At 45.3% G+C, this 144,179-nt stretch overlaps 2 protein-coding genes across 2 annotated transcripts; both read left to right on the top strand.

Annotated features, from left to right (window-relative positions):
• The first annotated feature begins 2,862 nt into the window (after positions 1–2,862).
• On the top strand, positions 2,863–10,313 carry fjx1 (four-jointed box kinase 1). Its single transcript, XM_055649751.1, has one exon. The coding sequence runs from the start codon at positions 3,250–3,252 to the stop codon at positions 4,471–4,473; it is 1,224 nt and encodes a 407-aa protein (XP_055505726.1). The 5' UTR covers positions 2,863–3,249; the 3' UTR covers positions 4,474–10,313.
• Positions 10,314–44,239: 33,926 nt separating this feature from the next.
• Positions 44,240–106,593, top strand: trim44 (tripartite motif containing 44). Its single transcript, XM_055649750.1, has 6 exons — positions 44,240–45,109; positions 49,742–49,819; positions 55,524–55,763; positions 57,992–58,011; positions 102,139–102,239; positions 106,126–106,593. Exons 1-5 carry the CDS (start codon positions 44,636–44,638, stop codon positions 102,221–102,223), a joined length of 897 nt encoding a protein of 298 aa, XP_055505725.1. The 5' UTR covers positions 44,240–44,635; the 3' UTR covers positions 102,224–102,239; positions 106,126–106,593.
• The last annotated feature ends 37,586 nt before the right edge of the window (positions 106,594–144,179 follow it).

Below are 144,179 nucleotides of genomic sequence, written 5' to 3'. Positions count from 1 at the left end.
AGCCGCGCAGGTCTGAGCTCAAATACACGGCCACGCACTGCGTATATGTCAAGAGAGCTTCTGTCTCTACCGGGCGCAAGAACATCTTCTCATCTTCCCGTTAACCCAGTGCCCAATCTCTGCCCGTGGTCTGGACCCAGTGCTGAACGACACCCGCCTTTTCCATTTTATCCCCACCTCTCATTATTTCACAACCTTCAAATCTCACCTCAGCCTCTTTTGTAACAAAGAAAACCGCCTCGTTTATCCGATACAAAATGCTGGAGTAACTCGACGAGACAGGCGGTACCTCTGGATAGAAGGAATGGGTGACGTTTTGGGTCGAGACCCTTCTTCCGACCGATCTTTCCTCTGAGCTACCCCCCCCCCCCCCCCCCCCCCCCCCCCCCCCCCCCCCTCTCCAGTACATTCACACCTCTCTTGCAAGGTGTGGTGGCCAGGACCACACACGGTACTCCTGCCGTTGACCTTCCTAGCGCTGTATACAGTTCCAGGAAAGCCTCACTAATCAGGTCAATGTCCCAGCTGATGCAGAATGGCACCCATGACTTTTCAGACACTTGGAAATTGCAAGATAGCGCCAGAACCTGGCGAGTCTCTCTCTGTTGTTCCAGAATATGGATTTATTACACTCAAGCCAAACACAGAATGCTGGAGTAACTCAGCAGGTCGGCAGCATCTCTGGAGAGAAGGAATAAGTAACATTTCGGGTGAGACCCTTCTTCAGACTGAAGAATTGGTCTGAAGAAGGGTCTCGACCTGAAACGTCGCCTATTCCTTTTCTCCAGAGACGCTGCCTGACCAGCATCTGCAGTTCCTCCCTACACATATCGTACACATATCAGGTAAAATGTGACTGAATAGCTTGAAGAACAAGCATTTAGCCGTACCTATGTATACGTGACAATAAATAAATGAATCCAAACCAACCCATGTGCCTTTTTAACCACTCCACCTTACCTTTACCCATTACCTTTGATGTATATGCGGATGTATATTGCAAGGTTCTGCTGCTCGCCCAAATTGTCACCGTGTTCCCATTTATTATATAATTGATCTTATTGAAGCGCCAACCCCATCCTCTCACGCTTCTCTGGATTATATTATTTTTTTGCCATTTTTCTACCCGGCGGACCAGACCATCTCTACCTTCATAAAATGCTGGAGCCACTCAGCGGGTCGGGCAGCACTACTGGGCTTTCCCTCTCGCATGGCCGAGTTTTGTTGGCATCCACAAACGTTCTCATCATCTCTCCTACATTTGGTTGCAAATCGTTATTCTATACTACACGATGCAAGGGACAGTATTGAGCCTTATCGCATCCACCCATTACAATGCTCCCTCCACACCCGTCAATGACTCTCTGCCAGTTTAACATTCAGTTGGCCTTTCTCCCATAGATTTCAGTGTCTTAACCAACCAGTCGTGTGGGGACGTGTCAAGCACGTTGATGAAATCCATAACATCCAACACACTGTCCTCTTCATCTCTCCTCGCCAGCACAGGGCAGGGTTAAGATCGCACAGTGGTACATCTAGTAGAGGTGTCTCCTTTCGCAGTACACCTTTTATTTTCAATAACCTATTCAATAAGTGACGTTGTTCCTGTGTAGTTTGAATATATGATGGTAGTTCATATCGTACGAGTACTAAACTTCAAGGTCATGTGTATTTGTGCCTCGGCTTGGAGTCTCGCCACCTGCTTTGAGCAACTGGAGAGACGGAGTTTATTTCGGGAACGGAGGAGATTAAGGCGAGGGAATAACGGAGGCATATAAATTGTTAAGAGGCACAGATAGAGAAGATCGCAGGCAGGAAAAGTATTCTGCATATCAGATGTAGGTAAAACTCGAGGGCATGGGTTTAGGAAGAAGTGAAAAGTTTATGCGGGATCTCAGGAGGGGCATTTTCATCTGGAAGAGCGTTGAGTACATGGATGCACTGCCCGGCGAATACGTGCTGGGATATGGGGCTAGTTACGGACGGATGCGCACTGGAATGGCCTCTTGCCATGCTGTTTGACACAAGAACTCTTCTTCTCTGTCCCAGATTGTATGTAGCAAGAGGCCAATGGCAACCTCGGTGCCTCACTATTGATTGTAGCTTGATTTCCCAGACCCCTGTGGGATCTGAGCGAAACTGACATCTAATCCCCACCTGTCCTTTGAGTGCACGCATTTGGTTTTTATGCAAGAGAGTTAGATTTAGCTCTTAGGGCTAAAGGAATCAATGGATATGGAGGGAAAAGCAGGAACGGGGTCATATGATGATGATCATATTGAATGGTGGTGTTGGCTCGAAGGGCCGAATGGCCTACTCCTGCACCTAATTTTCTATGTTTTTCTATGTTAATAGTTGTGTTGGTCCTTTGTAACAATTGACACAGACAGACAGACAGACAGACAGACAGACAGACAGACAGACAGACAGACAGACGAACGATGGTGGGAGGGGAGGGGAGAGGATGCACTTGTGTGGTATCTGTGTCTGTGTGGAGTTTGCACGTTCTTCCTGACAGCTCGTGGGTTTTTCTTCCCACGCCTAGAACGTGTGCGGCTGGGTAGGTTAGTTAGCCGCTGTCTATCGCCGCTGGGAAGGAGGCGAGTGTAGAATGTGACGCGAGTTGATGGAGGTTTGGGGAGAATAAAATGGGTTAGGATGGGATTAGAGTAAAAAATGGGTCGGGGCGGTGGGCCGAAGGGCCGTATGAAGTGGAGCAAAATTAAATGGAATGGAAGTTAAAAAGTCGTTAGGGAAGATAGGAGAGGGTTAATCTCAGCAGCGCGCTGTATCAAGGGAGTCAATCACTTGTACGATTAAAAGGGGAGGGGGAGGGGGAGCCTGTTACCAGTCATCCTCTCCTCGACCTAGAACATAGGCTCCTTTCGCCGGCCGTCTCTGCTCTTTTAAAGGAGCGCGGGGGTAGTCCCACCTCCTTGGTCACATGCTGGCTGCTTAAAGCGGCGAGAGCCCGAGTGCAGGGGCGAGAGAGGAGGGGGATTGAACGCCGAGAGGGCAGCTGTGAGCGGCGAGCAAACGGCCGACAGACAGACAGACAGACGGACGGATGAGCTGGGGAATGGGGAGCGGCAGCAGAGACTGCCCCGTCCCGGGGAGCGTGTTGCTGCAGGTCGGCGGTCTCTGAGCGGGAGTGGAGGAGTAAGGATCCCCGGCGGCAGAACAGAGGCAGGAATGTGGGAGCCGTGAGCTGAGGCAGCCGGCGAGGGACGGAGCAGCCACCCAGCCGGGATGAAGCAGCTGCTGCCCGGCCTGGCTCTGCTCTCTTTGCTGGGCTGGCTGAGCTTTAACTCGGAGTCCGCGGCTCCCTCCGGCTCCCCGCCGGCAGCCGCCAAAACTTTCCGAACTCTTCTGGCCGTGTCCCTGCGCCCGGAGCAGGAGCAGGAGGAGGGGGAGACGGCGAGGAGGCGATCGTTGCCGCCGCTGCCGCTGCCGACGCCGCTGTCCCCGGGACGGGCCGGGGCCGGGGTGGAGCGGGGAGCCGGTCCCGGATCACTGCCGCTGTACCCGGGCGAGTTGGTGGAGCAAGGCGTGTTCTGGAGCCGGCGAGCCGACCGCTCGCCACCCGCCGGCTTCTCCGAGCTACACGTTAAACGCTGGCAGCACCGAGCCCGCTCGTCGCGGCTGCTGAGGCTGGAGAGGGGCTGCGGGAGGCCGTCTAACCGACTGGCCACCTTCATGGACGGCAGCAGAGCCTGTGTGCGCTACGGCATCAACCCCGACCAGGTGCTGGGCGAGAGCTTGTCCTTCTACCTGTCCCGCCTGCTGGGCATCCGCAACGTGCCCGCCCTGGCGCTCTCCAGGGTCAACGCTAACGGCGACCAGTGGCTGCGGGTTCGGCATGAAGTGCAGGCGGCGCCGTGGGCGGACAGGCCGGTGGTCAGCCTGTCCGAGTGGCTGGGCAACCTGAGTGAGGTGGTGAGTCCGGCATCGCTGAGGCCGGGAAGCCGAAGCCTGCACCCTCTGGCCCGGGACCTGGCCAACGTGACGGAGCGGGAGGCGAGGGAGCTGGCGCAGTGGTCCGACCTCATCCTCTTCGACTACCTGACGGCCAACTTCGACCGGTTGGCCAGCAACCTGCTGAGCCTGCAGTGGGACTCGCGGGTGATGGAGAGGTCGACCAACAACCTGCACCGCACGCCCCGCGGCGCCCTGGTCTTCATAGACAACGAGGCGGGGCTGGTGCACGGCTACCGGGTGCTGCCCATGTGGGAGCGCTACCACGAGTCGCTGCTCAAGACTCTGTGCATCTTCCGCAGGGACACGGCCCGGCGGCTGGCCGAGCTGCACCGCTCCCGGGACACCGCCGGGCAGCTCCTCGCCCTCTACATGGCCAGCGAGCCGCTCGCCCCGCAGCTAGGCTTCCTCTCCCAGGAACACGCTCAGATGCTGCAGGCCAGGACTGACCGCCTGCACAAACACATACTGCAGTGCAAGGCCAAGTATGGGAAGTAAGGCTCCAACCGGGTGGTCTGCATTTGTTTGTTTGTTACCTCTTTCCTCCCCGAGTTAACCCCTTGGCTCCCAGGGGTTAGTTCTACCCTTCCCCGCGGGGAGGGCGGGGGTTATTGACTCGCAGTTCGGTGGAGCTCTTGATCCAGGTGCGAAAGGAGTTCTCTACCACCACTGAGGATCGACCCACTTCCTCGGCTTCGGGGGTTGGGTGGGAGCGGCCCACATGAACTTAAACACTGCTGGAAGGAAGCGGAGTGAGTTGAGACTGCTCTGGACTACTGGCTTGGGCTACATCTCATGGGCTTGGAATGATCAAGAGGCGTGAGTAAGAGGATTCCTACTCCAATGGACTGTAACACCCCTGACACTATCTCCAGCTTGAGAGTGACGTTGGTTTTGGGCAACAGCACATCATTGATAATAGCAATCCAGGAGTAAATCTGAAACCTGCCCAGTAGTGTTTGCCAGCTGTATTTCCAGTAATATTTACATCCAAGGGAAACGTCAAACTTCTGTTATTGCTCCTCGATTGTGTTGTCCTGCATCTTTTTCCCGGTGCCTGAGCAACAATGGAATCAATCCTGTCAGTTTGTTTATTTTAACCCGCAGCCTGAAACAAACCGGTATCCTAAACAGATATGAGAAGTGAAATAGTTCAAATTTCAGCAGAAGCACAAGATTTACCACTCCCAAGAGGTGACCTGCGAGAATTTGTATGAAATTGTGAGAAGTATCGATGGGGTTGGCAGTTGGAGTCCTTTTCCCAAGATAGCAACGTTAAATATAAGAGAGCACAGGGTTAAAGTGAGAAGAGGGAAAGTTGAATGAGATTTCTTGGGCAAGTTTTGTTTTGAGTGGTAGGTGTGTGGAATGTGTTGTATGGGGAGGTTGTAGAAGCAATAACAACATTTAAAGGGTATTTAGATAGACATGTGAACAGGGTAGAGAATAGAGGGATATGGACCATGTGCAGGCAGATGGATTATTGCGATGGTTTGGAGCTGATCTGGCTGAGACCCAAGTGGCCATTCTTGTGGTGCTTTACTACTTACAGTTTGCTGGCCTGAAAATGTACTTTTGCTCCTGATTAATTTGCCAACCACTGTACTCCCTATGCTATTTGGTCAGGCACAAGCCTCCATTTGGCCAATTTGGGTCAATGTCAATGAACCAGAAACAGATCAAAGCAGGCAGTTCCCAGATTGTGGAATGCAAGGTTAGTAATAATATCCTCCTATTCCAAATTTTAACCAGGGCTATCTGTGGCGGACTAGGTTTTACTTCGAAATGTGTCTAATGTAAATTTAAAATTGCCTTTGTTACCATCATCTGTCATTTAGCGAATATGCTTGATGTTGGAATTGGGTAAAATAGATGTGTGGAAGTGTTCACCACAGATTTAAAATAATTAACATGGATTAAAAAGTTGCCAAGAGTTGGACAATGCTGCCTGAATGAGTGGTGTTAGCATTGCCCTTATATAAATTAATTGTATGAAGAGAGACTCTATGGTTTGGTTAGTTGTGAGACTAAATGAGACTGCTCCTTCAAGCAGGCGGCATTGAGTCCTCGGCTGTATGATTCCACAACTGTGACCTGTTTGTAAATGTGTTTGGTGTCTATCCAATATTCAAATAAAACCAAAATGCAAAACCAAGCAACGTCTGTGGAGAAAGAATTGGAGATTATGTTTATTGTCAGATACCCTTTTGTGGCAAAGATTTTTTTGGCCATAGTTCTGTTTGTTTCCCCATAGATGTTGCCTGATCTGCTGAGTGTTTCCAACATTTACTATAATCATGGTTTTCAACACCTGCAATGTATTCACACACTAACCACTGCACCATGCAGCCCTGAGTTTGTGATAGTTCTTGTGTCTGATTGAATACCAGCCTTTAATAACACCTGGGAGGTAGGTGGTCTACTAGACTGAACTGAAGTTGAAGAGAAATCTTTAATACCACACATGTAGCGTTTGTTTAACTGTTGGAAACAATTAAATTGTTTTCATTGAATCAAGCCTGGCAGGGAGAAGCTTGTAAATGTTTAGCAAAATCCATCATGGTCAGAGCAATCTCTTTAATCATAGCAAATGGCAGTATTAGTTGTGACTTAAGTGGTTTATACATATGACGGCTTTGAACAGTTTTTGAAGTTGATGGGAGTTTTCACGTCAAAGTTGATGGTGCTATTTCAGCCAGTCATCTACTGGGCAGATTCTGTAGTTGTTGATTTGAAACCTTCTCCAAAGGGCCTATCTAAAGATTGAGTTAACAGAGCCTAGATGATGCTCTGGGTGCACTCAAAACCAAGCAAGTTTTGATAGTAGCTTGGCTCATTAACTTGTGTTTGTACAGGGTTGGGGTGATCTGTGGTGAACCATCGTTATACCTGGCAACAGCATCACCTTGCTAACTAGGATTGTGACATTCGTCTTGATATATTGCCCCCAGGGTATAAGAAGGATTCAATCCATGAGTTTGCACCTAGCTGACGTGGACATGCCTTCTGCAGTGATGTTTGAGGCAGAGGAACCTTCAGGAGAAGGTCTTTTTCAGTCCCTGTGACACAGTTTTGTGTGTCTGGTAATAACATTCCTTTAAGCAGACTATAATGAATATAGTCTAGAGGCAAAATAGCATTTTAATAAGATGGTTGTTAAGCTTAAAATAATTCCACTGCTATTTCTACAGGTTTGAACTAGCAGTCAAAGAATAATGAAGCAGTAAAGTGAAATGAAAAATGAGCATTTGAGGAGTGTTGGGGATCATTAATCTGCTATTTACTGGAATATAAATTAACTTTATATTGATTGTCAAACTTAAAGGGCTGTTCTTTTTGTCTTTCCATGTGCCATTCAATCCCAAATTAAAATGTTTTAAAAAATCGGCTTTATTTAACATTTACCAATATGTTTACACCAAAGCTTCTGCTTAGTGGGTATTTCCTAAAATGTGATATAACATCTAACATGGACTTTGACTGGGGAGGTAACACGTAATTCCACACAAATTTGAAGTGGGGTAACATTGCTTTAAAGAGGGGCAGATGTGTGTGTGGATGAGGGCAAGTGAAATGATCAGGGCCCACGACACAACTTTATGCACAGAATAATTCTCCATCAAGAGTTTGCACGTGCCGAGCGCTAGGATGGAAACTGACACCAGAGCGCATAAACCTTTATAAATGAAATAGCTGCCTAATTGTCCATAAGATTACAATCTAACTCATGGGAACAGGGTAACCATTCCATTCACATTAAGAGCAATTTATCACTTTTTTTTAAATTGTGTGAAGCTCTGCAGAATCACAATGGATTTGTATAGCATGGTAATGACCATATAGATCGGGAATCTGGAAGGTCAGTGAGGTACAACTTTTGTTTTTATAAATCCTTCAACTATCTCGGGATATCCAATGTGAAGTTTTTAATCAAATATGTAGTTCTGTTCATAATGTAGACCCAGAACTGAGTTGATGCTGAGTGAACCGGAATGTCCAGCATTGGAATAATACAATCAGAAACAGAAATATCTGCTTGGAATCCCAATACATCTATTCTGCTTGGACCACATGGGATTATCAGCCTCCACTGACCAAGGTAGCTGACGATGCAAGGGCATGGTAGTAAATGCGTTATGGGTGCCCACTGCTATGGTGTTATGACTGAGTTATCGTGTGATAGCTGCTAATCATTCAAACAATATTATTTACATTGCAATCCCACTTTCCACAGCTTCCTATATTTAGAAGAACCTGGCAGGTACCATTTCTTATTGTTGAACCTCGACCAACAGGCCCCCCCCCCCCCCCCCCCCCCCCCCCCCCCCCCCCCCCCCCCCCAAACCAGGCAACCACAGTTATAGCAGTGGAGCTCTCCAAAAGGGCAAGGCATCTGGGAAAGGGGGATAAGCAAAAAAAAAAGCTGCAGGATTGATTCCATCTGTGGATATGGATAGGACCCAGAGGTTCATGAATTAAGCTGTGTGCTGTCTCTTATTTGGAGCACAGATGATTCAGTCGACCCCTAATTTGTATTTGAAACATTCTTTCTACTTGTGCTCACACATCTGAAAGTGGTTGCCATCGGTCTAAAGTAGAGGACGAAGCCCAAATGTATTTTGTGGAATTCCATAGATTTTTGCAGTGCATTTGGCCCAATGTTATTGCTATGGTTATGGTTCTCAGACGCATTGTACATAAATGTAATATATAACATGTCTCCTTTTGGTTTACAAAGCACAGCTATTGTTTATTTACGGTGTGTGTATATTTAAGAAAGTGCAACGATGGAAGAGTGTAATTAATTTTATTTGTATGTTTTTGTGTAATTGATATCACTTGTGTTTGACTGTTAAACTTTTCGCATTGAAAATGTTGCTTGTGAAGATGTTTCTGGTTGACTTAAAGTGGGATGAGCAATTAAAAAAATAAAAAATAAAAAAGTCATCTGCGTGTGGAAGAGGCCAGTGAGTAGAATGGACGTCTGTGGGTGAACGCTCTGGATTCCTTGCTTCTGCTCACCTTATGAGGCACTTTAAAGTTAAGTCTGATCCCACTGATCTGAAAGAAGTGAGCCAACAGCCTCTGAATTTGCCTACAGTAATCATCTCCGGTAAAAGTAGAGACCCATTATATATTGGCCATACTCCAAAATATATAACACTTCAATTAATTTTGTGGAGATCTCTCCTTGACTCTGGCATTTTACCACCTCCAGATGCCTGGTGTTGGTTCAGTGTTGGTAAATGGACAGTTCTTGTTCACTCACTCACAAACGGGGATTGTTGGCGAAGGCGGAATACTTTGTTAATGGCTAAATTTCATCCGAGTGAGTGACATGCTCATTAAATACAGGGGCCAGTTAACAGCTGATATATTCCTGTGAGTCTAACAAAATGTGGGTCAGAGCAAAGAGATTTTCTTCTCTGAACCACATTTGGTATGAAGGACCCTGCCCATTCCAGTATCCATTGACACCTGAACTATTTGTGGCTTTCTACCACATTGCTATATTCGCAATCCAATTCCAAGTGGTCTTCATGCTTCAAATGAGGAAGAGCTTGCTGCCATCACCAGTTTGGATCTTTGCCCGCTTGTCATGGGTTACTAAAGAGTTACTGTCCTTGAATTGCCTCTTCTGTTTCACATGTTATCATACAAGTCTCTGTAATTGGCCTTCAGCATCAAAGAATATATATTTCTCCAGTTGTTTGCAACCCAGTTATCTAGATTGAAAAACCTTCTGGTTTTCCTGTAGTCTGGGATAAACAGACCTGACCATCTCTGCCTCCTGAAAACCTAGACTACAACTTGAATTTTCCCCTTAACCACAAATATGATGCATCGTCTTCTGACTGGTAGCATTGTGGGGATTTTCATGTGTCTGGTGACATTGCTAGAAATAGCAATGTTGCCTGCCTATAATGTTACCAGAAATGGTGGTCAGTTATTGTTAATGTATAATGACTATTGTAGATTCTCCTTCGATTGGACATTAGCCATTTTCATTTTGTAATCTCTGGATCCTTTAGATTGTTTCTGTTACTGCATTCTCTTGGCCTTGAAGCTGGGCCACTGCTGTATAAGAGTCCGTTGCTTCAATGTAAAATATGTTTTAAAAAGTTACCACTATTGTTAAATTTGGGAATAAGCAGGGGACGTTTGATTTCTAGCCCAAAAGTAACATTTCTTGTATTCTTTGCAATTGTCCAGTAACCTTCTCATGCACCTTGCTATTTGTTAATGTTTTAAAGGCAACCTGAATTGTTGTACTGAGGTATCAAGGTTTTTAAAGACTAAATCGTCATGTATGAAAATAAAATTTCCCTGCGTCTTGATTTGGTAGAGTGGAAATGTGATGGGGGAATCCAAATATATTGTCGCCAACCTTGTTCTTGGGTAAATTTAGTGGGAAGGGACACCCCTTCCCCTCCAACCAAAAAAAACAAAGAATATGATTTGTGATCCATGTTGAAACAAAGGCCAACGAAGATGGAAAGAAGGTCCAGTGCAGTTACAGAGCAAGAGATAAGGGCTAGAAAGAACTACAGCTTTTTGAGCAAAACACAGTACTGGTGTACATTCAATGGGTCAGGCAGCATCTAGAGATGGAATGGACAGTCAATGTTTGAGGTCCATCAGACTGATCAAAGAACTTCCTCCTTCTGAGAGCTTGGGCTTAAATTAATCTGAGGGTAGTTATGGCCCTTGTGATTATGTATATTGTTGTGGAGGCAAAGAAATCAAGAATTAAACATGTGGCTGAAGATAGACTAAATGCTGGAGTAACTCAATGGGTCAGGCAGTGGGATTGGTATGGGAAATGATGGCTCTATTTTGACCTGGAAGGATTTAAGATTTGCTTCACTCCAGTCAGTCTAGGGCCAATGTGAAAATAGATTTTGTTAAACATTATTCTAATAGTTGGGTTGGGGCAGATATTAAAGAATAAAGGAAGAACAACTCTGAATCGTCAAAACTAATGCAACAATGGGGAAATCAAAGCAACAGTAAGTGATTATTCTCCGTGTATGATGAGAAAATGTAATACAACAGCAAGCAGTAAAATGGCATGGTATGTTGGCCAAAGTATTTCAAGCTGATATTCGATGATATTTCTGCATGCAGCAGAAAGAATAAAGACCAGCAAAAAATCCTGTTTAAACAACAGGCTGGAGAAATGGTCAATGTGACGTAGGCATGACTGGATGAGAGGTGATACAGCTAGTATTGCTGCTGCCACATAGCTCCAGTAACCCTTATTCAATCCTGACCTCTGATATTGTCTGTATGGACTTTGCATCTTCTCCTTGTGATATGTGGGTTTCCCTGAGATGCTCTAGTTACCTCTCATATCCCAAAGGTATGGTTGGCTATTGCAAATGTCCCCCTACTGTGGAGCCCTTGGGTGGGAATCTGTGTTAGTTTGTGAGGAGGGGGCTATGGACTCCCCAGCAGGACCAAAAACAAGACTTGTCAAAGGGCGGGTGAGCTTCTAAAGAGCCAATGGCCACCCACACTTCAGTAGAAGTTGCATTCACTGTAAGGAATGATGAAAGTTTAAAAATTAGCATTGGATGGTTGGCGCGGACCTGTTGGGCTGTGACTGTGCTCTGTGACTATAAACCCTGCGACAGATTACAGCATCAGAAAGATGGAGCACAACAGTAGGTGTGGCTGGGGGAAGAAACTCTGAGGCATACAGAATGGAATATGGGCCTTTGCAGGAGTTGCTGATAAACCCTCCAGAGAGCAGTGACAAGGTCGTAATGTGTAAGAAGGAACTACAGACGCTGGTTTAAACCAAAGATAGACACATAGCTGGAGTAACTCAGCGGGACAGGCAGCGTCTCTGGAGAGAAGGAACAGGTGTCATTTCGGGTTGAGTTTGGAGTAACTTGCGATTACAATGGGAGAGTTTAATATTTTTATTCTCTTGAGAGGAACAAGACAATATGAATCCCCAAGGCAGCATATACAAGGTACAAGCACAATACAAAATAAATCAAGGGAATTACTATAGATAAAATAATGCCAACAAATGGATACAAAGAAAAACAAATATCCAAAGGTTTATGGTGCACAGGATATTGAAAACAGACGAGGAAATTGCAGATTCTTTATCATAATCAAAATGTTCTCTTTTCAGAACTTTTCCCCTTGGATTGGAAAACTGCCAGTATCACTATTATTTAAGGACAGATGGAGAGAGAAACCAGAATATTATAGACCTATTAATTCAACATCTGCTGTGGGAAAGTTTCACTAGAGTTTGTCATTAGAGAGAATTAAATGCTTCCATTTGATAGGTAAGATGTTACAAAATTGGCTGAATTTGTTAAGGAGATAATTAAAGTGGGAGAGAAATGGATAACGTTTCTGAACATACAGAAGGCATTTAAAAGATTCCATATACCATACCTTCCATAATGTTTGGGACAAAGACCGTCATTTATTTATTTGCCTCTGTACTCCACAATTTGAGATTTGTAATAGAAATAATATCTCATGTGGTTAAAGTGCACCGTGTCAGATTTTAATAAAGGCAATTTTTATACATTTTGGTTTCACCATGTAGAAATTACAGCAGTGTTTGTACATTGTCCCCTGTTTTCAGGGCACCATAATGTTTGGGACACGGCAACGTCATGTAAATGAAAATAGTCATGTTTAGTATTTTGTTGCATATCCTTTGCATGCAATGACTGCTTGAAGTCTGCGATTCATGGACATCACCAGTTGCTGGGTGTCTTCTCTGGTGATGCTCTGCCAGGCCTGTATTGCAGCCATATTTAGTTTATTATTGTTTTGGGTGCTAGCCCCCTTCAGTTTTCTCTTCAGCTATAAAATACATGCTCAATTGGGTTCAGATCGGGTGATTGACTTAGCCACTCGTGAATTGACCATTTTTTAGCTTAGAAATACTCCTTTGTTGCTTTAGTAGTATGTTTGGGATCATTATCTTTCTGTAGAATGAACTGCCGGCCAATGAGTTTTGAGGCATTTGTTTGAACTTGAGCAGATAGAATGTGTCTACACTTCAGAATTCATTATGCTACTACCATCGGCAGTTGTATCATCAATGAAGATAAATGAGCCAGTACCATACATGCCCAGATCATAACACCCCCACCACCATGTTTCACAGATGAGGTGGTATGCAGTTCCTTCTCTCCTCCATACTTTGCTCTTGTCATCACTCTGATGTAAGTTATTCTTCGTCTCATCTGTCCACAAGACCTTTTTCCAGAACTGTGGTTGATCTGTTATGTACTTTTTGGCAAACTAGCTGGCCATCCTATTTTTGCAGCTAACCAGTAGTTTGCATCTAGCAGTGTAGCCTCTGTATGCCTATTTATGAAGTCTTTGACAGATCATTGACAGATCCACACCTGATTTCTGAAGAGTGTTTCTGGTTTGTCGGACTGGTGTTTGTGGATTTTTCTTTATTATAGAAAGAATTCTTCTATCGAGAGCTTTGGAGGTCTTCCTTGGCCTGCCAGTCCCTTTGCAATTAGTAAGCTCACCAGTGCTCTCTTTCTTCTTGGTGATGTTCCAAACAGTTGATTTTGGTAAGCTTAAAGTTTGGCTGCCATGTCTCTATAACAGTTTTATGCTTATTTCTCGGTCTCGCAATGGCTTCTTTGACTTTCATTGGCACAATTTTGGTCCTCATGTTGGTAAACATCAATAAAAGTTTACAAAGGTGATGGAAAGACTAGGTGCTGAGAACTCTCTTATACCTGCATTAAGGAGGCAATTAAACACATCTGAGCAATTACAAACGCCTGTGAAGCCACGTGTCCCAAACATATGGTTCCCTGAAACCGGGGGACCATGTATAAACACGGCTGTAATTTCTACACAATGAAACCAAAATGTATAAAAATGGCCTTTAATAAAATCTGACAATGTGCACTTTAACCAGATGGGATTTTACTTCGGAGTCACGTGAGTGACAACGTGAAGAACCCATCCAGCACGCATGCGCGACATGAGCGTTCACACAGTGCAAGAGTGACGCAGCGGGAGTCAGGCGCTCCCACTACAGCTTAAAGACGGACCGTCAGGTAAGTTTATTCTGAAGTCGTTTTTTCCGAAAAATAAGTGTTTTGTTTTGTCTCACCAGGAATATGAGCAAAACAAGACAAGCCAAGAAGTCCGTCCCCCGTTCGACTCCAACGGAGGAGCGTTCCATCGGTGGGGGACAAGAGGCGGTAGGACCGCTAACCCAGCGGTCCGCCATCCCCAACACCATGCCGAGCCCAGTCCCGCTAGCGCAGCCTAAGCAGCGGGCTGGATGTAAAGCAGCATGGAAGACCAACCGGCCGGTGGTATCCGATTCTTCGGACGGGGACGTCTCACCGCCCGCGTGGGGCAGAGACAGCCGCCTGAGCCGCATGGAGCGGCTCGTGGAGCAAATGCTCCAGCGAGACTTGCTTCGGGAGGAGCAGTCTCGCAAAGGGAGTTCAGGCACTCCCACCACAGTGCCTCACAATGCACTGGCCATTGCTTCTCCCTCATCCGAGGGCAGCTTTGGCGACCAGGGCTGGGCTGGTCAAGAAGAGGGGTCACTGGCCGAAGATGTCGGGAGTACGCTTGGGGTACAGGACCAGGAAGAGCTGCTGGGTGTGGTAGACCGCTACGTGGCAGCTCCACGAGCAGGACGGCCATAAGAGCCAAAACTGGCGGTCAGCATTATCTACCTGTCCTTCAAGCCCCTACAAGAGCAGGTAGTTAATGAGGCCCTAGAGCTGTATTCAGCCCCAGAGAATTGCGCCTCGCTCAACGTGCCGGCTGTCAATAGCCAAATCTGGGGGCATGTTGGGCCAAACATCCGCAATCAAGAGCTCAAACTACAGCGGATCCTCAGGCTCCTGACGTCAGCCATCACTTCACATGCTCGTTCCGTGGATGGGGTGGAATTGACCACGAATCAGCAGGATACACTCGCACTGCTGTGCAATACCCAGTTCAAAATTAACAACCTCCGTAAACAGATTATAAGACCTGCCCTCAATCCGAAATTCGCGGGTTTGTGCAAAACGCCGACCACAGAGCCAGAAATCCTGCTCTTCGGCAAGGACCTCTCCAAAAAAGTAAAGGATATGGAGGAGGAGTTCAGGCAACAGGACAACAGGCCATGGGATGCCACCCGCTGGTGATCAAGCTCATGAGGGGGATATTTAACTCCAATCCCGCTAGACCAAGATACACCCATATCTGGGATGTCAGTGTGGTCCTGACATACCTCAGGGGATGGTTACCAGCCACGTCCCTCATCCTGGAACAATTAACTCTGAAGACGGTCATGCTGATGACACTTGTGTCAGCACAAAGAGTCCAGTCAATTCACCTATTACGACTGGACAACATGATCATAACTCCAGACCATGTCTCATTTATTATCCAGGGGCTGGTCAAACAGCAGGCCAGGAACATCAAATTCAGTCATGGAATTCCGGGCCTACCCACCAGAACCACGGTTATGTGCCATGACCCACTTACTGAACAATATTCAAATCTCACTCCACCAGGGCAGCATCCACGTCGGCGGCTAAAAGAATGGACATACCAATAGACCACATCCTGGCTACAGCGGGGTAGTCTGGGGAAAGAACGTTTCAAACTTTTTACAATAAGCCGTTGGCAGAACCTGCTTCATTTGCAGAGAAAATATTACAATCTGCAAATATATAATTTAGCCTGGGGGAGCAATTTGTTTTTTGTTATTGTTAATGAACACCATTATTGTTTTTTACAAACCGATTCATGGTTGATTACGATAACATACTTCCTCCCTCAAATGACTTCAGCAGTGAGTGAAGTATGAACTGTTACACGGTTTGAAATCACAGAGCTTTAAAATCTTCACGTAGTCACTCACGTGACTCCGAAGTAAAATAGTAAGATTAAACAAGAACTTACCAGTTTGAAGTTTGATCTGTATTTTATGAGGAGTTACGATGAGGGATTGCGTGCCCTCCGCTCCCACCCTCAATAATAGAGATCAAACTGGTATCCAAGCTCTCCTTTTCTTTACTATATTCATTTCAATTATTGTGTCTTTCTGTGATTCCACACCGCTGCTTTGAAGTATGTCGCGCATGCGTGCTGGATGGGTTCTTCACGTAATCCCTCATCGTAACTCCTCATAAAATACAAATCAAACTTCAAACTGGTAAGTTCTCGTTTAATCTTACTATTTTTTTCTATTACACATCTCAAATTGTGGAGTGCAGAGGGGAATAAATAAATGATGGGTCTTTGTCCCAAACATTATGGAGGGTACTGCAAGACCTTGTTAACATGCAGATATAAAGAATCACAATAGTGAAAAAAAAACAACGTTGAATATCCAGTTCAGGTGGCAGAGATAATTGTAAATATATACAGGCTTCTACAGGAAGCAGACACAAACTGACTGTAAAGGCTGCCACAGGTGGTGATAGGGAAAAGACTGAGCAGTAGGCTTCCACAACTGGCAACTCCTACATTCTTTGAAGAGCAGTGTGAGTATTTTCTTCCTGGTAAGTCAGACAGAACCTACTGTTAATGTGATCCTTGAAAGATGAGAGCCCCAGCAATGGGACATTTATCAATATAGCGCTGGGATATTAGCATGGGTTATGTGCTGCTAACTCAGCAATGAGGCTCGAATCCTCAACCTTCCTTCTGACTACAACACACTCGGGTTGTTTTCCTTCATTTAATGGTCCGAAATGAACTTGCTTTATTTAATTTTATCCAATTAAATGCAGAACATGATAAAAAATACTTCTTGATACATGGGCTGAAGAAAAACGTTTGGATTTATGCAAGAATGAAAGGAACGGCTTTTGGAAACTGCACACAAGGAAATTAGTGTTGGTAGAGGGCATGTTGAGGGCACTGCTCTCTTAACTAACATGATTCTTGCCTGAGGTATTTCTGTAATTCATCACCCTCTTGCTTCCAGCTGGGCATTTGTTTCTTGCAGCTTCACCTTTTCATGTTGGCAGCATTCTGCCGAACCACTTCACATCCTACCACGTGAAGAGGTAGAAAATATGACTTCACACAATGCCTCCTTGCAGACATCTGAGCTATGAATTGTTGTGTGGAGTTGGCATCATCATATCTGACAAGCGTTGAAACTGTGATTGCATCTGCACCTTCAAATAATGTTGGAATACTCAAGTTATGATAGCACACACTGTTGATGTGTGAAGCAAACCTTATCTGTCAGTGAAATTGTGTTGTTGCAAGTCTAATACCACTGGACTGTGTGTGTGTGTGTGTGTGTGTGTGTGCATGTGTTGGGAAGATTGATCAAGCAACGGGTCCTTCTAGTACCATATTAAGATGCACTACAAAATCCAAAATATTATGACCAGCCTACTCGCCTCCCTGCCCCTGCCCCTACAAACATATTTTAATAATGAATCTGAACATTGGTAGCATCAATTAACCCTAATTAACTATTGTGAGGCAAAATAGTGCGAGAGAACTCAGGGATTCAATGGGTCAGGCAGATAGATGGAATAATGTGGTGAAAGCTGAAAAAGAGAGATGGGGGTGGGATAAAGCCTGGCATGTGTTAGCTTGATATTGGTGATGAATGGGGCATGGGATTGGCAGATAGTGGGAGTAAGTGACAAAGACTAGAGGTGAAAAGGAGACAACACAGTGTCGGGGGAAGAAGGGGAGTGAAATGTAAAGCCGGGGGGGAAGCTCGTTCGGGACAGGGGTGTGGTGGAAAGAGAGGGGTTAAAAGGGAAATATAGGACTCAGAGATGGTAGGTGCATGCACAGATGAAGAGAAAGGAGTATGAAGGAACTGCAGATGCTGGTATAAACCGAAGATAGACACCAATTACTGGAGTAACTCAGCGAGAAGGGTCTCAAACTGAACAACACCCATTCCTTCTCTCCAGAGATGCTGCCTGCCCTGCTGAGTTTGGTTTTTGATCTGAAGAGAAAGAATCAGGATGAGTAGGGTGCTGGAAAACATGAGGCAGCAAGATGGGTGAGCAGCCAAAAGAGGGGAAATAGGTGGCTTTTATTTGAAATTGGATTATTCAATATTCATACCTTTGGGTGCAAGTTCAATCAATCAATCAAAGACTTTATTCTCATCAAAAATACACCAACAAATGCAAGTCTGAACGAAATTTTGTTGCATCTGGCTTACCGTGCAACATAAAACAACAAAAGGATAAAATGGATAAAAAGATTAAATAGATAAAAAGATAAAATTGATTAAACTGATCATTGTTGCGGCGCATTATATGGAATTCAAGAGTCTGATGGCTCGGGGGGGAAAAAGCTGTTGCAAAACCTGGCCGTTCTGCTCCTTATACTGCGATACCTTTTGCCCAAGGGCAGCAGAGTGAACAGTCCATGATGGAGATGTGTGGGGTCCTTTATAATGCTGTTGGCCTTGGACAAGCAACTTTTGCACGCAATGTCCCGGATTGAAGGAAGAGAAGTCCCGATGATTTTTTCAGCCGTCCTCACCACTCCCTGCACGGATTTCTAGTCAGAGGCTTTGGAGTCCCCAAACCAGACAGAGATGCAGCTGGTCAAAATGCTCTCTATGGTGCCCCAGTAGAAAGTGGTGAGGACAGGATGGGGGAGGTGAGCTCTTCTCATCTGGCGCAGAAAGTGCGCTCTCTTAACTAGTGATGCGATGTTTTGTGGCCAGGTCAGACTGTTCGTGATCTGCACCCCCAGGAACTTAGTGCTACTGACCAACTCCACATCGATGTCATTAATGTGTAGCGGTGTATGACTGTGCCTGTTTCTCCAGAAGGCAACGATGACCTCCTTAGTTTTGTCAACATTCAGGACCAGATTGTTCGTGTTGCACCAGTCCACCAATTGTTTCACCTCCTCCCTGTAAGCCAGTTTGTTGTCGTCCCAGATAAGGCCCACCACTGTTGCGTCATCTGCGTACTCCATGATGTGGTTTGTACTAAACCTGGCACAACAGTCGTGGATCATCAGGTCATTTAGATATCTATATCTATATCTATATATATATATATCTTAGACCCCCTTCGCTCATGGCTGACCATGGGTGACTCCGGGATGCTATTCCCTATATGGAGGATGCCTGTGTGTGACTTTATTTAACGTGGGGAAACTGTTGCACAGACAGCCACCCAACAGTCCTTGACATATCTGGGTCAGGATCCAGTGGCATGGAGTCCAAGATGACCGGAGACCCATTTCTGCTGCAGCCTTTCTCCGCCTTCCCAGCCGTTGTGATGCTCCACTAAGGCCAGACATCGTCCTCCACCTGTTCCACTGTTGAGGTCTTGGTTGGATTACTCTTTGTCAGAGAACGCCCCCTCGACCTTACCGCCATGGGTGGTACTACCAGGAACATAGCTCCAAACGACATCGCTCTCATGAACTCAGGTCCACACAAGCTTCTCCACCACCACAAGGTGACTGTACCTTCTTCCCATTGGCAGGGGGAAAATGAGTGTGTGGCCAGGGTGGTGATAGCATCGTTGATATCCATCAAGTACCTTGAGAAGCCCACACACTAGTGCTGAGCAGTTATATTATTGCACTCCAAGCTGATGCTAAGGGGAAAAGGAACATATGTCAACTACCCAGAGTACTGGTGTGTTGCACATCGTGATATCCTGATTGAGTTCTTGATTGTATGGCATAGGAACCTTTAACATATTGTCATCATCAAGGCATTCTCAGTTCCAGAATCATGCATGAACTACAAAGCTCCCTCTGCATTGCAATATATCTTAATCACAGCCTCAAATGTCGTGTTAAATTTATGTGAACTTTTCCCTTCGCAAACCAGCTGTCCTTTTCAGTAAGGACGTTGCTTTGTTCTGTGACTGAACTACACTGGAAATGGAGTGTCGCTCATTTTGTTACAGCATGGACAGAGAGAAGATTTACATGATATCTTCAGTTCAGTTTAGTTTATTGTCACGTGTCGGCCAAGGTACAGTGAAAAGCTTTTGTTGTGTGCTATCCAGTCAATAGAAAGACAATACATGATTATAATCGAGCCATTAACAGCGCATAGATAGTGCAAAGTAAAGCCAGCAAAGTCCGATCAAGGATAGACAAAAATTCTGGAGAAACACAGCAGGTGAGGCAGCATCTATGGAGCAAAGGAAATAGACGACATTTAGGGTGGAGACCCTTCTTCAGACTGATGTGAGGGTGGGGGGGCAGGAAGAAGAAAGGAAGAGGCGGAGACAGTGGGCTGAGGGAGAGCTGGGAAGGGGAGGAGAAAGTGGGGACTACCTGAAATTGGAGGTCAATGTTCATACTGCTGGGGTGTAAACTGCCCAAGCGAAATATGAGTTGCTGCTCCGCCAATTTACGGTGGGCCTCACTCTGGCCATGGAGGAGGCCCAGGACAAAAAGGTCGGATTCGGAATGGGAAGGGGAGTTGAAGTGCTGAGCCACCGGGAGATCAGGTTGGTTATTGCAAACCGAACCGAAAGGGTGTTGGGCGAAGCGATCGCCAAGCCTACGCTTGGTCTCACCGATGTGGAGCAGCTGACAGCTAGAGCAGCGGATGCAATAGATGAGGTTGGAGGAGGTGCAGGTGAACCTCTGCCGAACCTGGATAGTCTGAGGGTCACCAAGAAGTAGATAGTAGTTCTGCACTGCTCTCTGGCTGTGCTTAGTGCATTTGATACCAGATGTGTTTAAGAAGGAACTGCAGATGCTGGAAAATCGAAGGTGCACAAAAATGCTGGAGAAACTCAGCGGGTGCAGCAGCATCTATGGAGCGAAGGAAATAGGCAACGTTTCGGGCCGAAACTCGGCCCGAAACGTTGCCTATTTCCTTCGCTCCATAGATGCTGCTGCACCCGCTGAGTTTCTCCAGCATTTTTGTGTACCTTTGATACCAGATTCCTGATTTTCAGGAACAAAGTACTGATCCACTGGTTCAAAATATCCTGACGCACTTCCAATAGCAGTAATTATTCCTTCCCTGCTGTAATTTGGATAAACACTACTGCCTTCTTACATACAGCAAGATCGCACAAAATGAGCAAATGCACGGGAGATGGTGTTTGAGGAAGGAAGGACGATAAAGAGATTAACAGAAAGCTTTCAATTTATGGTCCCTGTTCTCATCCTCAAGATGCTCAGAATGATTGGTCTCATAAATTATTTAACAAAGTGTCGTGTTATCTCAGCAAATAAGATAATCAATCTGCACACAAAACACGATAAAGACGTTAACTGGAAACATTCATGAGGCTGGAAGCATCTGTGGAGACGGGGGACAGATTAACATTTCAGTCCGAAGGCACCAACAGATGTCAGATTGCAAGAACTTGCGAGGGTGGTCTTTGATTTTCAAATACAAGAAGGTTCTGGAGTACCACAGCAAGTCATCTGCGGAGGGAATGGATAGGTGGCGTTTCGGGTCGAGACCCTACTTCACACTGATTTTACTCCAACACTGTTTTTCTGCTCAAAATTCCAGCATGAATGTTGTCGACTGGCCCGCTGCAGACTGCAGGCGTACGTGCTGAGGGACGCACTGAAGCTCGGTGTAGCCAACGCCAAGGCTCGGTGGGGGAGGGCCACAGTCTAGGGTCCTTCCGCTGCTGGACATGGGGGGGGGCACGGTATGGTGGAGACGCCCCTCAAAATAAGGGAAGGTATCCCACGCCAGGGGGCCACATGAGTGGCACGGGTGGGGGACAGTTTTGTGGAATTTGAAGAATGTATAAACTGTATTGAAAAATTTGTACAGCCTCCGAAAATGTCGGATGAATTTTTTACACAGTTCACGTATAGTATATATTTATTACTTGAATAAAGTCTATTTTGAAATTAAAAAAAAAAAAAGATTCCAGCATCTGCAGTTACTTGTTTAGTTTAGTTTAGAGATATTGCATGGAAACAGGCCCTTCGGCCCACCGAATCCACACTGACCATCAATAATCCGCTCACACTTTTTCTATGTTATCCCACTTTCTCATCCACTCCTCGCACATTTGGAGCAATTTTGGAGCAACCTACACATTTTTTGGGGATCTGGGGAGAAAACTGGAGCACCCAAAGGAATCCAAGTGGCCGCAGGGAGAACGTGCAAACTCCACACAGCCAGCAGCCGAGGTCAGGATCGAACCCTGGTCTCTGGAATTGTGAGGCAACAGCCCTACCAGTTGTGCCACTTTGCCACCTACAATGAAAAAAATAAGAACGTTGAACGAGTAAATAAATGAGCAGTTATTGCACCTTATTTAGGGTTGTATTAGTCAATGAGGGAGCAAAGCTCCAATAGCACAAATATTGAACCTCCATCTGAACCCTGGTTATCAGTTTTATACCGGTTTTATATATGGACTGGACTTTTTACAATGCAGCACTTACTGATCCCTGGACTAGTTCATGGCAGATTGCACAATCAAATTGTAGAGATTAACTTGAACATACAACCTTCACACTCTGAGCTGAGAGTGTTACCAAAAAAACACTTGGTTGAATGATGTAGAAGGGGATAGGTTGATATTTGCCTAGCCTGTGCTGTCTCATCTGAGATGCAAATTCCTTGCAGTGCTTTCTACTGCATGGACACAAGGACTTTACCACCAAGGCCCTGCCCCAGTCTTTTCGGATGCAGTCCTGGGTTAAAATGCATCGACTTTTCTCAGATAGCTGCCTGCTTAGCAGACGTCCCTGTGGTGATTTGCCAAAACCAGGCACAGAGTGATGTTTGAACTTCAGATTGATCACAGATTGGACAGACTTAAGTTGGAATTGTGGCAGCAAAATGAAGCATTTGTTGTTAAACTTCCCATAGAAAAGGAGTTCAAGACAAACAAATATCTGCCAGCATGACAACTCCATGTAAACATTTATAAATCAGCAGACGAGGTGACACATAAGTGAAAGACAGAGAGGCTTCCATAAATCAATGCTGTCATCTGCTATTTAACACAAACTGTTTCCGCTAAAATCATAGGCTAGTCCAGGCTGAAATATATCTGGGACTGTGCCTGGCACCCAGTTGCTATCCATTGAAAGCCCCCTATTCCCGTAGTGCCTCTCCACGGATTGGGCTTGATTCATTGCCAGCAGATCCCAGGAACTGGGAATGTGAAAGGAATAGAGCTGGGGACCAATGTGTGACCGGAAATGTGAGCACAGCGATCAGGCGGGCCCCAATAAAAATATACCCAGGTCAATTTGGGTGTGTGGAGTCTGGCTGGGCTGTGATGTTGAGATCTGTACCCACAGCATTAAGGCAGAAGTTCACCCATAGTCAATCCCATAATGGGTGACCTCATGTTGGCTGGCTACTGAACCCACCTCGTCATATTGTTGTGGGCAATGGAATGGAGGAACATCTTTATAAAAACACACCAATTATCCGGAATTAAAGCCTCTCCCAAAACGCAGCACCACGCCCACCTTGTGTTGGAAGGAACGGCAGATGCTGGTTTAAATCGAAGATAGACACAAAATGGTGGAGTAACTCAGCGGGTCAGGCAGCATCTCTGGAGAGAAGGGATGGCTGGCGTTTTCCAGTCGAGACCCTTCTTCAGACTGATGTCAGGGGAATGGGCGATACAGAGATAAGATGTAGTTGGAGACAGTAGGACTGGTAGAACTAGGGAGGGGAAGGGGATGGAGAGAGCGGCAAGCAAGGGCTGCTTGAAGTTAGACAAGTCAATGTTCATACAGCTGGGGTGTAAGCTACCCAAGCAAAATATGAGGTGCTGTTCCTCCAATTTGCACTGAGCTTCACTCTGACAAAGGAGGAGGCCCAGGACAGAACGGTCTCCTGCGGTTGCAGGGGGAAGTACCTGGGGAGGGGGTGGTTTGGGTGGGAAGGGACGAGTTGACCAGGTAGTTGCAGAGGGAACGTTCTCTGCAGAAAGCAGAAAGGGGTGGAGATGGGAAGATGTGGCCAGTAGTGGGATCCCGTTGGAGGTGGCGAAAATGTCGGAGGATTTTGTGCTGTAGGCGACGGCTGATGGGGTCGAAGGTGAGGACAAGGGGGACTGTCCTTGTTACGAATGGGGGGAGGGGGAGCAAGGGCGGAGCTGCGGGATATCAAGGAGATCCTAGTGGGAGCCTCATTTATAGTGGAGGGGGGGAACCCCGTTCCCTAAAGAATGAGGACATCGCAAATGATCTAGTATGGAAAACCTTGATGCGGCATATACGGAGGAATTGTGAGTAGGGGATGGAGTCTTTACAGGAAGCAGGGTGGGGAGAAGTGTAGTCTAGATAGCTATGGGAGTCAGGGACCACTCCCACTATGATCACCTGCACTAACTCGATCTGAAAACGGAGGCCAGCACAGCGGCACCTCCATGCCTGGGAGTCATCCCACCAAACAGAGCTGGCTACGACAGTGCCCAGACTTTTAGATTTTGTTTAGATTTAGAGATACAGCACAGAAACAGGGCCTTTGGCCACCGTGTCTGCACCGACCAGCAGTCCCTGTACACTTGCACTAGGACAGTTTCCATTTATTTTTACCGAAGCAAATTAACCTACAAACCTGTACATCTTTGGAGTGTGGGAGGAAACCGGAGCTCCCGGAGAAAACCCACGTGGTCACAGGGAGAACCTACCAACTCCGTATTCAGGATCGAACCTGCATCTGTGGTACTGTAAGGCAGCAACTCTACCGCTGCGCCACCGTGCCGCCCCTTTAGATGGAACTAAGAAGCAGATCACCCAGACACTGCTATCACTGCTGGGGTCCTTTGTATTATTTTAAAATGTTTTTAATAATCAGAGGCATGTTAAATGTGTTTAAATAGCTTTGAATAGTTTTAAAGCAGAAATAACAAAAATAAGTAAAATTTATTCAAAAACAGATAGGTAACAGAAATTAATTCGAAAGGTTGAGATAATGTATAGAAAATAACCAAAGCACAAACATGCTCACCTTTCGGTGGGTCATCCCAGTTAAATGATTGTGTTGCTATATACTGTATGTCGGTGGGGTGGTGAGGGGGAGGCACATATCAATATCATCTAGTAGCTCTACATCTACGTTTTTATATTTTTTTCCTGTGTTTTTTGTAGTTTTTGCATTTTATGTTGGGGTGTGTGTGTCTGCGCTCTTTTTTCCCGAACTGGAGACCCGACCTTTTGTCTCAGGTGTCGTTGGCCGCAACGAGGAGCGGCCTCAAACAGTGGCACGCGGAGCTGGCCGAGTCCGGAGCGGGTGGAGCGGTGGTGGAGCGCTGCCGCTGACACTACAAGATGCGGAGACGGGTGGAGCGGCTCTAGTTTAGTGATACAGCGTGGAAACAGGCCCTTCGCCCCACCGAGTGTGCGTTGACCAACAATCATCTGTGCAATCAGCCGTGCACTGCAATTCGACTTGTTATCCCATCCTGAACACTCCTAGGGGACATCATTTACCAGAGCCAATGGAATGGCTGCAAACTCTGCAGCGCATCCGGGGGCTCCAACATGACCCCGGGGAGGAAACCCGGAGTGCCCATGGCCCGGGACAATCGCCACACACTTTGACTCTGTGAGTGACAGACAGTTTATTTGGCCTTCCATCCCTAGTCATGATGTTTTGAACCCATGTTGTGTCTGGGGTCTATTTGTGTGCACTGTAAGGCAGCAGCATTTCTGGACCAGGCTCCAAATGACAATTAAATTGTGCCCTATAGTTCCTCGCCAGTCCCGAACTTGGTAGTGTGGCACAGACACTTGCATTTACTTACACACTTCAGTGCCCCCCGAGTGGCTGGACAGCAAAGAGCAAAGCCGTGACTCTGTGCGGTTCCCCATGTGGAACCATTGGCTGCAGCACATCTTTGGAAGCAGGAATCCAGCCCAAGAGAAATGCCACAGTGTGAGACAGACAGTAGCCCTAGTCATGATTGAACCCAGGTCTCTGGCACTGTAAGGCAGCAGCTCTACCGCTGTGCTATTGTGCCCATTCGCCAGTCTGTCATTAACTTACACACTTCAGTGCCCAGAGTGGCTGGACAGCAAAGAGGAAGGACTGGCGGTTCCCCATGTGGAACCATTGGCTGCAGACGAGCAGAATCCAGCCCAAGTAACAGTGGAGACACGAGGAACTGCAAATGCTGGAATCTTAAACAAAACATAAATTGCTAGAGGAACTCAGTGTGGAGGGAATGGACAGGTGATGTATGAGGTCGGGACCCTTTTTCAAACGATGGGTTCCTTTACCTCCACATGGGAAGGCAGACAGGGGCTCGATTTAACTTCTGGCCAATACTTACCCCTTCCACACCTCACTCTCTCGACCCATCACCAACCCCCCACCTCCCCAATCTGGTTCCACCTATCATCTGCCAATCTCTGTCTCACCTCTTTCTCTCGCTCTTAACGCTGGCTGTCTTTCCTCTACACTTTTACTCCGAATGCAGTTCTGTGAATGAAACATCTACAGCGCAGGCTTCCCTCAATAGTGTGTTGAAACGGCAGCCTGGAATATGTTTACAAGCCATTGGAGCAATCCTCGACCCCATGCCTGCTTGACTCAGATTTGTCAGTGTTTCTACTAGTTCAGACATTTGGTGATTGTAGGAACAGTCCACGTTGCTGTCTTCTCAATGTGACTGGCGTACAGTGCGGGAAAACTGAGGGAACAAGGGATGAAAGGAGATGGAATTTAGTCTGGAAGTCATTAATACAAATCCATGTTGAAAGTATCACCGGCTTTCCAGCGCATGTAAGCACCATGGCAACCGTACGGTTGTAACTAGAGATCAGCACAAGGCAGATCACTCTCTCACACTGGATCCAAAATCTGCTGATTGACTGAAACACAAAGCAACTCATTCAATTAAAATGTTTATTAAAAACAGAACTGAGAACATTCAAAGCAACTATTTGTATCCAGGTTTGCAGAAGATCATGACAGCTCACGACATATTTCATCCTTGGATCACTATTGAGATTCCAAGAGCAACTAATAATCGGATGCAAAAAATGTGCTTTTATTTGAATTATAAAGGAAGGTGAGGAACCACCAACTAAAAGAGACCTTGATTATTTATTGACATATTCCGAGGCACAAAACCAGTACAGGTATTTTATTTTCGAAGCAAAAAAAACCACAGCTCTTGGAATATGCACAAAAAAATCAACAGGTCGGGCAGCATCTGTGGGGAGATAAACAGAGTTATTGAATCCGTTCATTGGGCTTTGGCCAGAACTGAGAACACTTGGAAATCTAACATGTTTTATGCTGCAGGGAATAAGAGAACAAAGGGAATATCTGTGATAGGAGACCAGGAGTGGTCCACGTTCTCTTAGCCAGCCCCATGTAAGAGGTGGCGGTGTTGGCTGAGAGAGGCTGGTGAAGACATTATTTGCAGCGGATTTGTCTGAAGGAGGTTTCAATCAAAGTGGATAAATGAAAGCAGAGATGGAGAGAGGAGAAAAGGACAAAGAGAAATGTCTCTGGATGTAGGTTGCTGCAAAATGCTGCATATGCTAGAAATCGCAAATAAATCAATACTGGGAAATAGTCAGCAAGGCAGGCAGCCTCTACAGAGAAAAAATAGTTGTGTTTCAGATTAGTAAGGTTCCATCAGAATTGGTCAGTTGGAACAAGTCTGGGATCTGAAATTGGTTAGTTCAGTGTTAAGACCTGAAGTCCACAATGTACAAAGTCAGATGATATGTGCCATAAACAATCTCTCAGAGCACTTCATCACCATGGAAGGTAGACAAAAAATGCTGGAGAAACTCAGCGGGTGAGGCAGCATCTATGGAGCGAAGGAATGGGTGACGTTTCGGGTCAGATCGAAAGGAAGAGGCTGAGACAGTGGGCTGTGGGAGAGCTGGGAATGGGAGGGAAAAGAGGGAGAAAGCAAGGAATATCTGAAATTGGAGAAGTCAATGTTCATACCGCTGATGTGTAAACTACCTGTACTTGGATGTTAGTGCCACCGGTTGGTTGCCATTGAGGCATGTCACCTTACTCTTCTTGGGCACTGGTATTATTAATACACTTTTAAAGCAGGTGGGAACCTCAAATCTTAGTAACAAGAGGTTGAATATGTCCACAAAAACTCCAGCTAGTTGGTCTATGCAGGTTTTAAGAAAGCAGCCATGTACAAGATCAGGTCTGGACACTTTCCAACAGTTCTCCGTCATGAAGGATCTTCTGACATAGGCCTCATGGTCCATATTCCCCACATTTCCTGTATATGCGGATGCCTATCTAAAGGTCTCTTAAACGTCACTATTGTATCTGCCTCCAGACACTCAGTCCCCTTCTGCCCCATACATCTCCTTTAAACTTTGTCACTTGTGTCATAAAGCTATGCCCTCTAGTCTTTGAACATAGATTATCAATTTGTATCATTGACTTTACCCTGTTGAATATTTCGAGCATTTTCTACTTTTATTTAAAATTCCAGCTTCTGCAGTTTTGCCTACATTTCCAGAATGTTTTTGTTTTAACTTTGTCTTTTTATCTCTCTTCTCTTCTGCTTTCAACTTTTATTTACATCTTCTCCAATTTAATAAGCCTTTTATCGCCACCTTTTTTCAGCCAGCATCACCAGCTCTTATCTCATTTGATTCCCCTTGCTCCCCATCCTATTACAGACATTCCCTTTGTTCTTAGTTTAGAGATACAGTGCGGAAACAGGCCCTTCGGCCCACCACGTCCGCGCCGCCCAGCGATACTCGCACAGTATCACGATCTTACACCCACTGGGGACAATTTTTACATTCACCAAGCCAATTAATCCACAAACCTGTACGTCTTTGGAGTGTGGGAGGAAACTGAAGATCTCGGAGAAAACCCACGGAGGTCGCTTACTAACTCCGGACAGACAGCACCCGTAGTCAAGATCGAACCCGGGTCTCCGGCACTGCATTCGCTGTAAGGCAACAACTCTACCGCTGCGCCCCCGTGACCCCCCCCCCCCCCTTTCTCTGCAACTACGAACATGTTTGAATTATAAGGTTTTGTTTAGTTTGAGAAAGCAGCCTGACCTGAAACCAATAACCCTGCTTCTTCCTCCATAGATGTTGCATGACTTGCTGAATATTCCCAGCAACCATTGGAGTTTATAAAAACATATAAATTGTCTAATCAGTCTGCGAGAAAAATGATAATTAGGTCTAACTGCCAGACAACCACACTAGGGTCTAAAGCACACCTTCACTATAAGAACCAGTATATTCAATTCAAACGAAGTTTTGGATCAATGACTATTCATTGGAGAATCGGTGTAACTACATTTCCTCTGTACTGAAAAGAACACAGTAACATTTTTATATTCGATTTTTTATATATCCTCCATTCTCCCCCATCAAGTTCTGCCACCTTCTGAGACTTAATATGCTCTAGTTTTGGCCTCTTGCTAAGCCTACATTTTAATTACTCTTGTCATTCATAAGAATATAGGAGCAGGAGTAACCTATTCAGCCCCTCAAGCCTGCCCTAAATCCAGTATAAGGAGGCTGCTCTATTCCAAACCTCATCTCCATCTCTGCGCCCTCAATTCCCTAATCTTTAAAAAAGCAGAGCATTGTGTCGTACAACAAAGAACCAGCCTCCACGACTCTCTAGGGTGGAGAATTGCAGAGGATCCCCAACTTCTACACAAACTTACTGTAATCTCCATTTTAAATGGCTGTCCCCTAATCTTGTAACTGAATCCCCTTGTTTGAATTCTCCTGCAAGAGGAAATATCTTGACATCTACCATGTCTTGCCTCCTAGGATCTTACATGTTTCATTGAGATTCTCGCTCATTCTTCTAACCCCAAAGAATATATTTCTAATTGTTTTAGATGTTTCTGATAGGGCAATATTGACATTACCAGGCGGGTCTCCTGTGAACTGCCTCCAATGTTAGTATATCTTTTCTTAGATAAGGGGACCAAAGCTGTGCACAGTACCTCAAATGCGCATAATTGTAACAATACTTCCTTATTTCTAAACTGTAAAGAAACGGTCAATAAAGGCCCATTCTCCATCCAAAATATTTGCTCCACCTCCCTGCTAACTTTTTTTGTGCTCCGTGGATGAGAATACCTAGATCCCATTGCATAACTATTTCCAACTGCACGTAACTCTGCAATCTTTCCCTACTTAGATAATAATCTGTCTTTAGATTCCTCTTACTAAAGTACATGACATCACACTTGCCACATCAAACTCCTTTCAGACTGAAGAAGGGTCCCGGCCCGAAATGTCACCTATCCTTTTTCTCCAGAGATGCTGCCTGACCCGCTGAGTTACCCCAGCATTTTGTGCCCACTTGACATTTGTTGCTTCGTCAGCAACTAAGCCCTGCAATTCCCTTGTTCATGCTCCCACTCCCACTCTCTTCCTTTACGTCAGGACTATATTTAAAACTTGCCTCTTTGACCAATCCTCCAGTTGCCTTCACTCATTGTGAAGTTTTGCTTGATATTGCACGTGTTAAAAGTTTAAAGGGATAAAGTATAAATGCAAGATATTGTTGTTGGTATTCGACACAGTGGCAAAGGGTGAACTCATTGAGAGTGAGAAATAATTGCCATCACCTCCATCTGCCTCAAACACAATAATGAGTCAGCCCCACGCCTCATATTAATTCAGACATGCCACTGTCATTCACTCTCTTCCGCTATTCACAATTACCATCCATCATTCACTTGGTGTGTCAGCAGTTCCTGGTAATGACTGTAATTAGCTTCCAGTGTAACTTTATATTCATGTCTATACACTCCTGACATGAGGTCAAATGCAGTGGAAATTGCTCACTTTACATTTAAATGGACTGAACCAATTCAATGTATGCTATACCTTTCAAGTCCCATGAGAGTTCTCCTGCCACAACTCTGCACTTCACCTATTATGGTTTCCCTGCAATCAGAATATAATTAAATACCAGCATACTTAAAAGCAGAGTTATAGAATGGTTATCTGTCCAAATGCATGAAATTGGTTCATTTTCCAACCACCTTGTACGACCCGTTCCGTTTCAAGTTTGCTTCTCCAAATAACATCGCAATATTTGAACTCATGACTCTGTATCAATGTTCCAGGCCCCAAACACGGGGCTCTGTAATTAAACCATTGTGCTACCAGACTCCTGGATCTCGCTTTGTCATTTTCGTGATTTGTAAGCATTGACACCCCTAAATCTCTTTGGATCTTATCGTTTTGCTCTTTATCACCATTTAGAAAGTGTTCTGAAGGTGACCTCACATCCATCACCATTGAAAACTATTTGCCACAGTTTTGGGCCTATGGACCCATTCATAACTCTTTTTGATATAAAACATACTTCAGCATTGATTACAAATTTGAAATCAGCAGACTCAGATATATGACTTCCAACCGTCAACAAAGCTAACTATAGAATAGCAAAGTCACACCACTGGTAACAAATCATTCCTCTTTGTCTCCTGCCACTCAGACAGTTTCCAAATCAGGTTGATGAATTATATTCAGTTTCATGCAACTTTAGCAGCCTGTCTCTCAATGCCTGTCCTTAGTCAAGTAATTTCATATTGCTATCGTGCATAGACATTCCATTGTCCATCACTTTAATAAACCCTTCATGAAATCAATTGAATTCATGAGGCATGACCAACCTGTTACAAATCCAGAATTGCTTTCTTCCAACAACTGAAAATTATCAAGATGTTCAATCCTCTATGTTTCATAATTCTAGCAATTTCCTGTTAACAGATGCCAGCCAAACTGATCAGTAACATTTTCAGGTCAGTTTATTGTCACGTGTACTGAGGTACAGTAAAAAGCTTTTTGTTGTGTGCTAACCAGCCTGCGGAAAGACAATACATGATGACAATCGAGCCATTCACAGTGTGATGTCCTTTACCTTACATGATAAGGGAATAACTTTTAGTGCAAGGTAAAGCCAATAAAGTCCGATCAAAGATGGTCCGAGGGTCTGTGATGAGGTACATAGTAATTCAGGACTGCTCCCTAGTTGCAGTAGGATGGTTCAGTTGCCTGATAACAGCTGGGAAGAACCATAAAACTGAGCAAACGAGCATGCTTTAAGTTGGAGAGGGGTAGTGGGTGGAGAGGACGATAAGGCGGAAACCCTTGCAGAGGTGAGACAATGTTTCGGTTCCAGCTCATTAAGCACAACTGATTTGCCTGCAGGAATACAATTGGAGGGAACTGAACAAGGTCAAATGGAGGAAAAAACAAACAGAAAACATTGGAACCGTGAGCTGCAGAAGATGGAGTTGCTGATACTCCAAAACATAGGAGAAGTCTGGAAATGCCTCACAGATTACATAGAGAGAAATAAATAAGTAATGTGTAAGATGGAACTGCAGATGCTGGTTTCAACTGAAGATAGACACAAAATGCTTGAGTAACTCAGAGGGACAGGCAGCATCTCTGGAGAGAAGGAATGGGTGACGTTTCGGGTCGAGACCCTTCTTCAGACTGAAAGTCACGAAAGGGGAACAAGAGTTATGGACGATGATGCAGAGAGATAATGAACAAATGAATGAAAGATGTGTAAAAAAGTAACAATGATAAAGGAATTAGATCATCTGTGGCTAGGTGAGAAAGAAGACTTGGGTGAGGGAGGGATGGAGCGAGAGAGAATGCAGAGGTTACTTGAAGTTGGAGAAATCAATATTGATGCGAGATGCTGTTCCTCCAATTTGCATTGAGTCTGCTCTGACAATGGAGGAGACCTAGGACAGAAATGTCAGTGTGGGAATGGGAAGGAGCAAGGGCAGAGCTGCAGGATACCGAGGAGACGCGTGTGAGGGCCTCATCAATGATGGAAGAGGGACTCCTGTTCCCTAAAGAATTATGGCATCTCGGATGTCCTGGTATGGAACACCTCATCTTGGGCTTAGATGTGGCATAGACGGAGGAATTGGGAGTAGGGGGTAGAGTCTTTGCAGGAAGCAGGATGGGAAGAAGTGGGAAGAAGTGATGTTGCAGGTGAATTACTTTTCAACAAACTGGAAAGGTAGGTTATCTGAATTTTTTTTAATTAATAGAGACCTACTTCATACCGGCCCACATTTGAAAATGAAAAATCTTACTCTGTGTGCGCGGGTTGACGGAGTGCGAGTCCATCGCAGCCGGGGTCCAGGGCCCGCTTAAGGGTCCTGGGAGCTCTGGGGTTTTAGATCCTCTGGTGCATTCTGAGCTTTATTTTGGAGTATTTTTGCACCAAATTTATGACCAATATTTCATAAATAATTTTGTCAAGAGTAATGAGGGGCCCGCCTTAGCTCCTAGATTTTAAGGTTTTTTTTAGTAGTTTGCCGATATCGCAATATATTCCGAGCTGCCAAGGTCTGTCAGAGCATTTCACTATTCTAGTACCTGAAAATCAGTATTTTGCTGAGGAAATCAGTATTTTTACGCAGTGCCATTTTGCAGAATTTTTTTTTTTTTAATGTGCAGTCATACCCATGTAAGAGTACAAGAATACATAACTTGTTTATTGTGTATTTGTAACGCAGTTTATTGTGTGTTATATGTCATAGCTGCTTTCTTGCATTTATCCAGAAGTTTATAATTGAAAGTCATTTGGTAGCAACATTTCCCCATTCCCCGTCTCTATCTCTCTCTCTCTCTCTCCCCCTGATTTTGGCTGCAGCCATCTTCTGCTTCAGTAAGGAAAGCTGGTCGGTGATTGGACACAACCCCCTTTGAGACAGTGGTTGATGGGCCATTTTTTCACCCTCATTTTAAAATCGTACTGTACCGATTTTTCACACTTTTTTAACTTAAAAATCGGAACAAATACGATAAATTCGGACTAGTTGGCAGGTATGCTACTTTAGTGCCATCAATGCACACCAGGGTATATGTACCGCTTCGCTTCATGAAGTCGATCACTATCTTCTTCTTTGCCTTCCTGACATTGACAGAAACCTTGTTGTCTAAACACTAGGTCACCAGATTCTCAATCTCCTTCTTGGTCTCCTTTTTGTCATTAATTGATATCCAGCCCAGAATGGTGGAGTCGTCTGCAAATTTGTAAATTGAAGTGGATTTGGATTTGGCTACACAGTCGTGGGTGTGCAAGGAATAAAATAACGGGCTGAGAGTGCATCTTTGTGGAGCACCAGTGTTGAGGATTATCGTAGAGAATAATTTGTCCCCTATCCTCACTGATTGGGGTCTGTTCGCCAGTAAGTCGAGGGTGCCAGTTGCACAGATGAATGCTGACTCCAAGTTCCACAAGTTGGCTAATCGCACAAATCATTGACCCACAGCAGGACTGGATGATACTGATAGAACCAGAGAAAGCAAGTTATCTGAAGTTGTAATTCAACGTTAAATATGGAAGGCCACAATGTGCATGGACAGAGGATGAGATGCTCTTCCCTGGTGCTTATATCGACAGAGGATGAGATGCTTATATCGGGAGTTGTTATAACAATACAGGAAGCTGCAGCTGGGTAGTTCAGAGTTGGAATGGGATGGTAAATTATAGGAAGCTCTGTTGGCCCTGTGGCTTGAAAGAGGTGTTCCACAAACACATAACCCAACTTGTGTTTTGTTACTGCAGTCTAGAAGAGAGACCCATTGTGACTCCTAAATGCATGAGATTACTGCTTCACCCATGAGGATAGTTTGGGTCTCTTGATAGTAGGATAGAAGGAAGTAGATGGATGGGAAAAGTATAACTTGATGGAAGAGGTGGGGATGGAAGAGCAGACCAGGGAATCGTTTATGGAACAGTCCCTTCAAAATGCTGAAAGGGTGGGAAGGGAAAGGGAAGGTATCCCTGGTGTGGAATCGAGAAGGATGATCCTTTGAATGTGGAGGCCAGTGGGGTGGAAGATAAGTGCCTTCCTTATTGGGTGGAAGAGAAACTCTTTACTGCTCTGTCCAGAGGAAGAAGGGGTGATTGCTGAGTTGAAGAAATATAGTAAATGTGATATAAGTCTCCGTTAAGCATGAAGGGAAACCATAGTTCAGGGAGAAGGGCAACATCTCAGAGGCACCTGTGGGGAAAGTCTTATCATCAGAGTAAATATGACAGAAAAGAAGTAACTGAGAAAATGGAATAGCATCCTTACAGGAGACATGGAGGAAAGGAAGTCAAGATAGTTATGGGAGTCTGTGGGTTTATAATGGATGTTTGTTGGTCGGCCATCCCCTGACACAGGGACTGTGAGATTCTGAAAGGGAAGAGTCAAAGATGAACCATGCGAAGGTGAGAGTTGGGGGGATCTTGGCAGCAATGGTGATGACATTGTTGAGTTCTGTATGAGTGCAGGAAGCAGCACCAATATGTGAGTACGCCATGGGGTCTTCCATGTTCCTGCTGCTTCTCTTTCATCTATTAATTCATGATATGTGGATGTTGCCACCAATGACAGTATATTGCCTGTTCATAACTGCCCCGGAAATTAGGAAGTAGTCAGGAAATAACATTCATGCCTGGAGTCACATATGGGCTAGAGAGGGTAAAGGACTTCAGGAATTGGAGTGGTGTGCATGCGCCAGTCAACACCAATGGTGCCAAAGGAGAGGGAGATGATCGGAAGCTTCAAATTCTTAGCTGTAAATATCACCAATAATTCATCCCGGAACGACCATATTGAAGGCAAGGCAAGAAAGCACATCAACGCCACTTCCTCAAACGTTTGTCATGTCCAACTTCCATAGAAGTGTCACAGCTAGTTTGACAACTACCCCTCTGAAGACCACAAGAGGGTTGTGGATGTAGCCCAGCCCATCTACTACCAGCCTCCCCCACCTGCCCCCACCATTGACTTCAGTCGCACAACATTGCCTCAAGAAAGCAGCCAGCATAATCAAGGTGGACACAGAATGCTGGAGTAACTCAGCGGGACAGGCAGCGTACACAGAGGGAAAGAATCAAGGATCATTTTCACCCTGGTCATTCCCTCTTCTCCCCGCTCCAGTTTAGGCTTAGGTTTAGTATTGTCACATGTACCAAAGCACAATAAAAAGCTCTGCTTTGTCTGCTATCCAAAGAGATCAGTTACACCATCAATACAGGCAGTCGGGCAGAGGATACAAATGCTTGAATGCATGTACTACTAGGTTCAGGAACAGCTTCCTCCCTGCTGTATTCTGACTACTGAATGATCTTCCCATAAGGTAAGATATAATCCTGAATTTCCAACCTACCTCATTTTATCTGTAATGCTATTATGCCGTAACACTGTATTCCACACACTGGGATTATTCTCTTTGTACTATCTGCTGTACGTATGTATGGTTCGATTCTACTCATGCATAGCAAGATTTGACTGGAAAGCATGTATGTTGGTATTTCTGGCTGTAATTAACCAATACTAAGAGAACAGGAAAGAGCGTTCACGTTGCGGCCCTGTTTCCACCACTATGCACAAGAAGCACAAGACGCCATTGTATGTAGATGCCGAGAAGTGTGTTTAGTTCAGGCTGAACAATTTCTAATCTTGTGATGTGGGCTCCATAAGAAGACTACAGATTAATGGAGTTTTACAACAGACCAGATATGAAAGGGCCATCGGCTATTGCTTTTCTCCTCCTGTAATTTCAGATCTTATTTAATGATTTAAACTTTGGGATGTGCACTTATACACTAGATTAATGATCTGTGTTCTTGGCCAGGAAATTAATCGCTATGTTATCCAACCCTTGGGCCCCCAATTACATGCCCACTGCTCTTGTACATTGCTAATTCAGCATTTCAAACCTGCACTGAAACCCAATGAGATCAATGCTGATCTGCATCACACCTCCATTTACATGACTGACATTCCCATCTCCTGCTGTTCTTAGCATTTGAAGACAGGCACAGGTAACATCTGGGTGCTGGAAGGTGGATGGGGTTCTTTTTCAACTGGCACAGACATGATGGGCTGAATGGCCTTCTTCTGGTAGGCAACATTGTCTATGATCCTGGTGTCTTTATATACACACCAATCTTAGACTTGACATTTCTAATTGGCCCAGATTCAATAGTTCCTTGGAAAGTCTCCAGGTATTTGTTGGCTTTCTTAAAAACATTTCTGGGACGTAACCACTGTTGACAAATTCAATGTTTAATGCATTTCCCTGTCACTCCTCTCACCCGACCTCTGATGACAAAGGGAGTAATTTCTCTACTTAATTGAAGTGTTCTATGCTCCTTTGTCAGATCTCCACATAACGTATTAATTACCAAGGAATAGAAGCCAAGCTTTGGCTACCTTCCTTTCTTCATGTCATCCTCATCATCCTAGCATACCAAAAAAAGATCCCGTCTGGGCCATTAGATTTTTATAGAGTATTCATCTCTAATATGAATACCATACCCCAGATGGAGTCTGAACAAATCCCACCCAAATGCTGCCCAATGATTTTGAGATAAAATAGTAAGATTAAATGAGAACTTGCCAGTTTGAAGTTTGATCTGTATTTTACGAGGAGTTACGATGAGGGATTACGTGAAGAACCCGCTCAGCACGCATGCGCGGCATACTTCAAAGCAGCGGTGTGGAATCACAGATAGACACAGTTATTGAAGTAAACATAGTAAAGACAAGGAGACACCAGTTTATCAGTTTGATCCATATTATTGAGGGTGGGAGCGGAGGGCACGTAATCCCTCATCGTAACTCCTCGTAAACTACAGATCAAACTTCAAACTGGTAAGTTCTCATTTAATCTTACTATTTTACTTAGGAGTCACGTGAGTGATTCCGTGAAGACTTCAAAGCTCTGTGATTTCAAACCGTGTAACAGTTATCACTTCACGCACTGCCGAAGTCCTTGAGGGAGGAAGTGTGTTATCGTAATCAACCAATGAATCTGTTTGTAGAAAAACACAATGGTATTTTTTAACAATAACAACAAAGAAATTAAATTGCTCCCCTGGGCTTAAATTAAATATTTGCAGTCTGTAAAATCTTTCCTGCAAATAAAACAGGTTTTGCCAACGGCTTATTATAAAATTTCTGAACGGTCTTTCCCCCAACCATCCTGCTGTAGCCAGGATGTGGTCTATAGGCACATCCATTCTTTTAGCCATCGACGTGGATACTGCCCTGGTGGAATAAAATTTGTACATGTTAGTGTTTATCCCAGCAGCATTTAGCACCTGCTTGAGCCATCTCGCAATGGTTTGGCTCGTCACCCGACCATAAGGTTTTTTATAACTGACCAACAAGGCTTTTCATCTCCCTTGAATATTTTGGTTGTGTCTATGTAGGATAGTAGGTGGGTCATGGCACATAATCGTTGTTCTGGCGGGTAAGCCCGGAATTCTACGACTGGATTAGGAGTTCCTGGTCTGCTTTGTTTGATCAGTCCCTGGATAACGACAGAGATCTGGTCTGGAGCTGTGAGCATGCTGTCCAGTCGCAATAGGTGTAGTGACTGGACCCTCTGTGCAGATACAAGTGCCATCAACATGAGTGTTTTGAGCATAGATTGTTCCTGGTTGAGGGATCTGGCTGGTGGCCATCCCCTGAGGTACGTCAGGACCACACTGACATCCCATGTATGGGTGTACCTTGGTCTAGGGGGTTAGAGTTGTAAATACCCTTCATTAGTTTGACCACCAGCGGGTGGGACCCCATGGCCTGTTGTCCTGGAGCTGGTTTTAAATAGACAGGCAGGGCACTTCTAGCTGTGTTGATGGCTCTGTAGCTGAGTCCTTCATCGTGGTGAAGGTTCGCCAGGAATTCCAGTACATTGGTAACTGTAGCAGTTGAGTAGGTGGTCCCTGTATCCAAGCAGTACTTCTCCCATTTTTTGATGCTGGACAAGTGCTGTTTTTTAATGGATGTTCGGAGGGATGCTGACATGGTGTCGACGGTTTGTTATGATAATCCCAGTCCCAGAAGTGGTTTGTGCAGAATCTGCAACCCAGGAGTTTGATTTTTTCATGGCACGGGTGGCTTGTGCCCGACACTGGGTGTTAATAACTCTGGGTCACTGGGGAATACCATCGGAGCTTCAACAACCATGTCATGGAGTATTGGGAACCATGGCTGTGTAGGCCAGTCGGGTACTATCAAAATACCTGAAGCAGAGTCCATTTGTATTGTGCGTAGTCCCCGACTGATGAGGCAGAAGGGAAGAAATGCATAGAAGAAGAATTTCCCCAATCCAGTGCGAACGCATCTACTGCTGCTGCCTCAGGGTCTGGTTCCCAAGCGACATTCATAGGTACCTGGTGATTTAGCCTTGATGCAAATAAATCGATATCTGGCGTGCCATATTGCTTGATAACTTTTGCGAAAAACGTGACCTGGTGTCTGCCACTGTATTTAGCTTACCTGGCAGGTAAGTTACTGATAGCCAAATATGTCTTTGGACACACCATTGCCAAATTGTGTTGACCAACTTGTCGCATGATACCGATTTTATGCCGCCCATATGGTTAATGTAGGCCACCACCATAGTATTATCTATTTGTAACCGTACATGCAAGTGATGCATATGCTGTTAAACCATAAAAGTCACCCAACATCTCTAGATAATTAATGCCCAGTGTAAGTGGTAACGATGACTCTCGGTTAGTCCATCTACTACTTGTGCTGGATATAGAGTTAGTTGCTCCCCAGCCTTGAGCACTGGCGTCTGTTTGGATAACTGACGTAGGGTTTGTGATGATAATAGGCTGAAACCTTGCCAAACGTTTTTTGCCCACCACTGTAGTTCTGATATTGCTTCAGTGGGTAACTTCATGACACGATCATAATGACCTGTATGTCGTTTTTGGTGCAAAGGTCCGAATTATGTAGCCGGAAATGCTGCTACCATTTTCCCAATTACTCTGTTACTTGTCGAGTAGTTGGTAGTTTGTTGACCATTAAATTGTTGCATGATTGTGCCAATTCAACTACTTTGTCTCTTGGTAATGTTACAGTCACGTAGACTGAATTAATTGTGAAGCCCAAGTAGTCCATGATTGTGGATGGCTTCAACTTAGATTTATCTGGATGTAAGACAATCCCAGGGTTTCGAATAACTGTTTGGTAGCTGATACAGCTACATAGTCAATTTCATGGTCTTGCCTACCATTTAAAATATCATCAAGATATGCCATGACAATATGTTTTTGTCTTCTGAATATTGCCAGAGCTGGTTTTAGTGTCTTGGTGAACAATCTTGGGCTGATGTGAACCCATTGGGTAACGCTTTAAACTGCTATAGCTGCCCCATCCAGGTAAATTTCAGGTATCTGCGATGATCCTTGTGAATGGTACTAAATAGTAAACATCTTTAAGATCAATGCTTGCCATGAAGTATCCTTTGGAATTTAGTTGTTTGGCAGTAACAACCGTTTCCATTTTGAAAAGTATGTACTTAACAAACATATTTAGTGAAGTTAAGTCAATGATGATGCGACATCCACCATCTTTTTTGGGTTTAGTAAATATATTTGATACGAATTGCAAGGGTTCAGGTTTTCCCATGATACCCTTTATAATTAGTCTCACCAGTTCAGCTTGTCCCTCTCGTTTCTTTAACGGAGAGGGGAAAATACCCTCTGGGGTGAATGTTGACCTGGTGGCAATTTTTCTAATATGAATTGTATTTGTATCCCCTAATGCCATTGAGTATATACTGATCACTCGTGATAGACTCCCATGTGTTAGTATTACTCTATATGCTGGTAGGAACCAGACCCACCTACCTCCATGGTTATGGCCATTCTTCTGTTTCCTGCCGTTCCAACGAGTGTTGCACGTCGTCTGACGTGGCGGTGACGTTGGGGGTGGCACATTTTCCATGGGGTCCGCTCTGGGCCCTGGTCTAAAGAAAGACTTTCGGTGATAGAATGCGGACCCCGAGCTTTCATCAGTCCCATATGGTAGACGTCGACTGATGGACGTGATGGGGTGCTGCTGCGTAGGAATTATTGTTTTTAGTTTGCTCGTCCCGGCCCTGCCCTCATGAGACCGAAAGTTTTTTAAAACCTTTTTCATGTCCTTCATATGCTTTGTGAGGTTTTTGCCAAAGAGCAGTGGGTCTGGCCCAGTGGCTGGGGTTTGCACAACCCCGCAAATGTAGGATTTTTATGGCAGGTCTTATGATTTGTTTATGAAGGTTGTGGTCATCTCCGTATTTGTCCATGGAACGATGAAAAACGATGTGATGGCTGACGTCAGGCTTTTAATGGCCTCCTGCACGTGGGGTTTCCACGTAGCTGTCCACCACACCTAGCAGCTCTTCCTGTTCCTGCACCCCTTGCATACTCCCGAGATCTTCAGCCATTGTCCCCTGTTCTTGACCAGCCCAGTACTGGTCACCAAAGCTACCCTTGGGTAAGGAGGAAGCAATGGACAGTGCACAAGGCACTGTGGAGGGAGTGCCTGAACTCCCCCTGCGAGAGCGCCCCTCACGAAGCGCGTCTCGCTGGAGCTCCTGCTCCAAGAGCCGCTCCATGCGGCTCAGGCGGCTGTCTCTCCCCCGGGCGGGTGGAGAGACGCCCCGTCCGACAATTCGGAGCCACCGGCCGGATGCATCTTCCGTGGCTTAATTCCAGCCCGCTGCTCAGGCGCTAGCGGGGCTGGGCTCGGCACGGTGTCGGGATAGCGGAGCGCTGGGTAAGCGGTCCTACCGCCTTGTTGCTGCCCCCCCCCCCCGCAGATGGAACGCTCCTCCATGGAGTCGAGCGGGGAACAGGTTTGTCTAAGAGCCCTTGTTCTCTGCCTGAAAGCAGAAGGCTCCCTGTGAAAGAAAAACCCGACCTCAGCTTACCTGACGGTTGGTTCTTTCACCTCCGTAGCGGGAGTGCCCGACTCCCGCTGTGCCGTTGTTGCTCTGCTGAACGTAATGCCGCGCATGCGTGCTGAGCGGGTTCTTCACGGAATCACTCACGTGACTCCGAAGTAAAATCACCATTCTTTCAGTTGTGAGTGAATGTCTATATTTGTGTGCTGGGTTTTAGTCAGTTGTGTCTATGGAATTCTCTTGTTATTAAGAAAATATTATAACTTTTTCTTCAGAAAACTTTGGAAGAAAGATCCCGACACAAAACATCATTTATCCATATTCTCCAGAGATGCTGCCTGACCTGTTGGTTTACTCCAGCACTTTGGGTCCTTTTGTGTAACACTGCATTTGCATTTACTTGATCCTACATTCGCCCTCTTGACTTTTGTTCTCACTTTTCCACCTTCCATTTGAATTTCCTTGATCCATTCAAATAAAAATCAGCTCAGCATGCCAGTTACAATACATATTCATAACCATGCACAAACTTAACAAATGTCATCCAAAAATTCATAAAGACATTATCTATACAAACTTTTCTTTGTAATCTGCCAGACTCAGTCAAATTCTCCAGTTTCTGATAACTTACTTCTATGACTGTATCAGAATTGACCATTTTTTTCTATGTCACTAATCTGTGAGCAACAAAACTGTGCTCAAGGAACTCAGCGAGTCAGGCAGCATTGTGAAGGGAAATGGGCATATGTCATTTTGGCTCAGGACTATTTTTCAATCTGTGAAAGGGTCCTGACCCAAACATCATCTGTCTATTTCCTTCCACACTCGCTGCCTGATCTGTTGAGTTTCTTCAACACTTTGGTTTTGCTTAAAATTCTAGCACTTGTAGTTCTCCGTGTTGCTATTTATATGTGAAATTGGCTGTTTTGTTGAGGGGTTTTCCACCTCTATTGGCATACCCTGACGTGCCAGAGTAAAATCCCATTAATCTGGCACTCCTGGAACTCAGGTGACATCAGATTTTCCAGACTATCGTATATTATTAATTTAATGTTCAAACATGTTTTTAATTCACATTTGCTAAAGTTGTTACGCAGTAGAACAATAAATGTTTTGGTGAACCGGTTAAGTTTAAAAGGGGCTCAAGAAACAAGGCCTCGATAAGTTTCAAGGAAAAGAAACCCCAGAGAATAGGAAGGCAACAGAGAAAAGGGGAGTGGAAGAGAGCACAGGAATCCTGGTGAGAGGAAGCAGCGTACAGTAATAATGTGATAAAATAGAACTTTATTTATCCCAGGAGGAAAACTGATCTGCCCACAGTCATAAAACACAAAATATATGAAACATGAAATTAAAGTGATGAGTGGAAAGGATTGGGGATGTGCAAAGATTGGGGAGAGGAGTCAGTCGACCCCACGACAGAAGGGGGAGGAGTTGTACAGTTTGATAGCCACAAGGCAGAAGGTTCTCCTGTGGCATTCTGTCCTGCATCTTGGTGGAACCAGTCTGTTGCTGAACGTACTCCTCAGGTTGACCATGGAGGGGGTGAGCTCTATTGTCCAAGATGCTCCACAGATGTAACCAGCTGGAACAGATGTAATGGGCTGGAATGGAGCACAGGACAGGCATGTGATAACAATTGAAGGACTCGGCCACCTTCCCTGCAACTTAAACCTAACTTGTTTTCACTCTCTCCCATTTTTGACTAAGGTTCAGTCTTTGACCTGAAATGTTAACTCTGTTTCTCTTTCCACAGATGCTGCCTGACCCACTGAGGGTCTCTGGCCATTCCTGTTGTTATTTCAGATTTGGAGAATTTGCTTTTTTTTTAATGTTTGCCTCCCCATATACCCCACCGATCCATGTTCCACTAATGACGATGTGACCACCAAACACTGGCCGATGATTCCGTTGCTGCTTCTGATGGTAAATTTGAATGACATTTCCTCAAATGGTTCCCAAAGTAGTGTCACGGGTCATACATGAAGAATGACCTCAAACACAAAGACAAATGGAAACCTCTTTGGAAGAGTTATTGACCTAGTCACTGGTTCATTTTGGATACACACGGAGATTAAAGAGGACCTGCGTTAAACAGTGTCATAGTGTCGTACAGTGTGGAAACAGGCCCTTCGGCCCAATTTGCCCACACCGCCCAACATGTCCGATCTACACAAGTCCCACTTGCCTGCATTTAGCCCATAACCCTCCAAACCTGTCCTATCAATGCGCCTGTCCAATTACTTCTTAAAAATTGCAATAGTCCTTGCCTCAACTACCTCCTCTGGCAGCTGGTTCCATACACCCACCACCCTTTGTGTGAAAAAGTCACCCCAGATTCTTATAAAATCTTTCCCCCTTCACTTTAAACCTATGCCCTCTGGTTCTCGATACCCATACTCTGGGCAAGGCACTCTTTGCGTCTATCCGATCTATTCCTCTCATGATTTTATACAGCGGTTGAAGCAAAATGGAGATACTGTATGTGTTGGATCTTAAAATAATTGGTCGAGATATAATAGGGGCATGGCGTTACCCCTGAATAGTGCCATCCAAAATGCATAACATTTTGAGCAAAACACAAAGTGCATAACATTTTGATGCACTGTATGCATACAATGATAATCTATTGTTTAACCCGGGTGCTTTCCCTTGCACGCACGGTGGGTGGATGATCTGACTCCCCTCTCAATTCAGGAACCAGCTGAACCCGGAAGTTGTGCGAATATTTTGTTTGTAAGCGAGTTACGTTCAACCTTTCCGCTTCCTGGGTTGGCTCCGCTATAGGATCTTTGGGATCTAGGTCAATATTATCTGCGACAAACCGTGAGCGGGGCGAGCAGGCAGGCCGAGCCGTTTTAAGAGCAAGAGGGTTACGGCCAAGTCCTTCCCGTCTCGGCTAAAGTATCAAGTCGACACATTTGTTGTTTAAATACTATCAATCTGACACAATGTTGCAGACATTGTTGCTGCTGTAGATTGAATCTGATACATTGTTGCTGCCTCAGTGTCCACTGATCCGATACCTTGTTGCAGCTCGGCTGGTTCCGCGGGGTGTATGGCGAGCGGCGGCGGCGGCTGCCTGAAGGGCGGCGAAGAGCCCGCTCCTGACGGCCTGTGCGATGTGTGTGAGCCGGACGAGGCGCCATCGGCCCTCAAGGTGTGCGACACCTGCAAGCTCTCCTTCTGTCACACTCACGCCGGGCAGCACGACGAGAAGCCGTGCAATATGCAGCACCGACTCCGGGACTACCTGGCGGCCGGCGAGGGAGAGGGAGAGGGAGAGGGCCGGCAGCAGGAGGAGGAGGTGGAGGATAAAGTCGAGGTGGGGGAGAAGGCCGCAGCCACCGCCAGCCAGGGGCCGGCCGAGGCAGACCAGGAACAAGGGGTGAGGAGGAAATGTGTGGATCACAACCAGGAGATCACCCTCTACTGCAAGGACGACGAGAAGATCATCTGCGTGCTGTGTGCTGTGGGCGACCACAGCAAGCACCAGCTCATCACCCTGGACGAAGCCTACTTGGTCGTGAGAGTAAGTCACCTCTCGGTCCACCGGGGAGGGACGGAAGGAGAAGGACATCTGCACATTTAACACAGTCCAGTTGACATCACCCCTTCACTCCCTATCTCAAACTCTTCTCACTATCACAACAACCTCTCACTATCACAGCCGCCACTCACTATCACAACCTCCTCTCACCCTTCCACACCCACTCCATCAGATTGTTTAACAACAAAATAGTAAAAGCCCAAATGTTCCCATGTGCATCCTCCTTTCCATGAAACCTCTCCACACACACTGACAAACTTCCTTGTTGATTCTATTCAGGACAGAGAAAGTCTGATTTCTGCATATCAGAGCAGTCAAAGGACTCACGGATAATACTGCTTTGTATTGAGGGAAGATCAGCAGTGATCTTGTTGAGAGGTGAGATCCAGCTGGAGGGGCTGAATGGCCCACACCTGCCCTTACTAAGAATGGCACTTACTGTAAAAGCCACAGGGCTGCCAGTGAAGTATAAAACCAGAGGTGAACGTCCCCATTGGCCACCACGATTCACCAAACCCTGAGACTGACACCAAAACGTTGAAAGATGCTTGTTTACAAAAAAAGACTCAAATTGCTGGAGTAACAGCGGGTCAGGCAGCAACTCTGGAGAACGTGGATAGGTGACATTTTGAGTTGGGACCCAGAAGGTTGTTGGAAATCAGTTAGTGTTAAGTGGAATGAGATAGTTCTAATAATATAATAGTAAACTTTATTTCGGACTCCAGGTCCAGACAAGGGATAACATTACATAAAAATACATTGCACATAAAAACATCATTAAGTACATATAAAATCTTAGTATATCACATAAAAACATCATAAATTATCCATTAAAAAAACACAATACATGATTTAAAATCCAGAATAAAAAGGAAAAATCAGTGTCCTACTACGAGACAGCGATGGTTATGATGGATATTAAATGGAATTGTGCAATATAACAAATTGTGTTATGTTGCACCCTAGAAAACTTTCCAACGTGTCCAACAGGAATGTTAAGAAATCCAAATTGGGACATTTTAGAACAGGTAGCCAAAGGCGAGGTACAAATAGGCATTTGAGGAAGTATCACGAAGAACTGGCAAGTTCAACATTCGTAGTGGGTTATATTTGTCATATGTACCAAGATACAGGGAAAAACCTTGTTTAGTACGCTATCCAAGATGATCATAGCATACACAAGTACAACAGGTAGTGCAAAAAAGAGTGTAGAAACTAGCGTTACAGCTCAGCGAAAATAGAGATTAAAAAAATATTAAAGGTGTAATGAGATAGATTGGAAGATCAGAAATGTATACTTAGCACACAAGAGGACTAGTCAAGGGTCTGGTAATAAGCATGGAAGAATGGTTTCTTGAATCTGGTTGTATGTTCTTTCAAGTCTTTGTATCATCTGCCGATAAGAGGTGACGGGGTGATTATGTTAGCTATTTTCATGTGCAAAATGTATAGCGTTTATGGAGGCTGTGGTGGAGGCTGCTTAGCATGATGGACTGGGCAGAATCTTCAACTCTCTGCAGACTATTGCAATCCTGGACAGAGCAGTTGTCATACCAAGCTGTGATGCATCCCGATAAGATGCTTTCTGTGGTGATTCTGTGAACATTTCTAAGATTAATTGTGGATGTGCTTGATTTGTGAGGAAGTGGAGGCATTAGGGTGCCTTGTTGACCATATTGATTTGGGCAGACCAGGACACATTGTTTGTGATTTTACACCTGGGAACTTAACCATCCCCACTTCAGCACCACTGATTCAGACTGAGGCGTGTACTCCACTACACTTCCTGAAGTCGATGGCCAGCTCCTTCATTGTGCTGAAATTAAACGAGAGATTGTTGTCTTGACCCCCATGTTATTATGCTCTTTATCTCCTTCCTGTACTACATCTCGTTGTTGTTTGAGATACTTGCAAGACCGCATCCAGTTTTTAGATCAAAACCCCAATCCTAGACTACTTTAGACTTTAGGTTTGCTGGCTAATTGTCTTGCACAAATTGTAAATGATCCTTCGGGAGTGTAGGATAGTGTTAGTGTGCGGGAATTGCTGGTCGGCACGGACTCGGTAGGCCGAATGGCCTGTTTCCGCATTGAATCTCTAAACTAAACTAAACCTGCAAAGCTGCATGTCTTTTGAATGTTGGAGGAAGCCGGTGCATCCGGAGAAACCCACGTGGTCACAGGGAGAATGTACAAACTCTATACAGCCAGCATCAGTAGTCAGGATCAAATCCAGGTCTCTGGAGCTACAAGGCAGCAACTCTACTTGCGCCACTGTGCCAAAGTAGAAAACTGCAGATGCTGGAAATCCATGTCAAAAACAGATTGCTGGAAGCACTCCGCAGTATCTGTGGGGAGTGAAACAGATTGGGTATATTGGATTATGGAGAAGACAGAGGGATTATCCATGATGGGGGTGCAACTGAGGTTAATGATGTAACGATCACTTTAAATATCTATAATTAAAGATTAAAGAAAAATTATCAAATTGAAGCAGAGAGGTGCAGCCATATTGGTGGATGGAGAAAAAAAGAGGAGTGGTTTATTGTTCAGGACTATAACGTCATGAAATCATAAAATTTGCATCAACGTGAGAATACGGTAGATGTTGGATGTTTTTATTTCTCCCAACATCACTAATCAATGGTAGTTATTTAGAATTATTTTATTGGGTTGCCAACACTATTTTGTTAGCCGAAGGTCACACAAAAAAGCTGGAGAAACTCAGCGGGTACAGCAGCATCTATGGAGCGAAGGAAATAGGCAACGTTTCGGGCCGAAACCCTTCTTCAGACGTTTCGGCCCGAAACGTTGCCTATTTCCTTCGCTCCATAGATGCTGCTGTACCCGCTGAGTTTCTCCAGCTTTTTTGCGTAACCTTCGATTCTCCAGCATCTGCAGTTCCTTCTTAAACACTATTTTGTTAGCCATTTAGCTTAATGTATGTGAATCACAAATGGTGATCACGTGCTAGCAAGACAGACCTCCCTGGTCCTTGTGACTAGTTGAAGAGCTTTGTAATCGCTGTGACAGTCTACCCAGAAAGTGATTTTTTTTACATCGCAAAAACAATCTCTGTTTATGACGAACAGGTTTGTTATCCCTCAAAGACCAAGTGGCTCCTGTTGTGTGGTTGTCAGTGAACACTTGCACTCAGTCTGCCTAGTCCTGCTAGATCTCACCCGGTTGCTATCTATTTTAACTCTTCTTGCCATTCCCATACCGACCTGGGCTGCCCATTGCCAGAGTGAGACAATAGACAATAGATGCAGGAGTAGGCCATTCGAGCCAGCACCGCCATTCAATGTGATCATGGCTGATCATCCCCAATCAGTACTCCGTTCATGCCTTCTCCCTATATCCCCTGACTCCCTATCTTTAAGAGCCCTATCCAGCTCTCTCTTGAAAGTATCCAGAGAACCGACCTCCACCGCCCTCTGAGGCAGAGAATTCCACGGACTCACAACTCACTGTGAGAAAATGTGTTTCCTTGTCTCTGTTCTAAATGGCTTACCCCTTATTCTTAAACTGCGGCCCCGAGTTCTGAACTCCCCCAACATCGGGAACATGTTTCCTGCCTCTAGCGTGTCCAAGCCCTTAACAATCTTATATGTTTCAATAAGATACCCTCTCATCCTTCTAAATTCCAGAGAGTACCAGCCCAGCCGCTCCATTCTCTCAGCATATGACACGTGCAAACCGGAAGTTGAGTAACTAATTTTCTGCTTGGGTAGCTTACAACCTAGTGGTATAAACATTGAACTCTCCAATTTTAGGTAGCTAACCAATTAACCCCCCACCCCCTTCCCTTTCCCCCGCAATTTCATTGTGCCCCAGCTCATATGTGCGCCCAATTCACCCACTACCTCCCCTTTCACCACATCCTTTCCTCTGGCTTCACATTTCATGCATCATCTCTCCTTTTGCTTTTTTGTATCGTCCATGGCCTTTGGTCCATGCCCCCCCCATGCTCACACACACACACACATACACGCGCACACACACACACCTCTCTTTCCCCCCCCCCCCCCCCCCCCCCCCCCCCCCACCTCGCTTCCAGCTTACTTTCCCCTACTACAATCCGTCTGAAGAAGGGTTCCAACAGAAAATGTCACCAAAACGTGTCTTCCAGAGATGCTGCCCGACCCACTGAGTTTCTCCAGCACATGTCTTTGTCTACTGGTATTTTATTGTTCCCTTAATCCCAAAGTGGAATAGCCTGGGGGTGTTCATGCAAATGGTTTTCAATCAAATCATTTTTTTTTCCTGAAATTTCCATAAACATTGGCTTCTCACCATGAACGTCACCAGCAGCCCCAGAGGCAATAGCCGCGTCCAGCCTTTCTCTGTTTCCTTGCTTACTTTAACTCATTCACCTTTACTTCAAGTAGTAGGACTTGCTTATCATTTCAAGGTGGTGCAGCGAACCTCAGCATTTCAAATCCATTACTAAATCCTCATGGATCAATAAAGGTCGTGAACCAGAAAGCATGCGGCAGGAAGAGATTCTCGAGGTCATGTAACTGTAGCGCAGCAAACGTAGATGAAGCTGCACCTAGCGCAACATTGAAGCTGGTCGTGGTCTTCCTGACCCTTTTCCTCTCCTCTTCCTCAGAGTCGCCCTCCTGCTGACCTGAAGGGCGCCATGGCGGGGATGGTGGTGCGGTTGAAGTCAAAATGCGTCGATCCAAATGTAAGTACCTGCACCTCAGCATTGGTTACCCGTTCTCCCTTCACAGACTGGAATACCCGAAGCACCACTGGTTTGGCAAGGGTGGGTGTTCCGATGGGCTCTCCACTCGATTCTCACCAATATCTCCTCTTGTTTTGGGCCACATCATTCTAATACTTTATATCACCAGAAATTAACTGATCATTCTGACATCCCTGAATGAGTGGTGCTCTTGCTCGCAGAGCCCAAGGTATTTGAAACCATTTAGCCTCTGAGACTTTGTTGTTTTACCAATGGATGTTTTTTTCCCCCACTTCTCCGTCTAGCCAAAAGGTATGTGTATTTTATTTCCGTCATAAGATTCTGGCAGGGTCAGCCTTGGCTCCAGTTTGGGAGATCCTGCCCGGCTCTGTTGCATTACACGTTTGGTCTGGGCTGAAACTCACAATGGCAGGAGGGCCACATCATCCAATGCAAGCAAGCCACCTCCCCTGCTAGGCTTGCTCAGCCGCCCCATCTGTGGCAGAGTCTGTGGCGCCCACGTTGTCCTCTTCAGTCACTTCAGAAGCCACGGGACTGGAGTTCAAGCAAGTCATCCACAATCCCGAGAGGGGGAGTGTAGGAAACGTGTCTGACATGGCATAGATTAGGGGCAGTTTAAAGCTGCTTAGCCTTTCAGATATCATGGGTTCAGCAGTACACATGGCATACAGGGCCAGCCTCCCCTTTACACTGCCCTGGTAACATCCCTCATTAGGCAAAGTGCAGCTTTCCAGACGACAAAGCTCCCTCGACAGCCCAGCTGCCGGTGCAGTTGTCGTGGCAGAGTGCCAGAGCTGGAGCCATAGCTTTGGGCTGCAGGCTCGAGTGTTGAGGAAGGGATTCAAACTCACCAAACTCTGATCTCCACTCCACTGCTGGAACCATTATTGCAAGCTTGCCTCAGACTCCATGTACACACAACACACTTTTACAGTCGGCCCCATCCGGTCTTGAGAAAACAATGTAGTGTGTGATTGGGGGAGAGAGGGTGCGATCCCCATGCTGCTTGGCAATACGAGGTGCAGTAATCTCTCTGGAAGTGACGGCCCTCTGCCCCTGTTCATGTCCCGGGGATATCAGCGGGGATTTTCCTCGGACTTGCAGAGTGCACTGGGAATTTCGACCGGTTTTCATTCATGCATTCACACCAGCAGGCTCTTGCGTGCCTCACTGCACTTGTATCAACTTATTCCATTCAAATCCTCCCGTCAGGCCTCGCTGGGACTACCTCTAGCCCTGACACAGTCGTGTTGGACAGCAGTAAGGAATTTGGAGTTGAGCGAGCCCTTTTGTACAATTGGGTCATCCACAGGCCGCTGTCTGATTAACAGAACACGCTACATGGCTTTCAATTAAGCCTTTTCTTGCACAAGCTGTCAGCTCTGACAGCCTTTCACAGCTCACTGCATCCATGCTGCTTTGCCTTTCCCCATTACTTGCACTCAGAAAACCCATTGTCCACCACTATATAATATTTGCAACAGTTTTGATTGAAGCCATTTGTGCTTTGTTTTTCTTTTAAAAGAGTAATTGAATGATATCCAGGCACACTTGCCAAAATTCAGAAAATGCTCAACTCCTTGGAGCATGCAAAATCTCTGAGGATAATGAGCAGGCTTTGTCAGATGATGTAAGAATATTTATTGTACAGGCCTCAGCATTGTCCCTGTCAACCCTCTATGGAGAATGTAGTCGGAGATAGACTGGCTGCTGGGTGTTTTCTGATGGTGAGCCTCCACTTGCTCTGCATTATTTTCAATGATGTGCCCACGGATTGCTGTAATCCCACACGTAGAGCTTCATATTGGTCAGATTCTAGACTCTAGAAGCAACACTGCCTGATATATCCCACTAGATATACTTTTACTAGTAGCGACACAAAAGCTTGCCAATCGGCCCATTATGTCCATGGTGGCTCCCATCGGCCCCAATTCCCTCTTTATTTCCATGTATTTTCCAACTTATTCTTTCTTGCAGTCTCACTCCCCTTTGCCATTTACCCACAATGTGACTGCAATACTGTCTGGTACCCTCACAGGTCTTACTAATGTTCCACAAGTCAATTAGGGTAGAGTTGCTACCTTACAGCACCAGAGACCCATGTTCGATCCTGACTACGGGTGCTGTCCGCATGGAGTTTGTACGTTCTCCCTGTCACCAAAGATAGTCACAAAATGCTGGAGTAACTCAGCGTGTCGGGCAGCATCTCTGGATAAAAAGAATTGGTGACATTTCGGGTCGAGACCCTTCTTCAGACTGAGAGTCAGGGTGAAGGATCTGAAGAAGGGTCTTAACCCAAAACATCACGCATTCCTTCTCTCCAGAGATGCTGCCCATCCCGCTGAGTTATTCCAGTATTTTATGTCTATCTTTGGTTTAAAATCTTATATAAACATATACAATTCTTAAGAGATTGGACAGGCTAGATGCAGAAACTGCGTGCGGAGGTCAGCGGACCAGGGGGCTGGCGGAGGCACAGGTGGAGGGGCCGGCGGGAGGACAGGTGGAGTGACAGGCGGAGGGAGCCGTGAAGGGGGGCGCCCTCGAGGCCAAGGTTGGGCAACCAGCCCAGATGTGCCGGTCAATCAACACGGCCTCCAGCCGGCCCCTCATGTCCAACACCAAGGTTGTCTGTCCATGCTCCAGCACCCGGAACAGGCCTTCATACGGCCTCTGGAGTGGCGTCCGGTGGGAATCACGCGCAGAAAACGTAGGGGCAGTCCCGGAGGGCCGATGGTGTTGGAAATGTTCCATGGCGGGTCGTCGGGTCGGGACGGGCGCCAACTCACTCGCAAAGGCGCTTTGAGGTGGATGAGGGCGTTCCCTGCTGCTCCGGCGCCGACGGCACGAACTCCCCAGGCACCGCGAGTGGCGACCCGTACACGAGCTCTGCTGATGATGAGGCCAAGTCCTCTTTAGGAGCAGTCCGGATGCCCAGCGTGACCCACGGCAACTCGTCCATCCAGTCCAGGCCGGAGAGCCGCGCCTTCAGCGCTGCCTTGAGCTGCCGGTGGAACCTCTCCACCAGACCGTTTGCTTGCGGGTGATAAGCCGTGGTGTGTGCAGCTGCGTACATCATTACAAATGAATGTGTTATATTAGCGTTTTGAAACAAACATTTATCGCATCTGGGAGAGACTTTGGATAACATTGATTCAACCATCGTTTTTGAAAATATAGTCTATGTATATAATTTTGAATTGGATTTAAATTATCTTGCATTTAATAGAACAGTTATGTCAGCAAGTGAGCCATGGCCGACCACAGCTTGGAAGTGAACTGTGGCCCCCGGTCCGAGGAGATGTGCGCCGGCACCCCAAAGCGAGCAATCCAGTGCGCGGACAACGCACGAGCGCACGAAGCCGTTGTCATGTCGGCCAAGGGTATGACCTCCGGCCACGGCATGAAGCGGCCCACCATCGTGAGGTGGTGGGTCATGTCCCGGGACAGCGGGAGAGGCCCCACAATGTCCACGTGGAGATGGTCGAATCGCTGGTGAGAAAGGCCGAACTCCTGGCGGGGCGCCCGGACATGGCACTGGGATGGCCCGACCCTTGGGAGCCGCCACACCTTTCTCTAATAGGACCGTTCTCAGACTTCCTCTAGCCCATTTTCTTTTCCTGTCAACTTTTTAATCTTTATCCACCCCGTCTCTCTCTCTGGCTCCTCATCTTTTCCTTCATTGGTGAATCTTTGGAATTCTTTATCCGAGGGCAGTGGAAGGCAAGTATATTCCAGTCAGATTATCGGAGATGAAGAGAAATAAAGGATTCTGATTGATGCAGGAAAGTGATAAATGATCATTCGAGTTAGTATAGAATGGTACGACATAAAGGAGGAACCGAGTGGTCTACTTCCAATTCTGATTTTTATGTTAAATGATTCCTTCGATTACCACACTCTCCCCATCCTGGCTCACCCCATTCTCCAACCCCAACCCCGCAGCCACTAACTCTCCCCTAAAGTGAGTACTTCTGACTGACGCTCACCTTCTTTGAAGCCACCATTCAATTTCTGACCACTCTCCATCTCCCCACCTGTGACTGAGCCCAAGCTCAAATGAACATTTTTAGAAAACCTTGGGAGAAACTTCAACCACCTATCCATGCTGCCTTATGTGGGAAGATTGTTCATTCTCAATGCTCTGTGCATGGGCCACAAGCAACACAGCACTAATAAAGATATAACAAACTACCGATCAGTCTGAGGAAGGCATCCGACCCAAAAGGTTCTCCTGAGATATTGCTTGACCCGCTGACCTATCCAGCACTGCATCTTCATTTGTAAACCAGCATCTGCAGATCATTGATTCTACTGAAATGTTAACTGTCCATTTCCCTCCACAGTTGCCACCTGACCTGCTGAGTTCCTCCAGCACTTTGTTTTTTGCTAAACAAAATTATAGCGATATTCCAAGTTTCTGGTATAAGTCATTGTTACACTGAGGTGTTTGGGGAGAGTGCAAGTCCTTCACTAAAAGAACAAAAGTTGCAAGCATTGACTCCAGTTCATCCACTTTACCCTGCTACCTCATGAACAATATCCCTGTATCACTAGAATCTTGGTTACATTGAAAATAGAATAATATTATTTAGAAAAAGACAATTTTGCAAGAGCAACTAAACCAGTCTTAGTCTGCAATTACTTAGTTGGTGTTTTCATCCTGTGAAACATACCACCCCTGTGTTCCCCTCCCTGACTCTCAGTCTGAGTCTCGACTTAAAAAGTCACCTCGTCCTTCTCTCCAGAGATGCTGCCTGACCAGCTGAGTTACTACTCCAGCACTTTGTGTCTATCTTCGGTGTAAACCAGCAACTGCAGTTCTTTCTTACATTTCTTAAAGCTACCATCAGTTGTCTTGGTGGGTCTTTCACTCATGGCATTGTCACTTCTTACCATATATCATGAACAGATACATTATTGCTGACATTGGCCAGGTGCTAAGTGGCAAAATTTGCAGTTTACATAAGCATCTGCCGGGTCTCCAGAGTTGATTATAGTGAATGTTATGTTTCTTCTTAGTTTTTAACAATGTTTAGGAGCTTTTATAATTGTTCACTGTAACATTGCCTGCTAGTCCCCATCTCTCACGCTTGCCAATACATGGATTACAGCCTCACTCTCTGTAATACTTGAAGCACCCTGATTTGTTAGAATACAATTTGATGAATCATTACTCATTCCGAGCAAGTATAATGGTTAAACTATATCACAGATGAATCGTGGTGATATTTCACACCAATATTCATTGTTATAACACACCCCTGATTCACAGCAATATCACGCTGCCCATTCATCACAATATTAAATGATACACCATAGCCCACCATGATATATTCACAGCAATATTGTCTGGTATCAGTCATTCACTGCAATATTGCTCTGGTACGCCCACATTCACAGTTACATAGTTATATACCACACCTCTCATTCATAACATTAGTGGCTGAGACTTCATTCCCTTCATTAAAAGCACTAATGGGCATATAGTCCGTATCTCACATGCAGTCCAATATATTGTGTTATACCATATCCGCTGTTCCTGTTCACTGTGTGATATAGCATATCCGCTGTTCCTGTTCACTGTGTGATATAGCATATCTGCTGTTCCTGTTCACTGTGTGATATACCATATCTGTCCGCTCGTCATCTAACCTGTGTGGTTTCTAATTTCCTCCCTCAGGTGACTCAGGGGCAAATGATAGACTGTATTAAGCAGGAGTTTGCTAAGATGAGGCAGCTGTTGATTGAGGAAGAGCGCAGGGCCCTGCACCTGGTGCAACTGCAGGAGGCAGTGGCTACGGCACATGTAGCTGAGGTCATCGCCGAGATTAATGTCACCATGCAGAAGCTGAACGAGGAGATGGCGGAGGTCACAAAGCAACTGGATACCTTCAACAATCTGGCACTCATGAAGCCAAAGGTGAGGGATACTCACTCACTCACTCACTGTGGATATGTCTGTAAGGATTAAATGAGTACAACATGTAAAAACCATCACTAAGTACTTAGAGGAAGTACAGAGCCACATAAAGTTCCTAATTATTCCAGGATTGTGCTGAAGTTAGGAAAATCAAACAATCCATTCATCTAACCTCCCTATCGCCAATACCCTGGATTAGTGGGAGCTAGCCATAAAGAGGGAATGGACAAACTTAGATTGAATCCACTGGAATGTCAGAGGCTAAGAGGAGACATAATAGAAGTTTATAAAATTATGTGAGGCATAATTAGGGTAGACAGTCAGAGCTTTTTCCCCAGGGTGGAAATGTCAGGTAGCAGAGGACATGATTTTTCGGGTGAGTTTAAAGATGAAAGAACATGTCCATGGCAATTTTTTTGCAGAGTAAGGTGGGTGCCTGGAACGTGCTACCATGTGTGGTGGTGGTGGAAGCAGATGCGATAGTGGCATTTAAGAGGAATTTGCAGGAAATGGAGGTACATGGAGCACATGCAGGCAGAAGGGATTGGTTTAAGTTGGCATCACGTACAGCATAGACATATCGGCCCGAAGAGCATGTTCTTGTGCTGTGCTGTTCTAATTTCTAAACCAAGTATAAAGCTTGGACCAGCAACCCACAGGGATAAGTAACACAAGAAAGAAAATAACATAAAATAATATGATAATTTATTCATATATATACACACACACATATATATATATATATATACACACACACACACACACACACACACACACACACACACACACACACACACACACACACACACACACACACACACACACACACACACACACACACACACACACACATATATATATATAGTTTTTCTCTTCTCGATGTCTGATTTATCTTGGCATGAGCAGCACCACATTAAATGGTTTGGTCACTATTTCCATTGTCTTCTTCTTCCTGTCGATGAACGGAAGCAAGTATTGATTTATTTCCAGGTCTATTATTTATCTCTGTATCTATTGATATACCTCCTTGTATATTGATTTAGCTGCACATAACACCATTCTATTGACATAACACCATGTCTTGAGACTTATCTCAAAGTTTATTAACACATCTGTGAATCTATCGACAATTCCTCCTCCACGACACCAACCTGTAGTCTATTGTCAGACATAGACACAAAAAGCTGGATCAGGCAGCATCTCTGGAGAAAAGGAATAGGCGACATTTCGGGTTGAAACCCTTCTACATACTTCAGTCTCGACATGAAACGTAACCTATTTCCTTTTCCACAGAGATGCTGCCTGACCTTAATGTTTAACCCTGACTGCAGGCTCTGCCAACCTGAACATTGCATGTTTTCCCTGTGATCTCTTGAGTTTCTTCCGGGCACTCCGGTTTGCTCCCACATTCGCATCCACATTCCCTCCCACATTGTGTATAGAAGTTATATAAGACGTTGGTGAGGCCACATTTAGGGTGTTGTGTTCAGTTTTGGACACCGGGTTATAGGAAAGATGTTGTCAACCTGAAAAGGGTGCAGAGAAGATTTATAAGGATGTTGCCAGGACTCGAGGACCTGAGCTATGGAGAGTGGTTTAGCAGGCTAGGACATTCCTTGGAGCGCAGGAGGATGAGGATTGATAATACAGAAGCGTACAAAATCCTGCCTTCAAGATTGGGAAAATGCACAGATCGGGGAATCGAGAACCAGAGGACAAGGGTTTAAGGTGAGGGCGGGGAAAGATTTAATAGGAATCTGAAGGGTAACTGTTTTACACAAAGGGTGGTGGGGTGTATGGAACAAGCTGCCAGAGGAGGTAGTTGAGGCAGGTACTATTGCAACATTTAAGAAACATTTAAACAGGATAGATTAGAGGGATTTAGGCCAAACAGGCAGGTGGGACCAGTGTAGATGGTACATGATGGTTGGTGTGAGCAAGTTGGGCCAAATGGCCTATTTCCACATTGTAAGACTTTATGACTATCCCAGAGGTAAGCAAATCAGTAAGTTAATTGGACACTTTAATATGTCCCATTGTGTGGGTGAGTGGACGGAAGTATGCAGAAAATAAAATGTGATTGGTGTAAGATTATTGTAAATGGACGATTGTTGGTCAGCACAGACTTTTGGGCTGAAGGGCTGCGTCTGTGCTGTATGAGTATATGAATCTAAATGTGTACTATTGGTCAGATGCCTCAACTAACTTTGTGAATTGTCTCTTTGCAGGAAATCGAAGATAAACTCAGGTATGGCGATGCGCCTGATTATTATTTGAATGCAGTAGCATTTTATTGTATACACCAGCCACCTTGACATCCAACTTCACATGGCTGTGCTGTTTTTACACAAGGTCATTTGCCAGACAGAAAATGATACAATTGTGTGTGCTAGACAGGGATTGTCAAGGTGACTTTATGTCATTCAGGGACTGATGTGTTACAGGAACCAGTACATCTACTGTGTGTTAGATGTTGACTGACATGGAACTGACAACTGCACTGTACAAGAACTGACATGGACAATCTCTGTTCTTTAGAGATTTACAGGTCCATTGCTTGTTATATTGGGATTTGTGTTGTTAGTCACTGTGTGTTATCCAGGAATTGTATCCCTCAGTGACGGGTGGACATTGAGTGAACTCAGAGCTTCAGGCCACAGTTTTATACGGAGAACATGGGGATAAATTTAAGTACCAAATAGGTGGGTTCAAGTCTGGGAATCAATGGAGTCCAACACCGTTGTAGTTTTGATGGATTCAGCTTGGGGATGGATGAAAGATCAATCTTTGCTCAAGTTAAATCAGTGCGGTGATCTGCAAGGCTTCTTATACCAAGGTTTCTATCGCTGTTCCATATCGCCTGGTTTCATAAGCATCAGTAAATCAGGCAGGTGAAAGGGAACAAAGGGGCATTCAGGATCCATAGGTAAATGCCTTTAGGGGCCATTCTCTGGCAACTGAAGACCTACCCCTTCCACCCACCTCTGAATCCCACCGATGGACTCTTATTTCCCAGTGATATTTGATTGATTTTGTTTACGAGACCATCCAGCCTATACTAGCGCAGAGCTATTGTATACGTCTTGCTCTCCCACGTAGTTCCCTGTAACCTATGCTCGCTCTCAAATGCCCATTTACTCCCCACTGATTGTCCTGCATTCCACCCACTCTGGAGGTAGTTTATAGGGTAGATCATCTTTGGAAAGTGGGAAGACACTGGAGCACCTGGGGGGGGGGGGAACTACCCACAGAGAGCTGAGGAGTTCTGGATTGCAGCATGGTTGCTGGAGCTGTTTGTTGTGTGTGATTGCTGTGCCATTGTGGCTCCCATAAACAAACATCAGATCCCCCGAATCAGACTCGAGGCACCAGCCATAGTGAGTACATTTTACAAATATCACTATTCTTATGTGTGCAATTAACCCTCTTATTTACTGGTATTTTTGAAAGGGTTCAAACCTGTTTATTTCCATTTCATTTTTGACCATTTCTCAAAAGGAATCTGGGTACATTTTGTTTAAAAATACTCGATTTTCATGTCTTTGCCAGACAATCACTTAGCTCTTTCCTTATGAAACTCAAGAGTATGTGGATACTAGAGGACATTCCAGGGAGGCCCGCTGCATATGTGTTTGGCATTTGAAAGCATGTGGTTACCTCTGTCTATGCTTTCATCTACTTTAAAGATCTGCCCCAAAGTTCAGAGATGACCACAAAAATGATATTAGAGTAGTTGGGAAACTGGGAGATCAAGATGATGTCAACGGTAAGGGCAACATGTTCGTAAAACAAGACTTCAGCTTTATTTATGGTCTTCATTCAGAGGAATGCCTTCTGAATCAATTACAAATTGCAAATTTAAGCATGGATGGGGATGGAGGGATAAGTTAGTAAATTGTGTTTAGTATTACTGAGCCCTGATGGAGAATTCTCTGGGTGCAGCCTTGCTCTATCTTCAATTGTAATAGATCCATACCAACTATAAACTTGCTCCTACACCCACTTTGTTTTAATGATGCCTCTACAGCAACCGAGGAGTGTTTTCTGGAACAGTGCCTTGTTGAACCAACAAAACAATTGGCAGTGTTGAATAATGAAAATGAATAACATTCACTATAACTAGAATTATTTAATTACCTGACTACAAGGAAACATTTAATCAACGATGACCAGAAGGTGATTGAATCAGTTATTAGGTTTGAGAGGGGAAAGACTGAATTAAAACAACCCATACTGAGTATAGGTGAGACAGAAAGTAACCGTTGAACTGAATGGAACTGATATTGACTAAAACTACCATCTAAGAGTGTTGGTACTCAAAAGAGTATTTAGGACAATGATTGGTCTGTATACAGCCTTAAAGGGGAAGGTTCATTTATCTTCAAGAATCTTTACTAACAAAAGTGATGAGCAGCATAAATCTAAAACATGTGGCTGGTATGAATGAAGCCTGGGAAAGCTCATGTGGGCTGCTAGAATTTATTTTTAAAAAGCAAAGAGATACCAAGACATTGTAGTTACATTAGGTAATGTTAACAGTAAAGCACCTCAGGTATTTGAAACAGTTAAGGAAAATATTTATTTTCCAATTCCATGCTTGTTTTCAAATCACCTTTAATTACTTTGCTGCACTGTAATTTGCTGCTTTGGCTTACTTTGGCATCTTCCAATTTTGACTTCCTGGACAATCTTGATTTTTGATCATCAACTAATTGGCATCCATGTCTTCAGATGCGAAAGCCTTTGTCTCTGTAACTTCCTCCGGAAAGAGATTTGCCACACTGCTTCATTGTCCACTTTACAAAGTCTCTGTAGAACTCTCCACCTTTTTCTGCCCTTTGTTCATCCACTCTCATATCCCCTGATGTAATTTTGTGTCAAATTTTAATTGTCGACCGTCATCTAAAGTGCCCTGGCCTGTTTTACTGTATTAAATCATGGCATAAATACAAATTAATGTTGAAAATTAAAAACTAACTCGCATGCCAAATGATCACTTTGTGTAGAACTTCATAATTAACTCTAAGGTGTCAGAGATGGCAGGAAAATTAAAGCTAATTGTAAGGGCAGGAGTTTGCTAGATATAAGATGTGAAATAATGATAATAAGGAAATTAATGAGCATAAAGACAATCGGATCTCCAAGATTTGGCTTGGTTCGAACCCCGGACTTTTAAAAATGTCTAGACTAAGTGGGACCCGTTAGGTCCCTGTCACACGGGAGGCCTGGTCCCCCAACGCAACCCATTCCCCCAACATAATATTCCACCACTCACGCCTACCCCAACGCAACTCCATTCATCAAATCCACCTATTCCACCATCAATGCCTATCCCCCTCTCATCAAATCCACCTCTCCCTTGCCCCCCTCTCCCTTCTACCCCCCCCCTCCCTACTCCCCTGCACTCCACCACCGCTCTACCCCACTCCTTCCCTCTCTTTCCCCCTCTCCCTCCCTCTACCCCCTCCCTCCCAACTCCCCTCCCACTCCCCCACCCCACCCCCGCTCCTCCCCCACCCCCTCCTCCCCCCTCCTCCCCCCCTCCCTCCCCCCTCTCCCTCATCTCTCTCCCTCATCTCTCCCTCATCTCTCCCTCATCTCTCCCTCATCCCTCCCTCATCCCTCCCCTCATCCCTCCCTCATCCCTCCCTCATCCCCCCCCCATCCCTCCCTCCCTCCCCCTCCCTCCCTCTTTCCCCCTCACTCCCTCCCTCCCCCCCCCTCCCCCTCCCCGTTTTCCCCTCCCTCATCCCTCCCTCATCCCTCCCTCCCCCCCCCCCCCCCCCCCCCCCCCCCCCCATGCTGTTGGCCGGGCCGCGACGCTCCCCTCTCTCAGTGTAACGCTGCAGTACGTTAGGGCTGCTCCCATTGTCCGGGCACGACTCCAACCCTCAGCTCGGCCGTCGCCTGGGATCCAGCCCAGGCGCTGACAGCGGACGTGACCAATGAGTGCGGCGATGGCGCTAGGAAAGGGGTTTTTTATTTTTTTTATTAAAAGCAAATGTACCAATGGTAATAAACAACAAACTGGTTACAGAGTTCTTACATAGCTTCAATTTTTAAAGTTTTGTTTTTAAAGAAAAGAAATAGAGAAAGAAAGAAATAAAAGAGACTATAAACTAATGAAAAAAAATGCAAGAAGAAAAAGAGATTACAAATATAAAGATTGTGGAGATAGATCCGGGAGATGTTGAGTATAGTTGTTCATCCAACCCTAAACTCAAGTTATGACTTTAATTTTGTGTTAAACTAGTTTACTTTCTTAAAAATTCAATAAATGGAGACCATATTTTAGAAAATAATTCTGGTTTGTCAGTACAATACAAATCTTATTTTTTTCCAAATGCAAGGTCTCGGTCATTTCCGTAATCCACATTTTTATTGTGGGGGTTGCTGATTATTTCCAAAATTTAAGTATTCGTTTTTTCGCAGTTATTCAACTATCATCAAGAAAATGTCTCTGGTTAATCGTAAGGTTTGTGGTATGTTCTGATAATCCTAATATTATTAATTTTGGATCTGGGTCCAGTTGATTATCGATAACTTTAGAGATAATTTAAAAAATGTCCATCCAAAAATTTTGCGTTTTTATACGTTACAAAAGTATGAGTTAAATTGGCTTCTTGAAATTGACATTTATCACAGAGAGGGGAAGTACTTTGGAAAATCCTATTTAATTTTGTCTTCGAATAGTGTAGTCTATGTAATATTTTAAACTGTATTAAGGAATGTCTAGAGTTTAACGAGCAGGATATATATGTTGTAAACTTTCATCCCATGTGTCTTTCATTATGGGTTGAGCCAATTCATCCTCCCATGCTCGTCTTTATTGGAAAGGGTTTTTTTTAATGATTTTTAAACCTTAAAACATTTACAATAAACCATCGATCGTAACAAAGCTTGTTGCACTCGCAGCACAGGCAAACGGTGAGTAAGCAGGCAAAAAAATCGGAGCGCTATCACATACGGTTTTTGCGCAAATAGAAAAAACGTGCAAAACCGGAAGAGCACAAGATCAGAGTTTTAGTTATGTATAGATAGATAGTGGATGTTTCAAGATAGTCCAACATTTAGAAATTATCATCTTTTATTAAAAATGTGCTAATATCACTTGACTATTTAAGAAGGGCAAGAACAGGAAACCAGAAATTGTTGGCCGATTAGTCTAATTATCAATGGATCTATACTTAAATTTGTTGTTGGGGATAGAGTGACTGAGCATTCAGACAATCAGGATTTGCCATGAGTGACTGACGAATCTAATGAATGCAGGAGCTTATTGTGGGAAAGTGACTAATATGGGGAAAAAGGGAACGTCCAAAGAGGTTAATGGCATGGACTTCCAAATGGCATTGCTAAGTCTCCATAAAAATGATAATAAAGATGAAAATGCATAGAATTGGAATCCATCTGTTTGATATTGGTGGATAATTGACAGATAGATAATGGGAGCAGAGAATTAGAAACTGCCCAAGGTAGCAGTAAGTGATGTGTCATAACTCGCAGGGATCTTAGCTTTTACAGTGGTCACCTATGATTTAGATGCAGGACAGATTTGCTCCTAATTCTAGATTTTTAATGCAAGTTGAATGATTGGAGTTGGGAATTGCCCAGGGGAATTAATGTGTTCTGCAACACAATGGCAATTATGCTGCGAGTTGTACGTTCATCAGCTTGGAATTATGGTTGATTGAATTGGCTTGCATTCCTTCAAGTCTTGGCATTGGCGGTCGATCGAATTTATGCATTTTAAATGAATAAGGATTTAATTTTGTTTAACACTGCAAAAATATTTCAACCTGTTGATAAACTGGATGGGACAAAAGGAACTGCAGGTGCAGGTATGAAAAAGGACCGCCGTGCTGGAGTAACTCAGCGGATCAGGCAACCTCTCTGGAGGAAATGGATGGGCGAAATCTGAAGAATGGTCCCAACCCGAAATGTCATCTATCCATGTCCTTCAGAGATGCTGCTTGATCTGATGAATTACCAGAGGACTTTATGTATTTTTCTGTCGACGAAATATGTATCTGATTTCCAGAAGCTTGCTATTCGGGAATTAAATCAGAAATTACGTTTTCATTGATCAGTTCCAGAAGTATGTTGAATCGATGCAATTATGAAACTTGAGATGATAGATTGTTAAGGATATCTAGAGAGAAGCCCAAAGGCAGGGAACAAGGGTGGGATGGAGATTGACTGGAATCTGACAGAATGGTGTAGCAGTCACAAGAGGCTGATCTTAATTTTAATTCCAAGGATGCTTGTTAACAGTAGAACCTCAACTTTAAAGAACATAAACAAGCTGATCACATTTTTTTTTAAAACAGCCCCAGTATGTAACTTGCCATTAGCAGTCCATCCATCATCATCCCACATTACAGTTGTAAAATCTGAAATATGGAAACGAGCCAACGTTTTAATTTTAATCACAATCTGGATGCTACTTGATTGAAACAGATAACATCCTTCTCAGGATGGACACAGGGAGGATGTCTTCTCTCAATGATGAATTTAGAATAAGGGGCCACTGTTTAAAAATTAAGCTGTTGCCTTTTTACGGCAGTGAAGAGGTGAATGTTTTTTTCTCTGAGCGGCTTGAGTCATTGGAACTCTTTCCCACAGGGCAGTGGAAACAGAATCTCTGAATACGTTTAAGGCAGAGGCAGGCACAGTGATGCAGTGGTAGAGTTGCTGCCTTACAGTGCCAGAGACCCAGGTTCGATCCTGACTATGGGTGCTGCCTGTACGGAGTTTGTATGTTCTCCCTGTGATTGCGTAGGTTTTCTCCCACGCTCCAAAGATGTACAGGTTTGTGGGTTAGACAATAGACAATAGGTGCAGGAGTAGGCAATTCGGCCCTTCGAGCCAGCACCGCCATTCAATGTGATAATGGCTGATCATCCCCAATCAATACCCCGTTCCTGCCTTCTCCCCATATCCCCTGACTCCACTATTTTTAAGAGCCCTATCTAGCTCTCTTTTGAAAGCATCCAGTGAACCCGCCTCCACCGCCCTCTGAGGCAGTGGCTTAGGTACGTTGTAAAATTGTTCTAGTATGAAGGATTCTATTAGAGGACGGGGTGATCGCTGGTTGGCATGGATTCGGTGAGCTGTATCTCTGAAGTCTAAAAAGTCTAAAGGTAGACACTTGATAAGCGGGGAGGGGAGAGCTTACCACATCTAGACGGGAATGTGGAGTCGAGCTTACTGTCAGATTATGAATGGTGGAACAGGCTTGATGTACTAAGTGGGCTATGGCTCCTAATTTGTATGTATGTACGATACCTTAGCAACTGAGTGCAATGTCATGGACGACACAGTCTGCTTTATGATGGGTGTAATGGAGGCATGCAGCACATTATGCCTGTGCTCAGCTGGAGCACCAGTGCAATAAAAAGGAGCTTGAGCACTGAAACAAAAGGATAATTGTTAACTCAAGTGATTATGGTGACATGGTGGAACAGCACGAGGCAAAGGCAGGAGAGGTGCAGGGTGGTGATCTGACATTGGGCAGCAGTGTCCTGTGGAGACCGACACATGCAGAACTGAACCGTTGCCTAACAGGAGCCTTTAATGTACATGTAAGAGACATTCCTGACCACAGGACCACTGAGGTCTTTGGGGAATCTTGGCATGTGAAATCACCCTTGGCTGAACCTTGCTCCCTAACAGCCGCTTTCTATCTGTTTTTCCCTCTACCTTGACTCTCAGACTGAGGTAGGGTGTCAACCCGAAACGTCACCCATTCCTTCTATCCAGAGATGCTACCTGTCCCGCTGAGTTGCTCCAGCATTTTGTGTCTATCTTTGGTTCATGTCACTGTTGGCGGTGAAAGGTTCAAGATGACAATCCCCATTGACTGCAGCTGGTAGCGCTGTGCTTACCCAGCCATGAGCTGCACTGAGTCCCAGTGTTTGGACATCACAGTACTGCTGAACTTTAGCCTGGAAAGATGACGTTACCTCCGTAAAGTCCAGATGGCAGCATGGGCTCCAGGAGACTTCAATGGCAGATTAAGTGTGGACTGCCACTCATTTATTATCAAAATGTCTGTTCCTTTACTCCTTTTTGCTAGACTGTTAAAAATCGACGTATAAAAAGTGAAAAATCCGTCAGTTAAATAAATGAGTAGTTTGGGTGATTGTGCAGGCTTTAAACAAGAAACATTGAGAAATATATTTTGGCAAATAATTAAATGTCCTGATTTTGTCCAATTAACAGCTGACAATTATCCCATTCCTTAGCTTGCATCTGAGTAAAATTTATTTCAAAACGCATTGATAGTTTACGATTATTTAAATGATAAATGTAGCTTCAGAAGCGTTTTCATTTTGCATGCTAAAACCCACCTGAGAACCATGGGCGATTTTGCAATTTTACTGACGGATTTTTCACTTTTACAACTTTTTATATAACAAATGAATAAAGATAAAACATCAATAATGCCTTACTTTTGATGAAATGCAGCCAGCAAACGCGATAATTCCCGATATTTTCAATATTTATATCTCCACGGCGAATGTCCGCTAACCACTTCCGCTGTTGTTGCCCCTTCAGCTCCCTCTTGTATTTACCTTTGTTTTTATCTATCTTCTGGACTGTAAAGTAAGGTTACTGTGCCTCACGGTCACCCCGACTGGCACAGTTATTTACAGCTCAAAAACGGGCCGTTTTCGCGGTTTTTAACGGGTGTGAAAGTACGCGTTTTCAGCATCAATAACGTACCGGAAGTGACGCTTGTACCCCAGTTGGATTTTGCGGTCACGTGGGTGAGGATCTATGACCCAGTGACCTTTCGTGAAATCACCCTATATTTATTCTTGGCCCTGCAATGACTGGTGTGTCCTGAAGTAAGCAGAAAAGGGAAGTGTTACAGAGGAGTACTGATACTCCAGGCCAAATCATTGCCAGCAAAGCCCTGAAAACTGTTGGGTGGGGGAACTTCTGTTTATTGACACCATGTCTTTTTCTCCGCCCTGTTCTCTCTGTTGTTCACTTCTTCATTCTGACTGCTTCATAATGTACCTGTTTGCCTTGCGACTGTTAAAGAATCTTGCTCTCGCTATCTCTCCCTCCCTTTCTCTAATTTATTCATCTTTGTGCCCTTTCTTTTTAGTTAAGCTTTACTCAATCTCTCTCTCATTGCCTCGTTCATTCTACCTGCAGCATCCACGTCTTCCTTTACATTTCTCACTCTATTTCCACCCCGTTCTTGCGTTGCTGTCTGTGCCTTTTCCCAGTCTCTCTAGTGAAATAAATATACAGAGTGAGACAGATGCAACAAAATGCTTTCAGTCCGATAAACATGGAATAATGATAGAGTCTTTACTAAATCATAGGTCATAAAACAGTACAGCACTGGAGCAGGCCCTTCAGCCCGCAATGTTTGTACCGTACATGATGCCAGGTTAAACTAATCTGCTCTATCAGCACATGATCCACATTTCTCCATTCTCTGACTATCCATCCACCTACAAAATAAAAACAAATTGGAATTTGCCCAAAGGCTGGGTAATGAAACTGAAGGAGTTTTGTGTGTGTGTTTATAAATTGCTTTGTATTTGAACTCTGCAGGAATAGGCTCAATGGTGTAAACTTGGCAGCAATGTTGCACGAATTAACTTTTCCCTGAAGGATAAAAGACATTTCTGCAAACACAAAACTGAGCTACAAGGAAACGAAAGAAGAAAATTAAAAAAATCACAGATTCTCTTCATCTAAAGCCTGCATGAAATAGCTCATTTTCACCTGGCATTAAGGACCTCAGGGGTTTCAAGTCGCTCTCTGTGCAGCTTACATTCTTGGCCCTCAACATAAGCCGAGCATAAAGCAATGAGGTAGAGTGAGAATATTCTGCACAATGGCCAGTGTGGGGCTGAGAATAAAACCCAAAGCCAGTTGTTTACTGGTTAGCTTTCCAATTCCTTTGTTCTTTCTTTCTTTGCTTTCCTGCTGCTTCTTTGTCCTCCCCCACCTCGGCTGAGCAGCTCGTCACCCCCTCCAGGAGAACAAACTTAAATGTGTTTTTTCCATGTTCAGAAACATCCATTCTCCCTCTGATAGCAAAACTTGTCCACCCATTAATTCAGGCGAGCACTCGGGAGTAAATTTATTTGTCAGGTTGCAATGGGTTCCTGCTCTCATATATCACTGCTTGTGATAATGGGGTAAACTGCACCCCAGTTTGAGCCTTGCTTCCACCCTCTGCGCATACACACATCTATTCTCCCACAAGCACATCTACTCTCACACATATAAGCACACCTCTCAGCACACATAAGCATGAATAACTACATACACACAGTCATACAGACACGTGTGCATGCGAGAACACACATACATGGGAACATGGGCATGCATGCTAACGGCATACATACACAACACGCACACAGCACACGCACACATAATATACAAACAACACACACAGGTGTCCTTGAGACATTTTTTATAAGGTGTCCTTGAGACTCTTGAAAGACGCCCATAAATAAAATTTATTATTATTATTATTAACATATGCACAACAGACACACAACACACACACGACACACATCACACGCACAACACATCACACGTACAACACACACACAACACATCACACAACACATCACACGCACAACACATCACACAACACACACACACACAACACACCACACAACAACACATCACACAACACACACACAACACACACACACAACACACACACAACACATCACACACACAACACATCACACACACACACAACACACACACACACAACACACACACACACACACACAACACATCACACACACACACACACAACACATCACAACACAACACACACACAACACACACACATGTAAATATATTCCCTGGCCACATTTTATTCAGCAGGGCAGCCTGTGGGTGTGTTGGAAGCTGGCAGTGAGCTAATAGTGGCATCTGAGAATTGGGAAGGTAGATCTGACCTTGCACGTCCCCCAAGAGACTGAGCGTCCCCACTGAAGCCTTTCTAGTTTTCCAGCATTACCATTTCAATGGCCAGATGGATTAGTTGCTTAGTTCAGTCGATTTGCTTGTGCCTTTTTGCTTGTGCAGCAGGTGCGATGTTGACTACAGTTGTCATGGCGATACATCAGATTGCCGTAATTTGCCTTAACTACGGGAATTATAATTAATGATTTTAATTAGTGGTGTGACCAAGGGCTATTAACACAATAACAATATAGATAATGTATCATCCAGATTGAAACATAGCTTTGAGAATTTCATTTCCACTTGTACTGTGGAGGATGAAGTAATTTTTTTCCACTTTGCATTTTCCCCAGAGTGTTTAACTTGCCAATCGATCAGCAGCATCCCGTCATTAATGTGAACGGAATGAGATGCAGGACCTAGTAGTCCCTTGAAACTAAGTTGTCATGGGTTTAGTGAAGCAGTGCAGAGGAAGTCTTGCATTAAAACCTCCTGGATATTCTCTGTTGCCTTTCTGCATTAAAAAGAGAGCTTTGAGAAATAACGGCTTGCATCTATTTAGTGCCTTTCACAACCTCTGTGTTTCCCTCAGCGCTTGCTGCCAATGAACTGCCACCATGGGATGGCACAGTGGCGCAGCTGGTAGAGCTGCAGCCTCACAGCACCAGAGACCCAAGTTCGATCCTAACCTCGGGGATGTCTGTATGGAGTTTGCACTTTCTTCCTGTGACCACGTGGGTTTCCTCCGGGTGCTCCAGTTTCCTCCCACATTCCAAAAACGTGGGTTAATCGGTTAGTTGGCCTCTGTAAATTGTCCCAAATGTGTAGGGAGTGGGAAAGTGGGATAACGTATAACTAGTGTGAACGGGTGTTCGATGGTTAGCAACGACTCAGTGGGCTGAAGAATCTGTTGCCATGCTATATCTCTAAACTAAACTGCATTTGAAGTGTTATAGCTAGAGCCAGGATTTTGCCATGAATGCCATAAGTGCCTCTTCATGCCTTTTTTGATGATTTCACCAAGATAATGCCTTTTACATGATTGAGTGCCTAAATCAGCCTTTTTTTGCCGTTTTGCTAAACGGTTGTGCTATTTTCTCTAGTTGTACCGTGATTACAATGATGTTTTTTATGTTAACACGTTAAATTAATGTTATATAAATTACAAGAATTACCTCGGTGACTGGCAATCACCACCCCCCCCCCCCCCCCCCCCCCCCCCCCCCCCCCCCCCCCCCCCCCCCCCCCCCCCCCGGACACTTATTATTTTTTATTCAAATCGTTTGCTATGTCCGCTCTTCAAGGGAGATGCTAAATGCATTTTGTTGTCTCTGTACTGTACACTGACAATGACAATTAAAATTGAATCTGAATCTGAATCTGAAAATTTCCATCACCGGGGTGAAACCGGGGGCGCCACTGTCGGTCGTTTATTCACTTGTGCCACTGCCTGCTCCAAAATCAGTCTTCTCCAAAATCTATTTATTGCTTTCCAATTTTACAAACTTCCCACAAGCTATCACTTCCCTTGAGAAACGTGGCGAAACATTAGTGAATAACTTGCAGGTTTTCAACAAAGTAACTGACGATATTTGTAAAGTTCCTGGCGATGTAGGTAAAGACATACAAGGAAAATGTGAGAGAGTGATTTTAGCTAACAAAGATCTTGAAGAAATACAATACATAGCGAAAGTTCTCAAAGGTAGTTTTAATGCACAAGATATCGACATGAATATAGAGCATGTAGCTTGTTTCGGGTATGCACCAGTGACCTCAGCTGAGGTAGAAAGAAGTTTTTCACAACTGAAGCATATTCTGTCTGACAGACGGCATAGTTTAACACCAGATAATTTGAAAAAAATGCTAGTAATTATGTGCAGCCAGGAAACTTTGGTCATTTAATGGAGTACATCTTTATATTATCATTTTAAACCATATTTTGGTAGTGGAAATACATGCCTTTTTTGTCAATAAATGCCTTATCATGCCTTTTATTGTAATTTTATTATGTCTTTTTGCCGGCCTATTTCAGTTTATTAGTGCCGAAACATCCTGGCTCTAGTTATAACTGAGATATTGGCAGCTGGTTTACAGCCAGCAATTTGTACAAACAACCTCGTGAGAATTACCACACAATCTGATGTACTGATGCTGCACAAATAAAAGACAGGTCATCCATAAATGTTTGGATTGAGTTTTTGCAACTTGACCAACAGGCAGGACAAGGGATTTTCTACCGTCTCTTGTGGCCAACAGGTAACAAGTTTTCCCACTGGGGATCTTAGTGCTTGTCGTAGGATGAGCATCTGGTTGTGGCGGTGAGGAATTTAATTGCATCTCCGAGGACATCGCATCCTAAAAAGGAATTCTAGCAGAGGCTGTAGGGATTCCTGTGGGTGTTGCTGACAAGAGAGACAAAGGGTGACATGATTTCCCTCCAATGCATACTCGTAGCACTGTAATGATTCTGCCCGTATATGCTTGGAAATCTGCAGAAGAAGCTCACGTTGCTGATACTGATAAGCACGTCTCGCGTCCGCCATCTTTTAATTTAGTTTGGAGATACAGTGTGGAAACAGGCCCTTTGTTCCACCGAGTCTGCACCGACCACCAATCCCCACATACCAACATTATCCTACACACACTAAGGACAATTTATAATTTTATTAAAGCTAATTAACCAGCAAACCTGTATGTCTTTGGAATGTGGGAGGAAACCGGAGCTCCCACAGCTCACTGGGAGAACGTACACACTCCATACAGACGGCACTTGCAGTCGGGATCGAACCCGGGTCTATGGAGCTATAAGGCAGCAACTCTACCGCTGCGCCACTGTGCATCCATCCAGAAAGATTCTGTAACGTCACTGTCACAAATTCTAACCACTCATTATGTGGTTGATGAATTCAGGGTAAAAGGACACAATGTGCAGGAGTACCTCAGCAGGCCAGGCAGCATGTCTGGAGAACATGGATAGGTGAAGTCTCAGGTTGAGACACTTCTTCAGATCTCTAAAGTTTGCTTTTTTCGTGCTTGATCCTTTCCAGCCTTAGTTTGAATCTGGGACGTAGATCTGGGAAGATAATTCCAACATTATTTATTCTCGTGGGTAATCCTGCCAAACTCCTAGTTTCTCCAGCCTCTCCATACAACTGGATTTCATGATCTGTACAAAAAAACAAATAGCAAACTGCTGGAGGAGCTCTGGGGGTCAGGCAGCGTTTGTGGAGGAAGATGGACGGACAACTTTTCAGGTTGGGCTCCTTCAGACCACGGTCATCTTTCCATTTCCCTCCACAGATGCTGCCTGACTCGATGAGCACATTGTTTTGTCCTCAAGAGCCTGTCATCTGCAGTACCTTGTGTCTCCATTTCATGAACCGTGGATCATTTGCTTTCTTTGAGGTTTTGATATCCTTCTTTGTCTCATGATTAGAGAATCAAATGATGTACAGTGTACAGTGGTGAGTAGGAAGCTTGTAATTCACAAAGGCCTTTATGCATCACAGGCTGCTCTTGAGACAGGGTAATTGCTGCAACTAGACAGTTAGCTCCATTGTCCTTTCATCAAATAATGATTAAATAGTGGTGAAATACATAGGTTGAAATGTAACATCTTCTAAGCTAAGGGGTCTTGACAGACTGGATGTGGGGAGGATGCTTCCCCAAGTGAAGAATCTATTTAAAGTTAAGCGGTCACCCATTTAACACAGTGATGGGCAGAAATATTTTCCCTTCGTGTGTCGTGCATTTTTGGACATCCTGTAAAGGGCTGTGGAATATTTTTAACATTTCTAAGACAGAGATACAAAGATACTTGATAAGCAAAGATTACCATAGGGGGAAATAATGTGTTGTAGTTAAAGTTGAATCAACCAGTGCTTTTAGTTTAGTTTTTAGTTTTGGTTTTAGAGATACAATGCGGAAAGAGACCTTTTGGCGCCGACCAGCGATCCCCGTACACTAACACTATCCTACACACACTAGGGACAATTTACAATTATACCAAGCCAATTAGCCTACAAACCTGTACATCTTTGGAGTGTGGGAGGAAACCGGAGCTCCCGGAGAAAACTCACGTAGGTCATGGGTAGAATGTACAAACTACGTTCAGACATGCCCCCTTAGTCGGGATCGAACCCCAGTCTCTGGCGTTGTGAGGCAGCACCTCTAGTGGCCCACTCCTGCTCTTAATTCCTGCGGTCATATAATCTAGACATTTAATCACATTCAGTGACATGGATATCACGGATGAAGCCAGCAGTTATTGATCATCCTGAACTGTCATTGACATGGTGGTGGTGAGCCACCTTCTTGAGCCACCGCAGTCCTCCAGCGAAAGTGCTCACACAGTGAGGAGGGAGTTCCAGGATTCGGGTCCAGGCTCGGTGAAGGAACAACAATATATTTCCAGGTCCCAAGGGAATGAAAGAGTGTAATCTCAAGCTTCCTCTGTTGCCTTCAGAGAACAGTGTCTCAGCAGCAACTGAGGAAGAGATGGGGAGGGAACTGAATGAAGAACAGGCTCCAATTGTGGGAGAAGAGGAGGACAGGGGAGGGGTAAGTGGAGGGACAATGACTGTAGCTCTGTATGAATCAATAACTGAAGGGGTAAGCATGAAGGGCCCAGAGGAGAGCAAAACCACGTGGGATTGGGGATAATTGGAAAGATGAAGGTCCTGAGCAGATGCGAGAGAGGAGGAACTTGGGTGCTGATACCCGAGGAAGGAGATGAGAGGGACCTGTGGAGGGAGAGGTTAGAGAAGATGTTACCCATGAAAGATTTGGATTCAAATTGTCAGGGTAATTTAAAGGAGGATCAGCGACATCTTTAGGGGCAGCACAGTGGCACAGCGGTAGAGTTGCTGCCTTACAACGCCAGAGACACGGGATCGATCTTGACTACGGGTGCTGTCTGTACGGAGTTTGTACTTTCTCCCTGTGACTGCGTGGGTTTTGTCCGGGTGCTCCGGTTTCCTCCCATACTCCAAAGACATAAGGTTAATAGGTTAATTGGCTTTGGTAGAATTGTAAATCGCCCTTAATGTGTTGAATATTGCTAGTGTGATCGCTGGTCTGCACGGACTCGGTGAGCTGAAGGGTCTGTTTCCATGCTGTATCTGTCAAAATCTAACTTCATTCTGTTGGTGGTACAGTAAAGCTCATTGATTTGCACACATCTGTTATTATCTGTCTATCTATATACTTTCAAAACTCTGTGTGTGTGTGTGTATGTGTACGTCATTTTATTGGCCTTTGATTCGTTACTCCGCCAAAACCAGATGCTAACATGCCGAGATTTTTACCATTTCGCTAGCCATTTCACTTTTACATTCGCTCATCTACTCCTCATTAAATATAGTCATTTTTCTATATACATTTTAAAGAAAATCCTCCCCCCCCCCCACTCACTCATTTTTTCGCCCCCTGCTGGCCAGCGACCATAACGGTTGCTGTCGCCCAACTCTCCTCCAAAAACGCCAAAATTTTTCCCATTCAGCTAGCGACTGACATTTTTCCCGTTTCACTAATGACTTTACTTCCTCCATCCCCCCCCCCCCCCCCCCCCCCCCCCCCCCACCCCCGGCCCGGCTCTGTCACCCCCGGCTCGGCTCTGTCACGCTGGCCGAAGCCAAACATCGCCTGCTTCCCCCGCTGCTTTTCGCCGTCCTCGCTGGCTTGCACTGTCCGAAAATCCTGCGCGTCAGCGGCCTGTCGGCCCGCAGGCACATTGAGGGTGTACGCAGCGTCTCGGCGGGCGTACGCGGCGTCTTAACGGCGTACGCCTAGCGTGTGATGTTGCGCGATGACGTCAGGCCGCCCCCTCCCCTTGCACCCACGCGTTGCGGGAACAGACCGCACCTGGAAACTCGGATACTGAATCATTGGGATTTATAAATAGCTGGACAGGGGATTGTCACAATTTTACTGCAACTGTTTAGCTTAAGAGTTCAGGAATAGTGAGTTGTCCATTCTAAACAAATCTCAATGGAGAAATAACTCTCTTGTGCACATCCACACATATCTTGTGTAGGAAAGAACTGCAGATGCTGGTTTAAATCGAAGATAGACACAAAATGCTGGAGTAATTCAGCGGGACAGGTGTTGCTGCCTTTTCCGCTGAGTTACTCCAGCATTTTGTGTCTCTCCACACACATCTTGTCCAACTGGTTTTTCCTCTGGGGCACTGTTCTGTCGAGAGCAGCAGAGGTCTCGAGAAGGGGCAGGCAGCCTGTGATATTGGCCCTCCCCACAGACGGTGGGGACGAGTAACTTCCGGCTCACCAGGCTCCCTCACCACCACAGGTGCCAGTTCCCCTCAGCTGTGAAGCTCAGCTGCACTGGCACTGATAAGCTGGCTGTCTTCCAGATAAAGCCTGCCGGGAGCCGACTCGGTATGTGGTGACTGATAAGAGCACAGACTCACGGGTTCCCCTTGAGCTGTGCCGTCATGAGAATTTGCCGCAGATGCCAACAAATAGAGCTTCAGCTGTTGGGAACTGTGAAAGAATAAGCAATCCTCCACTCACATTGCAAGGCGAAGGCTGCAGCATTGGAGTGTGTAGAACTGTGTTAACAGCGAGTCTGAAGCCCCAGTCTAATTCTTTCTCATGAGGGGTAGCCAGCAGTGTATTTTACATACTAGAGGCTGGTGAATCATCAATGGTCAGAGGCTGTTCTCTCACACTATTCAACATGGCAGCAGAAGGAGCACATTCAAGAGGCTTCACGATAAATTCATAAATTCTAGGAGCGGAATTAGCCCATTCATCCCATCAAGTCTACTCCGCCATCCAATCATGGCTGATCTGTCTTTCCCTCTCAACCCAATTCTCCTGACTTCTCCCCATAACCCCTGACACCTGTACTAATGAAGAATCTGTTAATTGCCGCCTATCCATTATACTTATCTCCACAGCCTTCTGTGGCAATGAATTCCACAGATTCACCACCCTCTGACTAAAGAAATCCCTCCTCATCTCCTTTCTAAAAGTGTGTCCTTTTATTCTGAGGCTGTGGCCTCTTGTTCTAGACTCTCCCACTAGTGGAAACGTCCTCTCCACATCCACTCTAACCAGGTCTTTCACTATTTGGTAAGTTTCAATGAGGTCCCCCCTCATAGAGGTGCCTATGAGGATAGGCACAGCCTTCCATTCTCTCCTCAACTTCCATCTCTTTCTGTTCCTCCCTCCTGCATCTTCACTGGCGAGCTCTCCTCCACACCTGGAGAAGGGTTGTGTTCTCAACTAGTTTTGCTTCACCAGCCACTTGTCTTGCCAGTCACCTGATAAATGTAGTTTTGAGCCTAGAGCCGTAATGACCTTTCGAAAACAACACCTTACACGATTTTGGCTTATTACAAAATGTTCACAGCTGATGAGGTACAAGCTGTGACAAGCAGTTTGTGTATATACATATATATATATAGTAATTTCCCACATATAGCAACTTGTTAGTGAAGTCGTTCAGAATGGATATTCCATTTTTCCTTATGACAAAGAAGGCCTATTGGCCCATCATGTCTATTCTGGCTCTCAGAGCTATACCATTCCCCAATGTGCCCTGTCACCTACTCAGCCCACATTCCCATCAACATCCTCCAGATTCACGCACACTCTGTGGGCAGTTTGCAGAGGCCAATTAACGTATCATCCCGTATATCTTGGCATTTGGGAGGAGCACACGGGAAAAACCCACACGGTCACCAGGAGAACGTGTAAACTCCACACAGACAGCACCCAAGGTCGAGATCACACACGGGTTCTCTGGAGTTGTGAAGCAGCAGGTTTACTTCATGTGCCACCAGGCCGCTCCTGCAAAGCTTTCTTCATATTTAGGGAGTTTTTACTGGTTTGAAATTTCTCTCCAATCCTATTTTCTCTCTCCCCTTCGGTTCCAGTTCTTTGGCTCAGGATTCTGGTCATGTGTGGAAACAATCGTTCAGCGGTCAGTTAGCGTGTAAATGCTGTTTAGAATTCTGAGTGAGTGGGTGCAGGAATCTGATCAAGTATGTAAACAGTGTTTGTGGTCCTGTTTATGTGCGCCAAATGTGTTTAGGGGTTTGGAATTATGCAAAATATATTCAGGGTCCTAGTCCTTTTTGTTTAGTTTAGTTTAGAGATGCAGCTCAGAAATAGGCCCTTTGGCCCACCAAGTCGGCACCGCCCAGCGATCCGCGCACATTAACTACACTAGGGCCAATTGTGACATTTATACCAAGCCAATGAACCTACAAACCTGTGCAGCTTTGGAGTGTGGGAGGCAACTGAAGATCTCGGAGAAACCCACGCAGGTCACGGGGAGAATTAACAAACTCTGTGCAGAGAGCACCCCTAGCCAGGATCGAAACCGGGTCTCTGGCGCTGTAAGGCAGCAACTCTACTGCTGCGCCACCGTGACACCCTAGTCAAGTGTGTGAAGTATTTCAGAGTTCTATTTGAGCCTGTGAAGTTTTTCTGACCTCAACTAAAGTGTGTACAGTATGCTCTGGATTCAAGTCGAGTGCAGGAAGATTGTTCACAGTTCTGCACAGTTCTGTTAAAGTGTTATGGGTTCAGGCTGAATAAAATGGATGAAGGGGAACCAGTAGATGTGATGTATTTGGATTTCCAAATGGCATTTATCAACACAGAAGGTTGGAAAAGATAGCAGTGGAAAGAGGCCATTCGGCCCTTTATATCTGCTCCGACTTTCAATGTGTTCATGGCTGAACCTCTGTTTCAATATTATATTCCTCTCCCAATACTCCTTGATGTCTTTTGATTCCAGACATCTTTTCTTAAAAAATATTCAGTAGCATGGCCCCCACAGCCTGATGTGGTAAAGCATTCCACAGGTTCACCACCCATTGAAGAAATAGATTAATATCTATCTCAGTCCTACATATATTATTCCAGATTGTGACTCCTTTTCTAGATCTACCTTATCCCCGAGAATCATCCCTGATGAGCCCCATGGGAGTTTCATATCTCATCTCATTGTTCTGAACTCCAAAGAATACAGGCCTAGACAACACACTCGGTCTTCATTGCCACAGTCCCATCCTGCCAGGAACCAGTCTGGTGAACCTGGGTTAGAGTGATACATAGAGTTGAACTCATGCATTGTGGTCCATGTATTAGCATGGGTAGGGAATTGGTTAAGTAAATTAAACTAGAGAGACAGGACAAGCGTATTATTTTCAGGTTGGCGAGCAGTAAGTAGTGGGATGTCAGACGTATACACGTATGTAAGTGCATTGTGGACACATTGACTGATAATGCAGAGACAGATAGGGTAGTAGGTTGGGAGGACATAGAGTATGCAAGGAGATATAGATAAATTCAGAGAGTGGGAAAAGTGGGCAGGGGGCGGGGAGCAGCGGGCCCGACTTGCCCACCGCGATCAGATGACGGAGGCGGACTCACTCCACAGGGCGCCGCGGCCTAGGGAGAGGCCAGCACAGAGCAAGTAGTTGAAATCCTGGGGGTGGAATCGGGCCTAGGTCAGGTAGGAGTCTCGAGGTTGAATCGGGCAGAGGACGAGTCGTAAACTTGAGGTTGGATCGGAGCCTCGAAAGGAGTCGAACCGAGGAAGGAGCCTCGAGGACAAGGTCGGGTCGAGGTGGACGGGCCGGGTTGCCGAGAACAAAAGGGACCCGGTATGGGGGGGCCACTGAGAAGGTGGACAGGGGGGAAAAGGGATAATGTGGACAGGGGGGAAAAGGGATAAATACTTTTAATAACTTTGTCGGCAACTTTGAGGCGACTCTTTTGGGTAGTTTGTACGCAAAAACAAAGAATAGCTCGGTACAAGGGACAATAAAGTGGCATCATCATCAAAATGACATTTGGAGCATAACATGGGGTGCTATGAGATCGTACAGTTTAATAAGAAAAATAGAAAAGCAAATTGTTGCTTAAATGGCGAGGGACTGAAATACAGATGAATTGCTGTGTCCCCAGTCATGAAAGTTGTTGTGCAGGTTTAGCAAGTAATTAAGAAGGCAGTGGAATGTTGTCTTTTATTGCAAGAGGGATGGTGAGAAGGGCCAAAACATACTGAGAGATGGCAGGTACTGGAATCTTGATCAAAAAACACACTGCTGGAGAACCTCAGCACGTCAGACATTGGGAAGTGGACAGACAACATTTTGTGTTGGCGCCCTTCTTCAGTCTTGGTCTTGGTGAGACCTTCCATGAAGTACTATGTGAAGTTTTGGTCTGATTAACTTGGAACGGGCATTATTGATGGTAGGCAGTTTGGAGAAGGTAGATGTTGAGAGGATGCTTCCTCTGTTGGTCTTACCTAGAACTAGGACCATAGTTTCAGAATGAAGGCTCGTCCACCTTTTCATATTTCATTTGGGCAGCTTACAACACAGTGGTATGAATATTGATTTCTCTAACTTTAAGTAACCCTCTCGCAGCATCCCTCCTCCACCCAAGTTATACCAGTTTGAAAGTCGTCTTTGTGAGTCTCATTGTCTGTACTCTATCTCACCCAGGCCACAGCTAACAATGATCTGTTTCCTTTATCATCATTACTTTTTTGCATATTTTTCATTCATTTGTTCTATATCTCTCTATATCACCGTCTATATATCTCATTTCCCTTTCCCCTGATTCTCTGTCTGAAGAAGGGTCTCGACCCGAAACATCTCCTATTTGTTTTCTCCAAAGATTCTGTCTGACCCACTGAGTTACTCCAGCTTCTTGCCTCTATCTTCGGTCATCCTTTCATGATGTATTAAGAGGCGTCTGGGAGTTATGAATCTTTAGATTTCATGCCCGGAGAACTCTACAGGTGGTATCCCTGAAAATATTTAAGGCTGAGACAGGCAGATAGATAGTCAAGGGTTGTAGGAACAGGCAGGAAAGTGGAAATGAGGCCAAGATTAAATCAGGCAAGATCCTCTAAAATAGTGGAACAGGTTTGAGGGGCCAAGTGACCAACCCCTGCTCCTATTTCTTGTATTAGCTGAAGTCCAGAGTTGTGATTGAATTGTGTACAGTGTGTTCACAATTCTAGATGGGTGTGGATATTTTCAGTGTAGGATGGAACTGCAGATGCTGGTTTCCACCAAAGATAGACACATAATGGGACAGACAGCATCTCTGGATAGAAGGATTGGGTGACGTTTCGGGTCAAGATCCTTCTTCAATATTTTCAGTGTTCCGTGCAAGTGCAAAATATGTTCAACGCTCTGGTACACATGTGTAAAGTGCGTTCAGGATTCCATTGGCTTGTGTATGTGTTCAGAGGTCCTGCATGACCAATGATACGATTCCAATTTGTGTTATTTGTCTGTAATTTTCTCTTTGCCTCTTTTGAGTCAAAAAATATGTTGGCCAGGCACTTTAGTCAAGCTGAAGCTCTTGCCATTTCATGAATTATTAAACCCAAATAATCTGGTCTTTCTTAATTGCAGCAGGTGTCATTATTATCCCATAAGACTGTCAGCACCAACATAACCATTAAATATGCAAATTGATCGCCATTTCCAATGCTTTAATTATAAACAGGGCTAAAAATATGTCCTTGCTGATTGGATCTTGAAACATAACATTGGTGCCAGGCTGGAATAGCATATAAATGAATTCTGCTAATTAATCCTAATGCTCATATGCATATTAGGTTAATTGGGGAGCAGACGATTCCACTTTACTCACAAACTACAGCTTATCATGAATATTGAGATCGTTTTCTTTTAGAGATGCAGGCCCTTTGATGCACCCAGTCGGTGCCGACCAGCAATCCCCATACACCACACTATCCTACACGCTACGGACAGTTTACAATCTAATTAACATACAAACCTGTAGGAATCTGAATCTGAATCTTTGGAGTGTGGGAGGAAACTGGAGCACCCGGGGAAAACGCACGTGGTCACGGGAAGAACGTACAAACTCCATTAATCATGATTTATTTTTAGTTCTGCCCACAGTCTCATCAACTTCCCCAAGATTCTACTCTCACATACATACTTTGTACAATTTTCAGTGGCAAATTCGGCTACCAACCTGCACAGCATTGGGACGCGGGAAGAAACCCGTGCAGTCACGGGGAGAGCGTGCAAACTCCACACAGACTGTGTCGGGTTTGAACCCGAGGCACTGGTGCTGTGAGGCAGCGGCTGTGTTAGCTCTGATTCTTCTTCAAGACCCGTTGGCGGAATCAGAAGAGGAGGCCGTTGCGGTACATGTGTAGCGTTGACATTCATGTTTGCAAACAGGCAGAGAACTTGCAAAGAGATTGAATGGGGAAAACTGAGACTATCTTGGAAAGGCCGAACCAATTGAAAGTGGCTGAGCGATTGAACCCAGCAATGGAGTGAGCCTGCTCCCAACATGCTGATTAGTATTCTTCTCAGCCTAGGTACCTTTTACAATAGCACATCAGTTTTGCACTTTGTGGTCGTATAATACGGTTGTAAATACAATACAGTGATGGTATTTTTACTGCCTGTGTAATGGGCTGGTGGTGGTAATATTAATCCATCTCTAATTGGGTTGCTATGGGCCAGAGTAAATTACATTGTTAAAGGCAATAGTTTTTTCACCTCCCAATCGCTGATAGATCAGATAGATTTTAAGAGCCAGTGTGTGGCTCACTGCTCACAAAAGGCAGAAGTGGCTGGATGGGGAATTAACACTGAGGGAATATGGGCTTCCCGGAAGAAAGATGATCCTCCAACCTTTGGGGGGGGGGGCTCCATGCTTCTGCTTGATTGGGATAGCCCCTTTAACCAACTGGCTGGCAATGCCCCAAGACCATGCACTGACCAGGCAAAGAGCCAAACGTTCTTGACTGCGATGTTTGTTCCCTGTGTATTCTCCTTGACAATGCTGTGCATTGTTTTGTTCGCCTCATATCTCTCACATCACCAAGTGGTTTTAATCACCGTTGGGATGCAGGCAGGGGGAGGCGATACAGTCCATTTCTGTTTCCGTAACCCCGTACAAAGCCTGCCTTCTCTCCAGTGACTTAGCCTCGAGGAAGTCCACAGTTAATACCCCAACCTTCCTTTCGTATTAATTTCCGCCGTGCCTTCAGGTCTTCTGTCACCCTCCATTTTCCATGGATTGGAAGGAGGGGAAGAAAGATCTGAACGTTAAGTTACTCAGCATCCAACAGGAAATATTGACCTCTCTGTAAACAATCCTAAGGCAAAACTGGTTGTTTTTCATGGGCTCTGTATGGGGGGGGGGGGGGGGGGGGGGGGGGTCCATTATGAAATTTAGTAGGAGAAGGTAGAGACTTTTAAGAAATGCTCAGCAGAGGGGCAGAGAGCTAATAACTGGAAGATGAGAAGAGAGGAAAGTCTCTCTTTTGACATCTCCTGCCCTGTTGGGTGAGATGCTACAATGATAAACAAATATTTGTCATCATCGGTTTATCTACCATGTACCCATTTTTGAGGCAGACACTTCTCCTGTCCTGTTCCCATATAACATTGACGGTGACTTTGTGCTGTGCCACATCACTTCACAGCCAATTAAAACATTATCAATGATTTTCAACGTACAAGGGGCAGTCAATTCGGGTAAGATGTCGCAAGTGGAATTGAAATAGTCCGTTAGAAAACTGCCTCTGCTGGTGTGGGTTGATTGATGACTATTTGCCAGGACAATGGAAGAGTTTGCCAACATAACAAAATGGTGGAGGGAGTATTTAGGTGATTAAGTCAGGAGATAACACGGTCCTCACACGCGCAGTGGATGCCCACCTCTATTTATATATTACTAGACCAAGTGCAGACCCGTTGGGTCTGCTCCCCCAATGGTGTGATCCCCCAACCCAATATTCCACCATGCATCCGTCTCCTCCAATGGAACTGAAGCCGTTCTCAAAAGTAAGATTCCAGCACTGCCCTGCCTCTTTAAAAAAAAATCCAATGGCACCTCCCCTGCCTGCTGCAGCAGTGAAAAGTTCAGTGTTCCTGTCTTGCAACTTTGTTTCGAAGTGTGTTGGAAGCTGACATGTAAATGGAGAAGCCTGTTTATTTTTGAAATACTTTGGGGGTGGGTGGGGGGGGGGGGGGGCTTGCTCGAAGAGCCGATTGGATTAAAAACGTGTACTTCAACACGACAAAATGAAATGAGGAGCCTTAGAAAGAAAAGCGAAATCTCTACCGAAATGGAAAATTTCTCGGAGATTGAGCGTCTGGATTGCCATGAATCAAGGAAGAAATGCAGCCGGCAATTTTACATGCAAATGAATCCATTCGATTACCACATTCCGATTGGACATCTGCGAGTATGGCAGGAAGGGCGCCGGATATACTAGACTCAGACCCGTTGGTCCAAGTACACTTCACGTTGGGTCTGCTCCCCCAATGGTGTGTGGAAATGCAAGTCTCCTGAACTGAAGCCGTTCCAGTTTCCAGCACTCCCCTTTCAATTGCATCCCCTGCCTGCTCCAGCAGTGAAAAGTTCAGGTTCCTGTCTTACTTGGAAGCTGATAGGAAGGAAGCCGACCATCAAAAGGCAGGATCCGTACTGCAGGCGGACGGATGGATTTGAGTTTTATATATTAATAGATAGATATAGATATAGATAGATAGATAGATGTTCCTTGATCCTAAGCCCCATGTCCCAGCTACGCTAGTTCCTCCTGCCCGCATTTGGTCCAAAACCCTCCAAATCTGTCCTAACCATGTCATGTCTGTGTTTTAAACACAGCTTGCTCGAAGAGCCGAATGGCCTCCTCCTGCACCTATTTTCCATGTTTTCCATGTAAATTGTATAATTTTACCTGCCTCTACCACTTCTTCTGGCAGCCCAAGTACACAAGCTACTTTTAGGTAAAGACCATGGCTATTCAACATATCTACATCTAAAAACCGTTATGAGGTCTTCCCTCGGCCCCCTGTACTCCAGGGAAAAAAGGTCTGGCCCATTCAGCGCTTGTTAAAACTCAAGCCCAACAGAGCCGGTACCATCTAAATAAATCGTTTTTGCATCATTTCTCATGTCAAGCATTAGTTAAAGCAGAATAATTGTAGCGATTAGAGTCCCTTTGTCAACAGTTTAGTCTGCTGCTATGTGTGGTCCAGCGATTGTAGAAATATGGTCAACGGAGTATTAATTATGTTGGTGGATCAAACTGATCACATTTAGACTGGGTTCCAAATTTCCACTTCAACTATTGATACATTTATTGGAACCAGATGTTGGCTGTGAATGACAAACACAGGTTAAAATTAATTTTCATACGGAGGATGTGGGCTGCATTTAATGTTGACATTCATCTCGGCAAAATAAATTGCTTATCAACAATTAACTATAATTGCTTATCACCAACCTCAGCTGTCTGGGAAGTCAGGCGAAGTTTTAAAAGAATATCAAAGTCATTTTGGTGTCTGTGGTTCTATCGTACCCTAGAGATCATCAAACCCGACTGATAAGAGGGAAGGAAGCAAGTGGTTACATTAGGATCACTGTGCCCGCGTGCAGGGCCATAGTCACGCTTGGTGAGTGACCAAGGCCAGACAGGTGTGATAAGTGATTGGCTCTGGAAACTTTCTATGAAAGTGGAATCACAGTTAGACAAGGTGGTGAAGAAGGCTTTCGGCATGCTGGCTTTCATCGTTACGGGTATTGAGTACAGAGATTATTCTGTCTGAAGAAGGGTCTTGACCCGAAACGTCATCCATTCCTTCTCTCCAGAGGTGCTTCCTGCCCCGTTGAGTTACTCCAGCTATTTGTGTCTATCAGTTTAAACCAGCATCTGCAATCCCTTCCTACACATAGAAATTAAGACATTATGTTACAGTTGCACAAGACATTGGTGAGGCCGCACTTCAAGTATTGTGTTCAGTTTAGGTCATCCTGCTCTAGGAAAGATGTCATTAAGCTGGAAGAAGTGCAAAGCAGATTTGTGAGGATGATGGTAAGACTCAAGCTGTAAGGAGAGTTTGGGCAGGCTAGTCTTTATTGCTTGGAATGCTAGAGATTGTGGGAATGATCTAATAGAGGTGTATAAAATCATGAAGGGCATAGCTAAGATTAATTCATACAGCTCTTTCATCGGGATTGGGGAGTAACTAACTAGATGGGATGGAAGGAACTGTAAATGCTGGTTTGAACCAAAGATAGACACAAAACGCTGGAGTAACTCAGAGGGACAGGCAGCATCTCTGGAGAGAAGGAATGTGTGACTTTTTGGGTTGAGACCCTTCTTCAGACTGAACTAGATGGTATAAGTTTAAGGAAAGAGGCGAAAGATTTAAGGGGCTGTCCCACTGTACGAGCTAATTCAAGAGCTCTCCCGAGTTTAAAAAAAAAAATCAAACTCGTGGTAAGCACGTAGAATGTACGGAGCAGGTACGTCGGAGCTCAGGACGCCTCTTAGCGGCTCGTAACGCTAACGGCAGGTACTCGGGAAACGCGGTAAGCTCGTGAAGACTCGTGAAGATTTTTCAGCACGTTGAAAAATGTCCACGAGCGCCCCGAGTACCTACGAGCGGCTATTACCGTAATTCTCCGAGTTTGAATCAGGGGAAACTCGGGAGAACTCTTGAATTAACTCGTACAGTGGGACAGGCCCATTAGCAGAAAACCTGAGGGGCAACTTTTTCCACAGTGTATGTGATGGGAAATGGAATGAGCAGCCAGAGAAAGTGGTTGAGGCAGGCACAACAACATCATTTAAGTCATTTGGACAGGTACATGGATAGGAAAGGTTTAGATAAATATTGGTCAAACGTAAACAAATGGGACTAACTTGGATGGGGCATCTTTGTTGGTGTGGACGAGTTGGGCTGAAAGGCTTGATTCCATACGACCATATCTGTTACACTGCATGATTCCATAACTCCAATCTCTGCAACGCAATGTTCAATAAGAGATCCAATCACATATACAATTATAACCCGACCTAATTGCGGCCAATCCAAAACCAACCCAACTTATTCCATATTCAACCCTGAGTCATTTGCAAAAAAAAAAGCAAAAAAAAACAAGCCTTACATTTTTGCACATACGTTATTATATGAAGTAATACCAATAACTCATCAGGTACTGAGTTGGAGCTGGGTCTGGTGCTGGGCAAACCCAACACTGAGTGTTTTATTAGGATATTCATCTAACCAATTTTTTCCAATCCAACCTGATGTGTGTATCGGGTCACTTTGGGCTCAGGTTGTACCTGGAAGATTGCCACGACTCTCTTTCGCAGGGAGTATAGACAGAGGAAGGAATATACCCTCTGAACCAGAACCCTTCTGTGGATAGCTTCCAGAGACAGGAAGAAATTCTTGCTGGAATAGCACCAGATGGAGTGTTCTGGGAGAGGCACGGCAAGTTAGAAAAAGAAGCGAGTTCACTACACCATTTCCTGACCATCTGTCTTAAAATATCTTTTGGTTTCAGCTTTCCTTGTATAATCTGGTTTATTCAATGCAGGTGTGTTGCTGGATTTCATCTAGTGAAAGGCAATGAGCAGAAACGTAATACTGTTAAAAGGAGTCAACAATCTAATAGTCTTTCTAAATTAGCAGGATATTTATAGTGTGCACTGACCAAGGGGCCGATTTGGAGATGGATGTACTAGCTTATTAAAACAATGACTTTCTTTTGAAGTTATCTATTCATTGGTAACATGCTGTTTAACATCCAAATTACGGCGCGCAGTGACCCTTGCATAACACATTCCAGCTGTGATTCAAACCTGCAGAAACGAACAATAGCAAATGAGGAATCACAGTTTTCACCCGGCTTCCAGAATTACTGGAATACCAGACAGGGAACACTTGCAAATTGCTGCATCGTTTCTTCAGAGCAGCGTGAAATCTGTTCATGAAAATATTTATGAGAGCTTAGCAGATGGAAGCAAAATTCCTTTCCCAACCTATTAACCCAACACCATCTGTTTTATTCCCCTCGAGCTTCTGAGGGAGTTCTATACCACTAGAGGTACAGTTTTTCAAAGAGATGTTTAACCGAGGCATCACCTCAGCTCAACATAAAAGATCCAATGGCTTTCTTTTAAGTAAGAGCGGAAGATTTATTCCTGTTTCATTTACTCCTGTTTGTGATCAATGCCAAATCCGGAATTTATTGTTCATCCCTTATTGCCCTTGAGAAGTTGGGAGTGAGCCAACTTCATCAACTGCACAGTTCTTCTTGTGAAGGAATTCCCACAGTGTAGTTGGAGTCATGGAGTGATAGAGGAATGCAGCACGGTAACAGGTCCTTTGGCCCACTCATCATTAAGCACCCATTTATACTTACCCTACATTAATCCGTTTAAAAAAAATTGTCCTCACATGACCATCAACACCTCCCCGATTCTACAACTCGAGAGCACAACACACTAGAGCCACCGGGAGATCAGTTCGGGTTATTGCGAACCGAGCGGAGGCGTTGTGCTCAGCACTTCAACTCCGCCTCCCATTCCCAATCTGACCTTTCTGTCCTGGGCCTCCTCCATGGCCAGAGTGAGGCCCACTGTAAATTGTAGGAGCAGCACCTCATATTTCGCTTGGGAAGTTTACACCCCAGCAGTATGAACATTGACTTCTCTAATTTCAGGTAGTCCCGGCTTTCCCCTCCCCTTCCCAGTTCTTCCTCAGCCCGCTGCCTCCGCCTCTTCCTTTCTTCTTCTCGCACCCCCACCCCCACCCCCACCCTCACATCAGTCTAAAGAAGGGTCTTGACCCGAAACGTTGCCTAATTCCTTCGCTCCATAGATGCAGCCTCACCCGCTGAGTTTCTCCAGCATTTTTGTCTACCTTTGATTTTCCAGCATTTGCAGTTCCCTCTAAAACAGGATGGTTTGCCATCAGCCACACCAGAGGTTTAAACAACGGCAAGGAATATATTGCTATTTTCGCATCATTGTTTCTGAGACCTTATGTGCACATAAAGTCTGCTGTGCATTCCGACATTACAACTTTTACAGCAAAAGCTGACCGTGGCCATTAGAGTCTCGAAAGATCTTGGTGGTTGCCTGTGATGTTAACTGGTTATTTCTAATGGGGCAAGAGTAGCTCACTATCCCCAGGATAACTATGGCTGGGAGAGCACCATTAGACAGGGTTGATTGGAGCAGTCATTGAGCAGAGTTAAAGACTATGTGCAGCAGGACGGATGTGCACTGAAGGTCTAATATAAAATGCCTCAGCTTGCAACAGAAGAGACTGTGTTTCCTCCAGGACCCATTACAAGGATGCATTACTTTTCCCAAATGCAATTACAAACATAGTGTGATGTGCTTGTGAATTTTTAATGAACAGCTCTAATGGTGGCCTGACCCCAGATATCCTGTCATTAGTGCCATTATGAAATATAACCTTAGCGTGTGTCCTTGTGATTTACATCCACTCAGAATTCAGCCGGTGCATCTTTGTTCTTGCTCATAATGCAGTATTAAAGCACTCGTAATGCAGTTTGTATAACAGAGTAAACGATTCTGCATCTTCATCGACAACTCCTTCTTGAAGGTGTTTCTTAAAACCTACTTCACCTCTCATTAAGATGTCATCCTTTGCCCTGCTATCAGCTCTGTGTCACCATTTGTCTGGATTATGAAGAGAGCAGTGCCATGGGACGTTTTATTGTGTTGAAGGGGACACTATTTAAATGCAAGTTGCAGCTCTGTGGACGCAGAATGCCACAGCAAGAGTGACGTATTGATTCTGTGGCTGGGAGAAAGCCTCATGTGGTCTGAAATTAGGTGCTACTTTCCATGTGGCCTGAAATAATCGCTGTTGAACCAGGAGTCTCTGAAGTGTTGGAAACACATGTGAAGCATTGGCAAGTGAAACGGATGTCAAAGTACTGAGAGGGGCTGAGGAGCAGCAATTCAAGAGTGTCCATAATTGTGGATCTCCATTTGGCTCTGGTGTAACTCATCATCACTGATGATAGACCTGTTCCAACCGGGTCTGCCCAAAAAATCCAAGTGCCAGATCAGGTGTAACACAAGGTTGGTGCTTTGTGTGAGGAAATGTAAATATCTTGAGAAATTGGAGCATTGTCACACATTAGGATAGGACAGGATTAGTGTGTCACGGGTGCCTGATGCCGATACAGACTTGGTGGGCCGAATGGCCTGTCCCCATGCTGTAGCTCTGTAAGAATGGCTATGTAGTTGTAGGTCAGCAGGAGGTTTGTGGGTGGAGCTCTTCAGAGGTATGTGAGGCCATGGCACTCCCATTGTAGAGGTGAATGAAAGGAGTGGATGAGATGTGGGAACAGTATTTTCCTGCTCCAGGGTCTGGTCGGGCCGAATGGCCAGACTCCAGGTTTTTGTTCCCATGCCCTCTTTGATGTGAATGGAAAAAGTGAGAGACCTGGCCCACAGGGGCCGGGGGTTGGGGCAGAGTCCTCTCCTCCCACAGTACTGTCTTATTGTGCTCCCTCAGCAGCCACAAGGAGATCCAAGACACAAATGAGCATCTAGATGTTGTGATCCTATCCTGTTAACAAAATATTATACCTCATGATCCAGAGCTAGAAATAAAAGGAGGCACCATATTGCCAGTCTGAGGATTTGATAGGGAACATCTGTGAGGTGTTTGCCATCCTCATTGTGCAACCATTCGCCGCTGCACCCTTGACGTGCCATCTTTATCTCGGTGAGCTGTTCCTTCTGCCCAGCTCAGGGTGCAGCTTACGTGAGGAACTTTGAATGCTGCAGCAGCAGCCTACACACCAAGGGTCAGCCTGTGAGATATGAAGAGTAGAATTTATTCCAGCAGCAGGGAAGCAAAACAAATGAAGGCGATAAAAGATTTGACGGTATAAACTTCAAATTTACATTCAACTACTGAAAAGAGTGCTGGAGATTTCATTGCATTTGATGTCAAGGGAAGATCATGACTGTGATTCTCAGCGTCTAAAGAATTACAATGCAGGGTTTTTATTTTCAATCTTTTCTGATCGGCTTCAACATTCCTATCCTCTGCTAGTGACAGGGAACAGTTCCCATTCACTGCCTGCGACAGAGATCGAAGGCCAGCAGTATAATCAAGGACGAGTCGCACCCTGGTCATTACCTCTTCTCCTCTCTCCAATGAAGTGTGAAAACGCACACCTCCAGATTCAGGGACAGATTCTTCCCAGCTGTTAGCAGGCAACTGAATCATTGTACCACAACCAGAGAGCAGTGCTGAACTACTATCTATCTTTTTCATGACCATCGGACGATCCTTGATCGGAATTGCTGGCTTCACCTTGCATTAAACGTTATTCTATTATCCATCCATCTGTAAATTCTGGAGCTACTTAAGGAAGTAGCTCCAGAAATAGTGGATGCATTAGTAATAATCTTTCAAAACTCTTTAGATTCTGGAGTAGTTCCTGAAGATTGGCGGGTAACAAACGTAACCCCACTTTTTTAAGAAGGGAGGGAGAGAGAAAATGGGGAATTACAGACCAGTTAGTCTAACATCTGGGGAAACTGCTAGAGTCAGTTATTAAAGATGGGATAGCAGCACATTTGGAAAGTGGTGAAATCATTGGACAAAGTCAGCATGGATTTACGAAAGGTAAATCATGTCTGACGAATCTTATAGAATTTTTCGAGGATGTAACTAGTAGCGTGGATAGAGGAGAACCAGTGGATGTGGTGTATCTGGACTTCCAGAAGGCTTTCGACAAGGTCCCACATAAGAGATTAGTATACAAACTTAAAGCACATGGCATTGGGGGTTCAGTATTGATGTGGATAGAGAACTGGCTGGCAAACAGGAAGCAAATAGTAGGAGTAAACGGGTCCTTTTCACAATGGCAGGCAGTGACTAGTGGGGTACCGCAAGGCTCAATGCTGGGACCCCAGCTATTTACAATATATATTAATGATCTGGATGAGGGAATTGAAGGCAAAATCTCCAAGTTTGCGGATGACACTAAGCTGGGGGGCAGTGTTAGCTGTGAGGAGGATGCTAGGAGACTGCAAGGTGACTTGGATAGGCTGGGTGAGTGGGCAAATGTTTGGCAGATGCAGTATAATGTGGATAAATGTGAGGTTATCCATTTTGGTGGCAAAAACGGGAAAGCAGACTATTATCTAAATGGTGGCCGATTGGGAAAGGGGGAGATGCAGCGAGACCTGGGTGTCATGGTACACCAGTCATTGAAGGTAGGCATGCAGGTGCAGCAGGCGGTAAAGAAAGCGAATGGTATGTTAGCTTTCATTGCAAAAGGATTTGAGTATAGGAGTAGGGAGGTTCTATTGCAGTTGTACAGGGTCTTGGTGAGACCACACCTGGAGTATTGCGTACAGTTTTGGTCTCCAAATCTGAGGAAAGACATTCTTGCCATAGAGGGAGTACAGAGAAGGTTCACCAGACTGATTCCTGGGATGTCAGGACTTTCATATGAAGAAAGACTGGATAGACTGGGTTTATACTCTCTAGAATTTAGGAGATTGAGAGGGGATCTTATAGAAACTTACAAAATTCTTAAGGGGTTGGACAGGCTAGATGCAGGAAGATTGTTCCCGATGTTGGGGAAGTCCAGGACAAGGGGTCACAGCTTAAGGATAAGGGGGAAATCCTTTAAAACCGAGATGAGAAGAACTTTTTTCACACAGAGAATGGTGAATCTCTGGAACTCTCTGCCACAGAGGGTAGTTGAGGCCAGTTCATTGGCTATATTTAAGAGGGAGTTAGATGTGGCCCTTGTGGCTAGGGGGATCAGGGGGTATGGAGAGAAGGCAGGTACGGGATACTGAGTTGGATGCTCAGCCATGATCATATTGAATGGCGGTGCAGGCTCGAAGGGCCGAATGGCCTACTCCTGCACCTAACTTCTATGTTTCTATGTTTCTATGATTGTAATCATGTATCGTCTTTCTGCTGAATGGTTAGCCCGCAACAAAAGCTTTTCTCTGTACCTCGGTACACGTGACAATAAACTAAACTGAACTGATGTGATAAAATGACAGGGATCGGGTTCCATCCACTGATCGTGATGGTTCCCATACACTGAACGTGGCAAGGAGCGGTCCTCTTTAACTGCGCGTTACAGGGAACGGTTCTCATCCACTACCGGTGATGGGGAACAGATTCCTTCCACTGCCGGTGACAAGGAACTGTGCAGGTATTGTAATTCAGGTTACGTATTTAAACACCTTCAAAAGGAATTGTCACGGAACAGTTTCCCGTTCACAGTTAACAGACAGGGGTAGAAGATGTAGGCGGATTTTGCTTCCATGTACATGTTGCCCATTGGGCAGTAGAGCTGCTATTGAAGAGGCCGTGGGTGTGCTTCTTATTGATGGTACCCAGTGGCCACAGTGCCCCAGAGATGGATGAGGTATTAGTCAAATGGCCTGCTTTCTCCTGGGTAGTGTCCAGCATCTTGAGTGTTGTAGGAGGTGCAATCTTCTAAGATATCAGAGAGCATCACACTTCCGACTTCTACATTGTGGGTTGAGTCAGAGCTTTGGGAATTAGAAAGCTCCTCTGAAAGCGGTGCTGGCTCGAAGGGCCGAATGGCCTCTTCCTGCACCTATTTTCTATGATAGCACGTCACAGGAATACCAACCACTGACCTGCCGCTGTAGCTTCAGTAATGCGTCTAGTCCAGTTGAAATGGATTTTCCAGGGTGTTGTTGGTGGGGTACGCAACAATAGTCATGGTATTGAATGTTAGCTGTTCAAATCTCTCTTCTTGCAGATGGCAATGGTCTGACATTTCTGTAAGTTAAATGTTACTTTCTTCATGGGGTACTTCATTTTCTGAGGAGTTGTGAATGGAATTAAACATGTGCATTCATCAACGAGTATCCCTACGTTTGACTTTATGGAAGGAAGATAATTGATAGAGCAGCTGAACATGGTTGGGTCTAGGATTCTGCCCTGAGGAACTCGGTGATGGCCTGAAGGTGAGGGATTTACGTCCAAAAACACAAGCATCTTCTGTGCAAGGTATGACTCTAATCATTGGAAGATTTTCTCTCCAATTAGTTTCTTGCCGTATGTACCGATGTACAGTGAAAAGCTTTTTGTTGCGTACTATTCAGTCAGCGGAAAGATTATGCTTGATTACAATTGAGCCACCAATTCTCCTTGACCTGTTTTATTAACGCTCCTTGATGCCACCATTTACCCTTGGCCCTGAAATCAAAGGCAGCCACTTGCCGTGCTTCCGAATCAAAGCGGTATGGTTTATGTTGGGGATAGAGTTGTCACATGGTCTTTCCAAGAGAAATAACACCATTTTCTTTCTTTTTGTAAATGACTACAAATATAAATATCATTACGTTGCCTTTTTGGGGCCTTACCCACTCAGAAAGCTGGCAGGGATTAATACCTTCTGCAGCACCCACACTGGAGATTCAGAAGGTAATTGCTTAGTGTAAATTACTGTATGCCTGTTGCCGTGGTGATAGTGTTGAGTGCACCAAAGCGTGAAATGCTTTACTGCTGAAATTGGGAAAGATTCATGGTCTGTCATGTTTTATTTTTTCATATGTGGCACCTCTGAAAGAATGATAAAGTACTGTGTTCCCCTGAATAATTGAAGGCCCTCGGCCATATTCCTTAGCCTGTAGTGTTGCGATGTTATTGCTTCAGTCCAGATGGGAAGAGATTCCCCTGCTGCCCCAAGGCAGTTAAGATTCCCTTGCTTCCTGACTGTTCGTTATGTGGGCCAATTGACAGTCAGTGGATGAGACGTGGAATGGGGTCCTTTCCTCCACCTTTCCTTGACATGGTACATTTCCATGGAATATGATCTTGGTCTCATCATATGGCCATCCATCATGTGTGGATCAAGCCCACATACTTATGGTGTTGAGTGTGCGTCACCTTCAGTGGCGGGAGTGTCCTCTCCCTCCCACCAGCCAAGGACCGGCCCGAGATGGCTTTGGAACAGTCTCCAGCCCAAGGCTCTTCACAGTAATCAACTACCAAGGCGGGCACAGAGCCCCTCCGCTCACGAAGGTGAGAGAGATTGTGAGAAAGAGAAATATTGTTCCGGTGTAGCGGGTTGAATAAAGGTCAGCAATGGGAGCTCAAGATCTCAACAATGTTCTGCCTCACTGAGGAGAAGAAACTGAAAAAATACCAAATGTGTCCATCTTGAGGTGTTTAGAACAGTTTTCCTGGCAGACTTGAAATAGAGGCGAAAGTTCATAAGAAGTATAAAATGTTGCTTCGGAGTTATCTATGAAGCCCTTTAGACAATGTCATCCATATCACTAAAAGAGACTCTGGACTAAGTATATCTTGCACACATCCACAGCAGGTTTGTAGATCAAGAGGATCTTCACTTTCGTGGCACCGTGGCTAATTTTGTGGTCCGTGAAGGTGACAGTGCTGTAAACAAAAACCTGACACCTCATTGGTAAATGAAGACAGATTGGCTTGGAGGGCTCTTCTTGACACCAACCTGTCTGTGTTTGGAAAATAAATGGGACTTCTCAAGTCGAATCTGCTGCCGTTTTCGTGTCCTTGTCATCCTTGGTCATGTTCCTCACCAGCTTTGTTGACGACTAACAAATGTACGCGTCTGGGGAAACAATCACCAAACGCGTGCAAATGGCAGAAACAATTAAATGCATCACTTGCTTATTCATTTGTCATTGTCTGATCAGGGTAATGCTGTCAGGCTCCGCAGAACACCACCAGCATGCCTCTGTGTGCGTGTATCTGAAGCACAAATTCATTTTAAATGATATCATCATAATAACCACTGCTGAATGCTGCCTATAGGTTTGGCATACATACTCTGAATTGTGGGCTCCAGAACAAACTGGGGAAATTGGGATTCGTTATAAAATTAACAGTAGAACAAGTGGCAGAAATTGAAAGGTAATTCCAGGAAGGGATGCACCTGTTCAAGAAGCTTGGAGAGGAAATCAAGGTTCGGAATGTGGTGTAGGACAGGCAGCATCTACAAAGCAACTCGGATTGCTTCCTATGTGTTTAATTGCCTTTCCAAGGCATAATGCCACCAGCCACCATACTTTCTGCAGTCTTTTATTCTTCTTTACAAATGTTGTTGATGAGGTCAGACAAGGAGTTTACAAAAAGATAGACACAAAAAGCTGGAGTAACTGAGCGAGTCAGATAGAATCTCTAGAGAAAAGGGATAGATGACATTCTTCGTCACAATATGAAGGGTCTCGTCCCGAAACATCGCCGATTCCTTTTCTGCAGAGATGCTGTCCCACCGGCTGAGTTACCTGAGTTTAAACCAGCATCTGCAGTTCCTTCCTACACAAGGAGTTCACAAAGACAGCTTTCCCTTGAGTGCACACTGAAGCCAGGAAACGGTGGAATATATATGGAACAGTGAGAGGCTTTGAGAGATGCCACCAGGCACAAACATACTCTGGTTCGAGCAGAAATGATGTTGAAGAGCTCTCCTAGTTGCCGCCAAGTGGAGAGAAGTTACTAACCGTAATGGACTAGACTTGATTAACAATCCAAGAGTAAGTGTGCATCTTGAACAAATGTTGCAAATAACATAATTACATTTGATATTAGGAGTGAGATGAAAAAGAAAGAGGCTCCAACAAGGATTTTAAATTTAAATATAGATAGTTTGAAAGGATAAACTGTATTTACTACAGTGACCTGACTGAACTGTTAAAATAAAGACTTGCTTTAATATAATTCCTTCCATCTTTCGCCAAAGTGCTTTATAGTTAATGGAGTAACTGAAGAGTGATTGTGATATCTTATTGGGTAAATGTACAGTCAAACAATTGGATTTGTGAGAGGAAAGCAATTTGATACTGAACCTCTTAAAATCTAGAGCGAATACAACATCTGGAAAGGTGCATTCATTTGGTGATGTAGTTACTGATCAACTTAACTTTTATACAAAGGCCTACACAGGACCACAGAATAGTCTTTCTGGTCATTGTGTCCTTTAACCTGTGTATAACCCTCTTGTTGTCCACCTCCATCTCAGCTGCACAATTCTACTATTTACTTTCTCATTATGTAGTTATAAAAAACTTCTACATAGTCATTGATTCTGGAGTGCTTGGTGCAAGCCCACGTGGTTAGTAAGTGGAGGTGCAAACTCCACACAGGCAGCAACTGATGTCACGGTTGGATTTTGGCCCTTGAAGCTGTGAGGCAGCAGCACTGCCCGCTCAGCGTTACGCCACCCAATGTGAGGGGCTATTTGTGAAAACGTCATCAATATGTGGAACGTGATAATGGACGTGGCAATCAAAAGCAAAATTGCAACTGCTGGAAATTCAAAATAAACATGCAGGAAATATTCATCAGCTCAGGCCACATTTATGGGAGGAGAATGAGAGATAATGTTTCAGATTGAAGACCCGTCATCAAAATAGACTTGACATAGGATCTTAGATCTGAATTGTTAGCTCTGTTTCTCTCCCGACAGATGCTGCCTGACCTGCTGAGTATTTCCAGCTTTTACTATCTTTACAAATGGATGTCGCATCCAGGCAGAAATGCCTTGCCACTGGAAGTCAGTGCAAACTCTGGGGCTTATTCATCAATTAGTTCAGTTTAGATTTGGAATGACAGTGTGGAACAAGTCTCTCTGGCCCACTGAGTCCACGCCGACCACCAATCACCAATTCCATCCTACACACTAGGGACAATTTACAGAAGTCAACCTACACACCTACACATCTTTGGAATGTGAGAGAAAACCAGAGCACCCGGAGAGAACCCACACGGTCACAGGGAGAACGTGCAAACTCCGCACAGGCAGCACCCAAGGTCAGGATCTAACCCGGGTTGCTGGCACTATAAGGCACCAGCTCTACCGCCGCTCCACTGTGCCGCTCAATTAACGCAAAGGATACTGAAAAAAAAGAAGAAATATTGGTAAACTTAAATATCACTTTTCCATAAAGATTGATTCTTTTCTTGAAGCCAAATGGAGCAGCACACATTAAATTGGCCTTTGTCTTGGAGTTTCTAAACCTAAGTCTACAATGGTAAGGTTAAGCAACCCATGTTAGCAAATGAGGAAGGAATCAATACCGAGGTAAAATAAGTCTACAAGAGCAGTTAAAGGCAGCAGAAGGCCACAAAGAAAGTTTTAACTGTTGTAAAGAATAATATAACAACAAGTTTTTATAACTATCTTGGAGAAAAACAAATGGTAAAAGAGGAATTATGCACAGATACGGTATGAATTGTTATGGATGATAAGGAAATTTCACACTTTTTTTAATAAGTATTTTGTATCAACTGAGGACCTGGATTAAGTGCCAACAGCGCAAGGCAATCTGAAATTGTCAAGGGATAAACTTATTAGGTTTCATGTAATTAAGCAATTTTATTGGAGAAAATAATACTACTTGTTACATCAATCTCTGAGACCTGATTGTTTCCACCCCAGTGTATTAAATAGAGAGAACATTTCAGATGAATTAATCATATTCATATTATCCCAAACTCTCTGAATTCAGAAATGTACCTTAGGATAAGAATATTGCAAATTACTCTCCATTATTTATGAACAATGGGAGGGAGAAACCAAATTACAAAAGACTCTTCAATTTAGTATAAGCTCATCGGAACTTATCAAAATGTTATAGTCATAAAGCCCCGAAACATTGGCTTTATGTCTACTTGCACTCTATATCCAGGCTACTGTTTGGGGGCTGTAGATAACTCCCATTAGGGTCTTTTCACCCTTACAATCCTCAGTTCAATCCATACTGACTCCACATCTGATTCTATGTCACCCTTCGCAAGGGACTGAATTTCATTCCCCACCAACAGAGCTACCCCACCCCCTCTGACCACCTGTCTGTCTTTTCGATAGGACGTGTACCCCTGAATATTCTGTTCCCAGCCTTGGTCCTCTTGCAGAAATGTCTCTGTAATTCTCACAACATCAAACTTGCCAATTTCTAACGGAGCCTCAAGCTCATCCACTTTATTTCTTATACTTCGCGCATTCATATACAACACTTTAACTTCGATATTCACCTCCCCTCTCACTCCGGTCACTATTGCCCCTTACTCTCTTATCCCTTGTCGAACTTTCCTTCCCATTAATTCGGGAATCATTTGTAACTTTTCCTGTCCTCACTTCCCCTTTAACTCCATCATTATACTTTCAATTTGTCAACCACTCGCCCCCCGCTAATTAGTTTAAACCCACATGTGTAGCTCTAGCAAACCTGCCTGCCAGAACGTTGGTCCCCCTCCAGTTAAGGTGTAACCCGTCCCTTTTGTACAGGTCACCCTACCCCAGAAGAGATCCCAGTGTTCTATAAATCTGAACCCCTGCTCCCTGCACCAGCCCCTGCCCTCACCAGCACGAGGTACTGGAAGCAATCCAGAGATAACCATCCTAGAAATCCTGCTTTTCAGTCTTCTTCCTAACTCTCTAAACTCACGTTACAGAACCTCCTTCCTCTTCTCCCGACATTGTTTGTGCCCACATGCACAACTATTTCCAGCTGCTCACCTTCTTTCTCGAGGATGTTCTTTAGTCGGTCCGAGACATCTTGAAGGCTGGCACCAAGGAGGCAACAGACAATCCTCGAGTCTCGCCTGCTGCCGCAGAAGCTGCTGTCTGCACCCCGGACAGTGCAGTCACCCACCACATTGGCTCTGCCCAACATTGGTCTCGCCATTCGAGTCCCATCGCTAGGATTGCAGCCACTGACCTGTCCGCCACTCGGACAGGAAGCATCGTCTGCCCAGACAGTTCCCAAGAGGGTGGACCTGTTTTCATTAGGCACAGCCACCAGGGTTTCTTGCACTCCACGTTTACTCCCCTTTCTCAGTCACCCACCTTCGCTCTTCCTGGATCCTTGGCGTGACAACCGCTGTAGGTCCTGTCCAGGAAACTCTCATTTGTATGCAGCTGCTTCTCCAGTTCCCCAACATGTTCATTCAGGAGCTGCACCTGCACACAATTTCTGCAGGAGTAGTTTCCAGAGGCTCCAGCGGTTTGCTTGCCATTTCCTCAGTGGACAAAAATCACAAATCACAAATTTCGATCAAGTGCAGCCTCCTTGCCTCAGCCTCCTCGCCGAATTCTCTCAAGACAAAGACTCACACTTCACTCACCAAGACACTTCACCTCAACAAGGCCGCTCTGCTCCAGCTGCACTTCTTTATCTGTTACCTAATCAACTACTTTAGGGCTCATTTGTAAATGACTCGAACCTGGGCCTTTGGCGATCTTCTTCCCCTCTGACTCATCTACTTCCAGCCAATAATCGCTCTCGCGCCTTCTGGCTGCTGTTTCTCTCCGACCTTCACGGAAAACACTCTTCAGAGCCCCAACTCCACCTCCTACTTGATCTCAAACTGCCCTAACATGTACATAATCCCCACACTGTTCTCTCTGTCCTCCGTGTCCTCCTCCTTAGAAACATAGAAAATAGGTGCAGGAGGAGGCCATTCGACCCTTCGAGCCAGCACCGCCATTCTTTGTGATCATGGCTGATCGTCTCCAATCAATAACCCGTGCCTGCCTTCTCCCCATATTCCTTGATTCCACTAGCCCCTAGAGCTCTATCTAACTCTCTCTTAAATCCATCCAGTGGCATGGCCTCCACTGCCCTCTGTGGCAGGGAATTCCACAAATTTGAAAAAGTTTTTTCTCACCTCAATCTTAAATGGCTTCAATCAATCAATCAATCAATCAACCTTTATTGTCATCTTGCAAGCAACAGTTGTACAGTGCAAAATGAAAAGACGTTTCCCAGGGAATACCGGAGCATCGCACATGAAATTAAAAAAATTTCACACATAATAACACTAAAAACAATCCAGTCCCTGATGGAACAGTATAAATAGTTAAAAGCAGGTAAAACAACAACGTTAAAATACAGTAAAACCAATCATAAAAATGTCCGGGGCAGCTGATTTGAGTGGCCAGTGCCAGTTATTAAAGTGTCCGTGCCAAGCTGCAGAATCAGGTGAATCAGGTGAATCAGGCTTCCCCTTTATTCTAAGAATTCTCCTTGCTGAATAGAGATATAGGGTACCTGTTTAATTCCTCTCCTACATTCTCTGACTGCAAGTATAAATTCCCTCTTTTATCCTTAAGTGATCCTACCTTCTCCCTGGTCACCCTCTTGGTTTTAATTACATATAAAAAGCCTTGGGATTTTCTTTAATCTGGCTTCCCAATGACATTTCATGTCCCCTTTTTGCCCTTCCAATTGCCCACGAGTTCTTTCCTGCTTGCTTTATATTCCTCAAAGGCCCTGTCTTATTTCATCTTTCTAAACCTTATATATGTTTCCTATTTATTTTTGACAAGATTTACAACCTCTTTGGTCATCCAAGGTTCCCTTATCTTGCCATCCTTATCTCTCCAATGTACTGGAATACGCCGATCATTGATTCTGATCAGCTGGCCTTTAAACAACTCGCATGCGTCAGATGTGGATTTAAGCACAATTAAAACTGCTCCCAATTTACTCTCCCCAGCTCCTAACTAATAATCTACCCTACCACAATTTAGTACCTTTCCCCAAAATCCAGACTTATCCCAATTCATATCTATCTTGTAACCTGTTACCACAATGCTCTTCCACTGAAACGTCAGTCACCAATACGGGGTCCAGTATGGTCCCTCCTTCAGTTGGACTCACCACATACTTTCAGGAAACCCTCTTGGATTCACTTAACAAACACTGCCCCATCCATGCCTTTGTGCAGTCAGTAAATACTAATCAACATTGGGGAAGTTGAAGTCAATGCAGAAGCGAAGAATGATGCTTCAGATGTACACAACGTTAGTGAGCTCCCTGCTAACGCAATGCACTCAGCTCTAAGCACCAATTAACGGGGAAGATGGAAGGGGGGACATAACGCTCAGCCCCTCAAGCCTGCCGCGTCACTCAGTGAGGCAATGCCGTTTCTGGTTGTCACCTCAGTTCCGCATCCCTGTAGATATCTTCAAGATAAAATCCAGTAGTCCAGAAAATCTCATTATCAGGCTTCACCATTGACCCAAGCATGCCAGATTAATGGAGTTTTCACTGGAGTCACTGAAAAACACTTTCAAAGCGATTGTAATACTTGGGAAAGTTTAAATTTCCAAACAAAATATAATTTAATTAATGTAGCAATTCTTATGAACTGAAGCGTTGCGTGAGTACTTCACATTTGCATGGTAATTGAACATCGTAAATTCACAGTGAGCTGTAGAACAAATCTGTTCCATAAATACCTCAGCAAAAGAGGTTGTTTTTTTCCATGAGCATTACAGGCTGGTAGCTAAATTTAGTATTCAAATGGCATGCCAATAATTTTTATATTTTCACCTTGTGTCAGTCAGTCAAATCTTGCCTTGGTTCTGTACATGTTAAATGCATTACAGCTTTAAATGAATTATTTAGAGTCAGAGTAATGGAAAACTTCAAATCATTCCTTTGGATTATACAAGTATTGTTGTTGTTAAGCACCATATAGTGCAAGATTTAAAAGAATTGTGCCTGTACCTGTTTGGACAGAAGATAGACACAAAATGCTGGAGTAATGCAGTGGGACAGGCAGCATCTCTGGAGCGAAGGAATGGGTGACATTCCGGATCGAGACCCTTCGTCTGAAGAAGGGTGTCAACCAGAAATATCACCTTTCCTTCTCTCCAGAGATGCTGCCTGTCCCACTGAGTTTCTCCAGCATTATGTGTGTATCTTCGGTCTACACCAGCATCTGCAGCACCTTCCCCCACACTACCTGTGTGGACAGATGCAGGAAGTCCCCATGTTAGGACGGTAAAGTGAACTGTTGGGAGGTCAGAAACAAAGACAAACTGTGTGTGTGGGAGAGGATCACAGAAAGAGCTTTGGTGGGAGAACGAGCTGGCGTGGGCAAAGCAACGTCTAACCGGCCTCACTGACTCAGTGAATGAGTCTGCCTCGAGCTCCCAGCTCTGCTCCGCTCGACACGGTTGGTGCGGCTCGGGATGCAGGGTGAGAGAAGGCACGCGGAAATACCCTGTTGCCACCGGCTGAAGATGCCTGCAGCCCTGCCACAGCCAGGAGATCCATCCCAATACATCCCATACATCCCACCAACCCATCTCATACACCCCGCCAATCTATCCCCATACATCCCGTCAGTCTTCCAAACGCTTGTCCACATGCGCGGGATGTCCATAAACCAGGAGGAACTGTACTTGGATAGGAAAGGAGGAGAGAGACGCAGGCGTAGATATGCATCAGGGTCGACAGACAGGAGGTGGACAGAAGGGACTGTTGCTGTGCTACAGATTCTATGATTTTATGATCTGACTCTTGCATACATGTAGTGTACATGTTATGCATATCTGACACCACGTGCATGGAATAATAAATATGATTGTGTTATGTGTTTCACATTTAGTTTTTGTGCAACATAATGGCCTGGGATTTTTCACAAGGGTTAAATCTGCTTTTTCTGAAATTCTCCAGTGCAGCTGGAGTTTCCTTGCCCCTTCCACCAGTGTGCAGTGGAGGCTGCTCTGGATAGCTCCTCAGGCTTTGTGCACTTGCTCAAAACGATTGTCCTGTTCTTTTTCCAAAGGGAGAAATTCCACAGAAATGACTCCCCTCCTCCAGGCAAGCGTGGAGGTCGTGGAGAGCCTTCAACTGCAAATGGACCATGGTGAAGCAAGCAAAGCGGAGGTAAGTCAGCACCAGAATACAGTGGTTTATTGAAAGTGTCCACATCTGGGCCCTGGAAAAGATTCACTGGTTGTATGGTGACGGGGAACTGAAGTAATATGCACAGGCAAGTGATCTGTAAGTTTGGTTGCAATTCTGTGATCTTAAAATCAGGTCAGGATGGTGGACTTAAAGTCGTTTACTTGATAACATCTGTAGTTTTAGAGATACAGAGTGGAGACAGGCTCTTCGGCACACCGACCAGCGATCATCTTGTACACTAATATTATCCTACACACTAGGGGCAATTCTTTTTTACAACTTACCGAAGCCACTTAACCTACAAACCTCTGTATGTCTTTGGCGTGTGGGAAGAAGCCGGAGCACCCAGAGACAACCACGGCGTCTCAGAGAAAGCGTGCACACTCCGTAAAGACATCACCCGTACTCGGGATCGAACCTGGGTCTCTGGCACTGTAAGGCAGCAACTCTACCACTAGACCACATGCCACCCTTGGCCGGCAAACATGACAATTTTGCAACCTAAGTCAACAAGTTCAAGACATGAAAGACAAGACAAGACAAGTGGGTGAATGATCTAAAACAACGGGGCCTAGAACATCCTTACAGTTTGAAATGAATGCAATTCACTGACTATTGATTCAGCTGCCATTTGAATGTGAGATGTTGAATGAAGTGGTTAACATCCCAAATCACCAAGGAACAATGAATATGCACCAACCAGCGGCACAGCTAATGGAACCACTGCTTCAAAGCCCCAGTGACCCAGGTTCAGTCCTGATCTCCAGTGCACTATGAGGAGTTTCCAAGTTGTCCCTGAGACTTAATGGGGTTTCCCTGCAAATTTTTGTTTCCGTCCCCATCCCAAAGACCTGCAGGATGGTAGGTTTATGAGACACCGTTACTGGCCTCCTCCATAGATGAGCTAAAATATGGAGGGGAGTTGAGGGTAAAGTAAATATGGAATTAGTACAGCATTAGTGTAGATGGATGCCTAATGATCGGCACGGACTTGGTGGATTGAAGGTTCTGTTTCTATACACCATAACACATTTTTGGTTAAAAGCACAATGTTAGTGTGTGTGTTTATTGAGAGTTTACCATTTCCTTCACTTTAAGCAGCTGAATAGTAGATCGCTAATGGGCAGAACGTGTTCCAAAGCCGTGGTCTATGTCATTGCGAATCAGTTCTAATGGTTGTTGACTATTAATTATAATAGTGCAATTTAGCAGATGATGAAAATGTTTAAAAGTGTTCATTAAGAGCTGACACACCAGTAGCTTTCAATTGTTAGTCGGTTATGTTTACAAAGAGTGATTCTCAAAATTCAGAGCCCACACACCTCATCCCCGTGACCAATGTGGTTGGGTTCATCCACTTTATTCCTTCGGATGCAAGAGTTATCTTCTAGAAAGGCGATGAACTGATTTGTAGCAGATTATCTTTTCCATCCCTTTTGTACTTCACAGAATGGCTGTAATCTCCTTATTATCAAAGTTGCCACCGTATTTAATCTTATTGAGAAATCCTTCTCAAGCCCTGAACCTGAATCAGAATGATTTTAATTTCCTCAAAGCCAATGTTAAACCTTTGCGACATGGCATTAAGTTTGAATTCTCCCATTGATATAAATGTGTGGCATTTTCTCCTCCTACCTGTGGTGTGGGTCTGATCCATCCTGAAGCATAATGGTCATGCTCACCATACAACTCCAAGAGAATTACACGGAGCAGCACTAGCACATGACCTTTGTCAACCTCACTGTGACCTTTGGCCCCATCAATCAGTAGGCACTGCAGAACACTCTACTCAAATTCAACTGCCAACAGAAATTCATCTCCATTTTATGCTTGTTAAATGATGGCTTCCAAGCAATGAACTTGAGCAAAGGGCCTACAACAACTAAAGACGGACGGGTTTGTAGGCTTCTTTGTCTTGGTAAAATTGTAAATTGTCCCTGGCGTGTGTTGGACACTGTTAGTGTGCGGGGATCGCTGGTCGGCCCGACTTTGGTGGGATGAAGGGCCTATTTCCGCACTGTATCTGTAAATCTAAACATAGCCCCTCACAATGTTGACTGATAGTGTCGATTGATGTCAATCAACACTGATAGAAGGAGTTGGGATGTAGCTGAACCGGAGCATAATTGAAGGGTGCAACATGTCTGGTATAAATGGGCAAATCTCTCTGTATGCTACGTTGCAGAAGTGGAAACAGGTAATCTTTGTCCTGAAGTGTCTGAAGCTCAATTCCGAGTTAAATAATATGCCGAGGTTGTGCAGTATCTGATTCATCTTGAGACCGTGATCAAAGGTGAGTAAAATTTATAGTAAACCGTACTAAGTTTGTGCTCTGTGCTATTCCCATCTCCATCTGCCTGTAGCTTCAAATAACCTTGCTCTATTTCAGCCAACCTCACCAAGTCTCTCTTCGTAAGCCCTGGGCCTTCCCTTTGAATATTTAACTAGAGATATCAATATCTGGTTAGGTATGTTTAAAATAAATATGTGTCCTGTTGTTTAGAAATCAATAAGGTTGTCAGTCTGGCTCTCCTTGAACAGTTCTGAAGGTTGATAGTGCATTCCTTCAGAGAAATGGCAGAGGAAATAGTAACTCCAAACTAGTGGTGCAGCAATTAGAAATAAACAGAGATTGGTAGATTGTGGGACAAGGGGATCACGGGGCAGGAAGCTAGTGCAGGAAACTGGAGCTGAGGTAGGAGCTCAGACATGACTTTATTGAAAGATGAAGCAGGCACAAGGGTCTAAATCCTGCTCCTTTTACTTATGTTACATCCCTGGTGGAATCGGAAAGCAGGTGGCTGGTGGATTTGCGGAAGGAAGCTGAGCACAGCTCCCTTCTGGCAGGGAAGACTCGAACAAAGCTGGGAGATGTCAAAATAGATAGCTCAGAAAGGGCACCAAATGAGGGACCATATCAATTACAAAGTAACGTGGGTTGGCCGATGGACAAGAAGCAAAGGAAGCAAACATTAACCAGCAAGTTGTTGAAAGACAAACTGGATAGTTTTGGTTCCAAACAGTGAAGAAGCCACTGAACTGTGGCATTGGATGGATTTGAGGATAAATGGATCAGCATTAGAATGGGCCCAAGGTACAGAAGTAGGGATTTGGTCCACGTTATTCACAGCAAGATGTGTGGATATGTACTGCAGGAGACACGGCAAGTTCAGCCACTGATGTAACCCTTGAAAGGGGTTATATTGGGGTGTGATGGATTAAGACCAGTATAGCTGAACATTCAAATCAAAATCTGCTCAGCACAGCTAAAGCCATAAGCAAGGAAGCTGGGATACAGCACTGATCAGAATGCTAGGACTTCCCATTGCAGATGGAGTCTGCCAAAGTCAACATCAAGCTCAGGCGAGAATGTGAACAGTGCTGGGTACAGGAGCTGCAAAGGTGATAAAAACACATGTGATGGAGGAGACCTCTCTAAAAACCAGATGGCCTCCAGAAACCAAGCAATCCTGGAGCCAATGCCATTGATTCAGGGCGGGACAGAAGTCCACATTCAGGGACCAAGAAAGATGTTGGTGACAAAGTGGGGTGGAAACAAAAGGTGCGATAATAAATTGTGGGCAGTCCAGTGAAACGGGCTGTATATCCTGTCATTCTTGTTTTTGTTGTTATATTTTTCCAATCGCAGTTGCTTAGGTGCCTTACTTTGAGGAAGAACAATAAGCAAACTAAAGCCTAGAAATGTTACTCAGCCTCCATCAAGGATCCAGCTTTCACAGCTGCTGTCAATTGGCAGTGGGTCAGATACAGCAGGAACAGGTTGTAATACAGGTTGTAATACTAGAAGCCACCTGCCTTCTGATTCCACATGGTAATACTTGCATTCATTTTCTTTGTCTTCCAGATTTTCCTGAAATTTTTCCAACTCCCTTTATCTGCTCTTATACAGAAGATATTTAGATTTAATCAATGCATTTAAAAATTTGTAATGGATATTGAACCAAAACCTGTGACCAAACGAGGGGCTTTTTTGATTTCTGAATGCGGCTGGAAATCACGGACAACATGAACAAGAGTCGCTAATCGTTAGCAGAAGTGAAGTGTGAATGGAGACCAGCCACAGGGTGCAACCTGGCCTAATACAACCCGGATAAACAGATGGTTAATTGTACCTCGCTCCTGGTCGTGGAATATTCAATTTATTAACGAGTTGTGAATTTATTTCTAAAATTCCTTACTTTAATCACATGTTCACCACTTTTCCTGCTTTTGTGTGCTAGGGATAGATTGTGTGTAGAAGAAATGTAGATCCTGACAATGCTGGAAAAAAATCGAAGGTAGACAAAAATGCTGGAGAAACTCAGCGGGTGAGGCAGCATCTATGGAGCGAAGGAATAGGTGACTTTTCAGGTCGAGACCTTTCATCAGACTGATGTGGAGGTGGGGGGGGGAGAAGAAAGGAAGAGGCGGAGACAGTAGGTTGTGGGAGAGCTGGGAAGGGGAGGGAAGGGAAGGAGGGAGAAAGCAGGGACTACCTGACATTGGAGAAGTCAATGTTCATACCGCTGGGGTATAAACTGCCCAAGCGAAATATGAGGTGCTGCTCCTCCAATTTGCGATGGGACTCACTCTGGCCATGGAGGAGGCCCAGGACAGAAAGGTTGGATTCGGAGGGGGAGTTGAAGTGCTGGGCCAACGGGAGATCAGGTTGGTTAGTGCGAACCGAGCGGAGGTGTTGGGCGAAGTGATCGCCAAGCCTACGCTTGGTCTCACCCATAAGTGTAGCATTGTCCGCGGTTGTAAGGGAAAGTACCAAAGGAGGGGGTGGCTTGGGTGGGAAGGGACGAATTGACCAGGGAGTTATGGAGGTAGCGGTCTCTGCGGAAAGCCGAAAGGGAAGGAGATGCGAAGATGTGGCCAGTGGTGGGGTCCCGTTGGAGGGGTATTTTTGTATTCCTCCCCCCCCCTCCCCCCCCCCGCCTGGTACTTTCCCTTGCAACCGCAGGAAATGCAACACTTGTCGCTTTACCTCTCCCCTTGACCCCATCCAAGGACCCAAGCAGTCTTTCTAGGTGAGGCAGAGGTTCACCTGCACCTCCTCCAACCTCTCTACATCGGTGAGACCAAGCGTGGGCTTGGCGATTGCTTCACCTAAGGGTCTCGACCCGAAACATCACCTATTCCTTCGCTCCATAGATGCTGCCTCACCCGCTGAGTTTCTCCAGCATTTTTGTCTACCTTTGATTTTTCCAGCATCTGCAGTTCTTGCTTAAACATTTTGTCTACTCCACTGCGAAATCTCCTCAGTATGCCTACCTTTAAGAAGTTCTCCTCCTCTCGCCGAAGAACCACTGAAGAAGCCGCCGTCGCGGACCTCCACGTGGCTGAAGCCGCCGACCTTCACCTACCCACCGATGACACTGAACCCCTCTGCCTCACCGGGACCTCCAACTATCACCGCCTCACCGGGACTTCCCACCCTCGCCGCCTCACGGCTACCTCCAACTATCACTGCCTCACCGGGCCCGCCAAACCTCGCCGCCTCACCGGCCATCCGCTGACCGGGACTTCCGACACTTTGCCCACTGAGCCGGACTCTACTCCCCGCGGGGCCTCCACCATTGACTCTACCGATCCTCGCCAATCCACCGCCCACCAGCAGGCCGCAGCCATCGCCTTGCCCGAGTCCAGGCTCAGCAGACTCTCGCACACGGGGGTCTGACTGCGCTGGGTCTTAGTGCCCCCCCCCCCCCCCCCCCCCCATAACACAGGGAACCTCAGTGGTTATTCCACTGGGTCTTCCCCCTTCCCCCGTGTGACCCTGCTCCTTCCCACCCATACTATAGTCCTCATACTCCTCTCCTTCCCACCACCCCCCTACCAGACATCACCTCGGCCTCCGTCCACTCACCTGCCTTCCTCCGGCCCGAACCCCCATAGTTGCTGTGTGTTCACCATCCCTGACCGTCTGTCCTGGGCCTCCTCCATGGCAAGAGTGAGTTCCACCGCAAATTGGCGGAGCAGCACCTCATATTTCGCTTTGGCAGTTTATACCCCAACGGTATGAACATTGACTGCTCCAATTTCAGGTGGTCCTTCCTTTCTCCCTCCTTCCCCTCCCCTTCCCAGCTCTCCCACAGCCTACTGTCTCCGCCTCTTCCTTTCTTCTTCCCCCCCACCCCCCCCCACCTCCACATCAGTCTGAAGAAGGGTCTCGACCAGAAACGTCACCTATTCCTTCGCTCCGTTGATGCTGCCTCTCCCGCTGAGTTTCTCCAGCATTTTTGTCTACCATAGATCCTGACAATGTACTTCGCGGAAAACCATCGGCCCTCCCGGATTGCACTGGAATTGGATTAATTTCTGAAATAACTCTGGAAAGCTGTCTAAAAGGGACACTAAAGGAAACAATTTTTTTCTTTTAACCAAGAGAATGCATAGGAATGTCCATTTTAAACATTTAGAGGAGTCCTTTAAACAAATATGCATTGTGCGTACATGCTTAATGATATTTGTTGGGGGGGGGGAGATGGGGCTTAAACTCTGCTCCTCTTAAACAGTGATGGAGTTATTGAGTCCTACAGCATGACCTTACTTGCACACACCAACCAACATGTCCCATCTACACTATTCCCACCTGCGTTTGGTCCATATCCCTCTAAACCTACGCTATCCACATACCTGTCTAAAACGTCACTTATCCACGTTCTCCAGAGATTTTCCCAGAGTTTCTCCAGCACTTTGTGTCTTTGTTTGGAGGTGGGAAAAGTTGGGAGGGCAGCTTCTATTTTCCTCCTGGCACCCTGCAAACAGGTGGCATGGTCTGCTGAAGCGGGTGGGGGAGAGGCAACGGTTTAACTGCCCACCCTCTCGCTGGGAGATGACACCAGTCTGTCAGCACAGGTGAACCACCTCTTAATGATCGGAACAAAACACAACACAGCACCAAAAACGTACTCCCATGCCTCAACGAAGCAGCTGCCTGCTTCCTGCAAGCATACGTTTCACATTGCATACACATTGATTCCAACACACAAGATTAAAGTTATAATCTTCAAACGTTGTCTTCAGGACGCAGGTTGATGGCAATAGAAGGGGGATGTTAGCAGGTGTGAGCACTTGAGGGGAATTCAAAGGGTGAATCCAGTTCTAACTCTCCTGATAGAGAGCAGCAGGACCAATGAGGCGAATAAGGCCATGAATTTAGGTGGAGGAGCTCAGGAGTGCAGATGCAATCAATAACCTGCTCAAGGGATACTGGGGATGGGAAGCATCTGTAGAAGGAAATGGACAATCAATGTTTCGGGTCGGGACCCTTCATCTGGACTGAAAGAGTAGAGGGGAGATGGCCAGTTGAAGAGGTAATGGGGAAGTGGTGGGGCAAGAGCTGGCCAGCGGTGAGTGGATTCGGGTGGAGAGAGGCTGATTGTTCGATGGAGTCAGGTGGTGGAGGAAAGGGTGGAGGTAGTGACAGAGGCTAGGGGGTGATAGGTGGAGGCAACAAAGAGCTACAGGTGATGCATCCCGATAGGAAAGGAATGGGGATGGGACACCCTGTAGAGTTAGTATGTGAACACCCCCCCCCAAGCTCAGGGATTGGAGATGGATCCCCTTCCTCACCAGGTCATGTTTTGGAGGCCCACCTAAGTTTCGGGACGAAGACTCCTGGGTTTCCCCTCCCCCATCACCACATGTGTGGACTGCTCCGCTGAATATGCAGTCAGAGTAAATGACCTGGTCACAGATCACAACCCTTTTCCTGTTCATGAGATGATCGCATCGATCTGGCCCCATCCCCTTCACCTCTCCAGCACCACATTAGAATTGGAATCAGTTGTGTATCATGCTAATGTCATTGTTCAACACAATTAGTTCAAAGGTCCAAATTGTTCTCATGCTGAGCATAAAGCTGCTGGGTTGACTGTGCATTCCGAATTGTTGGCTATCTGCAACTGTGGTCTGTAGCAGTGGGAAAGGGTCACAGGTGTAGCAGACATCCAATAAGGCAGTTGTCTGTGTAATATTCTTGCTTAGAATTTGCAGTTTGTCTTGTCTATACCTGAAATAAAGATACTTTATGATTGAAGGGCCTATTGTGTTGTAACTGGGATCTGGAATGGCTATGGATGGTTTGGGTGATCATTGTCCTCTGCATTCTCAGAGCCTCCCTGCAGCACCCCACTTGTAGCTTGTCATCCCCATTCCTTCCCGTTCTCATTACCAGCAACCAGGTGAGCTGGTTAATTCTGAGCTGTAGATGCAGGGATATGCAATATCTGCATTGTAGGATGCACAGCTCAGAGAAATTCCAAGCCGTCATTGACATAATCCCCTGCAAAACTCATCTTTTATTGCAGTATAAGGTCATTGAACGCAATGATGGGCAGCATCGTAGTACAGCAGTACGTTTGCTGCCTTACAGCGCCAGAGACCCAGGTTCGATCCTGACTCCGGGTGCCTTCTGCACAAAGTCTACATTCTCTTAGTGGCCGCGTGGGTTTTCTCCGGGTGCTTTGGTTTCCTCCCTCATTACAAACACATGCATATTCGTAGGTAAATTTTAATTCTGTAAATTGTCCCTAGTGTGTAGGATAGAACAAGTGTACGGGGATGTTACCATCTGCAAGGTATGTGCAGCACTTTTTCAAAGCAATGTGGAAACCTATAATTACACCACGACTACACACAGAATATGACCCATCTCTATAACCAAGCGTTCGATAAACTAACATAATATCTTGCTTGATGATTAAACATCGGTCTCGTTTGGACAGTTCCTGTCATGCAGTACTTTGGGATGCTGTCAACAGTAAGATACCTCAAGCATTACCAACAAAATCTTCGATGTTCATGAATGAAAATCAGAAATCTGAAATGAAAACAGGAGGTGCTGGTAACATTTGTCAATACAGTGTGCATCTAATGACATAGGAACAGACATAATATTTCAGGTTAATAAAAAGCAAAATAGCTACAAATGCTAGAAATGTAAAATAAAATTGATTTAGAGATTCTATTTCTCTCCCGCAGATGCTGCCTCGCTGGCTGAGAATTTATTGTACTTTCGGTTTTATCTTCAACTTTAATGCTGCTTTTTAGTTTAGTTTGCTTTAGAGATACAGTATCGAGATACAGTATCAAAACAGGTCCAACGAGTCACCGCTTGGCTATCGATCACCCATTCACACTAACTCTATCTTATCCCACTTTTGCATCCACTCCTTACACCCTCGGGTAATTTACAGAGGTCAATTAACTTACAAACCCGCACATCTTTGGGATGTGGGTGGAAACTGGAGATTCTGGAGGAAATCCATGTGGTCACAGGGAGAATGTGCAAACTCCTCACAGACAACTCTCGAGGTTCAAGTTCAAATTCGCATTTATTGTCACATGCACCAATTAAGGTACAGTGAGTGATATTTGAGTTACCATATAGCCATACAAGTAAAAAGGACGCAATACACAATAGATTTAACATAAACATCCACCACAGTGGAATCAACATTCCTCACTGTGATGGAAGGCAATAAAGTTCAGTCATCTTCCTCCTTTGTTCACCTGTGGTGGTCGAGGCCTTGAACTCTCAGCATTTCGCCGCTGCCGACGGTCTGCTGTTCAAGCCCTCTCGTTGCCAATTCGTACCGATTGTGTTCCGTTTGCAAAGAGATGTTGCAAAGGGAGTCCCAGATCCCTCAGCTTGGTAACAAATGTAGAGGGGATGATGGCCTTGAACGCTGAGCTGTAAATGATGAACAACAGCCTGGCATACGTGTTTTTGTTGTCCAAGCGGTCCAACGCAGAGTGGAGAGTCAGCCAGATCACACCCCTCATTGATCTATTGTGGGGGTAGGCAAATTTTAGTGGGTCCAGGTTACTATTGAGGTAGGAATTGATATGTGCCATAACAAACCTCACAAAGCACTTAATCACCACGGACCTTAGTGCCACCAGTCGGTAGTCATTGGGGCACGTCTCCTTATTCTTTTTGACTACCGGTATTATTGATGCCCTTTTAAAGAAGGTGGAGACCTCAGACCTCACTAATGAGAAGTTGAAGATGTCCCCACAGGTATGTCCGCACAGGTTTTGAGTACGCAACCAGTATGTCCGCACAGGTTTGAGTACGCAACCAGGTACACCATCAGGTCAGCCTGCTTTCAGAGTGTTCACCCTCCTAAAGGATCTTCTGTCATCGGACTCAGTGACTGATATTAAATGCCATCAGGGACTATGGGGGTCAGAGAAGGCACATCAGTGTTCTCCTTAAAACGCATTGTGATGTGATGCCTCACTGTCGCTTGAGCTGCCTCGTGGTTTTGCCTTGTAGGACGTGAGGACATGCAAGCCTTGCCACAGTTGCTAAATGTCTTATCTCATTCTCCAATTTAAAGCGCAAGTTCCTTTCAGCCTTATTGATGGCCTTCTCGAGATCCTACCTGGATCTTGTATGTGTCTGCATTGCCAGACTTCAATTACCCAGATCTGCTCCTCAAAAGATTTTGGTCCTCTTGGTTCATCCAAGGCTTCTGGTTGGGCAGCACTCGGATGGTTTTGCTGAGAACACACTCCTCCACACATTTCCTTATGAAGTCGGCAACAACCATGGTATATTTGGCCAGGTCCGTTGCCAAGTCCTTAAACAGTGAGACAGCAGCACTACCAGCTGTGTGCCACTGTGCCACCGTCCTGGGCCACCTCCAGTGCTGGAGGAACAGCATCCCTATTCCGCTTGGGGAATCCTGGCATGAACATATATAAGTGTACCTTTTACGTCCACCTTATTCCTTTCTTCTCCCCGCCTCCCCCCACCCCCTATCAGTCAGAAGAAGGGTTTCGGCCCGAAATGTTGCCTATCTCCTTCGCTCCATAGATGCTGCTGCATCTATACTAGGTAAATACTAGATAAATACTAGGTTTATCCAGTATTTTTGTGCACCAATATATTAGTGTACCCTTTTTACGTCACTTTTTCCTGATACTTTAGTCACAGAAGGGAAATAAGGTCATCTCCATTTGCATTGAGGCTCAGTTTCCAGTTAGCTATTTGAATAGTGTATTTCATGTCTTAAATTTGGTTTCATTTCCATTTCCAATCACACAGAAAACACCAAGACAATCAAAGACATTTTATGAGATTGAGGGAGTACAGAACTTAAGTGCAGTTTACTCGGTATAACAGGTGTCAGCTGACCTTAGCAAGGATAGTGAACTAGTTATAGGCATCAGCCAAGGTCAAGTAAAAGGCGTATACATGTCCACAGCTCATTGTTATGAGACAACACCACAAGCACATTTCCGAAATGATTACTTATCTTCACGCTGGGTGCTTCCTGCTGTTACTTCTTGAATTACGCATGAAATGATTAATGGCCCATTGAATAAAAAAAAGACAAATAACTGATCTCTGCAGTTGGTATAATTTCTGAACAGAGTAAAGAATTTCTTCAGAAATCAGGATTTTGCAATGTTGAAAGTAAAAACCGAACTTGATGTTTGATTCAAAACTACATTTTAATTGAAGTAAAAGTCAGCCCCTTCCATTAACAACACTCAGCGCTCACCTCTTCAAGCCATGGGCAAAGGAATTTCAGAGAAGATACACTGGTCCGTCATACCCTGCATTCACTTACACTTGGAACCAACTGCTCACATCCCAGCAACCCGCTGAGAAACAAATTTGGAAATAAGACCCGAGACCAATTAAAGAAAACTCTGGTAATCTTTCCTGAACCATACAAGGGGGCACCATAGCAGTGGGATAATCCATTACTAACGCACAATTTACCGAATGTTTCTGAAACCATTGGCTTCTCGTGGGAAGAGGTTAAGATTCAAGGATGAGTTCTTGACAAAACGCAACATCCACTCTGACTCGGTAATTGTTTTACACAAAGGGGAGTGGGTGTACGGAACGAGCTGCCGGAGAAGGGAGTTGAGGCAGGTACTATCGCAATGTTTAAGAAACATTTAGACAGGTGCATGGATAGGATAGGTTTGGAGGGATAGGGGCCAAATGCAGCAGGTGGGACATGTTGCTCGCTGTGGGCAAGTTAGGCTGAAAGGCCTTTTCCACGCTGTGTGACCACCACTCCTTAGAATCTCTGAGCAAAGAATTCTGAGAGTGGAGCTGGGGCATTTGGGACACTACGGAGAACCTCGGGTCACGGAAGGAGAGCACCATCTCACAAACTCCTCATTTGTCATGTCAGCCATTGCCTGCCCCAACTATGGAAGAATCTGTGGGTCCCACACTGGGCCCCATCGGCCCAGCTGGGACACACCTGGGTGTCTAAGCAAGTCATCCTCAATCTTAAGGAAAGATCTAAGAAGTTTTGAGGAAGGGTATGGATGAGTCAACCACACTTCATATTCTTGTCTGCTACATGGTGGCTGCTGAAATGTGTAAGCAGTGCGATCCACGTGGCTGCGATGCCCCCATGGTTGAACAGCCTGCTGGCACTCACTGTCATGTAGGATGTGACTTGCGCAAGGTATCACTTCCCGATCGTCCCCACATTAGCAGTCAAACCACCCACAGATTAAAATCATTCAGAGATAAAACACACTGAGCAGGCATCTTGCACATCCTGTATTTGTACCCTGTGATCGGCTTAATTGGTTTCGCTGACAGGAAACCAAACAATATATAAGCGTGTCATTGTACCTCGGTACATATGACAACAAGCCAAACTAACGAAGAAGCAGAAGCAGGGTGGCTCTGCCTCTCCTGCCTGTCCTGCCGTTCATTGACACCATGGTTGATGTTTACTTCAGCTCCACTTTCCTGCACAAACCCCATATCCCTTGATTAATAAGAGCTGGATTACAACTGCAGCAAGTTAAGTGGTATCTTGTACATTGCACTCAAAACAGGAGGTGGATGTTGAGGTGGAAGGAGGAGATAATGGAAATACTTTGATCTTATCATGATTGACACGGGGCAGCGCAGTGGTACATCCTAGTTAAACCGATTGGTCGGAGCTCCAGGGACCCGGGTTCAATCCTGACCTCAATGCTTCTGCGTGGATTTGCAAAGCTCTCCCTGTGACTGTGTGGATTTCACCGGTTTCCTTTCACATCCCACAGGCGTGTGGACGCGGTGATCAATTGGATGCGTTGTAAACCCATGGTTTGTGGGCGAGGGATGGAGTTGTGGGGAATATGAGGAGATTGGATCGCAGGAAAAAGTAGTGGGAGGAAGGGATTACCCCGTAACACAGCATAGATTAGATGGGTCGAATGGCCTTCTTCTAAGCTGAGTGAATCTTTGACCTATGTTAAAAACCACCTTGATCCCCTTCACTAGAGTGAAACGCAAGTAAGGAAATAAGTAAGTTATTGGCCAAGTATTCACATACAAGGAATTTGCCTTGGTGCTCCACCCACAAGTAACAACATGATATACAGTGACAGTTACGTATGGTTCAGAAAACACTAAACATGAATAATAATAATAATACATTAATGTTTAATAAACATTATTAAACATTAAGGTGGAGCTGAAAGAAGGAATATGGAAGGACGAGAAACAGAGTAGAAGGTGCCACAGGGATGTAATACAACGATTTACTCTGAAGCTGCTGATTATTGCGACCTTTCATCGGAGCCACCAGCACCTTCATTTTGGGCACAATGAATCAAACTTGGGAGAAGAGTTTCACTGACCCCAGATGATGATGCGTTAGAAACACTTGTAAGAATGTTCGCCGGTTCCAATTACTTTTGAATGAAGAATTGATGCTGAGTGTTATTGCTTCATTCACTGATGCCAGAGACAGTGGTTCCAAGCAGAATCCACGCTCCACATAAGTGAATAGTTTAGTGAACGTTCCTGACATAGAGATTGCAAATCCACCTCTGCAACCACCCATGGCAGGACAGCACCAGTAAATCAAGAGCAGGGGTTCCAACCCATCCTTTTTCTCAGGAGATGCTGCCTGACCCGCTGAGTTACTCCAGCACTCTGTGTCTATCTTCGGTATAAACCAGCATCTGCAGTTCCGTTCTACACAGCACTAAACAATACTGATTTATTGATCGGGTGTGGCTAGGGTTTCATGTGAGCAGAAAGCAACTTGCGGGTGTCGCTATGTTCCCATGCACCCGTTGCTCTGATTGTGTTGGTGTTGCAGGAGCTGTTACTTCCAGAGTGTGTGCTGGCAGAACTCTTTCTAGGAGACAGCTTATGAATAATGAGGACGTTCCACCAGGCCTGGAGGTGGATCCTTGCTCAAATCTTTCACGGTGAGTTTAAACTGAAATATTGCAATCCATTTCTCCCTGCTAGAAATTTCAATTTCCAATTAATCTATTAAATATGAAGTATTCTCCCCTGCTGTTCCCCCTATAATTTATTTTTTTTTGCCATTATCAGCAGCACTTGCTAAGATAAGCAGATCCTACAGGGAAAGAATGCCTGCATTTAAATCCATTTAATTTTTCAAGAGATTAAAATGAGAACTGAGCTGAATTAAATTTAAAGATGTTATTTCGTTTTCTGGCACCCACGCTCCCTGCTGTCAGTCCCGATGTCGGAACATGCACCATTCGAGAGGATCAGAGCAAATGTCTTTCTTCGATGATGTTTTATTCATTCAATCCAATGTTCGCTGGATCTGTGAATGGCAGAATCTGTAATGATTGAAGGCAGCTGTTTCAGAGGAGAATGGTTCTTGCCAAGAATTTAGATTTTTCACCTTCTCTCCTGCAGATGATTGACTAACTCTCCGTGGGCAGATGAACTTGGCCGAGTTCTACCAGTGCCTCCCCTGTGGATGCCACCCTGTCATAGCATTGCTTATAGAACATGGGTTAGGCACCACTGTTATGTTCACCATACTAGAGGAAGGACATGATTGCACCTGCATCCAGATTGTTGCTGGTTATGAGGCGACATTTAGTTCGTCAAGTCAAGAGAGTTTGTTGTCATGTGTCCCAGATAGGACAATGAAATTCTTGCTTGCTGCAGCACAACAGAATATTGTAGGCATAAATACAGAACAGATCAGTGTGTCCATATACCATGGAAAATATATATACACACACATAAATAAACAGATCAAGTGCAATAGGCTGTTATAGTTCAGAGTTTTCTTGAAGTTGTGTTTAATAGTCTGATGGCTGTGGGGAAGCAGCTATTCCTGAACCTGGATGTTGCAGATTTCAGGCTCCTGTACCTTCTACCTGATGGCAGCAGAGAGATGAGTGTGTGGTCAGGATGGTGTGGGTCCTTGATGATGTTGGCAGCCTTTTTGAGGCAGTGACTGCGATAGGTCTCCTCGATGGTAGGGAGGTCAGAGCCGATGATGGGCAGCGTTTACAACTTTATGCAGCCTTTTCCGCTCCTGGAAACTCAAGTTGCCAAACCAAGCCATGATGCAACCGGTCAGCATGCTCTCTACTGTGCACCTGTAGAAGTTCGAGAGATGTCCTCCATGACATACCGACTCTCCGTAATCTTCTCAGGAAGTAGAGGCGCTGATGTGTTTTCTTTGTAATTGCAACAGTGTGCTGGGACCAGGAGAAATCTTCGGAAATAAGCATGCCCAGGAATTTGAAGTTCTTGACCCTCTCCACCTCTCCACCTGTTGATACAAACAGGACTGTGGGTCCCCATCCTACTCCTTCCAAAGTCCACAATCAGTTCCTTGGTTTTGCTGATATTGAGAGCCAGGTTATTGTGCTGGCACCATTTGGTCAATCTCACTTCTAAACTCTGACTCGTCCCCATCAGTGATACGTCCCACAACAGTGGTGTCATCGGCAAACTTGATGATGGAGTTCGCACTATGTCCGGCTACGCAGTCATGAGTATAGAGTGAGCACAGCAGGGGGCTGAGCACGCAGCCATGAAAGTGCTCCCGTGCTGATTGTTATCGAGAATTACACATTTCCACCAGTACGGACAGACTGTGGTCTGTGAATGAGGAAGTCGAGGATCAAATTGCAGAGTTGAGTTTAGAGATAGGGCGTGGAAACAGGCCCAGCGGCCCACCGAGTCCGCACCGACCTGTGATTCCCACACATTAACATTACCCTACACACGCTAGGGACAATTTTACATTGATACCAAGCCAATTAACTTACAAACCTGTATATTTTTGGAGTGTGGGAGGAAACCGAATATCTCGGAGAAAACCCACGTGGTCATGAGGAGGATGTACAAACTCTGTACAGAAGCACTGTACAATCTGCATTGAACCCGAGGTCTCCAAGTCACTGCAAGCGCTTCATAAGACAGCAACCCTACCGCTGCACCCACTGTGCCACCTATGGCAAGAGGCTGAAATTAGACACAAAGTGCTGTACGCAGTACTCAGGTGGTCTCACCAAGACCCTGTACAACTGCAGTAGAACCTCCCTACACTCACTATGGCTCAAATCCTTTTGTACAAATCTAAACATACCATTTACAAATTCGCAGATGACACCACCCATTGTGGGCTGGAGATCAAATAATGATGACCATGACACCCAGGTCTCGCTGCATCTCCCCTTTTCCTAGTTGTGCCCCAGTTTGGCGACAACTGCTTTGCTCTCAATGTCAGCAAAACAAATAACCTCATATTGATTGACTTCAGGAAGGGAATCTGGTAAACATACCCCAGTTTGCATTGACGGTCCAAGTAGAGATGGTTGCAGTCTCCTAGCATCCTCCGAGGAGGAACACTGCCCCCTCTTAGTGTCACTCAGAATGGTGGCTGGATTGTGCCTTCACGTTCCCTCAGCTGGATGTGGAGACAGGTAAATAGCTGGGGGGTCCCAGCACTGAAAGAAGGGGGCTGAATCTCAACTAATGTGCTGATTGCTATCGAGCATAGACCATTCCACCATACGGACAGACTGTGGGTGAATAGATGACTGGAAGTCGATCGCAATTGGGTGTTTAGCAAAGAGATCCCTCCGTGGAAACACATTGTAGGAGCACCTTCACCGAGGACTTCGACCTGTGATTCCCACACATTAACATTACCCTACACACGCTAGGGACAATTTTACATTGATACCAAGCCAATTAACTTACAAACCTGTATATTTTTGGAGTGTGGGAGGAAACCGAATATCTCGGAGAAAACCCACGTGGTCATGAGGAGGATGTACAAACTCTGTACAGACAGCACTGTACAGTCTGCATTGAACCCGGGTCTCCAGCGCTGCAAGCGCTGTAAGGCAGCAACTCTACCGCTGCGCCACTGTGTCACCGTAGAGAGGCTGAAATTAGACACAAAGTGCTGGTATAACTCAGTGGTCAGGCGTTCTCAGCCCCCTTCTTCACCCCTCGTACACCCACAACAGCACAGCCATGTACAAATCTAATTCAATTTACAAATTCGCAGATGACACCACCATTGTGGGCTGGAGATCAAATAATGATGAGATGGACTACAGGGTTGGAGATTAAGAACCTTGTGCCCCAGTGTGGAGACAACAACCTTGCTCTCAATATCAGCAATACAAAGGAGATAGTGCTTGACTTCAGGAAGGGAAGCGGTACACATACCCCAGTTTGCATTGACGGCACCGAAGTAGAGATGGTTGGAAGCTTCAGAGGGGATCCAAGGAGGAAGAACTCTCTCACTCAGAATGGTGGCTGGAGTGTGGAACACGTTCCCTAGCTGGATGTGGAGACAGGCATTCTCATGACATTAAAGAAGTATCTCAACTAATGTGGCTCACCAAAGCATAGACCATACCATCATCCTGACTTGGAGATAGATGCTGGTCCTTCATCGCGACTGGGTGTAGGCAAAACCTCCCTCCCTGACCACATTGTAGGAGCACCTTCACCAGGACTTCACCAGCATCCACCAGATGACGATGCACAGAATTAACAGTGACTTTGTTTGTATGGATTCAGAACTGGCTTTCTGATAGTGGGTTAAGGTGGAACAACAATATTCAGGGTGGAGGTCGGTGAACAGTGGGGATCTGTGCTGGAACCTCTGCTGTTTGTGATGTATATAAATGACTTGAATGTGCATGAAAATGTAAACAGGTTGTTAATAGGTTTGCAAATGACACCAAGATCACCAGGGTCGCTGGCTGTGAGGAAATTTGTCAAAGTATATAACGGGATATAGACCAGCTACACAAATGGGCGGAGAAAAGGCAGATGATGTTTAATCCAAGCAAGTATGAGGTGTTTCCACATCGGAAAACATACAATTAATGGCATAGCCCTTAATATATTGATGTATAGAGGGATCTTGGGGTCCAAGTCCATAACTCCCTGAAATTGGCAGTACAAGTCAAAGTCACACAGCACGGAAACGGGCCCTTCAACTTATCCGTGCTGATCAAGATGCTCCATCGACACTTGACCCATAACCCTAAACCTTTTCTACCCATGTACCTGTCCCAATGCCTTTTAAATGTTGTTATAGTACCTGCCTCAACTATCTCCTCTGCTACCTCGTTCCATATACCCACCACCCTCTAGGTGAATAGAGTGCTAAAGAAAGCATATGGTATGCTTTCTTTCATAGGTTGGGGCATTGAGTATCATCAAGTCTAAATACAGCTTTATAGGACTTTGGTTAGGCCACATTTGGTTGGCCCATCACAGGATGGATGTGAAGGTTTTGGAAAGGGTGCCGAGGAGCTTTACCAGAATGATGCGGATTAGATTAGCCGCAGGGAGAGGATGGAGAGACATGTACTGTTGTCTCTTGAATGCCGGAGTTTGCGGGGAGACCTGACAGATGTATATAGAATGAAGAGACGCATAGATAGTGTAGACAGTCAAAACCTTTTTTCTAGGATAGAAAAATGTAAAAAAAGATGAGAGGGGCAATATTGAAAGGAGATGTGCAGGCCAAGTATTTTTACACAGTGGTGAGTGCCTTGAATGCGTTGCCAGGGGTGGTGGATAAGGCATTTAAGAGACTTTTGGAAAGTGTATGGATATGACGGAAATGGAGGGATATGGATTATGTGCAGGCAGATAAGAGTTGGTCTTGGCATCATGTTCGATATAGATATTGTAAGCTGATGGGCCTATTCTTGTAGTACTGTTCTAAATTCTATGACTGCAGAGGATCGAGGAAGAGGCTCACCACCGTCATCTCCAAGGGCAATTAGATGCACAGAAGAAACGCTGACTTTTCTAAAGATACCAGCATACCTTGAATAAAGAAATACAGAATAAATCTTCATTGTTCTTCATGCAATATTTCAGCCGGATCCTAGTGTGCTTTTTCTGTCAAGAGATTAATTCACTCAAACGTATTAAAAAAACACCGCTGCTCTAAGGATCAAACCAAATTTATGGTCAATGTTCACAGCTCAGAATTGCGTTCTAGTTGTGCAACTGTAGCACCAATTACTTACTTTCAGGCATTAACATTAAATATTTATGCTCCTTGTCTCCACAAATGAAGGTTCGAAGTGCGTACGGTGCAACACTGTGTCTGGTTCCGTCTCCCCAAGCTGCAATAATTCAGAGGGATATGCGTCTTAAACTGGTGACTTAGATAATGCCTTTGTTAATGGAGTCTATTCAGGTGATCTGAGCATATTTTTCCAGTCTGAAATATCAGCCTTGGATGAAGTGGATGTGGAGAGGATGTTTTCACTCGTAGGAGGGTCTACGAGGATGAATTTCTTTAGTCAGAGGGTGGTGAATCTGTGGAATTCTTTGCAACAGAAGGCTGTGGAGGCCAAGTCAATGGATATTTTTAAGGCAGAGATAGATAGATTTGTGCTTAGTATGGGTGTCAGATGTTATGGGGAGAAGGCAGGAGAATGGGGTTAGGAGGGAGAAATAGATCAGTCAAGATTGAATGGCGGAGTAGACTTGATGGGCCGAATGGTCTAATTCTGCTCCTACCATTTATGATCTTATGGAAGGCAGTGGTGACAACTGAATGGTTTGCCCGACCGTTTCAGAGGGCATTTCACAGTCATTTGGCTGGATCTGCAGTCGCATGGAGGCTGGACCTGGCGGGGGGTGGCGGAGAGGCGCGAGAACAAAGGATGACCCGGCAGTGGTCGTAGGGGGGCTGCTGCCACAGGCGGCGGTAGGCAGTGGATAGGACTGTTTGGTTAACATTTGTAACTTTGTCGACGGCAAAACGTGGCGACACTTGCTACTGAAATGTGGTAATGCCACGGCGAGGTCTGAGCTACCATTTTACCGGCTTGTGTGCAAAGCAAAGCCTTTCACTGCACCCAGGTACATGTAACAATAAAGCATCATTGAATCAATGAATTGTTGAAGACTGGCAGATTCCACCATCCCAAACCACAAAGGTCATTAGTGAACTAGAGTTTTTTTCACAACAATCCAATATCTAGTCTGGTCCAGAAATGTCAATGCCGTTTCTCCAATTCGCATGTTATTAACAGATTTAAAATTCTACAGATGCCACTTTGGGATTTGAACTTGGCTCCCTGGATTACTCCGATGTTCTCTGCTTCCTAGGCGAGAACCTTGACCATTGTGCCACCACCATGCCTTTATCTCAAGTGGGCTGAGCTGCAGTCTGAGTCCGAGCTGCCATCCTATAGAGTTCAAGGTCATTGTCACTTTGAGTTTACAGCTTATTTCAAGCCATGAGATGCAGCAATTGATGTGAACTGCAGCATTACAGAAGTCACTGACACTTCCGTGTCAATGAAGAGGATGTCTCCTTTTCTGAGGATTCAGTGACAAACAGGCTGAGCAAAAGGCCTGGATAGAGTGGATGTGGAGAGGATGTTTCCACTCGTGGGAGAGTCTAGGACCAGAGGTCATAGTCCCAGAATTAAAGGACGTTCTTTTAGGAAGGAGATGAGGAGAGTTTTCTGTAGTCAGAGGTGGTGAATCTGTGGAATTCATTGCCACAGATGGCTGAGGAGGCCAAGTCAATTGATATTTTTAAGGCAGATAGATAGATAGATTCTTGATTGGAAAGGGCTTCAGGGGCTTTGGGAAGAAGGCAGGAGAATGGGGTTAGGAGGAAGAGATAGATAAGCCATGATTGAATGGCAGAGTAGACTTGATGGGCCGAATGGACTAATTCTGCTCCTATCACTTATGAACATATGAACAAATACATTAACGTTCAAGTATTATGGTTTCAGTGTCTTACAGCATTGAAACAGGCCCATTAGCCCACCGAGTCAACACTAACGTCAATGGCCCATTCACAATAATCCAACACCAAACCAATGTTATTCTCCTGACAGATTCTGCTGCTCACACCCATGAAAGAATGCTTCAACTGGGCCTATATTCACTGGAATGTAGAAGGATGAGAGGTGATCTTATAGAAACATATAAAAGTAAAGGATTAAACAGGCTCGATGCAGGAAAAATGTTCCCGATGTTGGGGGAGTTCAGAACCAGGGGTCACAGTGTAAGAATAAGGGGAGGGCCATTTCGGACTGAGATGAGGAAAAACATTCTCACCTAGAGAGTTGTAAATCTGTGAAATTCTCTAGTACTGAAGGCAGTGGAGGCCAATCACTGGATGTTTTCAAGACAGAGTTATACTTGGCTCTTAGGGCTAACGGAATCAAAGGATATGGGGAGAACGCAGGAACGAGGTACTGATTTTGGATGATCAGATTGAATGGCGGTGCTGGCTCGAAGAGCTGAATGACCTACTCCTGCACCTATTTTCTATGTTTTTATGTAAGGGGTAATTTACAGTGGAATTAACTTCCCATGAGTACATGAAGAATCACAAATCAGGAGTGTTTAACTATCATATACACAGGGACGGGACAGTGAAATTCTTACTTCCTGCAACTTTGCCTCCTGCAGCACAGTAACACAACAGCAAATAAATACATCATAAACAATAAATACTGTGTGACCAGACCATAGTAGTGCAAGTGAAGTACACAGTGCTACATACAAAGTCCATGGTGCTTTGTTGCTGAGGTAGGGTTGTGATTATGGATATGCACAGATGTTCAAAAGCCTGATTGTTGATGAAAAGAAGGTGTTCTTGAACCTGGAGGTGATGGTTCTCAGGTTCCTGTTCTTTGTTCCTGAAGGTAGCCGTGGAATGAGAGCATGGTCAGGGCTTGTGTGGGTCTTTGATGATATTCGCTGCCTTGTTGGGGCAGTGCATCCTGTAGATCTCTTTAATGGTGGGGAGATTAATACCTGTGATGGGCCAGGCAATGTTCACCACTATATGCAGCCCCCTTTGATCTTGGGTGTTCAATTACCAAACCACTCTGAGAAGCAGCAAGTCAGTATACTCTCTGTTTGCATTGCCATGGTATGGCCATTAGATCCCATAAGAAGTCCATCCCAACATCTGTATACAGGAGGCCCCTCTCCTTAAATATAATGAGCCTTTTGGAACAAGAGGGTTACTGCCATTAAAAGGGCAGAGGCAATGAAACGTTGAAACTGAGAAAACAGGAATAGGCCATTCAGCCCTTCGGGCCTGCTCTGTCATTAAGCACGGTCTCAGCTGATCTTGCACTTAAGTATCCAGTTCCCACCTTTTCTCAGTATCCTCATTCCATTGGCATTGGGAAATATCTTCCTCCTTGTATATGCTTTAGACTCGGCTTCCACTGTCTTCTGTGCTGAAGAATCCATAGGTTCATCGCCCACTGCATGTAAAATCTGTCCTGATCTCAGTTCTAATTGATCCCCAGCTCCAGACTCTCTATCCATCAAGATCATCTTCTTTGTATCTAGTTTGCAAAGTCTTGTTAGTATTGTTTTGGTTTCTATGAGATCCCCTCTCATTCTATTAAGTCTAACCAACCCAATGTTCACAGAGAATCTGCCAAGTGAAAGTTCCTTGCACGAGCAATCTCTCATTGATAAGGAGACCAAACTGGAGAGTAAACTCCAGCTTGGGTCTCACCAAAGCCCCTACATCCTCACACCAGTACTAATACCCCACTGCAATGAAGGCCAACATTCCCACGTCATTTACATTTCTCCCGTTCCTAATCCATCACCACTTGAATCAAAAGAGAGCCAGAAGTCAACTCCAAAACTGGTGTGTGTGTGTGTGTGTGTGTGTGTGTGTGTGTGTGTGTGTGTGTGTGTGTGTGTGTGTGTGTGTGTGTGTGTGTGTGTGTGTGTGTGTGTGTGTGTGTGTGTGTGAGCGAGAAAGTGTGCGCTCACATGTGTGAGGACGCGAGTGATAGAGTGTGCCTGTGTACGTGTGTAAGTGTGTGGGTGCTTGTGTGAGAGTGTGTGCATGGGTGTGTGAGTGCATGTCTGTGTGTGTGTGTGAGAAAAGGAGTATCTGTGATTGCCCATGTATGTAAGAATATGTGTGTGTGTATATGTGTGAGAGAGTGTGATGTTGGTGAGAGAGAGTGTGTGTGTGTCTGCGAATGTGCACGTATCAGAGAGAGAGAGAGAGAGTGTGTGTGTGTGTGTGTGTGTGTGTGTGTGTGTGTGTGTGTGTGTGAGTGTGAAAGTGCATGAGTTCCTACATTCTTATAGCAATTACGATTGACTATATCGCCCATCTGAGATCACTAATGATAAGCAAGGTGTAACTACAAAGCACAGTTTAATGGCACCATTATGTACACATCTATTTTCTTGGTTCTATGTATTAGTTATCCACGGCCTTATCTCTCCGACTGGTTATCATTCTCCATCTATTTCCTTTCTCTTTTCTCTCCAGCACTCTGAACCTGTGAATGTCTGTTTTACATTGCTACCCCCCTATCCAGTAACCTTTGCTCGTGAACAGTTGAGAGAAATTATCAGAGGGGGGAGAGAGGGAGGGAAGGGGAGAGGGAGGAAAGAGAGGGGGAAAGAGGAAGAAAGAAGGGAAACGGATAAAAAAATGAAATAAATAATTCCAATAAAGTAAAACATTTACTAGCACTGCTGATTTCCCCACCAGCATGGAGACCATAAATGTCCACAACACCTGAAAAACGTATTTCCAAATGTGCCTCTACTCTCCCTTCAACGATTCACTCCTGGGGCAGCCTTGCACAGTGGCCAGTCCAGTAGGCAGGATGTTAAGCAATACTTCCCTTTGTAATTTTACACAAGAACTCCCTCTGCAGCTCTTACTGCTCACTGCATCACCGCCTCTCACTGGAGAACATAGTCAAAGGGAACTCTCGTACGGAACCGTCACCTTGGTTACCTTTAATATCAAACAATTATTCTTACTTATGCTAATTTTAAAACATCTTTAGGAGATACTAAGGGCATTTCATTTTAAAGGACATTCAGATGGTTTGGTTTCTCTGTCATTGACAATGCCAGTCATTACAACCTTATGCATTGACCACAATGTCATACGATCAAGAAGGAGGTCATTCAGCCCATTGAGTATCTGCAAGCATGCAGAGTAATTCCACCAGTTCCATTCCCTCTGTAACCTGATCTCTTTCACATGCCCATCAACTCCCCTCAGGTTTAGAGTTGTAGAAAGATACAGCGTGGAAACAGGCACTTCGGCCCAACTATCCCACACCGACAACATGTCCCATTTACACTAGTCCCACGTGCCTGCGTTTGGCCAACATCACTCGAAATATGTCCGATCTATGTAGCTGCCTAATTGTTTCTTAAAGTTTGCAATATTCCCAACCTCAACTACCTCCTCTGGCAGTTTGTTCCATTGACCCACCACGGGTGAAAACGTTACCCTTCAGATTCCTATTAAATCTTTCCCTTTCACCTTAAACCTATGTCCTCTGTTTCTCAATTCCTCTACTCTGGGCAAGAGACTGTGCATTTACCAAATCTATTTGTCTCATGATTTTATACCCCTCTATAAGATCACCCCTCATCCTCCTGCACCCAAGGAATAGAGTCCTAGCCTGTTCAACCTCTCCCTATACCTGTAGCTCACACCCTCTAACCCCGGCAACATCCTCGTAAATCTTCTCTGTACCCTTTCCAACATAACAACACCTTACAACATCCTGCCCATAATTGAACACAATACTCTAAATGCAGCCTCACTAACGTCTTAAATAACTGCAACATGACCTTCCAACTTCTACACTCAATACTCTGACTGATGAAAGCCAATGTGCCAAAAGCCTTTTTGACCACCCTATTTACCTGTGGCACCACTTTCAAAGACTTATGTACCTACACTCATAAATCCCTCTGCTCCACAACACTCCTCAGACTCCTACCATTCACTGTGTAGGTCTTGCCCATGTTAGACTTTCCAAAATGCAACTCCTCACAATTCTCTGTATTAAACTCCATTAACCATTCCTCAGCCCACCTGCCCAACCGATCAAGATCCTGCTACAATTTTTATAACAACCATCTTCACTTTTGAGCGTGGGAGGAAACCGGAGCACCCGGAGAAAACCCACGAGGTCACGGGGAGAACGTACAAACTCCATACAGACAGCACCCATAGTCAGGGCTGAACGCGGGTCTCTGGCACTGTGAGGCAGCAACTCTACCGCTGCTGCTTGGGGATACACAGGAGACATTCATATCAGGGAAGCGCTACAGAGCAGAACAGCAGAAAAACGTTCCTTCAATTACACTGCTGAATTATGAGCAGGAGCTGAAAACTCTTGGTCTATTCAAGCCTGAAAGGAAATGCGGGGAACTGGCCTTGGGAGAGTTAGCAGCGAGATCGACAATGGTCCTGGGGGAAGCAGCTTGGCACCGTTTGCTTTGTACTAAATAACTGAACATGTCAGACTGCTTTCACTTTCCACCATCACAAAGCCACTCGTTGCTAACCAGCAAAGGAAGAAAACTCAGGGCAGAACAATGCACAAGTTGCCGCACAAAGTTCATCAGCTTCGGTCATCTTTCCACAAACCCTGACGGTGACCAAGCAGGATGATCCTGTGGTCGGGAACATCCAGGGCGTGAGTGGCCGGGAATGAAGGAGGCAGAAGGCTGAAGTGTCTGTCGCTGGTTCGGGCAGCTGGTGGGAGTGGGAGGGTCAAGTCGACAAAAGAATAGTGTAGGAAGGAACTGCAGATGCTGGTTTAAACCGAACATTGACACAAAAAGCTGGAGTAACTCAGCGGGACAGGCAGCATCTCTGGAGAAAAGGAATGGGTGACGTTTCAGGTCGAGACCCTTCTTCAGACTGGAGAAGAATAGTTTGGGTAAACGCACTGATTCTCTTGCAGAGTCTCGCGAACCAGAGGGCAGGTTTAAGGTGAGGGGGGAAAGATTTCATATGGACAATCAATCTAATACTGGCATTTTTACCCATCAAGTCAAAGATGAGTATAGAAGTTTGAACAAGACGTTGGTGAGGCCACATATAGTATTGTGTGCAGTTCTGGGCACCATGTTATAGGAACAATGGTGTCAAGCTGGAAAGGGTCCAGAGAAGATTTACGAAAATGTTCCCAGGACTCGAGGGTCGGAGCTATAGGCAGAGGTTGAGTAAGCTGGGACTCTATTCCTTGGAGCACAGGAGGATGAGAGGTGATCTTATAGTGGTGTACAAAATCATGAGAGGAATAGATATGGTAGACACACAGTCTCTTACCCAGAGAAGGGGCAGAGGACTCGAGGACATAGGTTTAAGGTGAAGGGGAAAAGAATTAATAGGAATCTGAGGGGTAACCTTTTCACACAAAGTATGGTGGGTGCATGGAATGAGCTGGTATTTGAGGCAGGGACTATTGGAATGTTTAAGAAACAATTAGACAGGTACAGTTTTAAAGGGACATGGGTCATATGCGAGCAGGTGGGACTAGTGCAGCTGGGACACGTTGGCTGGCATGGGCAAGTTGGGCCAAAGGGCCTGTTTCCACACTATGACTATCTTGATCTAATGCTGGCATTATCTCTCCTCAAGTCAAAGATGAATGGGTTGCACAGCAGCCCTAGGCAGTAGCCACTCTAGTGACACAAGTTTGATCCGGACTCTCGGCACTAACTGGGTGGAGTATGCATGTTCTCCCTGTGATTGCATGGATTTCCTCCCAGCTGCTCCAGTTACCCTAATGGGCCGTTAGTTAATTGTCCACTGTAACTTGCTTGTGATGAGTGGTGGAATCTGAAGAAGCATCCTGTCCTGAAACATCACCTATCCATGTCCTCCAGATATGCTGCCTGACCCACTGAGTTACTCCAGCACTTTGTGGGGGGGTTTTCAGTATAACAAATGGAAATGGTGTAAATGTGTGTGTGATGGTCAGCACAGATTATGCGGGCTGAGGGGCCTGGTTTCAAGCTGTATGATGAGTGTGATTCCCTTTCCCAAGGCCAGTAGCGGAGCAGTGCTGAGAGAGTGTTGCCCTGAGCAGCGTCTTGGACTTGAAACTGAACGGCAGCATAGAGTCACACAGCATAGAGAGAGGAGCAAGGCGGCACAAATTGCCGACCGACCTACCAGTCTACACTGGTCCCATTTTCCTGCATTTGACCCATCCCCATCCCAACTATTCCTATTCATGAACTGATCCAAATAGCTTTTAAATGTTGTTTGTGGTACCTGCCTCAACCACCTTTACAGACAGCTGTTTCCTTACATACGTATCACCCTCTGTGAAGAAGTTGCCCCTCAGGTTCCTATTAAATATTCCCCCTTCACCTGAAACATATGCCCTTGAGTTCTCGATTTTCCAGACCTGGAGAAAGACTGTGTGCTTTCACGCTATCAATGCCCCTCGTGATTTTATACACCCCTGTAAGATCACCCCTATTTAGTCTCCTAGACTCCAAGGTACCCAGTATCATTGTGGAGATAGTATTAGACTATTTCACCCACCCTCTCCAATTCCTCAGCAGCCACAAGTACTCCGACAGGCTTCTAAAATGGGTGACATGCAGCAAAGAAAATTAATGCAGACAAGTGTGAAGCAGCTCATTTGTTTGAAGAATGCAAAGAGACAATATAAACAGAACAGTGAATTTAAATGCATGCGGGTGTTGGAGTTTGTGTGTAAACCTTTTGAAGGTGCAAGCACAAATGGAGAAGGAAGTTAGAATTATTTAGTTTTTATTTGAAGCATGGAGCTTGTGCTGAACCCACATAGTCAGGTAAAAGACAGGAGCAGGAGGGATCACCTTGTCCTTGTAGTTCGTTCCACCGTTCAAGATCACAGCTGATCTTTGAACTCAAAGTCATTTTCCTGCTCTTCCCGCATATCCCTTGTTTCCATGTGGAAATGCCCCCGCCTAGTGGGAACGGAGCACATCCACATGCTTTCTTTTCCCATAGGTCACTGCAGTCGGGGGCTGGGTCGAGCCAAGCAGAGCTAGGAGCTCTGAGCAGAGTGGGTGAGGGTGGCTGGAGGCCGCTCTTCCTGCTCCTGCTTGCTATCCCATAACAGCCATTTTGGTAATCCTCTCTCTACACACACTGTGCCCCTTTCCAACTCACAAACAGTTTAGACCAAGATTCAATTTAATTGTCAGGTGTACCAATTAAGGTGCAGTGACACTTGAGTTACCATACAGCCATACTAAGTAAAAAGCAAAAATACACACAGCACATAAAATAAAGTTTAACATAAGCATCCACCACAGTGGAATCAACATTCCGCACTGTGATGGAAGGCAATAAAGTTCAGTCATCTTCCTCCTTTGTTCACCCGTGGTCGGGGCCTTTGAACGGGGCCGTTGTCGACGGTCCGCGGTTCAAGCCCTCTCGTCGGGATGATGGAAGCTCCGGCGTCAGGACGGATCGGAACACTCCGCTGTATAGAGCTCCCGAGTCGGCCACTTCTTACCAGAGACCGCTGCTTCACAGTGTTAATGTCCACAGGCCCCGCGGTCAGAGCTCCAACACTGGCGATCCTCGGCAAAAGATCCCAGGCTCGGTGATGGTAAGTCCGCGCCACAGGAGACTGCCTGAGCCTGTTATCCTGAAACTGTGACCACTAATTCTAGACTCCACAGGCAGTAGAAACAGCCTCACTGCATCCTTCTTGGAAAAATGTTATGCCTTTCAATGAGAAATCCTCTCATTTTCCTTATCCCTCAAGAAGATAGCCTCGGTCTTCTCAATTGGTGCTCACACAGCAAACCCACCATCTGTGGAATCAGTCTGGTGAATCTTTGCTGCTCCCTCTCTGGAGCATCTATATCCTTAATAAGAAGTGAAGCAAACTGTATACAGTATCTAGGTGCGACCTCACCGAGACCCCATAAAGTGTTCGAGAGGCATCTCTGCTCCTGCATCCCATCTAAAATGGAACGAGACCGAGTGTTAATAGTAGGAACAGTGTTGAAAGTAATCGCTAGGATTCACAGGAACTGTTGCTAATTAACTTTAGGGAGTGGTGCTGAGCAATGGGGAAGTGTGTCGGAAGGAAATGCAGATGCTAGTTTAAACCGAAGATAGACACAAAACACTGGGGTAACTCAGCGGGGCGGGCAGCATCTCTGGAGAGAAGGAACGGGTGACGTTTCAGGTCGAGACTCTTCTTCAGTTTGCTCCCAGCTCTTCAGTCTGAAGAAGGGTCTCGCTCGTTCCTTCACTCCAGCATGCTGCCTGGCCCGTTCCTTCACTCCAGCTATCTAATGGGGAAGTGGACAACCATCCCCAGCTCCTGTGGGAGTGGTCTGTTGTGAGGGGTGCAGCCAGCAACAGGTGGAGCAGGGCAAACATGTACGCTAGAAAATGACCCTGTTGCAATCTTTCCTCATAAAACATTCTGCCAAATCCAGGTGTTAATCACTAAACTGTTTCCAATTCATTAACATCTTCCTTTAATAAGGAGACTAATATTATACATTGCCAAAGTCCCTGATAACTGAAGCATAACCTCCATATTTTTGAATGCAGTAAGTACTCTTGGCAAGATATTGGAACATTCTGTTAATGTTTTCGAAGTGTTACATATTTATGTAAGCCAAACCAGGAGAATCAGAGGGTATGTAATCTGCAACTTGGCAACATTGTCATTCCAGGGAGGATAGCACAGCAGACTTATAATCATTTCACAACAAAACCAGGCCTTATCTATCAAGTGTATAAGAAGGAACTGCAGATGCTGGTTTAAACTGAAGATAGACGCAAAAAGCTGGAGTAACAAAAGCGGGACAGGCAGCATCTCTGGAGAGAAGGAATGGGTGACGTTTTGGGTCGAGACCCTTCTTCATCTGAAGAACCCATTCCTTCTCTCCAGAGATGCTGCCTGCCCCGTTGAGTTACTCCAGCATTTTGTGCTTATCTATCAAGAACATTTTTGGCCACCTGTCTGTAGAGTGGATCACACATTTAATGGCCAGGGATAAAACACACTTTGCAAATCACCCGTTTGTAAAGAAGAGTAGAAACAAGAAACTGCAGATGCTGGTTTACAAAACAAGGCACTATGTGCTGGAGTAACTCAGCGGGTCAGACACATCTCAGGAGAATATGGATGAGTGACGTTTTGGGTCGAGACCCTTCTTCAGACCCCAGTCACCTATACTGTATATGTATTCCAGAGATGCTGCCTGACCCGTTGAGTTACTCTAACACTTTGTATCTTTTTTGCCCATTGATAAAACCCGCTGCACTTTCCTCTGAAAACAATGCATTCCATCAGGGGCAGCAGTCAGGTTATAGCTGACAAGTTATACTATATTCTGCACTTTGTATCTTCCCCTTTGCACCATCTATTGTGCTTGAGTTTGAACTGATTGTATCTATGTTTGGTGTATCCGATCTGTTTGGCTCAAATCTTTTTCAACGGTACCTCAGCACATGTGATAATAAACCTAAACCTATGATTCAAGTCTGTCGGTCTGAAGAAGGGTCTCGACCCCAAATGTCACCCATTCTTTCTCTCCAGAGATGCCGCCTGACCCGTTGAGTTACTCCAGCATTTTGTGTCTATCTTCGATTTAAACCAGCATCTGCAGTTCCTTCCTGCCATGATTCAATGCTGCGTTCACTGTCACACGTGCAAAGTGCAAAGGCACAGTGAAATTCTTATCCTATAAACAGTCCCGTAGAGCATTGTCACACCAAAGCACATCGTCGACGAGCAAATTGGACAGAAATAGTCCACTGATCCTGCATGCAAGAGATGCCATGTTTTGGTGCAATTTTCAAAGTCCAATCTGTGCTCTAGTTGTTAGGAGCGATGCCTGTTCCCATCAAGCTCCAGGCTGCTGCAGCTGTTGCCTTCCTTTGGATATGTTTTGACCAGCGAACCAACATCCTCTCCTTGCACGTCCATCTTTGTTCCCCAGGGGCACCTCAAGCACGTGGTAGGCCGGATTGTGGTTCCCTCTTCCCATTCCAGCCTCCCGGCTCCTCAATGGTCGTCTCCATCCTTCTGGTCCCTGGTCTTCGAGGGATGAGCAGGGGCCGGCTCAGCGGGCTCCCCCTTCCAGACTGGGTCCCACAAACGGGACATACTCGGCAGCTACCCCTAGCAGGCTGCCGTACACCGGGTCTTGCATGCAGTCGAGGGGGACCGGCTTGGTGGCTTCTACTTCCACTCCCTCGAAGGTAAAGACAGTGTGCCACCAGGAGGAGCGCAGGTGACCCACTTTGCCAAAGACCTGGGGTGAGCCTCAGTCCAGAGGGAGAACTGCTGATGGATGGAGGTGGAGGACAACAGGCATCCTTGGAATTGTGAAACAAGATCAGGGGACGGGATCAGCCACTTCAGTTCGTCATCCACTGTAACATTGCCTCAGCGTTTCTCTCGCCACAGAAGCTGCCTAACCCGCTGAGTGTATCCAGAATCCCCTTTTATTTCAGATTTCCAACAACCACAATGTTGAATCATGGCCTCCGAGTTCAAGGACAGTTTCTTCCCGTCAACCATGAGGTTCTTGAACTCCGTCCAGCTCGGCCTGTGGACTTCGGAAGCCGCGGTCTCCGGTAGGACGCGACCGATTCGGAATCTCCAAGCCGCTGAGAGTGTTCTTCCGTTCCGACGCCGGAGCTCCGATCATCCCGGCGTGAGGGCTTGAACATCGGGCCGCCGTTGCGGCGACTGCAGAGGCCTCAATAGGCCCCGACCACGGGTAAACAAGAGGAAGAGGACTGAACTTTGTTGCCTTCCCTCACAGTGGGAAATGTTGCTTCCCCTGTGGGGCATGTTTATGTTAAATTCTATAGTGTTGTGTTTATATTATTTGTGTGCAGCATGGTAACTCAAATTTCACTGCACCAATTGGTGTATGTGACAATAAATGTAACTTGATGTCACAGAATGCTAAATACAACTCTACCTCGGCACTCCATGGGCTTTGTACCACAAAGGTTGCATTACGCATTTGGTTTGGACTATTGTGGTGTGGTTGTAGATTATTATTTATTCTGTAACTTTGTTCACTGAAGCTGCAGCAAGTAAGAATTTCAATGCCTCAGTCCTGGTGCATACTCTTGACTTGCATGCAACCATCAACATTCATAATCGTACCCCAGCCAGACACATCAATACCGTGACTTTGTGGAGCTCAGTTACTTGAGATTTTATGAGTATTTCAACTAAAAACTTTTCCACCAGCTACAAGGATCAGATGGGAGTTTAAAGGAGTAGCCTTCATTTGTCGGGGTGAATACAGGTGCAGTAATACAGGGGCAGCACAGTGGTGCAGCGGTAGAGTTGCTGCTTTACAGTGCCAGAGACCCAGGTTCGATCCCGACTACGGGTGCTGTCTGTATGGAGTTTGTACGTTCTGCCTATGACCACTTGGGTTTAACAGTTTCTGCCCAAATTCCAAAGACGTGCAGGTTTGTAGGTTAATTGGCTTTGATAGGAATTGTAAATTGTCCCTAGTGTGTAGGATAGTGGGAGTGTGCGGGCATTGCTGGTCGGTGCGGACTCGGTGGGCCTGTTTCCACGTTGTATCTCTAAACGTAACTAATGCTCATTATCCCCCACAATGAACATTCCATTCACCCTATTTAACATTCACGCACTTCATCAACGATAGATTCTAGTTGCATCGTGCACCAGCCACAAGAGGCATTGCAGTTTCTTGCCAAGATTTCTTCCACAGCTTCCCCCAAACTTGCAACCTTTATTTCTTGAACAAGTTATTTTGAGGAGGTTATGAATGTGATCAATGAAGGTCGGGTAGTGGATGATGTCTACGTGCACTTTAGTGAGGCATTTGATAAAGTCCCCTGTGGTTGGCTGGTCCAGAAGATTAGGATGCACGGGGTTAACAATGACTTGATTGTATAGATTCAGAACTGGCTTTTATATAGAAGACAGAGGGCTGTGGTGGAAGAGCAATATTCCGGCTACAGTTCTGTGACCATTGGAGTTCCACAGGGATCATGCTGGCACCTCAGCTCTTTGTGATATATAACTGACTTGGACGTAAATGTAGACAGGATGATGCGTAGGTTTGCGGAAAGAAGACACGAGGATTGTTGTGGTCATAGACTGTAAAGAAAGTGTCAAAGTATATAGTGGGATATAGACCAGCTACACAAATGGGTGGTAGTGAAATGGCAGATGGTTTAATCCAAGCAAGTGTGAGGTGTTGTACTTTACGAAGTCAAATGTAACGGGAGAACATACAATTAACCCTTAACATCATAGGTGTACAGAGGGATTTTGGGGTCCAAGTCCACAACTCCCTGAAATTAGCAGCACAAGTAGATAGAGTGGTAAAGAAGGCATGTACTATGCTTGCTTTCATAGGTCAAGGCATTGAGTATAAAAGTCATGATGCCTTTTTATAGGACTTTGGTTGGGCCAAATTTGGAGTACAACATGCAATTCTGGTCGCCCCATTACCGAAAGGATGTGGATCCTTTGGAAAGGGGTGCCGAGCAGATGAACCAGAATAATGCCTTGATTGGGGCACATTAACTACAGGGAGAGATTGGACATTCTTGGATTGTTTTCTCTGGAATGTCAGAGGTTGTAGGGAGACCTGATTGAAGTATAAGAGGCATAGATAGGAAAGACAATCAGAACCGTTTTCCTAGCATGGAAAAATCACAGACTAGAGGTCATTACTTTAAGGTGAGAGGGGCAACATTTGTAGGTGTGCAGGGGCAAGTATTTTCCAAAGAGAGTGATGAGTGCCTGGAACACCTTGCCAGGAGTGGTGGATGAGGCAGATACTGTAGTAGCATTTACAAAGCTTTTGAATAGCATATGGAGGGATATGGATCACGTGCAGGCAGATAAGAGTTGGTCTTGGCATCATGTTCGGCACAGACATTGGGGGCTGAAGGGCCTGTTCTTGTGCTGTACTATTCTATGTTTAAAAGGACAAGTGCCACAGACACATTAAACCAGGACGTGCACAAATCCTGACCTGGAGATATTGGACCGTTCCTTAGTCATCTTTGTGTCTGACATCATAGAGCATCTTGTCCACAAAACATTGACTCAAGAAGGCGCTACCATCAGCTTAAGGGCAATAGTGGAGCGTGAATCAACACTGTCCATGTTGGTGGTGCACACATCCCATGGATAATTTCATTTGGTAAATGTGTCACATGCAAATAAAACGTCACTGTGCACAGATGTCTTTGAGTTGGTGACGGTGCCTTCACTATGCTGGGGATTAGACGTTTGCTCCTAACCCTCAACTCAACAACTCTAGATCCCATCTGAAGCTGTCTGCATTTTGCAATCGACTCGCGTAGTCGATACACATACTGAAAGGATGGCATGGATGATGAATCAAGAATTTTAAATGTTCTGGGGAATTGATTGCTCTAACTCTTCAAGACAATTTTTAACATGACCTACAGTGACCCCTGTGTGCCGTGTGAAAAAGAGCCACGTACACCAAGCAGTTGACAGTGTGCACTTGTTTTCTTGCCTTGATTACTAGCAGCGAAACCCAAGCTGCACGGGATCTTACATTCCAGGCAGGCCTTCCTCATTTTAACCTCTGCGTACTTTTGACTAAACCCAAGTGCAGGATTTTCTCTCTCTTTCAAAATCTTAGGGTTTTTTTAGTTTAGTGACAAAGCGCAGAAACAGGCTCTTCGGCCAACCTAGTTCACACCACCCAGCAATCCCCGAACAGTAATGCTATCCTACACACACTAGGACCAATTTACATATATACCAAATCAATTAACCTATATACCTGTTGTGAAACTGCAACTCCCCCTCCCACTCCGTCTCCGACCTCTCTGTCCTGGGTCTCCTCCATGGCCACAGCGAGCAGCACCGGAAATTGGAGGAACAGCACCTCATATTCCGTTTGGGGAGTCTGCATCCCGGGGGCATGAACATCGAATTCTCCCAATTTTGTTAGTCCTTGCTGTCTCCTCCCATCCCCCAGCCTTCGGGCTACTCCTCCTTTTCCCTTTCTTGTCCCCACCCACCCCCGCCCCCGATCAGTCTGAAGAAGGGTTTCGGCCCGAAACGTTGCCTATTTCCTTCGCTCCATAGATGCTGCTGCACCCGCTGAGTTTCTCCAGCTTTTTTGTGTAACCTATATACCTGTACGTCTTTGGAGTGTGGGAGGAAAACCAAAGATGGCGGAGAAAATCCATGAGGTCACAGGGAGAATGTATAAACTCCGTACAGATAATACCCGTAGTCGGGATCGAACCCGGGTCTCTGCCGCCGTAAGTGCTGTAAAGTAGCAACTCTACTGCTGCGCCACCATGCCTTCCAATCTCTGACCTCATAAGAAGAAACTCAACACTAGCAACACTACCTCTTGTTTCAATTATTCAATTCATGTAATTACACAGCCCAAACATTCACACTGCGGTGACCACCTACAATACTCCACATTTAAACGCTCTGCTGTTCTGTGAATTTAGTTTAGTTTACAAATACGGCATGGAAACAGGTCATTCAGCCCACGGAGTTAATGTCGACCATCGATCATCTGTTCACACTACTTCTAAGCTACTCCCATTTTCCCATCCACTCCTTACAGGGACAATTTACAGAGGCTGACAAACCCACACGTCTTTGGGATGCGAGAGGAAGCCGGAGCACCCGCAGCAAACCAACACGGTCATAGGGAGAACGAGCAGACTCCACAAAGACAGCACCTAAATTCAGGATCAAACCCAGTTTTCTGGTGCTGTGAGGCAGGAGCTCTGCTAGCTGTGCCATTGTGCTTTAAAATAGCAGCATTTCTGACATATATTACACTAAGCAGTAAGTATTTTCCAAAATCCCAAACACTTGTTTTAGAGTCATGGAGAGAAACAGTAGAAACAGGGTCTTCAGCCCACAAGTCCATATTGATTATCAATCGTCCATTTACACTAATCCTACATTAATCCCTTCTCCCCGTATTCTTATCCACTCCACACAGACAGTAGAGAGGGTTAGGCTTGAACCAAGGTCACTGGCGCTGTGGTGCAGTGCTTCTCTTAACCGCACCACTGTTCCTCCCACAAACCCTCTCGCTGAAAAAACGCTGTTATCAATCAATTACTTTTTGCAACAGCGAGTTTAGATTGAGTTGAATGTGCTGTCTATGTGATGAACACAGAATGAAGGTTTATTTCAGAATTCAGCCATCATTGTTCCCCTGCACCCTCTGCAACAGGACTTGAGCAGACAATGCCTCTCAAAATGTCATTGTGACCACACACCAAACGTTACGTTATCTCATAGAAACAAGGAACTGCAGATGCTGGTTCACGAAAAAAGACACAAGGTGCTGGAGTAAGGCAGCCCCTTGGAGTGTGCTGGCAGGCAGCACACCTGGAGACCGCGGATAGATGACATTGTGGCTCAACACTCTTGTACAGGGATCCCCGTAGGTGTTATCTCCATCACCTGCTGAGTTAGAGAACAGAGGTGCAGTAGACCAGTGGTGTTGCTGCCTTAAGCGCCAGAGACCCGGGTTCAATGCTGGCTATAGGTGCTGTTTGTACCTTCTCCCTGTTACTGCATTGGTTCTCTCCGGCTTTCTCCCACATCCCAAAGATCTGCAGGTTTGTTCTGCAAGTTATCCTTAATGTGTAGGATAGAACTAGCCTAGGGATGATCGCTGGTGGGCGTAGACTCAGTGGGCTGAAGACCCTGTTTCCAGGCTGTATCTCCGAGCTAAGCTAATGTAAGCTAAATCACGCTAAAGCAAGCCAAACCAAGCTGTGCTTTGAATCTGACCTGCTGAGTTAGAGAATTGTGCTTTGAATCTCTGCTGGATGTGTGTTTATTCAGTGAGAACCGGCGACAATATGAATCCTTACTTTGTATTGAGTGCAGAAGATTGATGGGACAAATAATACAAGATCGATGGAATTGATAGGCAGATGGAGAAAAAATACAATTTCCTCTGGTGCTTGGGTTCACAACAATGCTTCATTACTTCAGAATTAGATCTGTCTTGCATGGGCTTACAAGTGTGAATGGAAATGTTGAACTCATCAGTTCCAGGTAGCATGTCTGTACAACGGTTAGTGCTACTGGCTCACTGCTTCCACATCCCACCCACCCCAGCTCACCTCACCCCCCCACCCCAATACCAAGAGCATAACAAGTGACCGTATGTGAAATCAGTTCCAAGGTTACAGAGCTATGAGCAGTGTGTAAAAGATTCCGATGCGATTTATCTGCTGGCAACCAGCATGGATCGGATGGGCTGAATGACCTCCTTCAGTAACATTAGAAATAATCAGAAAAAAATTCAAAACTCAGGCTAATTAAAATTTGGCAACTATTGGAGCAGCCAAATAGATAGAGGTAAGATTCAGACTAACCACAATCTATTTGATTGGTGGAACATACTGTACACAGTGCACTAAACGGCCTCCTTCTGTTCTGTGACCCATGATCAGTCTTCAGTTATTCTCTTCACCCACTGGTCTTCAGCCAAGGATCCATGCTCCAATTGCTAACTAGCTAACCCGTTGTCAGTCAGTTGAGTGACACTCACTTTAGCAGTTAACAGAGGACCATACCCATTACAACTCATTGACTGACTGCAGACAATTCCTCAGCATCCGCAGGAGATGTAGCACTTGTGGCCACATCTCCTCCCCCACCTCTACCCAGCGACCCAGCAGTTCTTCCAGGTAAGACAGAGGTTCACATGCACTTTGTGTAACCTCATCTCTTGCATCCAGTGTGTCCGATGTGGCCTCCTTTACGTCGGCGAGCCCAAGCGCAGACTCGGCGACTGTTTCGCCAAACACTTATGCTCAGCCCGCCAAGACCGGCGGGATCCCTCAGTTGCGAACCTTTTAACTCCTTGTCCCATTCCCAAGCGGATCATTTTGCCCCGGCCCTCCTCCATTGCCAGAGTGAGACCAAACGCAAACTGGAGGAGCAAAACCTCACGCTCCACTTGGGTACCTGACAACCCAACAGTATGAACATTGAATGCTCCAATTTTAGATAATTACATAACCCTCCCCCTCGTCCTTCTTCTCTCATATAACACCCCCACCTACCCCTTCACTCCCCCTCCCTTGTGCCACACACACCTATTTCTCCACTCCCCCTCCATTCATTCTTCTAGCTTCACAATCCACTGCTCATCAATCCTTTTCTCCCCTTCAAATCCTCTTTTTCATCTCTAGCCTTTGTCCAACCAGTTGCCTCCTCACTTGTGTTGGCCGATTACACACCAGGCTCTGTCCTGCTCCCTTTCCTTCCCTCCACCTACAATCAGGGCGAAGAAGGGCACTGACCTGAAACATCACCTATCCATGTTCTCCGGAGATGCTGCCTGACCTGGTGAGTGACCGCGGCACTTTGTGTCTTCTTTTTTGGTCCACAATACTTAAGGGGACTCCACAAGGAGGCAACATCAGCAATTAAAACAAGGTGGGTGGCTTCATAAAAACAGCCTGGAATACAATCCAAAGCAGATCGAATGAGATGACGCTGTATGCTGGATCCTCAGGGAGATACATTTGGACACAGCTCAGATCACTGCACACAGTTTATTCAGCTGTGTCCAATAAATAAATAAATCAATCCCTCTCCAAACCACTTGTCGGGGCCAAATCGAGATCTACTGAAGGCATTGAGGTACAATGAACAGAAATGATTTGTTGCGGCAATTCTCAGACTTTTAACAGTTGATTACAACCTGAAATAAGACTTTCCATTTGCCTTTCAGTCTCAGATATCACGGGACATTTCTCTCCAAATCAACACCCATTTTAAAGTGGAAACAATTGCAAACAAGAGTCTTGAATTTAAATTCAGCAATATCTATTAACACAGGGAGCGACCATGCACACGCAGAGACTCAGGTTTGGAACTTTCATTCTATTCTTTGCGAGATGGATGCTCCCAGATCTGTAGAGTATCTCCAGTATATTCTGTTCTTACAGCTGTGGATACTTACAGACAACAATTAACAGGGAGTCTTCACACCCAGCATTAACTAGCAATGGCCACAGGCCTGTGTTGCAGGTGTGGGCTCCTATATATCATCAAGAGCAAGCGCAGGTGACAAGGCTTGTATTCACTGGAGTTTAGAAGGATGAGGGGATATCTTATAGAAACATATAAACTTATAAAAGGACTGGACAAGCTAGATGCAGGAAAAATGTTCCCAATGTTGGGCGAGCCCACAAACCTACCCATCTATATTTACATCCAAGTCATTTATATATATCACAAATACAGTAACACAGGTCCCAGCACAGTTCCCTGTGGAACTTCAATGGTCACAGACCTCTAGCCAGAGTAACGCCATTCTAACACAACCCTCTGTCTTCTATGACTAAGCCAGTTCTGAATCCATGGGACCTAGTCACTATACATCCCATGCATCTTAATCTTCTGGATTAGTCTACCATGACGGATTTCCAGGTAGAATATCCATATATGAATATAATCAAACCATACAGAATGTAGTGTTACAGCTAGATAGAAAGTGTAGATAAAAGAAAGCATGCAAGGGCCATAACAAAGTACGGTAGATTATACAATCAGGAATTCACCCTCAGCTCAGGGGGAGGGGGGTGGGGGTTGGGTGGTATGGGTGAGGGGGGGTGTGTGGGGGTGGGGGGCTGAGGGTGAGGGGGTTAATGGGGGGGGGCAGAGCGGTTGTGGTGGTGGGGGAGGGTGTGGGGGGTGGGGGGGAGGGGGGGGGGGGTGTGTGCGTGGGGGAGGGGGTGTGTGGAGAGGGGGTTAATGGGGTTATGAGGGCAGCGGTGTGTGTGGGGTGGTGTGGGGAGGAGAGGGGTGTGTGGGGGTGTGGGGGAGGGGGGGGTATGGGGAGAGGGGGTGTGTGGGAGGGGGTGTGTGGCAGGGGGGATGGGTGTGTGGGGGGAGGGGGGAGGTGTGTGTGTGGGGGGTGTGTGGGAGAGGGGGTGTGTGGGGCAGTTGTGGGGTGTGTGAAGGGAGGGGGTTTGTGGGGGGGCAGGGGAGAGGTGTGTGTATGTGGGAGGGGGAGCGGTTTGGGTGGTAAGGGGAGTGTGGGGGGAGGGCGGGTGTGGGTGTGGGGGTGGGGGAGAGGGAGTCTAGGGGAGGGGGTGTGTTGCGGACGGGCAGCTTGTGGACGGGCGGCTTCTGGATGTGCTCACGGTCTCAGCCCGCCTCCGGGGCTTTATTCTCCAGCGGGTGCCGGAAGGGGTGTTACTTTCATGGTGACTGACAGGCGAGAAGACCAATTTGCTGATCTCACGATTTTTTAAAACCTTCATAACTTTTGTAATCTTTCACCGATCGGAACAAAACTTGGTGCCTTGGAGCAGAGGAGAACGGTGAGTAAGGTGGCGAGTAATCCTAGCGATATCGTTTTGTGCAAATTTTAATACAACACAGACTGGAAGTGGTCAAGATGAGAGTTTTAGTAATAGTATAGATGTTGGCTGCTTTCCTAAGGCAAAGTGAAGTATAAATCAACTAGTCAGTTGGTGAGAGGCTGGTTTGTATGATGGACTGGGCTGCATACACAGCTCTCTGCAATTGAGTTCACTTTAAGGATAGAGCATGGAAACAGGCCCTTCAGCCCAAGGAGTCCATGACGATCATCGATCACCCATTCATATTACTTCTAGTAATCACATTTTCGCATCCACTCTCTACACACGAGGCAATTTACAGAGGCCAATTAACCTAACAACCTATGTGATGTGGGAAGAAACTCAGAACAAAGAGCAATCAGAGGAAATGCAGCCATCCACAGGGAGAACATGCAAACTCCACACTGACAGCTCTAACGGTCAAATTCGAACCTGGGTCTCCGGCGCTGTAAGGCAGCAGCTCTGCCTAATGCATCACTATCCCAATCCACTGCGCCACTGTGCCGCCCGTATGGCCTTGGGCACAGCAGTTGCTAAATCAGATTGTAATGCATCCCGACAAGATGCTTTCTATGGCACATCTGTGGAAATCAATAAGAGTTGATTGATACATGCCAAATTTCCCTTGCTATATTTTGTACCCTGGGACTCCATAAACAAGGAAACATTGTACAAAGTTTAATCTGATGCTCCTCCTCTCCTTTGCACACGCACCGTACATGCACAGCATTTTTATCGTGAAAAAATTCAAAAAATCTCCAGAGAAAAAATAGAATCATAGGGTCACGCAGCAGGAAAACAGGCCCTTATGCCCACTGAGTCCATGGCAAACAATCAGCATCCATTTATTTTACTCTCTCCACATTTTCACCATCTCACCCCAGATTCTATCACTTACCTACGACACCAGCAAGTAACAGCAGCCAATGCCTTTGGCACGTGAGGATAAATCAGGACCCCTGGAGGAAATGTGCGATCAGGCAATGATGGTCCAATTCTATACGGCCATCGTAGTCTGTCCTCATCTTCTCCATCATGGTCTGGTTTGGCTCAGCCACCAAGCACGACATTCGAAGACTGCAGCGAATCGTCCGATCAGCTGAGAAGGTTGTTGGCTGCAACCTTCCACCCATTGATGAATTGTACACTGCAAGGGCCAGAAGGCGAGCAGGCAAGATCATCTCTGACCCCTCTCACCCTGGCCACAAACTCTCTGAAGCACTTCCCTCTGGAAGGCGACTCCGGACTGTCAAATCCGCCACAGCCAGACATAAAAACAGCTTATTTACACGAGCAGTAGCTCCACACAATAACCAAAAGTCTGTAGCCTCCTCTTGCACTGGTATTTTATTTCATTCGCATGTTTAAATGTTAATGTTTTATTATTAATGTTTAATGTTTTATGTGTCATTCTTAATTGTTACTCTATGTCGTGTTGCTACTTGCGAGCGGAGCACCAAGG

This window comes from Leucoraja erinacea, chromosome 18 (assembly GCF_028641065.1).
Source record: "Leucoraja erinacea ecotype New England chromosome 18, Leri_hhj_1, whole genome shotgun sequence".
Classification (NCBI taxonomy): Eukaryota; Metazoa; Chordata; class Chondrichthyes; order Rajiformes; family Rajidae; genus Leucoraja; species Leucoraja erinaceus.
The sequence above is the reverse complement of the archived record's forward strand: the minus strand, read 5'-3'. Positions and strand labels throughout refer to the sequence as shown.

Coding starts and splice junctions, on each gene's coding strand:
- fjx1 (XM_055649751.1), top strand. CDS start 3,250: ATGAAGCAGCTGCTGCCCGGCCTGGCTCTGCTCTCTTTGCTGGGCTGG.
- trim44 (XM_055649750.1), top strand. CDS start 44,636: ATGGCGAGCGGCGGCGGCGGCTGCCTGAAGGGCGGCGAAGAGCCCGCT. Junction 45,110..49,741: donor AAGCCTACTTGGTCGTGAGA/GTAAGTCACCTC, acceptor CCTCTTCCTCAG/AGTCGCCCTCCTGCTGACCT. Junction 49,820..55,523: donor CAAAATGCGTCGATCCAAAT/GTAAGTACCTGC, acceptor TTCCTCCCTCAG/GTGACTCAGGGGCAAATGAT.